Below are 144,179 nucleotides of genomic sequence, written 5' to 3' on the forward strand. Positions count from 1 at the left end.
GCACGAAGTTTACAAATTCATAGCTCTGCATCAAGAGCTGATATCGCGGTTCTGTAAACGAAATCCATTAGATCATTCAAAGCGGACAAATTAAATATGTCATTTTACATCTTACGTGAATTTGTTACGTTCGTTAGAATGGATTTGCAAAAGTTGTATTTCTCTATGATTAACTTTCTTTTATATTACTGTGTAACATATCAATTTTGTCCGCTTTAGATGTACTATTAGATGCAATTCACAGAATCGTATTATCATTTTTAGTGGTTGAGTTACAGAGTTGTAAACTTGATAGTTTCGTTTTTTGAAAATTTTCGATTTTTGGCAATTTTTAATAAAAAATTGACAACCTAACTCAAAAATTTGAAATCAACAGTCACTAGATTTTAAGTTTGTCTTTTAAATGCAACAAACCTTGTCAAATTTGGTGCGTGGTTGCCGAGAAAAACTAATTCTCCTTTTGCATGTGTTTAGATAGGAGCACTCGAGCTAAAGCTTCCTCTTAAGAGCTTCCTCTTGCGCACAATAGTGCTGGCGGTGAATAATATACACTTCAGCACGCCGTCTCTCGCAACCAATCGAAGCTGCCAAGGCGCGCACTGAGTGTTGGGAGACTGCCACCCGTAGTTGCATTTCGGAATTCATGTTTTCTTTGCCTCGTTCTTCCTCCATATCTTTATCCATTATGTAGGATATTTATTACGTTTTCCAGACATGATCATAAGCGTTAATTTCAGTGCATTTTTCCGACAAACCCCGTGAAAGAATGCTTTTTGTCGCATCGTTATTCGCTCACCAAACACATTGATATACTCACGCTTTTCAATCTCTATTTTTTACATTTATTTTCCTTAGATGTACGCTCGTTTCTCTATTCGAGACGATGAAACTTACAAATGGACCAAGCACTACTTGGAGCTACAGCCAAAAAGAAAAAGTGCTGCTTCGCATTTTAAACAGCTTTCCTCATGTGTAGCTCTTGGGACTATACGCAGGAACGAACATACATCTGTGTGTGTGCGCGACTCTCTTTCTTCCTTCTCATTTTTCCTTCCAGTTCCCCATGTGTAGTGTAGCCAACCCTTAGCTTGACTTTGGTTAACCTCCCTAGTTATATATATATATATATATATATCTTTGGTCAACCTAATGAAGCAACTAAGAACTCTTCCGACTTCAATCTTTCTGCCCTTTTTGCATCATTTTGTCGCAGCTGCCGGCGCTTCAGCAGATAAAGCGGTCTATCTCATGTCAATTTGTCAAGGCTAATTGGATTCAAAAACCTCAGGCCACGTTCAGCACGTTCGTGTTTGCTCGCGTTCTACCCAGATGAAACTTGACAGGAGGCAATATGGACCGTCACGATGCGTTCGAACCACCGGCTTCGTTTTAAACTGCCTAATTTTGATGCACTACAACTTAAGAAATCATGTATGTAGGCAGGTCCGCCATACCCTTAGGTCATACCTCGCTTGATATTTCTTGTGACCTGATGTATGTAGTGGTCACAGGTTTTCCATAAACCTTTAGTTGAAAGACAGCGCCGGTGTAACCCGTAGTTTTCCTTGTCTCCGTCTTTTGTTTCTTCTGTTTGGAGCTGGAAGTTGTTAATGAGCTTTAATGGATATATCGCTTGATTTGCTTCCTCACTCTGGATAAAGGAATGATTAAAGGGTGCAACGTCAGCAGCTTTCTTGGTCAATTTCTTTTATTCGAGAACTTGTTCGCGTATTCTCAAGCATGCTCTATTTGCAATGTATATTTTCAGTTACCTTTCTTTTATTATTGAAATGAATAATGGGAGATGTTGGCGCCTTTATGACAGCACCGGCTACTCCTTGTCACTTAGCAAAGGAAACAAATATGCGCATAAGGGAAAATAACATCGAAAATCATGGCACTCAGTAGAACACCAGATCAATAAAAACTATACAGTCCAACAGTACATGAGTCGCGAAGTTTTGTGCATGAGTTTACTACACATTCGCATATATAGAGACAGATTATGTGTATAGCCAAAACACACAACACATGTATTTACACTGCAAGTACAGAACACATTACACATTGTGTACAAATCACGATCACCACGCAAATAAATTTTGAACCATAACAACATTTATATCACTCATTTAGCTTATTCGGATCAACTGAATCTTAATATTTCCCCAAAGTGTTGGTGTCCTCGGAAAACTTCCAAGCAAGAAGTGCTCTTTTCTGAAGGCCTTTTTAGAGTAAGTGATCTTCTGTTTAAAAGCAGGAAATTTGCTTTCAATACCCTTCGTTGGGGATCGTATTTAGTGCACTTGAGGAGGAGATGATGCATATCTTCATCTGGATGGCCAGAAGAACACTGTGGACTAGAGGCACGTTTTATCCTGTATAAAATTGTCTCGTAAATGCAGTACCAAGCCGCAAGTGGTGCACCAATGTTTCACATTTTCTGTTTTCGCTTACATTTTCCGGAATTTATAGGTCTATACATGGATCTATAAGTATAACTCCAAGTTCTTAAATTGCTGATCAAACCAGGTAGTTTTGCTGAGACGACAGGATATCTGTCTCAAGAGCAGACGGACTTCACTACGCAAAAGGGGAAGATTGATTGTCTCTGCGTTATTGTGCGCCCGATTCGCAGCTACGTCCGCTGCAGTATTACCAAGAATATTGCAGTGCCCGGGTATCCACTGAAATTCATTGCACTTGCTTTTGTATGTTTTTTGAGCGTATCATACAATAGCAAAGTGTTCAAATATTTTTTTTCTTATTGCTGTGTAGTAATGTGGGAGCAGCTTGCGAATCGCAATATATAACCAATTTTTGCGCATTCTTTTCTGGCGTTATGAAACGTAAAGCACACAGGATTGCAAACAGTTCTGCCACGGTGGAAGATGTCTCTCGGAATAATTTAAATGTTTGCTCTAGCGCGAACTGTGAAATGACGAATGCTGATGTCGAGGAATTTTTATGACACGAACTGTCTGTATACACGTGTATGTACTGGGGAGATAATGAGCAAATTTAGCAGAATGCCAGTTGATATGTGACTACGATGAACAAGTATCTCTTAGATATAATCACATCGACCGATAATACTATTTTCGGACTTGTTGACATCCGAGGAGGGTAACTAAAATCCACTTTGCATAATTCAAATCTTGGTAATAATGCTCTATGTTCTTCAATAACATCATGAATTTAGCTTTTGTTTCGTTCGCTAAGCGCGAGGTTTAATGGATGGTTCTCATGTTGGGTTAAGACGCGATAAATGTCGGCACGTTTCAACCTTTCGTGCGACTGGAAACGGTGGGTGACGAGCTTCAGCAATTACTATAGAGAGCTCGAGGTAGCCTGCGGAGCCCCAAGACATACTCGCAGGCCCCTTGCCAGTAAACGCTGAAGACATTTCTCAGAAGTTTGCGATAAACCATTGGGAATAGGAGCCGAATATGCATTTTTTTTGTTTTATAGGTGCGTTATGGTTTGTAATACTGAAGAGACTGATCCCTCCCCCCTCCCCACCCACGCCCCTACAAAGTGCCAGCGAGTCGGCGAGGTACGCTTATTACAGCATTGGTCTGCTTTTCAATTACGTGGATGCGTGATGCCCATGCCAGCTTGCGGTGAAGAATAACTCCAAGAAATTTATGCTCTTTCACGAACATGAATGTTTGCCCATTAAGCGTAAGTTGTAAATTATTCAGCCGTCGTCTAGTGAAGGGAAGTACGGGTGCCTCTGTGTATGAAAGACTAATGCCCCTCTGTTTAAAAAAAAAGGTGTCGTAACATCAAGACCCTCTTGCAGCGTTGTTTGAATGTTTTGTATATGAGATCCAGAGGAACATATGCAGAGGTCGTCTGTGTTCAGAGAATACTGTAGTCTATACGGTAGTTCTTGTGGTAAGGCTGCCATGATACAGTTGAATAAAAACGGACTGAGAACACTGGCCTGCGGGACGCCCTGCGGGAGGGTGGGATAATTACAATCTCCTTCAATTGCTTCTATAAATACTTTTCTTTCGTTCAAGAAATTTGACATCCATCGCAGTGTTCGACCGTGTAGGCCAAGCTCTAACATACCAGCAAGGACCTGTATGTGACTTACAGTGTCGGATGCTCTTTGAATGTCTAAGAATACTGCTATTGTCACATTTCTACACATTCGTTCATGCTTGTTGCATGTGACAATGTCTAATACGGCGTCCATTGTGCATCGCTTTTGTCGAAAATCGGTCATGTAGTTGGGAAACACACTTGTGTGTTCACACCCTCATTGAAGTCGACTGCTAACTTATTAACTCTGTTCAGTATATACACAGTATTTTTACTGTGCAACCACTCTGACATGTGTCTACAATGCATTACGCCTATAGCGTATACAGATGCTGCCTTTGGATAATGTGGCGTTGTAAAATTTGAAAAATTCAGCCATTGATTTCGGAAACAGTTTCGACCATGATTAAATAATTCAAAGCTATGTTACTGGTGAGCGCTTTGTAATACCCCATTACCGATGGCCTCTACGTTAAAATAAATAAATAAATAAATAAATAAATAAATCGGAAGAAGGTTGGCTCTCTAGATGAGTACACACAGAAAAGCATGCCGCTGTTGCAGGAGACCGAATTATGTAACTACATTGGCACAAATCATGTAGGGAAAGTGCAAGAAAGAGTCACAGGGATGGAAAATTACCAATTAATAGAAGATCAAGCTTCCATACGTCCCTAAATGTGTTTTATTGAGCAAGATGACCAGACGAATAGCCAATAGCATAGCCAGTTGACAGATCTCACAGGTTCCGTGGTTTAGACTAGTCAGCGTGCTTTCTTTTTTTTTTTTACCTTTCCATGTATATCACAACATCTTTTTTTAAAGTTAAGCTATAACATTAGTGCACAACAGCAATCCTTTCTCGGTCCGCATTGCAGCAACAAATGCAGTACTTGCGCGTAAAATATATGTTTAGGTGAAAGCCTGATCTTTAATTTTCTTTCTCTCTCTCTGCCAATTTTTCTTCCTTTCTTCCTTTCCTTTTTTCTTTCTTGCGGCGCCCGGAGTTGTTTATTGCTCTTTGGCAGCGCACGCTCCGCATAAATACGTCCTTGTAGCTCCCATTTATTACACCTGACGAGACCAGTTATAGTACTTGCCCACCCGCATGTCATATCATCGAGAAGAAAGGGGCGGATCTATAGGTCAATGCATTTGGCTTCGCAGACACTCTGCACTAAACTCTACAGAACACTTCACGGTTGCGCATACTCGTCCAGACAGGCTAAGCCCACATTTCTTCTTTTTCTCGCGTTCATTGCCCTGGCATCTCCAGCGCACAATGCGTAGCCTCTTGTCCCGTAAATCCTGATGTCTGTTATGCGTTCCCCGTTACCGAAGAAGGCAGAAAGCATTAAAGAGCTGTATCTCGCCCAAATTCGATACGAATGCATTAAGAGTTTGGTGAAGCGAACGTTATCCAGACTCGTGCCCACCAAGACCACCGCGTGATTCCTTGCTCGGCACATAAAAACGCAAGACACGTAGCAACTCCGACAATGTGGGGCACAGTCGCGGCGTTGCGCCACCACCGTGACAGTTATCGCACAGGCTTTGCAGTCTGGCAGCCAGATTCAGTGAGATAAGTGAAACACTAATGCCAATAACGAAAAGCATTCATGCCGCCAAGAGGACTGCTATAAAACGGTGAACACCTTCTTTTCTTTGGTGCCCCTGATCAGGCCGCGTTCTTGCCAAAATCCCAAATTTAGCCCCTTTAGTTCTGTCGCATAGAACCATGAAAGGCAACACTTTTGTTTTTGTTTTTTATTTATTTACAGATACTGCAGGCCCTTCTCGGGCCCATGCAGGAGAAGGGCCTTGCGTTCGTGTGCGCAATAAAAGGAACAAGATTCCTCTATTCCCGTTCGGTTTTTGGCGTATGGTGGTTCTCTCGTGTGACGTAAGTGAACACACGCCACTTCGCTTTTCTCAAACCAAAAAAAAAAAAAGAAAAGAAAAAGGGCACTCTGGGTGCACAAATGCATCTGGAGCAAAGTACTTCGCAGCCATGTGTATAGCTGAAAATCATGATTGACAACTGTAATTATCAAGCAATAGCTCGCGGAACATGCCATATATGCGACAAGAGAAAAGGACAGGCGCTAAGATAAATAGGAGGCAAAACGACAAAATGACGGCATACTCTAAGTGTTTGTTCAAATTTACGTTCATTGAAGCGTTTTTAAACGTTTAAAATGAATTATGCCTTAACTATAAATGCAACTATTCTAAGTGCAATTATTAGTACAATTTTATTTTCAGCTACACAGAAGAGACTGCTCACTGTTCTTTTCACCTATTGCAGATGTGTTTTTTTTTTTCATATCTTCTTTATTTTATCGTTTGGCTTCGAGCTAGCGGTCCCTTAGGGGTCCGTATTTGTCATCGCGTTTTGCTGCACGGTAAGTGCAGCGTAGTGGGTGTCTGTCTATCGCGTTTTTACCCCACAGTTACTTTCAGTGCAGTTGCTTGAGAATGGATGGATGGATACAACTTTCTTGTACATCCGGCAAGGTTTAACGCGACCCGGGCTCAGGTCTCCCATTGGGCAACGTCAAGGCCCTGCCTCAACGCCGCCTCACGGGCTTGCTGGACGGTCCACGTCTGGATTCCGAGGTCTGAGCTGCGCGGAGCGGCGGCCCACCTCGACGACAGGGTCTCCGGAGTAACGGCCATCCCTCCTATAACTGCATTGCGCTCCCACAACATGTGTTTGGATGTTGCTGGTCTTCCCTGGCACAATTTGCAAATGTCGTCCTGATGCTTATCTGGGACGATACGTTTCAGACGGAATGGATTAGGGAAAGTGTTCGTCTGGAGTTTTCTCCAGGCGACGGCCTGCCTCCTGTTCAATTTGGGACTCGGCGGCCGGTATATCCTTCTGGCGTTCACATATGCACTGGTTATGTCGTTGTATCTGGTGAGCCTGTCCCGTTCTGCTCGAGAAGCGTTCGCTATCGTACGAGAGGCGTTGTCCTGTTCGGCGCGGCGGGTCATGTCTCGCGCCGACCGGTGCGCCGTCTCGTTTAGGTTCGGGAGCACGTCGCCTTCCGTGGTGACGTGCGCGGGGAACCGTATGATCGTCGAGCTCGCAATTTTGGATCTGCCGGCTTTGGCGAGAATGAATAGGGCTTCCTTGGAAATTCGACCTTTGGCGTAATTCTTTACTGCCGTTTGCGAGTCACTTAGTACGACTTCGCATTCCTGTTCTGTGAGGGCCAGCGCAATCGCTACTTCCTCCGCTATTTCCGAGTATTTGGTGTATACACTGCATGTGGTTCTGATTTTGGACTCTGCGTCTATGACTACGGCGGTGTATTTTTGGCCGTTCGGATAATCGGCTGCGTCGACAAAGCGCGCGTTTCTCTCCCTGCCGAATGAACGGAGCAGAGCCTCGGCTCTTGCCTTTCTTCTACCTCGGTTGTAATCGGGGTGCACGTTTCTTGGGATGTTTGCCACCGTAATGGTATCTCTGATTTTGTTGGCGATTTACATTTTCTGGCCGTGCTGGTCGTGGTACTTTAAGCCGAGCGTGTTCATAATGTACCTTCCCATCGTGGTGGTCAACAGGCGTTCGAGCTGCGGCATGCGTTGTGCTTCGGCTATTTCTTCCAGGGTGTTGTATATGCCCAGCTGAGCCAGAAGCTCGGTGCTCGTCAATTCCGGGAGGCCTAGGGCTATCTTGTACCTTTTCTTTATGAGCGTGCTGATTTTGTTCTTTTCCGCGACGTACCATTTGTGGTAGGCGGCTACGTAGGCGCTGTGGCTGACAGCGAATGAGTGGATCAGTCGAATGACGTTTTCTTCCTTCATGCCCGCGTGTCTATTGGTTATTCTCTTTATGAGTCTCGTGGAGCTGGTGACTTTGCCTTCTATCTTCCTCACGGTTTCGCCGTTAGCCCCGTTGGCCTAAATAATCATTCCGAGGAGTTTGATCTTGTTTACTTTGGGGTTTGCGTTTCCGTTTTGGGTGTACAGGCCGATTTCCTCGTACTCCCGAGGTCCTGTGTAGCTCTTTGGTGGCATGCCTCTGCGCGTGGGCCGGTAAAGGAGTAGTTCGGTCTTGCTGGGGGAGCATTTCAGGACCGTTCCTTGGAGGCACTCTTCGACTTTGGGGATGGCCGTTTGTAGTGCGTGTTCAATTTGGCCGTCCCTGCCATGGTCCGCCGAAATCGCTATATCGTCTGCGTATATAGCATGGTGGATCCCTTCGATTTCCCGTAGTGTGCTGGGGAGACCCAGCATGACTAATTTGAAAAGGAGCAGAGATATAACTGAGCCCTGGGGGGTACCTGCACTTCCCTGGCTTCATTCTTCGGACTCGAGGTCGCCAACCGTCAGGGTGGCTTTGCGATCATGCAGAAAGTCCCTCACGTAGTTGCAGGCCCTTTCTCCCAAGTTCAGATCAGACACTTGTTTAAGGATCGACTCGTGAGCGACGTTGTCGAATGCTTTCTCCAGCTCTAGTCCTAGGATGGCTCGGGTGTTTCTTGTCTTGTAGTCAAGTATCTGGTTCTTTAGTTGTAACATGACGTCCTGCGTGGACAGGGGGGATCGGAATCCTATCATCGTGTGGGGGTAGGCTTCCGTCTCTTCTAGATATGTGTTGATACGGTTCAGGAAGGCGTGTTCCAAGACCTTACCCACGCACGACGTGAGACAGATTGGGCGTAGGTTCTCCAAACTCAACGACTTTCCGCGCTTGGGTATGAGGATAGCCTTGGACCTCTTCCACTGCTCCGGGATGCGGCCTTATCTCCAGCACTTGTTCATATAGCCCATGAGTTTGGTGACAGATTTGTCATCCAGGTTTTTGAGCGTTTTGTTGCTAACCCTGTCCGGTCTTGGGGCTGACTTGCCGTTGAGTCTTTGGAGTGCCGTTCTGATTTCCACCTCACTGAAATCTTCATCTAACTTGGGACTAGGACTGCCAGTGTACCGGCCGTGCTCAACCGTCGGTCGTTGCGGGAGGTACTTATCGCAGAGTTTCATGACGATTTGCTTGTCGCTCATGACGATTTGCTTGTCGCTCACCGCCCCTTTTTATTTGTGCAGAAGTCTCTGTATGTCGGCTCTTTGCTTGGATTTGCATTGGGTTTCACCCAGCAGGTGCCTCAGCAGTCGCCACGTACCTCTGTTGTGGAGTTGGCCATCGGCGGCGTTGCAGACTTCGTCCCACTGTTGCTTGCTCAAGGTTTTTCAGTGCTCTTCGATTTGTTTGATTAGTTCGGCTGTCTTTTTCCTCAGCTTTCGATTGAGCCGCTGGTCTTGCCTTCGGGTTTGTATAGATTTCTTGGCTTCCAATAGGTGGGCGAGGCGACTGTCCATCTTCTCCGTCAGGAATTCGGGAGTGATGGTTTGAGAGGCCTCCCCGACATCCCTGGTCAGGTCCGCGATCCATCTGTCAAGATCGCCGATCGGCTCGTCGTCTAGCCTGATATCCCGGTGCTTGTGGAACTTGTCCCAGTCTGTCCATTTGAATCGATTCACCCGGGGGGGGGGGGGGGGGAGGGAGTTCCCGCTCGGGGGATCGTGATATCGATGATCATGTGGTCGCTACCTAGGTCTTCTAGGGTGTTTCTCCAGGTAGCCCTCTCGATGTGTTTGATCTTTGTTAAGTCCGGTGTGGTATCTCTTGCAACCGAATTGCCCGTTGAGAAGAACAATATTGCAGCAAATAACTGCATCAGAACTAGTTCGTTCAATTCATAAATTTCTGGATATGCTCGCCATGAAGCCAATTTTCATGAGAGCGTTCTCCTGCAAATTTAGTCACTCTAATTTCTTGTACATCATCTACAAAAAGTAGAAGTTATTTTTCATAGAGCAATACCATGGCCATTTAAGATGCGCAATCACTATATATATCGTAGGTTAGTTTTTTCGCCTTCGTGGCTTCTTCTTTCTCGCTACATTACCCGGTAGAACGACAAAACTGCGTTAGGCCGGAGAATACAGCTCCAAGTATTTTTCAAGCTAAAACCACAAATTGCAGGCTTGAAATGGGGAGAGTAATACACAGATGCAGTGAAGAAGGAGGCTACCATGAAGAACTTAACGGAATGCTTAAGTCGCAAATGACGGTCCCTAGGCGCAGCGTGTGACTAGAGGTGCCTGAGAAAGCTTTCAAGGCCTAATGTCAGATCCATCAGTGGACGGAAACTCGTAGAGATATCGTAGGCGTCGTTCATTAGACAACTGCGTGACCTCCAAGAAAGAATGTCGTGTGTGTTATCTTTGTTCCCCGCGCAGTATGAGCACTTAGCTGCTGACAGTCGCAGGTAGGATCACCTTTATCGTAAGACCGAGTGTCTTGCAAGACTTGTTTCAAATCACCTTTTCAGTTCACCTTAGTTTAATGAGATGAAAGATAAACAAATAATACATCAACACCCTTCACCTTCACCTATCCGCGAGATCAATACAAACAAATAAAAAAGGAAAAGAGCGGCTTGCAATAGAACCTTAATTTTTGTGTTCACATGAGCGACCCGACCGGTTTATTTGAGTATATTTCTTCGGAAGCATGTCCTTTGACAGACGTGCGCATGAAAATTTTCCCACGCTTTTATTCATTGGGGTGGTTAATTCCAAATGGGAACTGAAGTACTCTATATACATGATCTGGCGTAGGACTTTTCTTGCGTCCGATCGCGCGGGCTCACTTGATTTCTTTAGAAATTGGTCCAATGACAATCGAACACAGTTTGGGTCCCAGGAATCACGTAAGCCATATTATCACTAGCGTAGGAATTATAATGTCACATTATAACAGCTGTGTTCGATCCGGATCCTAGAGGTCTTCTTGACTGAGGACTGGTACGTTACAGTTAAAGCGGCGACCTCTCGCTCACCACCAACTCCCCTATGTTTCGTCATCACTATATCGAACATAGCAACCGATGGTTTGCAAGAGGCAGTGTCAGGTTAAGCAACAATTCAAACAATTTGCAACAAATCATTGATGATTTTGGATTATAAGTCTAAAGATTTATAAGCAGATGGCACAGCTAATCTTTAATTCCCTATTAAAAGTACGACAGTCGATGATTGACCATCAGCCCCAAGAATACATGCAAATTGTTCAAAAATGCAATATAGGCTAATTAGTCACAGGGCAGCGGAATTGAAAAAAAAATCTACAGAAGTTGTCGGTCCCTTCCCTAGAAACGTTCACCCACAGCATAATGCTGGCAGGCGAGCAGCTCGTGCCAGGGCAATATTGAAGAAAACGGTCGGCATGGAAGCCTTCGTGGACGCAGGTCAATATGGGCGCTCCGGTAAATTCACGGTCACGGCGGTCAGCGAAAATGGCGAGCTCCTATCTGCGGCCTCGGTAGGTGCTGTGACGGTCGACGTGGCAGAACAGGTGGCGGTTGCGCTGGCGATGCAGGATTCAAGAAGGCCGTATATCTACACTGACTCACGCGCGGCCGTCAGGGCTTTCGCTTCGGGAATGGTTGCGAGACAGGTGGAGGTGATTCTGAAAAGCAAGTCCAGAACTAATTGTGACCCCGTGCATTATATTATATGGTTCCCCGCTCACATGGGCGACAACGTGCTGCCGGGTCGCCCGAACCCCAATGAGATTGCTCACCGCCGTGCGCGAGAATTAACGCGCCGCGACGGCGGTGGGGCTATACTGGATCCGGAGGAGCTCGGCCACAGCGACCCCTTATTAACCTTTCATGAGATCATCTCCCATTATAAAGAGGAACGCAGGCGCTTCCCGCCTCCACACGATAATTTGTGCACATCTCAATCAATGACGCTTAGGATGCTTCAGACGAGGTTATATCCTTCGCGAGGTTTCTTAAGCAGGATTTACCCAGAAATTGACCCACAGTGGCCGGATTGTGGGGAGGAGGATAGCACTCTATCTCATATGCTCTGGCAGGTGTCCTGCGTTACGGGATACGTCCTTCAACAGCGAATGGGACTGGGACGAGGCCACATCTAGCACGGAACTCAAGCTCCAGTCCATGGCCTTCCAGAGGGCCCGTGAAAGAGCGGAGAGGCTTGGCCTCACGATTCCGACATGGGAGCAGCCAGCGGCGAGCCGGGGGCCCCAACGGGTCTCCGCCGGCTAGTCCCTCAGGACCTCAATAAACGTTCGTTGTCTGTCTGTCTACAGAAGAATAAAATTGTGTTGTAGCGCATAAGACAGGCGGTACCAAATTACGACAGCCAGCTCACCGCTATGGCTTAAAGAAAAGCCCACGTTCACTGAATTCTAACGATACTAACATATGGGGAAGAAAAGCGGGCGTTAACACAGAAGCCTGAGAAAAGGCTAAGGAGCAGGCAACGAAGGATGGAATGAAACACGGTATCAGTAACGGTGAAGGGACGGGATGACAGCGGTGTGAAATAGATAGCACACTGGAGCAGCCTATATTCCATAGTTGAGATTAAGAGTAAAATATGAAGTGGGTTGGGTCAAGTAAATGGCATATGGTAGATAAGCAATGGTCTACTAAAGCTACAAAATGGGTGCCAAGGGAAGGGACACACAATTGAGGACGGCCGATAACTAGACATCATCAGCAGCAGCCTGGCTACGCCCACTGCAGAGCAAAGGCCTCTCCCATACTTCTCCAACTACCCCAGTCAAGTGCTGATTGTGGCCATCTTGTCCCTGCAAACTCCTTAATCTCATCCGTCCACCTAACTTTCTGCCACTCCTTGCTAGGCTGCCCTTCTCTTGGAATCCAGACCGTAGCCCTTAATGACCATCGGTTATCGCCACTTCTCATTACATGCCCTGCCCATGCCCATTTATTTTTCTTAATTTCAACTAAGATGTCATGAACTCGTGTTTGTTCTCTCACCTAATCTGCTCTTTTCTTTCCCTTAACGTTACACCCATAATTCTTCTTTCCATAGCTCGTTGCGTCGTCCTCAACTTAAGTAGAACCCTTTTCGTAAGACTCCAGGTTTCTGCCCCGTAGGTGAGTACTGGTGAGACACAGCTGTTATACACTTTTCTCTTGAGGGATACTGGCAACCTGCTGTTCATGATCTGAGAATGCCTGCCAAACGCACCCAGTCCATCCTTATTTTTTTTATTATTTCAGTCTCATGATCCGGATCCACGGTCAATACCTGCCCTAAGTAGATGTATTCCCTTACCACTTCCAGTGCCTCGCTACCTATCGTAAACTGTTGTTTCAGAGACTGTTAAACATTACTTTAGTATTCCAAACATTGCTATGGTATTCTCCATTAACTATTATCCCCAATTATTCCCAATCTATGTCTCTGAATACCTCCTGTAAACACGCTGTGAATAGCATTGGAGAGATCGTATTTCCCTGCCTGACGCCCTTCTTATTGGGATTTTGTTGCTTTATTTATAGAGGACCACGGTGGCTGTGGAGCCACTATAGATACGTTTCAGTATTTTTACCTACAGCTCGTCTATACCCTGATTCCCTAATGCCTGCATGACTGCTGAGGTTTCGACTGAATAAACTATTTCTCGTAATCAATGTAACCTATATGTAAGGGTTGGTTATAGTCCGCACATTTCTCCATCACCTGATTGACAGTGTAAATATGGTCTATTGTTGAGTAGCCTTTACGAAATAATGCCTCGTCCTTTGGTTGACTGAAGTCTAAAGTGCTCCTGATTCTATTTGCGATTACCTTAGCAAATACTTTGTAGGAACCGGACAGTAAGCTGATCGGTCTATAATTTTTCAAGTATTGGGCGTCCCCTTTCTTATGGATTAAGATTATATTGGCGTTCTTCCAAGATTCCGCTATGCTAGACGGTGGGATGAAATAAGGAATTTTTCAGGCACATTATGGTGTCTGCTAACAGAAGGTAAATGTAACTGGAGTCCTCTGGGAAAGGCCTTGGCCCTGCAGTGGACGTAAGTATGTTGATGATGATACTGACCTCCAAAGCCCTTGCTGCGTGGTGGTTAAAAAGTGTCGACAAGATATGAGCACGGAGGCACTGAGTGTGAAGAACGTGAGAGCAACGGCTATCATTAAAAGATCACAAAGTGGTGAATGTTTTGACGGGAATCGTTTTTCTCACGTAGCGCCCCTGAGGCTCCTGTAGTGTAAGAGGTAAAACGTTTACGCAATAATGGTGGACACGGTCATTGCGCGAACGGTTGTTCTTCGTAGCCGCACCATTCTTTCCTAGGAATGAGAAAAAAAGGTTACGTTATAAAATGCAGATACCAGAAAGCGATCACGCATGATGAAAATGGAGGAAATTCCTTACGTTAGAACGAAAACGCTTTTATTTGTTCTGTAACCCTAAACATAAAAAAATAAATGAAGGATTCGTTCTGTTCTCGAGTCTCATTTCGACATTTTCTTTACTTTGTTAAAAACAATGAGTCAATTTTCTGCCGGATGTGAGCAAAGGATTTCCAAGATGAATAACGTTTCTCCGTCGAGAGAATTTTCCATCAGTTATGGTCCCTTTGTATGAAGCATTAGCCAATACAATTTGCCATCCTTTTCAGAACTTTCAAGCGCACCGTAGCTGTTCTATGTTTTCCGCACACGAGGGGGAGAAAATATTATAAGAATGTTATGTGCCTGCGGGGAATAACAATAATGTACCGCTTGCCGGCGAACACATTCATCACAAAGCATTCTTTATAACCGACAGACTGCGGTATATAATTAGAACGTAACTTTTCTATAAGAGTGTTAACTAGGTCTTGTATGGGCTCGTAGCATATAGAAGTTGCTTTAGGTGACTAGAAGCACTGTAGTGTAAATTAATAATGATAACTGTGACATTGCTGGTGAATATATTTTTGATCGTATTAATAGTGATAATAATGAATAAGGAAGTACAACGACACATATTTATCCTGGACAGCGAACGTGGAAGTACATAAAAGTTGTTAAGCAGGCAGAATATAGCGAGCAGAAACAAATTTCTTCGAATAGACAAGCTATTTTAAGTGTCACTGAAAGTTAAAAAAAGAAACAAAGAATGCAGATCCAAGTCCTTTGTCTAATAGCCCTTGCCTTTGTCGTAAATTATTTTTCAGAATATTGAGGTAAGAACACGACGTGTTTTTGAGAGAAAGGAACTTTTGTTTCTTGAAAGCAGGAACTTGACTATGCGTGGGAAAGGTATGAAAAGAAAGGAAGCTCAACTTTTTATTTTCAGACATCTGAACCAGCAATAGAACACTATGCGCCTAGCGCAAGGCGCGCAATTGTTTCCGGTGCTGAGCAAACATTTATCGTCCATGGCTTCCATTGTGGTCAAAGCTGCGAAAAATTGGTTTAAAGTAGTTAATTTAGAGTTTCAGTTGTGCCGCTACATTGTCTGCCAGGTCGTTCCGGTTGTGGAAAAGCTGCTGACATCAAACGTACGTCGTGCTTATTGCTGATTGCGATAACTCGCAATCAATCAATCAATCAATCAATCAATCAAATAAAGAACCAAGAATATATATATATATATATATATATTATAAAAAAAATTATGGGGTTTTACTTGCCAAAACCACCTTCTGATTATGAGGCGCGCCGTAGTGGAGGACTCCGGAAATTTCGACCACCTGGGGATCTTTAACGTGCACCTAAATCTAAGTACACGGGTGTTTTCGCATTTCGCCTCGATCAAAATGCCGCCGCCATGGCCGGGATTCGATCCCGCGACCTCGTGCTCAGCAGCCCAACAGCATAGCCACTGAGCAACCATGGCGGGTATATAAACAAATTATTCAATAATTAAATCTATTGTTTAATCAGTTCATCAATCCATCAATCAGTCTGGTTCCATACAATGTAGTCTTGACTACCAGTGGGCCCTCCCTTAATCTTAATTTTCTTGTATTCAAATTGAATACTTAAGTTGTACCGTGATTTTGAAGAAATATAACCAGTAATAAACTGCAACTTTACTACTGCCATGCTGGCGATGCACAATGATCTAGTGCGTCATTTCTTGCATTCAAATGAGTGCTTTATAATAAACAGCGCCACAGCTGCTCTAACCATTATTACTCCAATTTGGAGGAGGAGGAGGAACTTTATTATTGCAGAAACCGTTGCGCGGTTTATTCCTGGGTGGTTCCCTCTGACAGGGCTCCACTGGCGATCGCGGCTCGCCGGGCCTTGTCGAGGGTCGCCAGTTGGCTTCCCAGGTCCAGTTCGGAGAGTCTCGCCTCCCAAGACCACGTAGTGAGTGTGTGTGTTGTGACTCGTGGCGGAATTGCGTTGCCCGGACGGTCGGTGCATTCGTGTGTTATGTGCGCGAGTGTCGCTATGTGGTTGCTACACCAGGGACATGTTCGGGACGTATAACTGTCTGGGGAGATTGCGTGTAGACGAGACAAGTGTGGGTATGTGTTAGTTTGCAAGCGGCGCCAGTCCCTTGCCTGGAGTTTATTGAGAGCTTTGTGTGGGGGAGCGTATTGCGTTCTTCCGAGCCGTTGGTCTTGTAGTATTTCTTTACCTGTCGCTAATAACTCGTGGGTCGCTCGTCGGTCTGTCGGGGGCTGAAGAACGGTGTGGTCTGCCGCTCGGCTAGTGAGACCTCGAGCTGCGCAGTCCGCCTCTTCGTTGCCCGCAAGCCTCGCTCTAGAGGCAAGATTCCAGTGCAGCGATGCAATTTCGCAATAAGCACCTCAAAGCGCACCTCTTCAGAAAAATAAAAGCCAGAAAATTCTCTTCGGTTTTTTTCATTCATGCTGCCAAACATTCAGCATTAATCACAGAACATTTCTGCCGTATTGACCCCACAGTTTAACGTGGAACCGCGAACCTAACTAACGCACCTGTGGTGGTCTCACAAAAGCCGGTCATGCAGCGAAAATACATTGTTCAATCTCTGTAGGCCTTTGCAGTAGTTGGGAAGAATGACGTCTTTTCTTCCTCGAGAAGCAAGTTACTTCCGGGGAGCAGCACGGAAAGGAAAGAAAGTACATCTGGTGTGATGACGTTTCAACTATTACACTGCAGCGTGTGATGTTGATGGCAGTGGCATTCCGTAGAAAGCAGCCCGACGGAACTCACAAATAATTATGTTTTGTTAAAAACTACGCTAGTAGAATCTTTCTACCAAACTGGACCACGAACATGAATTTTAATAAATACAAAACAATGAGGAACATCTGTGAGAAACCTCGCGGTATGTAGTCTGGCTTTCCGCCGAACCCTCCGTTCATGACTCTCTTTATATATAAAATAACCTATTATTACTATTTGGTTGCGTGAAATTTGAAAGGAAATTCCTACTCATTGCTTAGTTAAATGAAACAGGAAAACTAAATTTTAGTTTATCTCTATTATACGCACCAGAAGAGCAGAATTTCTTGTTTATGAAATATTGAACATGATGTCGGTGTTATTGCTGCCTGGTCCTTTTGCTTTTCTTGTGAGAAGCTAGGGGCGCTTATATCAATCCCTATTTCTATGAATTTTCTTCATTTCTGCTTTCACTTTTTTATGTGAGGTGCACTCACTTACATTTGCCGTTTTTTTGCCTCTTCTGCGAACGTATGCTAAAGCAAACCAAGTAATTAGCTAAACAAAAGATGAGATCACCTATTGGGTAAAATAAATGAAAAATAATATTGGTATACTATGAGAATACTATGGTCGTGGCAAAAATATTCCTCCGGTTGGAAGCACTCTCAGAAAAAACAGGGGTCCCTCTTTTAGAGAATGTCCCGATGGCTCCTACTCAGCTTCCACCGCGTTGAGAGTGGCAAACTATCTACTGTGACATCTCGTTCTTAGAAATATCGAAACGAGCACCTGAGGCTCACATACAATCACGTTTTCTTGAACTTAAAGGGAACTATTCCTGTGATGAATTTTACATAGATCCTTCGAAGTCTCCTGCTGGTGTTGCTCATGCAGCTCTTGGACCCCCATTTTCAACATCTGGGGCACTAAACCCACGCGCCAGTATCCTTACAGCGGAAGCATACGCTATACTATCAGCTATTAAACCCGTAAGCCTCACAAATGTCGCTAAAGGTGTTGTCTTCACAGTTTCATTAAGTGTCGTGAGAGGCCTAGTAAGTTTACGAAAACATAAGAATTCCATTTTGAATGAGCTGTATAGCTTGTTGTGCTCCGCATATATGCGCGACCATGCGATTGTCTTATGCTAGGTACCTCGCCATAAAGGTATAAAAGGCAACGTAGCTGCTGACGAAAATGCTACGTCAGTGAGTTTTAGCGGCACAGTTGGTGATGTCCGCATCCCTGCCACACGCCTAAAGTCTTTTCTACGTCGCAAACTGAGGAGTCATTGACAAGGAGAGTGGGATGCACAAACCAACGTTACTAGACTAGCTTCAGTTGTAAAACTCCCCGCCCGCGCGCTTACAGCCGCTGTCGCCACTTCTTTGACAGCCGCCAGATGGCAACGCTGTTCCATCGGGCTCTACTGCAGACGCCTCGTCACAGCCTTGAGCTCGTGCGGACGGGCAGTTTGCGCGTGTTTCACGCTCGCTGGCGTTCTCACTTGTCCGAATTAGTGATACCACGAGAAAGCGGTATACACCTACAGCAATAGGATTTGTCGCGCTAGTTCGTTAATACTGAAGGAAGGGTAAACTGCACGAAAGGAAGAAACGCATACAGCGAAGCGCAGAAGCTGGGTTTCTAAATGTCGTGTGTTTCTTCCCGTCGACTTAACGTTTCGCGCAGTTTAGGCTCACGAGTGTGAATATCTGGCCAAAGTGCGTGATTGTAGGATGATCTCCATCCACACCGAAGCTTCTCACCACGCGATAGAAGCGCTACAAAAAGAAAGATGAGGTCGGTCTTTGTACACACAAGCCACACACAGAAAACAAGAAAGAAGTCGGATTTTTCATTTCGTGAAGACGCTTAATCAGCGAAGCTGAAACGTGCGGCCCCTGTGTTTATCACTGGGTTAATCTCGAGGGTTCATTAAAGTATTTCTCAGTTATGAGCTTACACACACAATCGGCTGCGACGGAGAGAACGACGTCACTGGCGGTACGCCCGCAGTCCGCATTTGTCGCTTGCGTTCGATGTCTCGAGTTTGCTCGGCGGCGTGGTTAGCAGCCTTCGCCTGCGATTTGCCGCTTGTGATTCTTCGAAATTAAATTTCTTCAAAATTAAATATTTCCGTTACGTAAGACCATGAGTGGCTCATTCTCCCTTAAGCAATGGCTCATACCCCCGTAAACGCGGCCTCCCTATTACGACGACAGAAGTGAAGTGAAATTCTACGCTGGAAAAATGAACGGCCACGCAGCCAGCTGTGGAAGACGACGACGAACGCGGGAGCAATGGCACGAGGGCCGTGCCGTGAATTTCGCAGAATAATAATAGAAACTTCATTGCAATGGAAAATATTTGAAGGAGGGGTGGTCGGAGCCTCTCAGTCCAAGGCCCCACAGGCCTCTGCCGCCTGCCTGACCTGGCTAATTAAGGACTTTTGTCCTGCCAGATCGGAGCGGGCGAGATGTGCCTCCCACTGCTCCATTGTGTTGCTGGTATTTCGCCTATGATGGTGCTTAGTGCACTCCCAGGTTATACGTATTAGGCTAGGTATGCCACCGCACCAAGGACAGTTGGCCCTATAACGAGTGGGATAGATGGCGTTTAGCAATTTTAAATGGGGGAAAACCCCGGTCTGTATTTTACGCCAATCGGCGGCCTCCTCCCCGCTAAGTTGTGGGTGAGGTGGCTGGTATTTTCTGGGGACTCCGCGCTGATGAGCAAGGATGTGTGTATCATTTAAATTTGTGCAATTTTGTGATGTATAGTGCGGGTTGTTGGGATTAGAAGAGGACGCCGTCGCTCGGTAAGTGAACCCTCGAACTAACGCGTTAGCCTTTTCGTTCCCCTGTACCCCCGCGTGGCCCGGGCACCAGAATTGGCGATGATGGTGGTTGAAGGATTTGGGGATTATCGCGAGGCTAGCCGCAGTCACGTGCCCCGTGAGAAACATGCGACATGTCTCCTGGGAGTCCGTGACCACGACCGAGTCCCTTTGCGAACGCTCCGCGTGAGCGAGTGCGATCGCCACTGCTAATATTTCAGCCGAGATGGGGAATCCCGCCGTGGCCGACGCGGTAATTTGCTGTTGGCTGATCGCGTTCACGACTGCCAGGGCGTACCTCCTTTGGTAGCGCCGCCCGGTCGCTTCTGCATACACAGCTGCGTCCGTGTAGTACGTGTTGTACCTATGGTTATTTCGCAGAAAGTTTCCGGTCGGCACGAGGAATCGCTCTGCTGGGAGCACAGGAAAAGTGGTGCGCCGAACTGTCGACATCGTTCCGATAGCGACCTATGCAGCCAGGTACGCAGCACGTCGGCATCGTCTGCTGATATTCTTAAGAAACTCGGCGAAGGCTACAGTTCCACGGATGACATGCTTGCTGGAATTCGCTGTCAACAATGAACCACAGAATACACCAACGCTGCACCGCGTGCTTAGTCCGGCCCGCCTGCGTAGCCGGCTAGTGAGGAAATGAAGCCGGGTGCGACTGCAGCGCCACGAAGGCGCGGGCGGGTGGCGGTTCCGCGCAACGGCGCCGAGTTTTAAAACTGAAGCTAGTCTAGTAACGTTGGCACAAACATTGAATAAGGTACACATGATGAAACAAAAACTAGGGAACTGCATAATTGAGAAAACAGCACGGTACAAGGAAGCACTTTTTTTCCGATTAAGAATAGGACACACTTACGGTAGTCACTCTTACCTCTTAACTGGGGGCGATTTCCCGACTTTTAGTAAGCGCGGCAATAGTCTGACGGTCCTCCATGTTCTTATTCAGTGCCCTGCAATTGAAACAGAGATGGAAAGGGATTTCCCTTCGGCATATCGCGAAAATATACCTCTTCACCCTGCGTTTTTTCTTAGCGATGAACAACTTTTTCATCTGCAAATAGTCTTAGAACACGTGCTTAACAGTCCTTCTATTCGAGGGCCCTCTTGAAGTTTTGGTGTCACTGTTGTTTGGGTGTCGTGTTTCTGCCAAAACACAATTGCCATCGCCCACGTCCCTAACTAATCAGCGTCATTATATCAGTACCTATATAGTTTACGCCATTTATAGCGACAGGTTTTTGGACCATTTTACAGCCATGTCACATCTACAATGACGAATTCACTGTCCACGCCATTCACAATACATTGTTAAAATTATCATTTGTCATGGAGTTCTTTGGCCATATATACCTGGCCCTTGCACCAATGAACACCACGTATCATCATCATCATCATGGTCGTGGTAAAAACATAAGCAGTGGTGGAGAAGAAATAAAGAGTGATGTTTTCATCGTGACGGCCCTGAAATAAAGAAATAAATCTTTTTTTTGTTTCTTTTACTATCACCGCCAGGATAGCTCCGTTCGTAGTTATTCTTCCTGTGTGCTTGTCTGTTTGAGCTTCAAATTGATCTTGAAAGTTCGGAAATGCGTAGTTTCTTTTTTTTTTTTTTGCAACAGAGTGCCTAATGCACACTATCAACAAAAAAATGGCAGATGTGAAGCAAGATATTATATTTTCACGGCCTGCGGATACCGTTTGGCAGAACGAGGCACATGGTCTCTACGTAGGTAGAGAGTCTAGATGGTATCGATGAGTCCGGGTAAGTATAGCAGTATTAATCTTTATTAAAGCCTTAAGGGGTATATGCCCAGTACAGCACGAAAGCCTCTAACCCCTATCTGTAAGTACACCTGTCTTTCACTCATAAGTACTCTCATGGGTACTTTTATAAGAGGTTACATTTGAGATGCCTAGCAAAGCCTAACCATAGCTTTTTTTTTTATGATAGCATTCAGCCGACCTCGAGTCTCCATCGTAATCGTAGAAAGGACCGTCTTTATAGCCGATTCTGGCTCACGTCTTATACTTTCATAACAGTGTTTCTGATCATGCATATCGTCATTCTGCTGGCAATAGCGTGAAAAATCGTCAGTTTTCAAGCTACAGTGTTCACAGACCCTACGTGGTGCCGAGCAGAATGCGAAGGCTGAACACACACCTCGGAATCCACCTCGGGATCAATTTACGCCTTCGAACCTGAAAGACGAAAACAAAATAGGTGCTAACACAATTGCGGAGTGAAACGAAGCAATTTTGCGCACTGCGGCACCTGGCTACTTTGAATTGCAAATTAGCAATTCGTTTTCTCGAAGAAACGTGAAGGCGTAAGTGGGTTCGGTGAAAGCTTTCTCGAAAGCGTTTGATGTCTTTGTTGTAAGAGTGCTATTCGCTACGCAGTGTTTGCCGCCTGAGAAGACTAAATCTAAAGAAGGCCCCGGCGACGCTCTCTATGGCGATGAGGCGAAAGAGGTGAAACAAAGCAGAAAGCAATCAGCAGAGTTCGCAAGATTGCTGTCTGAAACAAACAATTTGTCTTTTTTTTTTTTTACTTCGAAATTCTCCTGCTTATCCTTCAGCTATATTGTAATATTTTCGTGTCGACTATATCAAAATACATCCTAGTTTGCCACATCGCAGGCAGCGAAAATAAAAATGAGCACGACGCACAGGATTGGCGGGAAAATCTCAAATCTTACATGCGACATTCAAATTTAGCTGCTGTTCCATGATGATCGACATAAATTCAGGTATATGAAATACTAGCAGTCGCCTCTGCCATTGCAGAGGGAAAGTAAAGTGCGTAATTGACTCTTGAGTATTGAGAAGCCCTTCTGATGAAGCGCGTAAACAGTTCTCCTTCTGAGTTAACGTAGCTGCTCGAGTTCGAAAGCTAGAACTTAGAATCATGGACCTTGAAATGGTTCCTTAATTCATGTTTCTTAACACGCCGTAATGCATTCAAGCTCCTCATGCGTCACGGTTTCAACGTCTTCAGCACCACGTTAACAAACACTGTCGTCAATTGATCAGCATTCTTGCACAGCAACATTTTTCCCCTCTTTTGTAGTGCAGCGAGTAAGGAGCATGTCTCGTTGATGCATAAGTGCATTATTATTTTCATGGATTTCGACGCTGGTAAATGAGCTGGATATGCCGCCAATGTTCTCATTAATGCTTTCCTGTTTTTATGTTTCGGTTTGCTTTCCTTGAGTGGCACTGTGTCGTTCGGAAAGCACAAGCTTGGCCAGAAGCAAGTTCTTTTGGTAGTCTAATGACTGCGCTCATTCAGCAGGCGACCCTTATTGCATATATGTAAGCACAGTAGCGCCTGTTGTTACTTCGGACCACTGTATGCGGTGACAGTGACCGATTGTGATTATGTGTCTATGCTCCTTTCTTTTCTTATCTCTACTTTGTTATCACTTTACCTCCCCCTCCCCTCTCTCCCCAGCGTAGGGTAGCAAATCGGATCTTTTTCTCTGGTTAACCTCCCTGCCTTTCCCCTTTCCTCTCTCTCTCTCGGACCACGTTACACAGAAAAAAACCTAAAACCTAATCCAGAAATATATTGCACTGGGGTCGCCTTCTTTTGTTGCATAGCCTGCCAATAGGGCCATAGTGTGATATTTAGAATGGATGCGTGTGCGTCAGCGAGAGGTTGCTTTCCTTTTACGTGCAGTCAAGCCTGTGAAGCAACAGAGAATATCATGAAGGAAAAAGCGATTGAAAACATTCTTCATACCCGGGTCCATCCTGACTTTCGTACCTCACGATTTATTTATGTTCGCTGTGAAACAAGATCAGTGCTGTTTAATATGAAGTCTGATTATGAGCGTCTCTACAAGAGGCACTCCCAGCCACAGCAGAATGTGCTTTTCCCGGGTGAGCGCTATGGAAACTATTGCGGGAACATTTAAGGATCAAGTAGTAATGGAAGCCACGAATTCACCCAAGCATCACATCCAAGCGTTGGATGCATCTGCAAATTAGATTCACTAATACCACTGTGGCTGAAAAACACGCTTCAGTATGCTGTCTTCCATTCTCGACTTTCATGTTTTGCGCGTGTGGGGAGCAACGACTTTGACCAATCATACTAAACTCCTTATCTTGCGAAAAAAATGGGCAGACAGTTTTTGAAAACTTTCAAGGCCCCTTACCTGAGCTCCTGACAAAAGCGCTTTTTCTAAAGAACCATTGGTTAAAATTAAGTCAGGTATACTATTTCAGATCGTTACAGTATGTCAAATGCAATATAATTTTTTGCATGCAAGCTTTTCAACTACATAGGATGTGCCTACATGGCTAAGTAAAATCGATTGCCTCTTGGACATGGAAAACACAACCTCTAAAAAAATGTTTAAAATGTTTTGGTAGAAAATAACATGTGATTCCTTGAATCTTTCTTACATGTGCTTATGCTTCCCCGTGAAAATGACAAGTATGGCGTGCTTCTTCTTATCTTGCGTGCTTCTTCTATATTCTTCTATATTGTTTTGTTTTCGTTTAATTAGTTGTGATATGAGCAACTATAACTAGTGTGTCGTGAAATGTCGCACAGTACAATAGTGGCATTGTAAAGGTATGTGTACTTGTAAATAAGGTCGCAACATTACGGGCATATTGTCGATTTCACATAAAGCTTTTGTTCGTATATGTTCGTACATCCTTTTTTTTTTAAGTGTGCAGGCTGGCCTGCGTGCCGCACAGTAATTGGAGCAAAGGCCTTTGTCAGGCTACTGAGCCTGTCACTTTTGGTCCAGTTTCTATCTCTGTACAGAAAGAAAGAAAAAACGAAATGAAGACGACGATTACAAATGAATGGCTAGGAGGAAAAGAGCTCCAGCGAAACATTGCAGCGTTGTTAGAATATTGCTTTTTTGGCGTCATTGAGAGGTCCGCCTGCTTATGTATCGACCAATAACAAAATAAGGAATCTCAATCACATAGCTTCTAGAGAGAGAGAGAGAGAGAGAGAAACAACTTTACTGGCCCATTATGAAATAGAACGCGTTATGTGTCTGATGGGGTGCCTCCCTCTTCACGGGCTCCATATACTTCCTGGGCCGCCTGGCCCCTGTGGATCAGTCGGAGCTGGTCTTGCAGGGCGGGGCTGGACAGCATGATCTCCCATTGCTCGTAAAGGGTGGGGATAGCAGGGGGTTGGTTATGGGTATAGGGGGGGGGGGGTGGTCTATGGAAAAATTACACTTTCCTATGACGTACCGAAGGGTGCCTAGTGCATTGCAGTGAGGGCATTTGTTCTTGTATCTTTTGGGTATATTTGGTTCTGGAGGCAGGGGTGGGGAAAGGATCCTGCCTGGATTTGCCTGTATATTGTTTGTTCAGCTCTGGTCAAGGAGTGGTGGGGGTGCGGGAATGTCTTCCTGCCGTCCCTGTAATATTTGACTATATCTATGTAATTTGTGATGGGTTGCTATCCCCTTGCCCCCTCCTGAGTGGCCCGGGTGTTGAGCGCTCGACGTGTTCCACATGGCGCAGCTTGGAGAAAACCATTTCCCCCGAAATCCTCGGAGCTTCGGGCGCTAGAAGATCTACCTTTACGTAAAATGCATCCCCAGGATCAGTCCTGGGCTTTCCTTCATATCGTGTCCAAAAGCACAAGATTGCATGGCAAAATGAAGAAGTAAAATAAAGAAAAAAATAAAGAGCGTGAGAAACAAACGTCTAGAATATGAGCTGCACTTTTCCAGGAAGATTTTAGCAATTTCCTTTTCTCGTGCTTGGCGGGCGCATTTAATTAGACCTTGTTCACAAGCCGCCGGGCCTCAGCAGTGTTGCAAGAATTATGAAGCTAAATGGAATTATGAAGCTAATTATGGAACTAAAACAACGAACTACTTGCAATGATTAAGATTGATGAATAATTACCAGGAAAGAAGGGAAAATCAAACGACATTGTTAAAACTCATGTTAAGCGAGAAGCTGAACACGGAACGTACAAAGAGCACAGTGTAACACAACTAGGGAGGGTCAATTTATCAAGGTTTGACGAGGCGCATACTTCGCGGCCGCGTAGAGAGTAAAAAGTAATTGTTTCGCCAGTGGATCCAAGAATTTTTTCTGCCAAAGCATGCGAATATAATAGACAGGTCTCTCTAAGCTTACGCCTATTGACAGATCATTACTGGAGCGTGAGGTTATAAATATGAATTTTAATAATTACTTAAATACAAAGCCAGCTGAAGGGAAGCCATTCTTCTGCTGTTGACACGTTGAGATGTGTAATTTATCTCTTCTAAAGCAAAGATTAGTCACTGTACCTTCCATTCGGCATAATTAGGGAAGGAATAATTTAAACCCTAATGATAACGCTCTAAAGGAAAGCCCCTTGTAGACAACAATATAAACCACGTACTGGTAAATCTTCTCTAATGTTAAATAAATATACGCACCAACTGCAACGGAGATGGTGTGAAGATGCCGTCTGGCTAAGCCTCGTCTTTTAATTTATAGGTAGGGTGGTGACGATGCTAAGGAGTCGGTGTCAAGAGCTGATTACCAAAAGCAACGGTAGCTCATTAACGGAAGCAACGGTACCTGATCATAAGGGTAAGAAGATGAATGCGCGAATTGTTGGGAAAACTCTTGCAGTGGGAGTACCTTCGTGGACCTTCCGTCACTGTACCTTCAGTTACGCTGGCTTGACGAATGAGTTTATTTGCAAAAGACGCATCCGATTGCGTATGAGCTAGCTGTAACCGCAGAAAAACGCCAACAATCTCTAATAAACTTGATCTCGTAATAGACGGGTGCTTTTCGTAATGTGCTTGCCTGGATACTCGAGCGCATCAGTGCATCACATTATTGCTGCGAATGGGCACTTTGTACGCCACATGCTTTATTTTATCCCCTGCCGACTGGAGAATAGCTCTCAAGAAAAGCGAAAGTGAATATAAAAAATCCATCGTTCCTATAATAGCATGGCGAGCACCGTATACAACGAAAGCTAAGTAAATATATGCTTCTGAATATTCGAAGCAACCTTGTTTCCAATAACGGTGACTAAACATGTTGAGTTTTTGCTTTTACTAGCTGTTTAAGCACAATAATTATATTTAAACCTTATATTTCCCGTACGTAATGCAGAGAAATTAAGAAATGAGCGTGTAGAGGGGCATCACGCGATTGTAAGACTCTCTACGTGAACGTCGCCGTGAAATATTTTTATCAATTAACTTCCCATTTTCTTATCAAGCTCAGTTAATACATTTTTTTTTCTGAGTGGAAGAAAGGGAGTTCCTTGAACTCAACAATCTTTTTCTTTTCAATTATCAGTTAAACTGTTATGGGCCTGATACCTTTAGACAGTTTTATTGAAACTATTACTACTTTTTTCCGAATCAAACAAAAGACTGACACTTCTCGGGGAACTTTCAACACTTCAGCTTTTTTTTACGAATGACATTGCCGTAAAGCAGCTGGTCTGTATAGCCGAATATGTTTGCATCCACCATCCACAAACTGCAATTATGTTTCTTCACTTTCATTTTAATCCAGAGTAAAAAAAAAAAGATTTATTTTTTCGCTTTTCCTATATCTTTCAAATAGAGCAGCTCCCTGTCCCACACTTACATAAAAAAAGTTACACCTCAGAAAACTAACGGGAAAGAGAAGCTAAAAGAAAACTTCAAAACTGCAGACGAATGGTTTCTATCCAATACACTCCATCACCTCTACATTTAATCATTTCCTTCGTTATTGCTACGAAACGGAAAATTTTCAAGGTTTCGCTTGTTTCGGCGGACCCATTTATTGTGGAATGAAAGTTTTGTAGGGAATGGCAACACAAGACATATGAATTCCAGTTCTTGCCATCATCTAGATTTATGTGCATTGAAAAGGTAAATAGGAGTGCAAAAGAAACAAGAACGAGTAGAGCACACAGGACTGGGGCTTACTTCCAACTGGTGTTTACTTCCCAGTTGGAAGTAAGGACCACTTCTGTGGTACTCGTCTCGTCCTTGCTTCTTCGCGCCTCTGTTTTCCTTCTCAGTTATGAGCCTACTCGCCAAGAAAATCTTCTACTGTGTGCATGCTATGCAGCGTTACATGTCCTGCCCCGATTTGGCTGCACTGAACTATGCCAAAAGATTTTCTCGATGATCATAGCTTTAAGCGCCGTCTATTCGTGGCACTCAGTCTTTTATTTTTATTGGTGAAAAGTGTGCGAAACGTGTTGTCCAGTTCTATTCATTTATATAAATTAAAGTCATTTCTTCAGCAAATTTTATGGAGGGCTCTGATGCACCATTTTGAGCAGTCCTTATTGTTGGCTTCATCGCATTCACAGCACTGTTTGCCCTACAATATATTTTTGTAGGTAAATTCGATACTATTGGCTTCTCAAGTATAGCTGAAAATTTTTATTAGTACTGTTTCAAAATATATCACCGATTCAATTCACGTTTGGCTCTCAAATATGAAAATAAATTTGGTTGTGAAAGTCATTGCATGAAAGACTCATAAATCTAAATAAATCTTAGCGGACCGTTGTCGAAAGTTGCACCAAACGCTTAAATATGATAAGGCTGCTTAACATTCGTAACGGTTTGTTTAATGCTCGGAGGTTTCGTGTTTGGGTTTTTTCAGGGCTTTTCTTTTGAGTGGTATATTCTTAGCTTCTTTTTTTATTGGAAAGTTAGTTTTTCTTTTCTTGAAAGTGCACATTTTCCAGTTGAGCTTTCACTGCATTTTTGTTTTCCTTGGATAACGTTTTATGTCAAGTTTATTTTTGTGGCGAACATTAGATTGGCTGACTCTGAAGGCACTATTATTTGCGCAAGCTGGGGCCAAATTCCCCAAGGTTTTTCTTCGTAAGACCTTTTCGTTTATCGACCAACTCTGCTAATAATATATACTGCATTCGGCTTGGCTTGTATTTTTTTTTTTCGCCCAATTCCTGCGCAAGACGTTTTTGCGCATATGGGCCCTGGGTATCGTCAATGCTATTACAAAAACGTTAACGCAGTCGAACAAAGGGACAGGGTCGTACGGAGTTGTGACTATGCAGAATTTAAGCGTATGTCTATTTGAGGCTTGTGAGAAATAGATTGAGGGTATTCCTATAACGTTGCTCGAAAATAGAGGGTGAACGTAAGTAAGAAAATGTAAAGATAGAGATGGCGGCCAGAACCGGAATAAAGATGACGGCACACGCGTGAGATGTGACGCTAGGAAAAGTAAGATTCATCAGTGGAGACCAGTTTGCGTGTTGCCTTCCTGGGCACGCAGACTATGGACGAAGGACGGCAGCGCACGAGAAGCGCCGGTTTATAACCAAGCTTTCCATCATGAACTTCGAAAAAATAGGTCCAGGAAGGAACATAACATTTAAAAGAAAAGAATAATGAACAAATGAAAGTAAAGAAAAGGAATAAAAACGTGGAATGAAGCTCAACAAAATAGAACGGAAGAGATCTGTATTGAAACGCTAGTGTTCCAAGTTTCGGGAAATGATTCAGGAAAACCAGGTGGTAAACGCCATTCTGGAGCGCTTTACTACGACATCTTTTATAGCACCTGCATTCTTTTGGGCTTCGGGCTGTTCAAGCACGTAATCTAACAAAAGATACTGACCGATTGAACTGTACTGTCAGGAAGATTGCTAGACGGAAAAACAAAACGGTGTGAAGAAACACATGAGGCAGTGTGCAAATACAAACCGGAAACAGGAGAACGAAATGCCGGGATGGGGAGCCAGCTTGGTAGTTTCCTTCAATCCACGAAATAATAAAGAAAGGAAGGAGAATGGCAACGATATCCCAAATCAGGTGGTTCTCCTAAGTTTGCGCAGCTGTCACAGTGATTGCTTACAAATTTTAGAGATACTGCACCACATTTCGCATCGCTGATGCGTTTGACTGTTTCTTCCAGCGCTCCTATCTAACTTAAAAACTCAAGATAATTTCTTTTTTTGCTATTTAAGCTGACCATTTCTCCTAGGATCTTTTGAATCGCGAACTTAAAATTCACCTTTCGGATCTTACGTACCAACTCCACGCTACAGTTATCTGGCACGCCCGTAGCGCGGCTCTCGAAAATAATTGTGACCACCTGGGGTTCTTTACCGTGCACCCAATGCACGGTGCATAAGCGTTTCTTGCATTTCCCCCTCGCAATGCGATAGCAATGAATTATTGCGAATGAGTGTAACAGACAAAAAGGCACGAGCGAACGCCGCCACAGGTTTTTCAAACTACGATTCAGTGCATGAAATATTGATCAACAGACCTTGTCTGCGTTCTCGTGCAACTGTATGTGATAAACTAATTCAGGCTTCAGGACATCGTCAGTGACATGTCTGTAAAACGTTTCAGGGCACCAGAGAATCCCTAAGGCTGATGGTGGTCTTCGAAGAGATTTATCCAGCATCTCTCGTTCATTCTTGTCATGCATGATAGTTCGCATTAAAAATTCTTTATTACAGTTCCCTCCATATTTTCAGGTGGGCGAGAGAACAATTTCACTTTAAAGGGGTCCCGGTGGCTACTATTGCCGCTGGGATCATGAAAAGTTTTTGTTAGGACGATAAGGCAGTAGTGCTAACGGAAGAAACCAAGCACCACAGGGGAGCTGAAATGATCTTTCTCGCGCACTTTTTACGTGCCTGCAGTGCCCGTTACCAAGTACAATAAATACTACGAAAATTGGATCTCTCAGACAATTCGCGTTTGCCTCGGCCACCAATGAGACTAGACAAGAAAAAGCAATCTTGCCGGAAGGAAGGCGATTGAGGAAGTCTCCGTGAATGCTCAGCCCTCCTACTTTCCCTCGAGGGGAAAAGGACGCTTGCTGGAAAAAAATTGGCAAACCGTGCTATCTACATATCGAGTTCAGCGAAGGCAAAGCCCGGTTAACGATGCCTTGAAGCTATCTCTTCGTGTCGTAGTGCCTTAGTGGCTATGGCATTGGGCTGTACTATTTGAGGTCGTTGAACCCTACCATCTAATTTAAGTATTCGTAGCTCCATTCCTTTCGAGATATCCGTACCAATATGCTAAAGTTACGATATCTTCTGGATATGTAGATCTGTATCGCAAATGCGGTGTTTTTCACCGTGGCTTGGAGCCACAGTCTAGGTGCCGTCTAGGAGATGTCGGTTGTGTTAAGAAAAAAACAAGCTTAATCTTTCGCTAGCACCATCGAATAATACACATAACTTTACTGAAACACCTATCAGCATTGCTTAATGCCCTTGCATAGACTATTCATCGTTACCTTTCTTACATGTTTTTTATTTAATGTATTGGTAACAAGAAGACGACTCCTGTTACCACGTTTTTATTTTATTTTCTGGTTTTCTGCCGTCATATTTGTTGATGTGCAATTTGAAGATATATTTACACTCTAGTTGCACCTAGCCTGCCAAGCACCTAAATGCGTTCAATTCACGTGCTAGAGAGAGAGAGAGAGAGAGAGAGAGAGAGAGAGAGAGGTTTAATGATAAAAAATGCAGTGAGGTCGGCCTGAGGTATATTCCTCTAGCCAGCTACTCGGCGTTGGGGGAAGGGGAAGAGGGAGGGAATAAAGAGGCCTATGATGGTATACCGTGACGAGAGAAGGAGAATGTAAAACATATAGCAAACAATTTGGCATGCTCAAAACCTACAGTCCAGGCCCGTGCTTTTTAAAAAGTTCAGTAACTCCTGGATGGCCTTGAAACTCGATTGAGCGTCTGGCCAAGGGCCTAAAATAACGTCCTCCGACAACGGTAGGCTGACGAGACGCGTAACATCATTGTACAACTTTTGACGCTCTTCCATGTACGTTGGGCAGTCACAAAGCGCATTACCTATAGTCTCATTCAGATTGCACAACTCACAGTTTGGAGACTCAGTGCGTCGCATGAGGTGCACGTATCCGCGCGTAAACGCTACCCCCAGCCTTAGTTGGTGCAGAAGACTGGCACAGCTGCGTTGAATTTTTGGTGGTAACTTAAGTTTTATGGTAGGGTTGTTTTATGGAGTCGTCTGTGGCGATTATCCGGATTCTCCCGGCGCTTTTCTTTCCATTTTCGGAGGACACTGGAAAGGAGGCAGTTGGTGTCCGCTCTTTTAAAAGAAATTGCAAGCAGTGACTCTGGTTCTTCGAGTGCTTTCTCCGCTTCGGCATTGGCCAGTTCGTTGCCGTGTATACCACAGTGACTGGGAATCCACTGAAATGTGATGTGGTGGCCGTTTTCTTGCGCTAAAGTGTAGCGCTCGGTAGTTTGAAGAGCCAACACTCTGTAAGCGCGTTCTTTCAACACCACTCTAAGTAGTTGCAGAGCCGATATTGCGTCACTGAAGACTGTCCATACTTGAGGAGGCTGTCGCGAATATATTGAACGGCGTCTCTGAGTGCAACTAGTTCCGTAGATGTTGTAGTCGTCTTGTTAGACAGGCGAAATTGTTGAATGACTTGATGCGCAGGCACGACGAAAGCCGCAACAGACGCATACGAAGAGACTGATCCGTCTGTATACATATTCACCGGGGAGCCATATTCCCAGTACTCACCTACGGGGCAGAAACCTGGAGGCTTACGAAAAGGGTTCTCCTTAAATTGAGGACGACGCAACGAGCTATAGAAAGAAGAATGATGGGTGTAACGTTAAGGGAAAAGAAAAGAGCAGATTGGGTGAGGGAACAAACGCGAGTTAATGACATCTTAGTTGAAATCAAGAAAAATAAATGGGCATGGGCAGGACATGTAATGAGGAGGGAAGATAACCGATGGTCATTAAGAGTTACGCACTGGATTCCAAGGGAAGGGAAGCGTAGCAAGGGGCGGCAGAAAGTTAGGTGGGCGGATGAGATTAAGAAGTTTGCAGGGACGACGTGGCCACAATTAGTACATGAAGTATGGGAGAGGCCTTTGCCCTGCAGTGGGCGTAACCAGGCTGATGATGATGATATTCTTTCGACATATATTCAAGTGGTAAATGTCTGAGGCCGACGGTACGTATTCGCGATTCTTTAGAAATTGTCGGAATAGATAGACGTACCCGTATTTTGGACATTACCGATGGGGGCATACGTGGAAGGTCAGCAAGAGCAAAGTATGATGATATGGCAGAATCTTGGCATTTAATGGCTCTGGAAAAAAGTGGAGTCCGGCGTATGTCGAGAAGTGTCGATAAGGGGTGGCGTCCATGATGGCACAGCAGTCACAGGAATACTCGGAGTGGTTCGCATCATAGATAGACAGGTAAAGGGGTGACGCGAGCCTCCTCAATTGTTCCGTAGGTTGAGCTGCAACGTGGAGCACCGAGACATGTTTTCAGCATCTGTGCCTGGGCGCTTTCCAGCGTACGCAAATATGACCGGCTCGTATTTGATAAAACTACGTGCTAGAAATCTAAATAAATTTTACCGAAAATTTGCGGCGTTAAGATTATACTTCCCTTTTGAAAACGAGAAAGATTTCGTCACGTTCTTTGGCATGCGCCCGAAAAGGGGGATGAAGTGTACGTTTAGAGATAATAATAATAATAATAATAAGAAGAAGAAGAAGAAGAAGCAGAAGAAGCAGAAGAAGAAGAAGAACAAGAAGAATAAGAAGAAGAAGAAGAAGAATATTGTATTGCAGACAGAAGTGAATGTGGTTTTCTCACCAGTAAATACGAGGCGGCCTCAGTTTTAAGATTCGAAAGAAAAGACATCAAAAATGACAATGATACAGGCTGCGTGTTAGAAGCTAAAACACAAACTTACACGTCGTACTATCGAACCAAATACTTTGGAATGTCTCAAACGGCACTTCCGATACAAGCCTGATCGCTTGCGTGCCATGCATACACGCGTATTTAAAAGAATGCGCTCGCAAATTGCGCATACCGATGGATTATCTCATTTCACAATAGGAGCCTGCGTCATCTCGTACGTCTTCATTTTTGCGTCTTTATACAAGCTTTTCAAACGAATCGCTAATGGCGCGTACATTCGTTCGAGACAACACAGCTCGTCTGCGCCTGCTGCGAAGAATGCGCCGTCTTTGCAATTCCAGCGGTATGCCGCCGTTCGAGTTGAAATGTCGCCGTGCCAAAAAAGGAAATACTACGCGACAAAAAAAAAAAAAATCTTCAGTTGTCATGAGTTACAATTTCGTTCGTGCGCCGAATTCGGAGCGTGAGAAGCAATTACTACGCGTTCTTCGACGGAGAGCCTTATTCAATGCGCGCCACGTATTTGTTATTTGTGTTGCTGGCGCAGAATGCTGAAATGGCGCGGTTGATGTCAATGCGGAGTTTGTAAATGGGCAAGAATTACGCACGTCTGTATTACATGTACAAGCGGCGCAGGCGCATACTTCGCAGGGGATGGTTCGTGTTTAACCGAGCAAAAGTAACTGACCTATGGTTTTCAAAATACATTTTATCAATACCCGAAGTAACAGCGCATAGTCACCAAAAGAAGAGGTGTCTTCCTTCCTTCCATGCAAAATGCCAGTAAGATCTACGCGTTACTTGTCCTTCTTCTTTCCGTGCAAAACGCCAGTGGACACGACGTATTGCTTTTTGCCATTAACAATGCTTATGGGCCAATGAAGATGACAGTTCCATGCTTAATCTCCTTTCCTATGATCTGCACAATTTAGGCGATACCTTTTCGTTTGCGGTAAGATGATGTAATTCTAAAATGCGAGGTGGCAACAAAATTCACCATGGGTTCGGTTTTATAATAATGGCGTGAATGCACATAGCGCACGTGAAACCCATAATGATGTCATGGAGAAGTCACGGTGTTCATGCAGGCAGATACGCTAGAAGCGAAGCAGAAAGAATCGAACTCTTTATTTCACAAACTTCTGCTGCACATATATATATATATATATATATATATATATATATATATATATATATATATATATATAGAGAGAGAGAGAGAGAGAGAGAGAGAGAGAGAGAGAGAGAGAGAGAGAAAGAAAGAGAGAGAGATTTTCGCGTCATCGTGCATTGTGGGACATTCAATAGTGGTTGCGTCGGTTGGCGCATGCACTGCCATTTTAGCCACCTTCTGATTAGGGTGCTCCTATTGCACTACAATGTTCACAAATGCGCCGGCGTGTTTAGGGCATGTAAATATTAATACTTTAGTGGAAATAAAAGTACCATTTATTCGCGCTTAGTTGCCACAAAGCTAGCTTAGTTTTCGGGCATACGACTGCATATGTAGGTTCGCGAAGGGTAACTTTTTGCCTGGATTCATCGTGCGGAAACATTATTTGATATCCCATTAAACCCTCTACGGCCATGATTTTGATGCCTGTGAAAATTTTAACGGTAATGTAATGTTGTGCGAGAACTTTTCTGGATGCTTCTTATTGGACCCACAAACATTCGGACACTTCAATTTTCAGTTGGTTGTCGGAAACGTTAGTAATTACTTTATTAAGATCGTTACGTGGAGCGCAAATCAAGCACTGATCACTCCCAGTAGACAATTGTTAGCAATACATAGCAGGTTCTACACGCACAAAACTCTCGTTTTATTTAAAGTGAGGCGGACATTGAGCTAGCGCAGCCTGAGTTTTTAAGCGTGTCGTAAGGTGCATCATCGCTGCATCACCTTATTATTATTTTTAAATATTTTTTTTTGCGATAGCTGTCTTAGGTTTACGGCACCCCCCATGTTTACGTCACAAGGTCATGTAGACGAGAGTGGTTTTATTGGCGAACCCCGCGAATGAGCGACGTCAGAGGAGTTGGAAATGGTCGAGTAAACCGAAACAGGACTCTCTCCCAGATGAATGGACAGTGTTGTCCATCTCAGGAAACGTCTTTCTCCAGAACTGGTCAGCCGACTGAGAATTTTGGCTCATACCCAATAACAGTGTCCTCGAAAAAGAAGGCAGCAGCTGATATCTCTTCCAAAAGAATGGGCCATTTATGTCCACGGTCATAACGTTGCCACTTAGTTGCTCGCTGTTCTTTCTGCTCTTCCATTTTTGTACATTGGTTTTAGTGCTGGCACTGGCGTTTCTGATTTTGTCATTCTGTCCTCGCACTTTCGTGCTTTACTCGTACTTTTATTGACTACCTTTCTTTTTATGTTGTCAAATGATGCAGCAACCTTGGCAAGGTTTAAAGCCAATACTATGGGAAGCCGTTTGGCAAGTGGCTCCGCAAGACAAGTGAACACAAGGTGACATAATCTTTGTATAGTATAAAGTGAAACCTTATTTACTGTAGAAAAGTTGATCCAGATAAACACAGAAAATCTCACACATAAATTCCCTCTTCCTTACTATATCATACTGTTTTACACAGGAGAAATTTAAAGTCGTGCTGCACGAATTAAGTACATTTTACAGAGGAGCGCAAGTATAGGTTATGGTTACAGTGAAATATGCTGACAAAATAACGGTAAAGCTAACATGTTATGTGAGCAGTATACGCAGTACTTCACCACTCGCGATAGTCTATGGCATAATAAAACACAGGTATAAAAGTTTTCTACAGCACATCGCCGCAGCAATATCTGCGGTGCCACCTAGGGGAACACCTCAAGCGCCGCGATGGATGATAATCTTGATTGAATGGAATCTCGCACACGTATCGTCCCACGGCAAAGCGAAAGCCTGCAAAACAGCGCGAATATGTTTACCGGAGCAAGTGAAAGCCAGCGGTTGCGATTGGCGCAAGAGAATGCTTCAGAACGAAGCATCCCAGCACCTTTGCTGAAAGACTTCCCGCGCTCTGAACAACATAGGCGAAATGAGTCAGAGACAGTAAAAGAGCCAGAGGGCGCGTCGATGTGTCGACCGTACGCCCGTAGCACAATAGGGTCCAAGCAGGAGGGCGACTCCTGACAGGGACGACCCAACAAAGAAGAACAAGAGAGCACCCAGCAAGAGAGGACCCAGCAAAGAAGACAGCGAGGGCGAATGTCAGACCTTAAACGATGCAATCAAAAATCGAAAGCCGCTTTCTGATCTCGATAACGACCGCTAGAAAAGCACAATGACTGCACACAAAGCGTTGCGCATTAATGGTCCTTAGCCAGGTGACACGCCACAGTGGTCTCTCTGAATGGCGTTTGCCGCCTTTCCAAAAGAGAGGAGTTCGAGGTTGACAGTGCGCTGCCTTGAGAATGCGGCCCACATGCCACAATGTGCATCATTTTGCGCCAATTATATACGCTGGTTCTCCACCACCATGAGCTGAAGTGGCGTTCGCGCTATGAAATGCATGTGCCTACTTTTGACGAGTCAAGTAAATGCGTTTGTCCTTAGCGGGCGGTTCTGCCCGCTAAGCCCCGGTTGAGTCGCGGTGCTGAGTCGTGAACAACGCGCTATGCGCTTTTAATTTTGTATTTAGAAAATTCTCAACGGTATTATCTGTTCATAAAGGCGCGCACAGGTTTCCTAGTTAATGCCGGGTGAGCATGGAGCGAGCATGAAGCGAGATAGACCCTGTCCCGGTAAGGACGTTCGCTCATGCTCAAGCAAACGTGAGACGGAAATAGCCCCGTCAATTATAACTGTTTTCTAAGAGCAAGCCATGTACCTTGTTCGCATTGCTGTATTTACAGCGAAGCTGCTTATGGCTAGGGCTCTGTGGGCATTTCGTGTCCATAACAAATCTGCTTGTGCAAAAACTGAGCTCCGGCTTTTGATGAAATATCGCTACATTCTATGCAAAGGCTTATATATCTCGTCACTTCGATATGCACTTTCAGTAGATTAGTTATCAATAAGCACTAATTTCGACATCAGTAGACTCTCAGGTAGATAATTATTTTGCTTGCTTGCGGGGCTATGATCAATTGTTTACTTTGGTGTTAGGCTGCTGAGCACAAGGTCGCGGGATCAAATCCTGGCCACTGCGGCCGCATTTCGATGGGGGCGAAATGCGAAAACACCCGTGTACTTAGATTTAGGTGCACGTTAAAGAACCCCAGGTGGTCGAAATTTCCGGAGTCCTCCACTACGGCGTGCGTCATAATCAGAAAGTGGCTTTGGCACGTAAAACCCCATAATTAACTTTTTTTAATCAATTGCTTAAGCGGGCATGAGATATGGGTAGTCTAATGTGATGGACAAATTTGTCGTTGGGTAGACATAGAAATGTTTACGCACTTAATGACACATGCGATACGAGAATGTGTGTGCGTACTTATCGTCACGATGACTACGAATCAGGAGTCAGGAGTCTATGTTCTTTGCCATCACGTAGTGGTGACGGCAAAGAACACAGTAGCAATACTGTAAATGAAGAAACTAACTTTTTTTGGGCGAACCTGTGCCCAACAAAAACAGGCTACACTTAGAGCGCAACGATAGCGGTGAACACCGTCCGCGATCGTCGAAATCTGATGTGCTGGTCAAGCCCATCGGCTTTTATGCGTAAGCCATCGGAGGTTCACGAGCAATCGCTGGTGTCCGCGTGTCTTGCATAAAGTTCTGCGCAATTCGCGTCGCACATGTAATCAGATTACACAAGCTTCGGTGACAACTGACAGCAGAAAGAACCATCGATAACCTTCGAGAAACTTCCCATACATACAGGCGCGTCCCGCGCTGAGCGATAACATTTGTTAGACGGTGAAAAGCGTTCACTAGAAAAACATATACGAGTACACATTTCACTTTGTTCAAAATTCTGTGTCATCTCTGTGTCGTCCGCTAAACAGCTTCGCTGGTCGTCCACTTTCACATAGTGGAATTGCTCATAATTTTTTGCATAAAATTTGCCGCAATGTATTGCATTGCAGAAATCCACTTGAGCTATTTGAATCAATCAATCAATCAATCAATCAATCAATCAATCAATCAATCAATCAATCAATCAATCAATCAATCAATCAATCAATCAATCAATCAATCAATCAATCAATCAATCAATCAATCAATCAATCAATCTCCTTTCTTTAGTTTTGCAACAAGATACACTGTTCCACCTCAGCAATATATTAGGTTCGGTATGGTAAAAATTTATTAAGGTCCTTCGGAACGCACGTCAATACGTAGCGGGCCGCTACCATGTCCGTACAGAAAGGCCGAGCCTCTCTGCTGCGTCGCGGGCCCGATGGACAGCCCATATCTGTGCTTCTCCAGATAACCTCCTTGCCGTTCCCACCCCTGTATATATATATATATATATATATATATATATATATATATATATATATATATATATATATATATATATATACTGCGGTATGGCTGGCTGGAGTATTGTCAAGCTGCGAAAGAGCAGCCTTTTTTGTAGCCATAGTTTAGGTGGCTAAAAAAAAAGGCTGCGCCTTTGCAGCTTGACCATGCTCCACCCAGCCATACCGCAGTAGAGAGAGAAAGAAAGATAGAGAGGGATAAACGGGGTGGGAAAGGCGATGAGGTTGTCCGGAGAAGATTCTAGTTTGCTACACTGTACGGAGGGAAGAGTAAGGGAAAATGAAAAACGGGAGGTATAGCAGAGAAAAAGCAAAGACAAGTAAATATAAGAGGTTGAGAACGTCCCTGAGAACAAGAGTCTCTCTAATATGCCCCTCAAGTGCAAACCTTTCAATAGTACCTTGACTGTCTCGTGGTGTGACGACTGTATAGTTCGGCGTTCCAGGACTATCCGCTGCGAAAGCGGCCGGTCGTCAAGACGCGCCAACGCGGTCGCGAGTGAGTGCCTGTGTGCGCTGTATCGGGGAAAGTGGCACAGAGCATGTTCGATAGTTTTCTAGATGTTGCAGTGATCACACGCAGCACTATATTCCCCTTTGATGCGGAAAGCAAAAGATTTTGTAAAAGGCACACCAAGCCACAATCGGTAAAGAACCACTGTCTCGGGTTCGGATAGTCCAGGCTAAATTGAAGAAAGGGGTCCAATTGGTGAGGATGTGTGTGCTGGCAACTAGGTGCGTTCTACAACAATTGTATAACGTCGTTTGCAAGCAGTCGAACTTTCTTTGCGGCATCTATTATTGACAGTGGGATTGGTTACTTCACGCCGTCTTCATTAGCAGATCGAGCAGCTTCAACGACATCTATACACTGATGGTTCAGCCACCGTGGACGATTCTGCACTATAGACGGTCTTGAATTCGTTGTGAACTTTTTAGATGAAGGGGTTTTCCAGTTTATGGGTTAGTTGCTCTGTGTAGTCAAGGGTGTGAATCAATATTGTCTGATGAGGGAAGCTTATAGTAGAAGACAGTGTACACTCGCCAGTTGAAATAATACATATACAGTGAACTCTCACTTGAGTGAACTTCAAGGGACCGAAGGAAATAGTTCACTTAACTGAAAGTTCACTAAACTGAATATTCACTAGACCAGCATAACATAAGGCATACAGAGTCAAAAGGTTAAAGCGCAATTCATGGAGCAAAAGACATGGCATCCATAGTGTTAGAAATGTGTGAAATAGAATTTGTACATATCAATGAAAAACACACCACGTGGGTCGTTTGTGTGCACACGCAGAGCCGACGAGACTGGAAAGAAAGAGACGACGACCATGCCGCGACTAGCCGGTCTGAAAAAACACACACCACGTGGTTTGTGCTGTGACAGATCGCCACTTTGCTCTGGCGGCGTTGAAGCGCCAGTCATGTTACTTTGTTCATGGCCTCCGAGATTACATGCTTGCTCGTTTTGTGCGGGCGATCTCGGAGGCCATGCTTTGTTGCCGTTCATTTTCCGGGCCGCCGCTTTGCCCCAGAGGCGCTGTAGCGCCAGCCACGTTACATTGCCGCTGGAGCGGCGGTTTGATGAGGGCGGGCATCGGTTGCGCCTGCAGCGCAGTGCAGTGCAAGCCTTGGTCCTCTGAGCGAGTTTGTTAAACTGAAATATTGACTGCTCCGAAATTCGTTTAAGTGAAACAATTTTGCATAGAATCAGAAAACTGCCGGGGATTTATAAAAAGTTCGTTATTCTGAAATATTTGATAAACCGACGTTCGTACAACTGAGAGTTTACTGTATTTACAATTCGGCACCCGTACCGACGGCTTGGTCAGAAAGTGAACGCATCGCAACAGCGATTATATACACACTTGACGTAACCTCTTACAATAGAGCTCAGAGGGAGCGCCCTTCGTACACACGCATAGTAGAATGTATCTGCAATGATCTAATAGGAGCAGCGATGGCAACATCTTTAATTTGGTTAACAGCGATGAGAGATGCTGATGTCTAGTTAATTTACTGGCCTTTTTTTCGTGGTGTTAAGACAGCGCATTCCAGGAACAGTGTCCTTATTTCCATGCTATTCTGCTGCTGTTAAAGCTTTCGGTTTAGGTTTCCAGTTTCACCACTCTAACTTGCCTGGCAATCTAGAGGCGGGATTTTGTAGAGAACACCGAGGATTTTTTTCTTTAACGATTCGGTGTTTAACTGTGATTAGCTGGTGCTTCAGCTTGTTCGTAGGAGTACGGAACATGGGAAGGTCATACGTTTTGAAGATCCTTGATAATTTTCAGTTCCTCTGGAGACGGAAGGAATCGAAGTCTGCTTTTCTGGTGTGCCATTCGCAGCGGAAGGATTAGCGAGTGGGTTAGCAGGTTCGTTGCTCTAAGTCGTATGACCACTTGTCTGATCATTAATGCGATTCATCCTAACATGACTGTGAAAAGTGTAAAACAGACACGAGTAAATTGCTTAATTATCTCGTCGCCCCTATGTTAAGGAATTTTAAACACGTTTTCTGAAATGATCAGTGTATGTGTACTGTTAATCACTGAAAAACTATTTTTAAATAAGAATTACTTTCGGTGCACTTACTAATGAGCAGATATTTCATGCTGCAAACAAGACAAACTTCTTTTTCTGAGCACTAAGCAAACAGCGTGACCTTTTTTTCAAATAATCTGCCCAGAGAGGCATGCTCTGCAGCTTTTCCAAGTAATCCCTATGCGGAAGAATGTTGAACAACGACGAAACGGTCTCCTTAGGACCATTGGAAATGCTGCACGCTGTGATTCCCGTTCTAGAGATCTTAATACAAAGTATATCGTGTTGAATACAGCGCTCACTCGTCAAGCAAACGTCAGGGCATATGGCGTTGTCTCGTCCATTTGAATTGCAAATAGGGCTAAGTCTCGAGATCTAGAGTGGCGTGGCCAACGTCAGCTGAAAACGTTCGCGCAAAGACTGGTCATTGTCACTGGAGGCAGAGAGTGGGCGGTCTGTACTTCCACGTTACCTCAAGTATGACGCTGTAGTGCTACACGCACCCTTCATGATTTGTCGATCTATGCGCAGAGCACAGACGAAATGTGATAAAAATAAAGCGCATTTTTCTCTAAAGTGCACCTTGGTTAATACTTCCCCGCTACCCCGCCACCGCCTACCCTCCGACATCGTACGCACCTCGTTTTTCCACTTCTGGATTGAATGCGGAAGGCTGTGAATGAGAGCCACAGCATTTTTTCTTTTGTCGTAACACGAAGACGATATTTAGGAGCAGCAAGCTGGCGCAAAAGATCTTCGCCTCCGTAGACGTCACAGGAAGTGGGCTCGCAGATTAGATAGATAGATAGATAGATAGATAGATAGATAGATAGATAGATAGATAGATAGATAGATAGATAGATAGATAGATAGATAGATAGATAGATAGATAGATAGATAGATAGATAGATAGATAGATAGGCTACACTGCCCTCGGGAAAATAGAGATGATATGGAGTAAAATAAAAGCAAATCGAGTTTAATAACCTAAATAACAGTTACAAAAATAAGCAGCACAAGTAGAAATTACTTTACTGTAGCTACTAGTTTGGCTGAAAGGCACATATGTGACAAAGTTCATTAGCATAAATTCATTCAATTTTATTTGGTCATTCCGGTGCATTTCTAGCAGAAAATCCTACAAATGTGCATAATCACTCGTCATGCGAGCAATGCACTAGAAAATCATGCTTGTAAAATTAGCAAAGCTTAATGAGATTCATAAGCAAAGAAGTTGTAATGCCAGTCACGGAAGCTTATTAGACTCACAAAAACAGAGGAGTCACTCTGCTGTAACGCATTAATTAATTTGTTATGAACTACAAGCTGCTTGCCACAATTGTGTCACTCGGACCTCTGAAAAATGCCACAAAGAATTGCGGGGTTTTACGTGCCAGAGTCACGATCTGATTATGAGGCACTTCGTAGTTGGGGACTCCGCATTAGTTTTGACCACCTGGGGTTCTTTAACGTGAACCTAAATCTAAGTACACGGGTGTTTTTGCATTTCGCCCCCATCTAAATGCGTCCGCCGTGGCTGGAATTTGTCATCACGCGACCTCTTTCGTAGCACCGCAGCATAGCCACTAAGCAACCTCGGCGGGTAACTCTCGACAATGTTAGTAAATTGGTGCGCTAAAAACGGATGACGTAAGTTCAGATGAATCCTTTCAACACTGAAGGAGTTCTCTATCACAAGTGGAGCTGTTAACAAAGAAACAATGCCAACGTGCATAGCATAATCATAAGCGCATAACATCCAAGGCATCACCAAAGTCGAACATACTCAATCAGGTGCTAAGGTATGTTCGTTGGTAGCAAGTTTTTCACATGAGCGTTTGCAATCATACTGACAGGCATATCAAACTTTCAGGCATATAATGTAGATTGCTTCAATATTCCGACAGCTCTGCTTCAGTCACTTTATGGGCGATTATCTGTATCAGCACTACGTTGGTATGACGAAAGACAAGACAGCGAACATCTGTGAGCTGTTTTCTGGTTCCTGAATATGAACCACTCAGCAGGTTTAACCTTCGCTATACATAATTATGTGACTGAGCACACTGCGTCATGCTGCAAAGGCATTGGGGGCAGCTGTAACATGGCATACACAAATCCAAGTAAGAGGTAAAGACTTAACGCACATTCCACATAAATTTAGGGATCACTAAGACTTGTAGATCCCTCATGAAAGATAAAAAAAGTTAGAAAAATCGGCTCCAGAGATGGCACATGAGTGAGAAAGATTAATCACCACCTCAGCAGGGAAACTTAATTCAATGTAATAATGCCCATCCTAAACAAATATTTAAGTGGCATAACAATAAGCATTTCCAAGCTGAAATAAGATTACACATATTAAACATTAACTATATTGTCCAAGGTATTCGCTCCGTATTCTCCAAGACACAGCATTACATTAACTCAGAGCCATATCTGGTGTCTATTAAACAAGCAGATTTGCAATTTTCTAGTCGATCTTTCATCGCCTATCGCAGAAACATTTGCGCAAGCCTTCATACAGATGCACTAGCGGGTTTTCTGCAGCATAAATATAGGGTGGTTTCCCCGACGTAACGGCAAAAAAAAAGGAACGATATCAAACTATTTGCCTTGAAGATTACTGTTTCAGTTGTGAGTGTCTGGAATCGCCAGCGGTAAACAAAAATAAATTCTGAGGTTTTACGTGCCACGACATTGATCTGATTATGAGGCTCGCCGACATAGGGGACTCCAGATTATTTTGATCACCTTGGATTCTTTAACGTGCACCCAAATATATGTACACGAGTATTTTTCCATTTCACCCTCATCGGCCACAGTTGTTAACGGGCAGCTAACCATTTTGTCGGAAACCACCGTATATATAACCCGAATACACTCACAGAAAGAGCGCTAAAACAGTTGAACGCAGTCTGAGTTACGAAGGCCTAACTCAAAGCAAAGGCGAATAGATGCAGGCCTGTGGCAGGAAAGCGTATCAGCACAAACACAAGAAACAGGAAGTCTGTGCCGGGAAGTGGCATTAACAATAACAGCGTAGCCACAAACAAGTTTATTCAAAGCGGGGCCCAGCGTAGCCATGAACAAGTTTTTACACAAAAATGTATATCAGAACAGCAACGCAACCGAAGTTTCTAAAGGGCCACGACACGAAGTAAGGAGACCTACAGTAACAAAAATTGTGATTCGAATTAAGAAGACAGAACTTGCATGGAACAACGGCGCCATAGCGGGCAGCGCTCCACGAAAGGTCCTTTTTTGCTGCTCCCATTCGTTACATTTCCGCGGCCTGTTTCGTTTTGTATTATTTTTTTGCATGACTACGGCTTTCTCCGAAAACTAAAAAAAAGGAATGTCCGAAGAATCTTGTCGTCTGAATTCTCCGGCTCAATTGGTACGCCAGCGCGGTGTACCGGCACATTCCAATCCCGCGAGTTCAGGCACCGCGACTGTCTGGCATCTTATCTTTTCCGCCATCACCTATCTTCAGCCTTAGCCGGTTTTATTTGTGTGTAACGTCCTCTTCACGTTTATATTTTAGTCTACAGAAGAAACCAGAAACCAACAAGGACGGCAGCTTTGTTTGTATAGTTAAAGGAAGACACGAAACAGGAATATTTTTCCCCATTCCTCCTTCGATTGGTGAAAAAGGAAGTGCTCCAAAGTTTAGGGGGAAACACATGGACAAAAAGCCCACGCTTTATGTCTAAACGAGAGCAATGTATTAACAATATATCGAGAAAATAAGAATGAGGAAGAGCACCGAAAGATTCAAGACAACAAACGAGGTAACCTAGGCAGCAGCAAGATAAACTAAAACCGGAAAAGTAACACAAACATATATATATTCAGAGACGCAGTAAAACAGAGCGGAGTAAAAAACAAGTACGCAGAAGCTCAAAAAAAAGAAAAAAAACACCATGCGGCCTCAATATGGTAACGCGGAGGCAGCAGTGACGAAAGGAGGCCTCTTTGACTGAGGCCTCACGTGAGCCAATCACCATTGGATCTTTCCATTCCTTTTTTGCCTAAAGAAGAACACTCGCGTATCAGGTGCGCAACATAAAGATCGACCGGTATGCGCAGAGGTGCCGGCGGCATCGAATTTGATGTCAAGAAGAGAACTGAAGACCCCTGGTACCGAACCAGGATTTGCACGCACACACGCACTTTTATTATAGGTCGTGCCGCAACCCCCATGCTTTTTCACAAACTCCAGACAAAATGAAATATTCTCCTTGCCCCTCCCCGCATGTGAGCAGCTCTACAAAGTTATTCCTTGTCGTTTTCTTTTGTTCTGTTTACATCACGCACTGCACTTCCTTTGATTCGCCAACCGACGGTGGCCTTTTCGTAGCTGTACTGATCAATTCGGCTCGTACTCCGCACTTCTTTCTACTCGCTTTGCTTGTGAGATAAACATATTGAACGCTGCACAATGAAAGAAAGCAACAAATAAAGTTGGAAAATGCAGTTATTTTAACAACATGTGGTTCTGTTAGCGAAATGAAGTTAACGACATACGCACAAAGAAATGATGGCAGAGAATGAGCGAAAGCATCAAGTGCACATTTCAAAGTTGTTGAACATGCGGCAGTGTTCCAGTGCTAATGCGGCAGACACGAAGAACTTATGGAGTAGCTGTAGTCTGCGTTCGCCGCTGTCTCTTCTGTAGCCGACGTGGATCGCTCTATGAGAGGCTCCTGCCCACATGTTAATCATAGACTTTCATGCATTTACGTGAGGGAACTTTGGCACCAGTGTCTACGGGAACTACACGCATGGCAGTTGAGCCAGCATGCATGGGAATGGTGGGTAGTAGATGGAATTGTCTGAACCTCGTCCTTCTGGCTCTAGATGGCCTAGTGACTTTGCAACATTATTATTTCCATGAAAGTGCGGCGTTATAAACGCTAATAAACTTGTCCGACGACAGGATTCGAACGCAGGACCTCTAGCCCGGAAGCCCGATATTGTAACCATTGTGCCACGGGCGCATGGACAAGCGGAACCTCTGCAATTACCAGAAATTATGCGCACTTGCAGAGTTATTACCCTCTGAAGTAAAGAAAGCATAACTTGCTTTGATATTTACGCCAGTTTTGGCCCAGATAAAGCGTAATAAACGAAACCACAAGAACATCTGAAGCTACGAGAACGAACATCAGACAAATTCACATACTATCCATCATTCCCATGGTAGCTGAACGATGGCAGAGCCAGAGTTCCCTCTAGTAATTGTAAGAAACCGTACCACATTAATTACTTAAAAAGAAAGCTTATACCAATGTAACCTGCACATTGATGATGTCATATCAAATATGCACAATATTTATTCTGTGTAATGTGAGATCTAAAAATCCAGTCAGATGGCCAAATTTAGTGACACTTCGAACCAGTTCACCTCGCGGGCTGTCAGGCGGAAAGGTTTAGTAACACTTGGTGTGGATTGCACTTCAACGCCGAGCGTGTTCAAGGAACTCCCGTCACTGCGTTCAAGTGTGCAGCCTCCATAGCAATGCTTCAAGGATAAATAACTGAATGCTCCCAGCAGAGTAGGCACTAATTCTAAGACCACATTTTTGTAACTTCATATGTTATGAGTGTCTTTGTGACATCAGTAAAGCCAAAGAAAGGTTGGAACGTTCATTTCCGGTAGATTCCACCATTTACACTGTTACGTTTCGCCTACAACGCGCGGTAATGCCGGCGCGGATGCAACGGACGCCGGGGCTTTGTTCAAAGCGGCGGACATTTTGGCCCGTCCGACGCCGCCGCAACGCCTACCCGCCAAGCGTGCCCAGGCGTGTTTCAGTGCCACGTGTCTTCGTGTGTGCGTGTGTGTGTGTGTGCCCTCGCTTGTCAAAGCGCGGCAGCCGGGGAGCGGAGTTCCCCGAATGAGGAGCCTGGAGGTCTCTCGGCTCAACTGTTCGCGCCGTCGTGTGGGTGAGGGTTGGCGATGCGTCACTACACTCGGTTCAGCAGGTCTCTCGGCCCGACAGTTCGCGCCGTCGTGGGCTCCTGCTGCGCCGTCCCGTGACCTTCATCCCGTGACCTTCCCTCCTTCCCTTTTGGACCGCGACGCCGGGAGTATAAGAGCAGCTGCCCCCGGACGCCAGGAGAGAGGCTCCGATTTGTACTGTTGAGTTACGTGCTCTCCCGTCTCTCCACTTCGGTCGACCTGACCGGCCGCTCTTTTGCTATGTTAGAATAAACAAGTTGTTTTGTTACCAGTCTTCTCATGCTTTGCCGGGACCTTCGGATGCTTCCAGTGCCCCAGGCCGCCAGGCCAACGCTACCCTTGGGGCTTGCGACCCATTGGCAATAACGGGCGTCAGCACCGAGACCCCAACAACTCGGGCCAGCGGTGCGATTCCAACATCTGGTTGCCAGCGGTGAGATTGCGACAACGGAGGCCAGCAGCGAAGAGATGCGGTTGACTGTATGCTGAGCAGCACAACGACCATCCGGGAGCAGCGCAACGAGCCCTGTGTGATGACTGGTTGCCTGCAGCGGAACGACTGCGCTGAAGTCTTGGCTGCGAGGTTTGGTGAGTGCGGGACTTTCTTCTTCTGAGTTTTGCCAGGCTTTTGTTAGTGTTAGAAACAGAGCTGGTAATTGTGGTTGTCGTTGCTACCGGGTTAGTTTGCGGCAAGACAATAGTAGGCAGTAGAGAAAGCAGCATTCAGAGCAGCCATGGATTTGAAGTCGTTGCGCAAACCGAAATTGCTGGAGCTTGCGAGAGAGTTGGGTCTGGATGTCTCAGACAAACTCAGAAAACCAGAACTGCTAAGGGCTATTCTTGAGTTAGAAGCTGAGGATGACGAGCTGTCGGAATGCCTTGAGACCATTGAGGAGAGGGAGCGTGAACTTAAAGAGCAAAAAGAGAAACAGGAGCGTGAACTTAAAGAACAAAAAGAAAAAGAAAAAGAAGAGCGCGACCGTCAACACGCTTTGGAAATGAAGCGTCTCGAGTTAGAGATGGAACGCGCTCGTAATGGAAGTCAGGCACACGGTGCAGGAGAACGAGTATTGTTCAAAATGACTGACCTGATGCGGCCGTTTAAGCTTGGAGAGGACATTGGTTTGTTCCTGGTTAACTTTGAGCGAACGTGCGAGAAGCAGGGGTTCTCTCGGGAAACGTGGCCACAGCGCTTGCTCACTTTGCTACCCGGCGAGGCGGCCGACGTAGTCGCACGCTTAGAGAGAGAGGAGGCAGAGGATTTCGACAAAGTGAAATCGAGTCTGCTAAAAAAGTACCGGCTGTCAGCGGAGGCGTTCCGTCGGAAGTTTCGGGAAAATGAGAAAGGCAAAAGTGAGTCATATACAGAGTTTGCGTACAGGCTTATGTCAAACATGCAGGAGTGGCTCAAAGAAGAGAAAGCGTTTGGTGACCACGAGAAAGTTCTGCAGTGTTTCGGGCTAGAACAGTTTTATAGTCGGTTACCTGAGAACGTGCGGTACTGGGTCTTGGATAGGCCAGACGTTAGTACGGTGGCTAGAGCCGCTGAGTTAGCCGAGGAGTTTGTGACGCGTCGGGCTCGCGGAGCTAAGGACGGTCAAAAGGGTGAATTTGGCTCCAAGTTTGAGAGGCCGAAGTTCACACCCATGAGAGCAAAGGGGGATACACGTAGTGCGGATGCGAGTGAAAGCAGTCCGACCGAACGTAAGGAGACGGCGGCAACCGAAGCCGAACGCAGAAAGCGGTTCGAGACGAGGCAAGCGCGCGTTTGTTATACGTGCCAGAAGCCGGGTCACTTTTCGGCGCAGTGTCCAGAAACAAAAACACAAGTCGTGTTTTTGTCTTTATGCAGCACTGACGAGAACATGAAGCTTCTCGAGCCTTACATGCGAGACCTCCTCGTGAACGGGAAAGAGTGCCGAGTGCTTCGCGATTCCGCAGCTACGATGGATGTCGTTCACCCCTCTTACGTAGAACCCGATATGTTCACGGGCGAGTGCGCATGGATCAAGCAAGCAGTGGAAGCTCATAGCGTGTGTCTGCCGGTAGCAAAAGTGCTTATTGAAGGACCTTTCGGAGCACTTGAGACGGAGGCCGCAGTGTCATCTATGCTGCCCCCCCAGTACCCGTACCTATTTTCGAACAGGTCCGATCACCTCCTGCGCGAGAAGGGGCTTTTGTTTGGTGAGGCTAGCGTTCAGGCCTTAACCAGATCGAAGGTTCGGGAGCTCGCTGCAAAGGCGGTAGTTGCGGGGCCAACGTTGTTGAACGATGAAAAAGGGTCAGAGGCGCAGCAAGCTGGTATTCAGGGCACGCCCGAACGGGATAAAATTGAGCCTGTAGCGTTAAAGGCACCAGATACTGGAGAGGAAATTCCCGACACGGGAAAGTTAGAAGAGCTTCCGGTCGAGCTTCCGGGACTAGGCTCAGTGACAAACAGGAAAGACACCGATCAAGTCATTAGTGACTTAATAAGTAAAGCATCGCTGTCGCCTGAGCAGAAAACCGAACTACACCAGCTCTTACAAGAGTTTCAAGGTCTGTTCTCTGAGAGGCCTGGTAGGACTTCTGTCCTTACTCATGACATAGAACTTACCTCCCCAGAGCCAGTACGATCCAAGGCGTACCGGGTGTCACCCCGCCAGAGCGATATTATGGAGGCTGAGGTAAAGAAAATGCTACAGCTCGGTGTTATTGAAGCGGGTGAGAGTGATTATACCTCCCCTTTGATTTTGGTTGAGGTACCGGGCAAGGAACCTCGTCCTTGCGTCGACTACCGCAGGCTTAATTCCATCACTAAGGATCAAATTTATCCGATCCCTAACATCGAGGAGCGCCTTGAGAGAGTGAGTAGCGCTCAGTTTATTTCCACCCTAGATCTTGTCAGGGGTTATTGGCAGGTTCCACTTACAGAAGAGGCTAGTAGGTATGCGGCATTCATTTCACCAATGGGGACATTCCGTCCTAAAGTTTTGAGTTTTGGTTTGAAGAACGCGCCATACTGCTTTTCAAGCCTCATGGATAAAGTGTTGCGGGGACAGCAAGAATTCGCTTTACCGTATCTAGACGACGTAGCGATATTCTCCGCATCCTGGCCGGAACATATGGCGCACTTGCGGGCAGTGCTAACCCGCCTGCGCGATGCGGGCTTGACAGTCAAGGCTCCCAAGTGCCAGTTAGCACAGGCCGAGGTTGTCTACCTCGGACACGTGATTGGTCGGGGTCGTCGCCGCCCCTCTGAAATAAAAGTGGCCGCTGTGCGAGACTTCCCGCAACCGCGCACGAAGACCGATATTCGGTCGTTCTTAGGTGTCGCCGGCTACTATCAGAGGTACATCCCCAGGTACTCTGATATCGCGGCTCCCTTGAGGGATGCTCTAAGAAAGACAGAGCCGCAAACAGTCGTCTGGGACGAGACAAAGGAAAGAGCTTTTAGCGCCCTAAAGAGGGCCCTAACAAGCCAGCCTGTGCTACGATCGCCCGACTACTCAAAAGGGTTCGTTGTTCAGTGTGATGCTAGTGAGCGAGGCATGGGCGTTGTACTGTGCCAACGGGAAAATGGAGAAGTAGAACACCCCGTCCTGTATGCTAGTCGTAAGCTGACCAGTCGTGAGCAGGCGTATAGCGCCACCGAGAAAGAGTGTGCGTGTATCGTGTGGGCCGTTCAGAAATTGTCATGTTACCTAGCTGGCTCGAGGTTTATCATTGAGACGGATCACTGCCCTCTCCAATGGCTGCAGACCATCTCTCCCAAAAATGGCCGCCTCCTGCGCTGGAGCCTCGCTTTGCAACAATATTCCTTTGAGGTGCGTTACAAAAAGGGGAGTCTCAACGGTAACGCCGATGGCTTAAGTCGAAGCCCCTAACGTGGGAATCAGCCTCAAAATTGCTTGTTACTGATGTTTTTCTTCCTGAGGCAGGATTTTTTTTTAACTTATTGCTTTTGTGTAGTGTTTCAAAGTGATGATGTGCTTTTTAGTGCAATTTTTCCGATTTGTGGACGCGTTCTGAGTGCTGCTAAACTACTGTAAGGAACTAGGCAGCAGTATAAAAGGGGAAAGAGCCTGGCAGGGCTTAGTGAGGGTTGTGCCGTGCTTGCTAACTGAGCGGTTGACTTTTGGCGTGGTTCTAACGCTTGCCGGAAACGAGAACAAAAATGTCACCTCTCCCGAAGTCACTTTGCAGTGTCCTGTGTGCACCTGAACGTGAGAACGAGGCCTTCTCTGTGCGCTGCGCTCAAGAAACGCCCAAGGACGCCCAACTTCGGTTATGAGCATCATCGAGCGACATCCCTCCGGACAGCGGATGCAGTCCCCTGACCATCGGGATCTCCTTCCCCCGGCGGGGCGGTCTGTTACGTTTCGCCTACAACGCGCGGTAATGCCGGCGCGGATGCAACGGACGCCGGGGCTTTGTTCAAAGCGGCGGACATTTTGGCCCGTCCGACGCCGCCGCAACGCCTACCCGCCAAGCGTGCCCAGGCGTGTTTCAGTGCCACGTGTCTTCGTGTGTGCGCGTGTGTGTGTGTGCCCTCGCTTGTCAAAGCGCGGCAGCCGGGGTGCGGAGTTCCCCGAATGAGGAGCCTGGAGGTCTCTCGGCTCAACTGTTCGCGCCGTCGTGTGGGTGAGGGTTGGCGATGCGTCACTACACTCGGTTCAGCAGGTCTCTCGGCCCGACAGTTCGCGCCGTCGTGGGCTCCTGCTGCGCCGTCCCGTGACCTTCATCCCGTGACCTTCCCTCCTTCCCTTTTGGACCGCGACGCCGGGAGTATAAGAGCAGCTGCCCCCGGACGCCAGGAGAGAGGCTCCGATTTGTACTGTTGAGTTACGTGCTCTCCCGTCTCTCCACTTCGGTCGACCTGACCGGCCGCTCTTTTGCTATGTTAGAATAAACAAGTTGTTTTGTTACCAGTCTTCTCATGCTTTGCCGGGACCTTCGGATGCTTCCAGTGCCCCAGGCCGCCAGGCCAACGCTACCCTTGGGGCTTGCGACCCATTGGCAATAACGGGCGTCAGCACCGAGACCCCAACAACTCGGGCCAGCGGTGCGATTCCAACAACACCCTGTGGATTTTGGACATTGTCCTTTCTTGAATTGGCTCGAAACATGTAGACGTGCTATTGAGATTACAGCATGTGTTCTACACTTGCAGCTTACAATCCAGAAAATCATATAAACCTCTACGGCTTCTTAAAGAAGATGGTCATTGTCATAAATCCCGAATGACATTTCATTTTGCCCCCTTGCACCACATCGGCGAAGAGACACTCAGCGGGGCGAAGTGCTTTGACTCGAAGTGTCACTATGTTTGTCCGTCTAACTTAGGTATGACGAAACCATGGATGTAAACTCCTCTCGTACTTCGACAAAAGCTGGGGGCTCTGCTGACAACAGGGCTGCCCTTTGTTCACTGCTTGCTTGCATTTTCTCAAGAACGCGCATGGCTCGCGACCATCGCCACGGTAATCTGCGGTCTCGGGGCTCCATTTTACCGTACTAATCACGCCGATATTTTCTCCTCATTCATTGTGTAAATGCGCTTGACGGCACCGAGAATTGAAACGCGGCTGGTTAATGGATGTACTAATGCACCTTGCGGTAAACGTTGCATGTTTCGTCTCCTCTTGTTTATATCATGAGTTGCTTAGTCTAGGTTATCAATTGGATTCTCCATTTAATCTTGATGATAACGGAAAGAAGACATCACGAATCGTTTTTTCGTCGAGCGCAGTTCTAACGGAAATATCTATACTGCTTGACGCTGTCTGCACTCTATTTTTTTGTCGGTGTTTCCCAATGTTCAGTCCCGGCGTTTCAAAAAGGAATTATATTTATCTTAGTGTAAAGGAGGCGTACAAACAGGGACACAGTGAATAACAAAAAGTACAACACTAATGCCCACTACTGTCCACTGGAGGGTTGCACAGTGGTGGGTAAGCAGAAACACACAAAGCTTATCTGTGCATGATAAACAGAAGACAACGCCGACGCTTGAGCATGCGCAGATGAGTTTTGTTCTTACTTCTTTTCCGCCCCTGTCCGACTTTTCATTGATAGTCAGTGTCTATGCTTTACTTTTCGTCACTTACCATGTCCATGTTTGCACGCCTGCGTTTTGGTAACATGAATCTCTACCGGATTGCTAAACTTTCCGTCCTTGTAAATATTTTCACGTGCACTTGCGCTCTGAATGTGCACATCGCGGTTATTGCTCCGTTTTGATGACAACTTTTGTGTTCTAACTATGCTGCCAGCGAGGCCTGTTGTTTATGCTATATCGACACAACAATCACTGCTCATATAATCTTTGAATGCGAAAACACCCTAGTACTCAGATTTAGGGGTACGTTGAAGAACCCCAGGGGGTCAAAATTTTCGGAGTCCCTAACTACGGCGTCCCTCATAATCAGATCGTGGTTTTGGCACGTAAAAACCCATAATTATTTTTTGTTCGATCTTTGTTATTTTTCTCGAAATAAATGTGGTTGGTGACATTGATGTTTTGAACCTTTCCTTTCAGTTTGCTCTTGTTCTGTCCTGATGATGATGATGATAGCCTCATACTATAACTCGTACCCACACTGGGTGATTGGCCAAGAAATGGGTGCTTGAACTTTTACCTGATGTTTTAAAGTACTACACATTGGATAAAAACAACAAGAAAGAAAACATTGAAAACGCATTCGTTTAATACATTGTATGTCACCGTAAACGGTATCAATGACGTCCCTTTGGCTAAAATCCAGAACTGACGCACTAAAAGTTAGTATTATTTCTGATGATAAGATTAACCCTAATTTAGCGGGATATCTAGAAGTCTGTAATGACGCGAAGCACCGAATGATAAGACAAGACTATACGTTGACGGGGAACCACAGAACCGACTTTATTCCGATGGCAATCGCTTATATATAGCTGATTTAATTGACAGCGCCCCCTACACAAAACAACTTCTTTCTTCAATAATTTACACCTGCGATATTACAAAAATAATTATCTATGGAGTCTATTTCTTGGCACGATTGACACAGGGTAATATCGTCAGGCCGGTCTTTTGTAAAGATAGGTTTAGTGTAAGGACACGGCTGCGTAATCCAGTGATCACTGCTTCCGATTGTCTTTATGGACACCACTGGATTTTCCGCGGAAATTTTATGTACTGAAATTCTGTACATAGTGTCATTGATTCAATGACATCTCTATGAATTGAATATTTTCAATCTCTAATCGCTGTTAGGTGCGCCACTAGTGGAAGAACATTATCTGTCCACGCAGAGATGCTACCGCTGCTGAATCTGCCACTTCATTTAAATAAGATCTACAGTGACTTGGTACCCATAATAGTTTATGAAATTCAACTGTGAAGAAACTAATGTTGGAAACGTCTTTATAGTTTGTGAATTGTACGAAGCTGTAGGCGACGTACCTGCTGCTTCCTATTCCCCTTCTTCCTGTTTTTTTTTTCTTCTTATTCAATGCCTAACCGTTTCAACTATGATTTGTTACCACGTCAATTGGCATCCTGTTGTGATGTATTGTCTCCTTTCATTCCGTTTCGCCTTTTTCTGGTAACTTGCAGTTTCTCTAAACGCTTTTTTTCATACTTCTATTTTTCCCAAGGTACGAGTTCCCGAGATGACAGGAAATTGCTATTAGTACGACGCACTTGCTGCCCTCTTCGAGATTCAATCTGCGCGAGCATGTTCCAAAGAAAAACTTCAAGAATTAGGAAGGTGTTCAGGCCCTTTTGCTTAATTTACAAAGGGAGAGAAAAAGAAATGGAAGCGGAGATTTCTTTTGAATCTGCTTGTGTCTACATTGGCCCTTTTGTCAAATCTCTCTTCATTTAAAGATCCTTCTATTCTGCCACCTTATAGAGCTATAGTGCGAAGATTGGACTAGTCGTCGTTGAAAAAACTAATTTAAAGAACACCCGAAATGCGCGTAGGAAATCGAAGTATGTGTATGCATTTGATACCGACAAAGAGGATACAGGTTACCTTATTGTGTTTTTTAGTCGTTTTTTTTACATTTACGCGTCTTTACCGAAGTGGCTTTCTTTAGTTTTTTTTTTTTTTTTTTGTCGGGATTTGAAATCACTATAGTTTTGTCGTAAAATATTGTGTGTTTGAGTTGGTGCAAAACATGAAACCTTCACTTCACCGTGGGTCGGACGAAGCTCAGTCAAGCTGCCAAGTATTTAGTTTATCTCAAGCAGCCTTTATGAGTGCAGTTGGTTTAAGCATGGTAGAAAAAACGAAGGGTCTAAATTATGAGCGATGGGCATAGCCGATAATGTAGTCATTTTATTTATGCCATTTATTGAGTTTGGTTCAGTTGCATTCATAATGTTCGTTGTTGCACTTTCTACTGATTTTCAGATAACATAATTCTTAGACCTCTACTGTATATGCCATCTTTTTTAAATTTGATGGGAATTGTGTACGTCTCTTTGGTATTTATTATTCGTTCTCTCCTCTACGTGACTTTCATTGAATAATTTTGATGTGTTTTCCAATGATTAGTCATTGCATATTTGTGCAAGTCATATTATATTAGACAACTGACAATTATTATGACTTTACCACACCTAGAGCCAGGTTTCATATGTCACCGGGTATGTAGGTTCTGTGCAGGTCATCATTTATCTTGACTTTATAATATAAGCAGATCTAAATGCCTCAATTATATGACTACAAGTTCCGTACATTCGATCGCTAGCAGGAAGGTGCATTTACCAAAATCGTAAAAGTACTGCCAAACAACTTTTCAACAAGTACGTGAACATTTATTAGCTTTCAACATAAAGCAATATTAACAGAACAATTAGCCTACTAATAGTGCTTGCATAAATAATACCCTGTATAACTCGAACTCGTACGCTACGCACCCTGTAGTGCTACGCTACGCACTGGATGTATTTGCTCATGCTGGCAGTATAGCATAGTTTCTAAAAACATACGCATTTGAAAAAATTTTTTTATCTTTTCATCCCCCTTTCCCTTTCCCCAGTGTAGGGTAGCCAACCGGGCTCAGTTCTGGTTAACCTCCCTACCTTTCATTTATCATTTGCTCTCTCTCTCTCTCTCTCTCTACGCGTTTTGTTTCCCGTTACAGGGCTGTGCAGTTCAAAAAATCTTCTGCTTTGATAGCGTGTTTTAGGCTCATTTCGCAACCAATAATAAACATAATAGCCGGAAATTTCGCCCTGCGTATATGCAAGTGCCTTCCAAATTGTTTCAAATAAGACAACTACACCGAGAAAGGAAAGAGTGGGGCGGCGGAGAGATGGTGAACGCCTACCAACTTAATGAACGACATCCTTAAGCGAGCACCGCCTCGAGCGAGCTACATCTCATCAATGACGGAGGTATACGGAGGACATTTCTTTACAAGAGACCGAAGCATGACGTGAAAGAACAAATTTGTGCTTGTTGTCTTAGAGCTCAAGTGTTGAAACCGTGGGACCGACAAGACTTCTCCCAACTACCCTCTCCCACGCCGTTCGTGCCCCCTACCAAAAAGAATGGTGTAGAGCTAAAGATTTGCAGTTTCCAGAAATCACAGGCCCTCATCGGTGCTCAGTGACACCATGTGGTCTGATCGGAACGAATAGCATGAGTGCCATGATGCTTCGTTTGCGAGCATCACACTACACGTGACTTCTGCGGCTGCGAAAAGATTCATGAAAGAAATTGAATAATACCGTTTTAACGCCTCTTGGCTTTAACTAGCACACATTGACAGATCGGACTTAGGCTAGTACACCTTTTAACAGCTCGCTCATCACTTCAGTGCTCATTTTTGTTTATAGGCACTTTGCCCTGCATCAAGAAAGCGAAATTTAAAAAAAAATATGGGGTTTTACGTGCCAAAACCACTTTCTGACTATGAGGCACGCCGTAGTAGAGGACTCCGAAAATGTTGACCACCTGGGGTTATTTAACGTGCACCTAAATCTAAGTACACGGGTGTTTTCGCATTACGCCCCCATCGAAATGCGGCCGCCGTGGCGGGGATCCGATCCCGCGACCTCGTGCTCAGCAGCCAAACACGAAAGGGAAATTACCGAACGCGCTAAGCGAAAGCCAGCCGGTGGCTAGGGGAAATTGACAATAGGAACCTTACGGATCTGAGAACTCATTTTTGCAATGCATCATTTTGCAGCAACTGCTCTTCAGACTGTAGATTACGGCCCTGCTCTATGATGTTTCAACCTCCCGATTAGGCGAACTGATAAATATATTTTGGTGAAATTTAGTACCAGGCCTGAAAGCGGCTCTGGTGCTGATTAGACCAGTCTGGTCACGTTCAAAGCGCCTGTGCACGAAGCTTGCTGGTGTCATGTTTGCCAGGAGTTATCGCTGCTTTCTCGCTGTAGTTGAGCTCAAGGTAACCAAGTGGGGAATGCTGTGAATAATTCCCTTCGTGAATTCTTTTTCAGGATTCATTTGCTTCGCCTTGACCTAGTTCTACTGCCAGATATTTTTATCACCTTTTCCTTTCTTCATCTAGAGTGCTCAGCGTATTTGTAATGGCAAAAAATATTTCGACAGATACACTTAAAACTGCTTACGTGTGGGAACGCGAAAGCATGATAGTCGCGTGGGATAACTGTTTTTCGGCGCGTTACTTGTCCGCGCAAGCTCTCGTCTACGTTCTAAGTGCACCTCGGTAAGGCCAAATAAAGCACGCTAAGCGTCTCAACGTGCTCGGTTGCCCGCGCGCTACGGGACGTCTGCAATGACGCATACACTCGGTACGTATTTAGTCAACCAGAACCATGGAGCCGCTGCGGCATGGAGGAGCGTGCTCGTCTAGCAACCCGGAGGCCCGGGTTCGATTCCCACCCAGACCAAAATTTATCACCTTTTTTTTCTTTCTTTTCAAAGGCGCACATCTAGTTTGTTTACAGAATCTTTACTGAGAAATGCGACGTCGATTCGAGCATTCTATCACGTGTTCTTACTCTTTTCTTTGTCGGCCATTTTTACTATCATCTTTCGGTGACGCCGACTACGTTGACGGATTTTCGCGTAATAGGGCACACAATACCATCGCATTAAAAAGCTGCGGATGTCTCCTATAGTCTCCTTATTCAGCTCTATAAGGACTAATGCCACTGACACTCGTCGACATGGCGGTGGCTTAGTTGAAACTCGTCTCCACTTTCCAGATATTTCTAAGATCCTATTTTCTCAGTGCTTTGCATAATATATAGTTCACGTTTGCAAATATCGTGACGCATGCCGTTGTTGAGAGCCTTTGTCTCGGATACACCTTTCAACACCGGGTTCTCAGGTACACTCTGCTGATTCAAATAGGCGAGTATAGAAGTCTTAGAATATTTCTAAAAATGATCGTGCAACTGAGTAAGTGCTATGCTCCAGGAAATTCCCAAGGCAGCTCGATCTTCTTATAGGTTTAGAGACGGCTAGTGTTTCCCCCGGCGTAAGCATCCAATGAAATTAGATTCCCGGGAAGATTATGTAAAACTAATCGGAAATTTTAAGACAAGTGTAAAAATGCGAGAGGCGTGTGTCATGGTACAATAAAGAAAATGCTCAAATATCTCAGCGACATTTGATGTTAGTTCGGAGAACTTATTTGACTTTGACAGTGGATGCCTGTATTCTTTCAAGCGAAAACTCGAAGCTTCTGTGAACTCGGATTTGGGAAATTCTCGAATAGACAGCAAAGGTGCCGTGCAGCTGTACACTCGTGAAAAGGAAGTGCTGTTTAAACACTGACAGTCGAATCACCTATACTGCAAATCGGACCATGATATCTAAATTACGGCTCTGGGTATATTTGATTTTTGCGTGTGTGTTCTCGAATATCGTGAATCTCCTATTTCGATTGCTGCATGCCGCTTCTCGTTCACTAAGACCAATTTAGTTTAAGCGCAGTGCATGATCATGCATGTTTTATTGGAGCACGACGAAGTAGTCAGAGAGATGAAGCAAAGAGTATAAATGCACATAGAAAGGTGCGGCGAGTATTCCGTCTAAAACGTAGTTATAGCACTGCTTTTCTCGAATCTATAAAAATCGAATGTATAAAACAAGCATGAACAGTCATAAAACAAAACAAAGTCATTTAAAGCGGGTTGAAGTTCTCATAGTCCTAAGTAAAGTCAGGCTGCTTCCGTATGCGAGGGCGCTGTTTTGATCAATCGAGTGCAAATGCAATCACCGGCCTTTGAGGTACATGTCGTTGTGCATAAGTTAAAAGAAGACTCAGTCCAACTTAAAAAATTAAGAAAAAGGTTAAAGCTGAGCTGCAATGTCGTACAGGTGGCTTGGTTGGTTTGAGTTAAAAACCGAGCCGACTGGAACTTAATGCTCCGCTTTTGATCAAGTGCCAGCGCCTTTATTATGTAGTATTTTTATGCAGTAAAGAGGGTGACGAAAGAGAATATTCGATCGCATTTAATAAAATGTTGAGATAATCAGCCTGTAGATCATCTTGATTCGTTCACGGCTTCATCTGCGCCTACTTTTTGTGTCTGCGAGTTGAGTGCCTAAGAATCCTTCGCGCGATGCTAGTTGGCCAATAATCTCCGTCCGGGAAAAATTATTCGCAAGTTAACAAAAGAATGTCGTACTTTACCATGACTTAAGCTTAGTAGCTTTGCAGTAGATTGTTTGCATATTTGAAATATCTGAGTAGATTAAGTGTTTACAAATAGACCTGGAAGGAATAAAATAACTCCTTGTTTCTTGTCTCTTCTGGGTGGAACAATTCGCTACGCTCTACATATTCTACAAGGCATAGAATTATTCTATAAGTATTCTGCATTTGCTACACATTCCGAATATTTTTATCTCTAAAATTTTCGCCAGTATATTTTTTTTAATTGGATGCCTTTTCCCGATACTCAGCTACAAAATATCTTAAAAACGTGAGTTGGCGCATTTGAAAGGTGAATTACGGTGGACAACGACCACTGAAATATAGAAGTCCAAGGAGTGGCTTTCAAGTGACCTCATTAGTGAACCTTGCTGAGCCATCTCCCTAGAATTACAAAAATCTGGAAGATCCGCGTTTGGCGTCATGGGTCACTTACGGTAAAAGGTACTGACGACACTTTTTGTCAGTTTTAATAGGAAAAACCTGGACATTTGCGAGCATTTCGTAACATATCCACTCGATTTCCACTCAAAATTTTGCACGAGGACCACTCTGTAGCTACGTCATCGGAAAGGAGATTTCTATTATTTCATCATCATCATCATCAGCCTGGTTACGCCCATTGCAGGGCAAAGGCCTTACCCATACTTCTCCGACAACCCCGGTCATATACTAATTGTGGCCATGTCGTCCCTTCAAACTTCTTTACTTCATCCGCCCACCTAACTTTCTGCCACCCCTGCTAGGCTGCCCTTCTCTTGGAATCCAGTCCGTAACCCTTAATGACCATCGGTTATCTTCCCTCCTCATTACATGTCCTGCCCATGCCCATTTCTTTTTCTTGATTTCAACTAAGATGTCATTAACTCGCGTTTGTTCCCTCAACCAATCTGCTCTTTTCTTATCCCTTAACGTTACACCCATCATTCTTCTTTCCATAGCTCGTTGCATCGTCCTCAATTTAAGCACAACCCTTTTCGTAAGCCTCCAGGTTTCTGCCCCATACATGAGTACTGGCAAGACACAGCTACTACACACTTTCCTCTTGAGGGATAGTGGCAACCTGCTGTTCATGATTTGAGAATGCCTGCCAAACGCACCGCAGCCCATTCTTATTCTTCTGGTTATTTCAGTCTTATGATCCGGATCCGTGGTCACTACCTGCCCTAAGCAGATGTATTCCCTTACCACTTCCAGTGCCTCGCTACCTATCGTAAACTGCTGTTCTCTTCCGAGACTGTTAAACATTACTTTAGTTTTCTGCAGATTAATTTTTAGACCCACTCTTCTGCTTTGCCTCTCCAGGTCAGTGAGCATGCATTGCAATTGGTCCCCTGAGTTACTAAGCAAGGCAATATCATCAGCGAATCACAAGCTACTAAGGTATTCGCCATTAACTATTATTCCCAATTCTTCCCAATCCAGGTCTTTGAATACCTCCTGTAAACACGCTGTGAATAGCATTGGAGAGATCGTATCTCCCTGTCTGACGCCTTTCTTTATTGCGATTTTGTTGCTTTCTTTATGCAGGACTACGGTGGCTGTGGAGCCGCTATGGATATCTTTCAGTATTTTTACATACGGCTCGTCTACACCCTGATTCCGTAATGCCTCCATGACTGCTGAGGTTTCGACAGAATCAAACGCTTTCTCGTAATCAATGAAAGATATATATAAGGGTCGGTTATATTCCGCACATTTCTCTATCACCTGATTGATAGTGTGAATATGGTCTATTGTTGAGTAGCCTTTACGGAATCCTGTCTGGTCCTTTGCTTGACAGAAGTATAAAGTATTCCTGATTCTATTTGCGGTTACCTTAGTAAATAGTATGTAGGCAACTGACAGTAAGCTGATCAGTCTATAATTTTTCAAGTCTTTGGCGTCCCCTTTCTTATGGATTAGGATTATGTTAGCGTTCTTCCAAGATTCCGGTACGCTCGAGGTCATGAGGCATTGCGTATACAGGGTGGCCAGTTTCTCTAGAACAATCTGCCCACCATCCTTCAACAAATCTGCTGTTACCTGATCCTCCCCAGCTGCCTTCCTCCTTTGCATACATAGCTCCCAAGGCTTTCTTCTTAAGGACCATGAGCTTGTGCGACCAACTGTGACTATTAATGCAATTTCTGTAAGGCCACACACGTCAGCGAACTCACTGCAATTTCCTTCTTTCCTTCCCTCCTCTCTCTCCCTGTTATCTTTGTTTTCCCCCTTTCCCTTTCCCCCGGTGTAGGGTAGCCAACCGGACATGATTCTGGTTAACCTCCCTGCCTTCTTATCTCATTTCCTCCTCCCAAGGCTTTCTTTACTTCTTCCAGCGTTACCTGTGGGATTTCAAATTCCTCTAGACTATTCCTCTTCCATTATCGTCGTGGGTGCAACTGGTACTGTATAAATCTCTATAGAACTCCTCAGCCACTTGAACTATCTCATCCATATTAGTAACGATGTTTCTGGCTTTGCCCATTACCACATACATCTGATTCTTGCCAATTCCTAGTTTCTTCTTCACTGCTTTTAGGCTTCCTCCGTTCCTGAGAGCATGTTAAATTCTATCCATATTATACTTCCTTATGTCAGCTGTTTTACGCTAGTTGATTAACTTCGAAAGTTCTGCCTGATCTATTCAAGCTGTAGGGTTAGAGGCTTTCATACATTGGCGTTTCTTGATCAGATCTTTCGTCTCCTGCGATAGCTTACTGGTATCCTGTCTAATGGAGTTACCACCGACTTCTATGCACACTCGGTAATGATGCCCACAAGATTGTCGTTCATCGCTTCAACACTAAGGTCCTCTTCCTGAGTTAAAGCCGAATACCTGTTCTGTAGCTTGATCTGGAATTCCTCTATTTCCCTCTTACCACTAACTCATTGATCGGCTTCTTATGTACCAGTTTCTTCCGTTCCCTCCTCAGGTCTAGGCTAATTCGAGTTCTTACCATCCTTTATTTATGCGGCCGAAAATTTCGTTGCAATTCACCTCTAAACGTTCTACCGCAAAAGAAACCTTTCCTAGCATAAAAACATGAGCCTGGGCACTGTTTGACGCCTCCTGAATCCGACTGTTGGCCTCCTTGGAAAGTTTGTAAAATCCCCAAAACCGCAGCAACCTCTTGGGCACGTACGAAAAAAGGGAAACTCTCGTGTACGTTACTGACATGGTTGATAAATAAATCCTGAGCAGATAGTGTACCGAAAATCGTCGATGAGAGGCATTTCATGTATTAGAGTGCTTTGAGTATACGCTCTGTGCTTGCTCTCTTTGTGCTTGTTCCTTCCTTCCTTTATTAACCTTTGCTCCACAAACATCGACAGCTCGTGCTATATTCAATTTTGACAATTTTCATAGCTTTTCTTCAGCAAATCTAGATAGCCATTCCAGTTACTTTTTTTCCCCTCTATCTCTCTTTTTATAAGCGTGATCTCTTTTTTTTTTTCTTGACACATGTCTCTGTAATTAAGATTGCATGTCGTGCCATTACATCTAAACATAGCTTAAACTATGAAAAAGGAATGTTCATAAGAAAGAATTAAAACAAATTGTTATGGTCGCGTAAATACCAATAATACAACTGTGAGTGGAACATAGATGGCTCACAAACCCATCAGGGATCGTTTCACGAAAGAGACCATTGCGCCGTGGAAATTACGTACATATGTGCTATGACACTGTCACAGCCGTCCGCTCACCAATATGGCGATTACGCGAGGCATGATGTACCGTGCGTAAGCATTCTTCAAAGTAAAAAGAAAGTTCCTTCTTCCAGTTGTATAATCCGCTAAGAGCACATATTGCATTGACATGCCGTTTCTCTGGAGTTCTGTGGAGGCGGTTTTGAGCGCGTCGAAGTTCCCTGGTGCCTTCTTGCACAATAGCAATGGGAAGTTGGAAAATTGTGTCTTGAAGTAGCGGCGAGGAATATGAACTAATCAAGTGCTCACGGAAGCTGTACCAACTGAAACGTAAACAAAAATAGAAGCATCCACGCCATGCGGGAAACCTGTAGCGACGGCTTGAAGAAACCACCAATGGCAGTCGCACCGACAGAGACACCCACAGAAGCAAGCCCGGGAATCGATGCTCGAAGCAGCAAGACGAATATTTTTCCTACTGACAATGGTATCTGTATCATGTATTAACCAGCGAGGCATCAACGATTCGGTAAACAAGCGAAGTATTCGCAAGAACCTTCCAGCAGCACGAAATTGATAGGCAGAACATACAGGGGGCATTTGCGAAATTCCTGCCTCTTGACACCAAAGCAACGAAAATGCCGTTTGATATGGTTTTGCTCCCCACAAATCGGTGCACTCGGGTCCCGTTCGGTTCACGTCAGAGCGCTGCTTTTCCATCTCGGAGAGCCCTAACATGGTATAGCAGCGGTGAGACAAAGCCTGTGACCAGAGTCGCAAACGAATGCGAATTCGTGGCGGGAAGGGGCTAAGCTCTGAATCACATAGAGATGCACAAGATGCAGTTTCCGGGAAAGCGCAACATCACCATTCCCGTCCCGGTGCCTATGCCAACCCACTGCGCCTTACACAGATTCTCTCCCGACACCATCTTTATGCTGCAGAGGAGGCTGAAATGCCGAGCTGGCGCATTCCAGGTTTCCAGCTCACCAGAAATACCGCATATATATTCGGCCGGAGAACGGCCACAAAAGTGCGTTCAAGCAATGGAGTACTGCTATGCTGTGTTCCGTGCTCTGAGCCCGGCGGCTTCTTAGTAGAAAGGCTCCGTAGGTGCGTAAAGTTATAACAAAGCGAATACGCAAGAATATCGCCAGAGCGATTCACTGGTCGTAGAATATTTTCCTATGTGCGTGTGTGCGCATTCTTCGGTGTATGTGGCCTTCCGAAATCAAGAGAAATGGGTGAAAGCACACGGGGCGCGTTGTACGCTGCCAATGTCGTGTCACTGCCTACGCAGCCACGTTCATTCCAAAGCGCAAAACGCCACATGTGGAGCCGAAGGCAGATAAACCTGGCCCGGAAATGCACAGTGGCAGAGCACAATATCGCACTTCAAGCAGGTCGTCGCGTGTGTGAAATTGTTCGCACCACAGACATCTTGGGATGGCAGTCGAGTGACATTGCCTGCGCTAAGTCGAGAGAGCAATAGCGTGGTGGTATTACGGAATGAGATCGGTCCCGAAGTTCAAGTGCATCCTCTTGTTAGACTGCTTAGAGAATGCTGACTCGTTCAAGGATACTTCTTCCAGCTCTAATTTCGGTCACGTATATCCTTTAGGTGGAGTAGCTTCTGACCAATATGAAGTTTCGAATTTTTCCGACTTCCAGTTCAATGCACATGTTTTTTACAAACTACACGTTATATCTGCATAACAAATTACCCATTTAAAGAAGAAAAAAAAGGGGAGGGGGCAGAAAAATAACTTATAGGGTTTTACGTGCCGAAACCATTTTTGATTACGAGGCACGCCGCAGTGGAAGACTTCGGAAATTTCGACCACCTGGGCTTCTTTAACGTGCACTTAAATTTAAGTACACGGGTGTTTTCGCATTTCGCCCCCATTGAAATGCGGCCGCCACGGCCGGGATTCGATACCATGACCTCGCGCTCAGCAGCCCAACACCATAGGCACTGAGCAAGCAAGGCGAGTGGGAGGGGGCAAAAAAAAGTATAATACAATATACAATACAATATACAATACAAGAAATTATACTACAATATTTTAGAAATTTCTTTAGGCATGCCATAGTAATGACAGAGCATTTAATACATAAAAGAGAACAGCTTATAGATATATTTGTTTCGAATTTTCCCTACTGTTCCTAGTTTATGCCAGCAATGGTCTCACTAACCTTATGAATTTCTCCAAAAAAAATTTCGATGTGTAGCAAATAAAAAATACTTTTCTTTGTTCAACGCATCTTCGACAGTGCACGTCAGCTATCTAGGCACACCTGCCTATGTGCTGCACTGACCATTGCTACTGAAAGTGAAACACCTCAATAACGCTGGTTCGTCTAAATATATTCTGACATTTCTTATTTCTTGGATTCCTCCAATCCTAATCCTAGGATGCTATGAACCAGAGCACGTGGAAGCGTTAGAGGTAATTAAAGATTAAAACAAGGAGACGAAATTGTTCGTGCTATAATGCCCGAGGCTAGGGTTTCCATCAATGAACACAAAACGGAACTTTCGTAGGGAGCTGCACTGCAAAACGCCGCTGACATATGCTACACTGGGACGAGAGAGCATTCTTTATTTCGCCTCCACTTCTGATGCGACACTAGGTGACCGTGCTCCTATGGGTATATTTGTGGGAGAAAAGCTCATGCCACCCCGTATGGGCGTAACGGGTGATGGGCCTCTCTCGAAGTTCCTCCTGCAGGCACCAGGCTCAGCTCACGCTACAGCTATTGCCTTCTTTTCTCGGGTAGATGCATTCCCTTCGCTCCTGGGTGCAGGCATAAATACGCGACGCAGCATCAGGGCATCACACTGAGGCAACAGGGAAAATGCAATAAGCATGGTGGCACACACACACGCACACACGCAGAGAGAGAGAGAGAGAGACGCACACACACGCACACGCACGTGCACGCACACACACCATTCAGGTAGGTGATGCCAGTGCCAGATATCCTTCGAATCTCGTGTTTTAACCAAACTAAAACCAGTTCCTTTTTCTTCGCACACGCATGTTGACACATTCTGCACTTAGTTTTTATTCCGTCACAGTTCGTAGCTGGTGAAATGTCGCTCTTACAGATCTTGGCCTTCTCGAGGTTCGCTCGAGTATTCGGCGCAAAGAGCCGTCCATTTTGATAATATTATATAAAGGAAGCGCTTAAGTTCGCAGAAATAAACATTATGTCAAAAGACCGTCTTGGAGCTCACCAATCAGTGTTTTTTTCTGTCCAGTCACTTGGCCACGAGAACAGGGAGAGAACAAGGAAGAGAGACCCGAAGAGCTCTTACTTAATTGCTATTCCTCCCATGAACGAGCTTCTTAGGCGCGGCCATCTTGCCGCACTTTTTTGCTTTGCTTTGGGCGTTGGCAGGAACCCACGGCCACAGACTCGGACCGGCGGGGCCCAGAGCAATCAACTCCAAGAGAAGAAATCATGGCGCCAACGGAGTGCTGCACAAAAGGTGCTCCATCGCTGCGTCCTTTTGTCCCTCGCCCGCACTGCCGATTATCCGAAGCGAGTCCTTGCCAGAAAAGCAGGGGTAGACACGTGATGAACAGTAGCGAGAGGACTGCAGGTTTATTCTTAGTAAATTTGAGCGTGCCTATATGGACTTTAACGTCGTGACGAGTCTCTTTTGTCCCCCTGATTCCACTGGACTCTATGTTTGATCGCAAGGTGCCGTTTGTTGTAATAATGTCATGGTACTCTTGGACAGTCGTACTTCGATGAATGCCGGCAACGCAAGTAGTAGTTCGACAAGTAGTACAAGAAGCCTTGATTCATATATGTAACATACGCGATTAACAAGTATGTGATATATGTGCACGCGTACATGCACACGCGCGCGCGTGCAGTGGCACCCATTAAAGCAGAAAGAAAAGACGTCGCAAAACACTAACATTGCCGTGAGAACTAAGATTAAACTGAGTAAGCAGGTATGGTTCTGTATCAAAACACATTGTCGCTAGGATTTATTTTGGTGTTACAACTTATGGACACTTGCGCTGTCGTCCTCTCGGGCTATGTCGCCTCTGTTTCGATACGATACGTATCTCCTAAGTGACCTAAATGCATTTGAAAACAGAAATTACCGAGATTTTCAGAGAATATTGATTCTTGTTAAGCACCCTTACGACTGTCTTCCCAAAGATACAAATGAATGGGGACAACTGCAGCGTACTGCTTTCCTCTGATCAGATGTCTGATTGCCACGCGTGGCAAGCTTTAGTTAAGAAAATTGTCACTGGTTCGTGCAATTTCTGGCTACCTAAGGATCCCAGGGTTACTTTTCGCGATCAGTTATATTACATTTACACAATCACAAAACTACACTGTTGTACACTGCCATCTGTACCTTGCAATTCAGAGTTATAGTGTTGTAAATAAAACATGTAAATGCATCGCCATTTGTGCGCATAACTCACTTGCTCTATAGTCGGTATGCATTCTAGAAAAGCCACAGCTAGCCATAGCTAATAGCAGAATCCTGTAATACTTTTTTGTTAATAGCAAGCGAAAACAATCCCCCGCTAGCCTACAAGCTTACTATTCGCCATCTTTAATCTTTACGTGATCTTAGGCATATTCATTTTTGCGAAGGAATGCGCTCTCCTTAATTTATGAATCTGAGCTTCCGCACGCACAAAAGTAGAACTCATTCTCCTAAAGCTAAGTGGCACTGTCAAAATCTGCGGAGGCTTTTCAAGCTTGCAGTTTCCACACAAGAGCCAAGAATATAGCTGGTTGCGTTCTACGTGCACAGCTGTGTCTTCGGTGCACGGAACGCTGGTAAGTCGTGGAGACACAAGGAAAGGAGGGTGGGGAGGCGACAACCAGGAAATGCTGCAGTTGCTTCGTGCCAGTGGTGTTTCAGGGGGAAAATCACGTAGCGGAGACATCTTTTTCTACCCGCCAAGCCTAGATTGAGATCGACGAGAGGCTACGTGTCGCGACGGCCTGCGAGGGGCCATTTTTGTGCGAGCAAGTGGCCGTGGTTGTTCCGTCGAGAAACAGAGAGAGAAAAAGAAGCAACGCGTATTCTCGGTCCTCTAGAGCTCTATGCTTTCGCGAGGCCTCTGTGTAACAGTTCTCTTTTCAGCTGCTTTATCTATAGGGTCGTTCCGAGCTGGAAGACCTGTGAGTTGGATGACCACACGATCCTCGAAGCTGGATTTTTCTTCTGGGCACACGAAAAACGGTTAAAATAACGTTTCGTAATTAGTTATCCCGAGAATGTCAACGTCGTGAACCGGTAGAAGGATGCCGTATTGCCCAAGTAATCGCAGAGTGTTCTTTACAATCCCCCCCCCCCCCCATCGTCGAAAATTCTAGAAATAAACTGGCGAGACATCGACGGATGAGATCAATGTAGGTGAAAATGGCGACTTGCACACATAGCAAAAAGCCCGCTTGACAATGTTATTGCGTTGCTCTGCAGTGAGGCAGTACGTCAGAAGCAGCGTAATATGCAGATTGGCATACGCATAAGTTTCTTCGTGGCCATACGAATCACGGTACACATTCATAAATGTGATCGTACGCTGGAGTTTTCGCAAGACGACGCACCGACAATACGTCCCTGTGAGCATATTATTGCTTGCAGCCGGACACTCATACGCCAATAGTCGTGATCTAAGTCAGGCAGCCACGCGCCAAGGATTTGCTGACCTACATATTTCTTAGGCCTGCTCCGTGAATGACGCACAACGACCAGCCCTTTTCGTCCCGTTTCCACCACCCAGCTGAATAGAGAACTCCGGACGACACGCCCATCTGCTTCCATTGCCACCGAATCGGACATGCATCACGTAACTGGCATATCCACAGGCCGTCATTGTCTTGAAGCCACTCGTCCCCGTCTCGCCAAGCGCTCGCTTATCCTTGCCGCTATACACCCCACCTTGTGCCACTTGCCTAGCCCCGACGTCGCTGTGGATGACAGCAGCCCCACTTGCTCGCCTTCGCCTCAACGCCGTCGGTCTTCGCCTGTATACCACCGCCATTCCTCTCCAACAAACGAACCATCCCCCGCACGGAAAACTAAATAGTGCAGCTCCTTGATGTGATGTTGCATTGTCGCCTTCGTTCCCAAACCCTCTACTATCATTCCTTACGAACTAGAACCTCCTTTACATGCATGTAGAAGGTGTTCATATGACGACACTGATTGAAACATGAGCCGAGATGTCTATTAATTATAAGAGAAAACCTTTGTATTTGGTTGGGGGAAGTTTTCGCGCCTGCCACAACACGAGCCGTTTGCAGCGTCGACAGCAGTACAGTCGCCGACGCTTGAATGTGTGCTGCCCATATAAGTATCGCCGGCCGCCACACTGCAGCCCTCCTTACAGTCCTCAACCATGGTCCACATCACCATGAACTCGATTTCCTTGTTACACATTCCGTCCTCATCCTACATGCACCGGAAGGACACCAGGACGGAACCGAAGACGACGTCCTGTCGTCTTCCGTCCCTGTGCTCTTTCGCTACACATAACGTGCAGATTAACCTGCTTCCCCAAATGGCAGTTCTGTTAAAGCTTATTCCACCCTCATTCACTGTTCTGCTGGTACCCCACGCCTCGAGTCCTCTGAACTTTCTGATTTTCCTGCCAAGCCCCCGCGCAACGTTGGGGCTGACGTTGCAGCTCGGCCTTCTCCTTATATGATTTGTCGAGGCATCAAATACACATATAATAATTGCATTGCCATTGCCAAAGATGCTGCAAACGAATTCCAGAACGCTACGCACTGTCAAGGCAAGTGAAATATGTATTTTTTTCATAAAATAATATATTCGTGTGTGCCAAAAATGTGCCAGAAATAACTGATATCAATGCTTCTATGCGTTTTTCCTATTTAGTACGTAAAGAAAATATCCTACGAATTTTAGAAGTATGTCAGTTCGAAACTAGCAAACCAGTGCATGCCACTGAGATGAAAAACGTATAGGCCATGAAATTAACAAGTTGAGGGCAAATATTGTAATCATACTTTGTCAATCAAGAACCTTGTTTACATTTTTGTACAAATGTAACGGCCAGGGTAACATCTCAATGACGCTGTGCTTCGTTCCAAAGTATTGCACAGAAGCAGCTGTCACCGGTCGTGTACTGTGAGTAATTGCACCAAAATTATAGTAGCAGAATAAAGCACATATAACAAGTAGAAGTTACGCAAAATATAAAAAAGAAATGCGAAGATACAATAAAATATACAAATGCGAAGATATCGCTTGATAAAGGGCAAAAAATAGTAACTGGAAACAAAGTTCGCTGTGTGCATACACAAGCGCTATCACAGGTTCACACATCATAGAATCCTAAGGTCCGTGCCCTCTTTTCAGTCCCCCCGATGCATCGCGCGCGACGAAACGCGGCGCGCTTCGTCCCTGCTTTTCTTCCTTGTGCACACAAGACTGAGCCACGAACGTCGGCTGTTGTAATCGCACCGCTGGCACGAGTTGTTGGGGTCTCGGTGCTGACGCCCGTTATTGCCAATGGGTCGCAAGCCCCAAGGGTAGCGTTGGCCTGGCGGCCTGGGGCACTGGAAGCATCCGAAGGTCCCGGCAAAGCAAGAGAAGACTGGTAACAGAACAACTTGTTTATTCTAACATAGCAAAAGAGCGGCCGGTCAGTTCGACCGAAGTGGAGAGACGGGAGAGCACGTAACTCAACAGTACAAATCGGAGCCTCTCTCCTGGCGTCCGGGGGCAGCTGCTCTTATACTCTCGGCGTCGCGGTCCAAAAGGGAAGGTCACGGGATGAAGGTCACGGGATGAAGGTCACGGGACGGCGGAGCATGAGCCCACGACGGCGCGCACGGTCGAGCCGAGAGACCTGCTGAACCGAGTGCAGTGACGCATCGCCAACCCGCCCACACGACGGCGCGCACGGTTGAGCCGAGAGACCTCCAGGCTCCTCATTCGGGGAACTCCGCTCCCCGGCTGCCGCGCTTTGACAAGCGAGGGCACACACACACACACGCACACACGAAGACACGTGGCACTGAAACACGCCTGGACACGCTTGGCGGGGAAGCGTTGCGGCGGCGTCGCACGGGCCAAAATGTCCGCCGCTTTGAACGAAGCCCCGGCGTCCGTTGCATCCGCGCCGGCATTACCGCGCGTTGTAGGCGAAACGTAACAGACCGCCCCGCCGGGGGAAGGAGATCCCGATGGTCAGGGGACTGCATCCGCTGTCCGGAGGGATGTCGCTCGATGATGCTCATAACCGTAGTCGGGCGTCCTTTGGCGTTTCTTGAGCGCAGCGCACAGAGAAGGCCTCGTTCTCACGTTCAGGTGCACACAGGACACTGCAAAGTGACTTCGGGAGAGTTGACATTTTTGTTCTCGTTTCCGGCAAGCGTTAGAACTACGCCGAAAGTCAACCGCTCAGTCAGCAAGCACGGCACAACCCTCACTAAGCCCTGCCAGGCTCTTTCCCCTTTTATACTGCTGCCTAGTTCCTTACAGTAGTTTAGCAGCACTCAGAACGCGTCCACAAATCGGAAAATTGCACTAGAAAGCACATCATCACTTTGAAACACTACACAAAAGCAATAAGTTAAAAAAAAATCCTGCCTCAGGAAGAAAAACATCAGTAACAAGCAATTTTGAGGCTGATTCCCACGTTAGGGGCTTCGACTTAAGCCATCGGCGTTACCGTTGAGACTCCCCTTTTTGTAACGCACCTCAAAGGAATATTGTTGCAAAGCGAGGCTCCAGCGCAGGAGGCGGCCATTTTTGGGAGAGATGGTCTGCAGCCATTGGAGAGGGCAGTGATCCGTTTCAATGATAAACCTCGAGCCGGCTAGGTAACATGACAATTTCTGAACGGCCCACACGATACACGCACACTCTTTCTCGGTGGCGCTATACGCCTGCTCACGACTGGTCAGCTTACGACTAGCATACAGGACGGGGTGTTCTACTTCTCCATTTTCCCGTTGGCACAGTACAACGCCCATGCCTCGCTCACTAGCATCACACTGAACAACGAACCCTTTTGTGTAGTCGGGCGATCGTAGCACAGGCTGGCTTGTTAGGGCGCTCTTTAGGGCGCTAAAAGCTCTTTCCTTTGTCTCATCCCAGACGACTGTTTGCGGCTCTGTCTTTCTTAGAGCATCCGTCAAGGGAGCCGCGATATCAGAGTACCTGGGGATGTACCTCTGATAGTAGCCGGCGACACCTAAGAACGACCGAATATCGGTCTTCGTGCGCGGTTGCGGGAAGTCTCGCACAGCGGCCACCTTTATTTCAGAGGGGCGGCGACGACCCCGACCAATCACGTGTCCGAGGTAGACAACCTCGGCCTGTGCTAACTGGCACTTGGGAGCCTTGACTGTCAAGCCCGCATCGCGCAGGCGGGTTAGCACTGCCCGCAAGTGCGCCAAATGCTCAGGCCAGGATGCGGAGAATATCGCTACGTCGTCTAGATACGGTAAAGCGAATTCTTGCTGTCCCCGCAACACTTTATCCATGAGGCTTGAAAAGCAGTATGGCGCGTTCTTCAAACCAAAACTCAAAACTTTAGGACGGAATGTCCCCATTGGTGAAATGAACGCCGCATACCTACTAGCCTCTTCTGTAAGTGGAACCTGCCAATAACCCCTGACAAGATCTAGGGTGGAAATAAACTGAGCGCTACTCACTCTCTCAAGGCGCTCCTCGATGTTAGGGATCGGATAAATTTGATCCTTAGTGATGGAATTAAGCCTGCGGTAGTCGACGCAAGGACGAGGTTCCTTGCCCGGTACCTCAACTAAAATCAAAGGGGAGGTATAATCACTCTCACCCGCTTCAATAACACCGAGCTGTAGCATTTTCTTTACCTCAGCCTCCATAATATCGCTCTGGCGGGGTGACACCCGGTACGCCTTGGATCGTACTGGCTCTGGGGAGGTAAGTTCTATGTCATGAGTAAGGACAGAAGTCCTACCAGGCCTCTCAGAGAACAGACCTTGAAACTCTTGTAAGAGCTGGTGTAGTTCGGTTTTCTGCTCAGGCGACAGCGATGCTTTACTTATTAAGTCACTAATGACTTGATCGGTGTCTTTCCTGTTCGTCACTGAGCCTAGTCCCGGAAGCTCGACCGGAAGCTCTTCTAACTTTCCCGCATCGGGAATTTCCTCTCCAGTATCTGGTGCCTTTAACGCTACAGGCTCAATTTTATCCCGTTCGGGCGTGCTCTGAATACCAGCTTGCTGCGCCTCTGACCCTTTTTCATCGTTCAACAACGTCGGCCCCGCAACTACCGCCTTTGCAGCGAGCTCCCGAACCTTCGATCTGGTTAAGGCCTGAACGCTAGCCTCACCAAACAAAAGCCCCTTCTCGCACAGGAGGTGATCGGACCTGTTCGAAAATAGGTACGGGTACTGGGGGGGCAGCATAGATGACACTGCGGCCTCCGTCTCAAGTGCTCCGAAAGGTCCTTCAATAAGCACTTTTGCTACCGGCAGACACACGCTATGAGCTTCCACTGCTTGCTTGATCCATGCGCACTCGCCCGTGAACATATCGGGTTCTACGTAAGAGGGGTGAACTACATCCATTGTAGCTGCGGAATCGCGAAGCACTCGGCACTCTTTCCCGTTCACGAGGAGGTCTCGCATGTAAGGCTCGAGAAGCTTCATGTTCTCGTCAGTGCTGCCTAATGAAAAAAACACGACTTTTGGTTTTGTTTCTGGGCACTGCGCCGAAAAGTGACCCTGCTTCTGACACGTATAACAAACGCGCGCTTGCCTCGTCTCGAACCGCTTTCTGCGTTCGGCTTCGGCTGCCGCCAACTCCTTAGGTTCGGTCGGACACTGCGCCGAAAAGTGACCCGGCTTCTGGCACGTATAACACACGCGCGCTTGCCTCGTCTCGAACCGCTTTCTCATGGGCGTGAACTTCGGCCTCTCAAACTTGGAGCCAAATTCACCCTTTTGACCGTCCTTAGCTCCGCGAGCCCGACGCGTCACAAACTCTTCGGCTAGCTCAGCGGCTCTAGCCACCGTACTAACGTCTGGCCTATCCAAGACCCAGTACCTCACGTTCTCAGGTAACCGACTATAAAACTGTTCTAGCCCGAAACACTGCAGAACTTTCTCGTGGTCACCAAACGCTTTCTCTTCTTTGAGCCACTCCTGCATGTTTGACATAAGCCTGTACGCAAACTCTGTATATGACTCACTTCTGCCTTTCTCATTTTCCCGAAACTTCCGACGGAACGCCTCCGCTGACAGCCGGTACTTTTTTAGCAGACTCGATTTCACTTTGTCGTAATCCTCTGCATCCTCTCTCTCCAAGCGAGCGACTACGTCGGCCGCCTCGCCGGGTAGCAAAGTGAGCAAGCGCTGTGGCCACGTTTCCCGAGAGAACCCCTGCTTCTCGCACGTTCGCTCAAAGTTAACCAGGAACAAACCAATGTCCTCTCCAAGCTTAAACGGCCGCATCAGGTCAGTCATTTTGAACAATACTCGTTCTCCTGCACCGTGTGCCTGACTTCCATTACGAGCGCGTTCCATCTCTACCTCGAGACGCTTCATTTCCAAAGCGTGTTGACGGTCGCGCTCTTCTTTTTCTTTCTCTTTTTGTTCTTTAAGTTCGCGCTCATCTTTCTCTTTCTGTTCTTTAAGTTCGCGCTCCTGTTTCTCTTTTTGCTCCTCCCTCTCCTCAATGGTCTCAAGGCATTCCGACAGCTCGTCATCCTCAGCTTCTAACTCAAGAATAGCCCTTAGCAGTTCTGGTTTTCTGAGTTTGTCTGAGACATCCAGACCCAACTCTCTCGCAAGCTCCAGCAATTTCGGTTTGCGCAACGACTTCAAATCCATGGCTGCTCTGAATGCTGCTTTCTCTACTGCCTACTATTGTCTTGCCGCAAACTAACCCGGTAGCAACGACAACCACAATTACCAGCTCTGTTTCTAACACTAACAAAAGCCTGGCAAAACTCAGAAGAAGAAAGTCCCGCACTCACCAAACCTCGCAGCCAAGAATTCAGCGCAGTCGTTCCGCTGCAGGCAACCAGTCGTCACACAGGGCTCGTTGCACTGCTCCCGGATGGTCGTTGTGCTGCTCAGCATACAGTCAACCGCATCTCTTCGCTGCTGGCCTCCGTTGTCGCGATCTCACCGCTGGCAACCAGATGTTGTAATCGCACCGCTGGCACGAGTTGTTGGGGTCTCGGTGCTGACGCCCGTTATTGCCAATGGGTCGCAAGCCCCAAGGGTAGCGTTGGCCTGGCGGCCTGGGGCACTGGAAGCATCCGAAGGTCCCGGCAAAGCAAGAGAAGACTGGTAACAGAACAACTTGTTTATTCTAACATAGCAAAAGAGCGGCCGGTCAGTTCGACCGAAGTGGAGAGACGGGAGAGCACGTAACTCAACAGTACAAATCGGAGCCTCTCTCCTGGCGTCCGGGGGCAGCTGCTCTTATACTCTCGGCGTCGCGGTCCAAAAGGGAAGGTCACGGGATGAAGGTCACGGGATGAAGGTCACGGGACGGCGGAGCATGAGCCCACGACGGCGCGCACGGTCGAGCCGAGAGACCTGCTGAACCGAGTGCAGTGACGCATCGCCAACCCGCCCACACGACGGCGCGCACGGTTGAGCCGAGAGACCTCCAGGCTCCTCATTCGGGGAACTCCGCTCCCCGGCTGCCGCGCTTTGACAAGCGAGGGCACACACACACACACGCACACACGAAGACACGTGGCACTGAAACACGCCTGGACACGCTTGGCGGGGAAGCGTTGCGGCGGCGTCGCACGGGCCAAAATGTCCGCCGCTTTGAACGAAGCCCCGGCGTCCGTTGCATCCGCGCCGGCATTACCGCGCGTTGTAGGCGAAACGTAACACGGCTCACTCATCCCCCCCCCCCCCCCGCCCTACGCTTTCACTCGCAGATACAGCATGCGGCGCGCACTGACGATGTTATCGCCTTTGGACTTTATACGGAACATGACGGCGACGGCAGGAATGTGCCTGGAGTGTTCATGTAATTGTTATCGCAATAATATAAGACTATCCGGCAACTGAAGACTCTCACCACTCATTACTTTTCGCGGAAGAAGTAACAATATCGAACTTTCACCATGTGAACTTTCACCATGTGCGCCGCAACTATGTATTTTTTTTCTTTGGTGGAAATGTCCGTTTTTGTTTCTTTTGTGATGCGGCGCGAAAATGAAAAAAAAAGAAACACAAAGGAAAGCATTTTGGCCTCAATCGAATGCCTACTTTGGGCACCTAATGCTGCTACCGAGGAAATAACGAAGAAAACGTCAGACGCTTCCACAGAGAACCATACGCATACTGCTCGGTATCCTACACCGGCGAGAGAAAAGACTTTCCAGAGAGGCCACGATAACATCGAAGTGAAGGTGACGACTTCACGCGAACGCGTTGCAATCTGTCGAGTGCCCGCAGTGATGGCGGTGAGCCACCATTGTTTCTTTTTCTCGTCTGCAAGCCAGAAAGCATCCAAAACTCTGCAAGGCCAAAATCCACTTGGCGACAGAAAATCCACTTGCCCAGTGCATTGGTTTCACGCCCCTGCATGCAACCAATGCACTGTGCACTGGTATTTAGGCATTTCAACCCCTCGAAATTCTGCCGCCATATGGCTGGGATTTAATGCCGGGAAGTCGTGTTCACCAATGCAATGCCATAGCCATTAAGCCACCACGGCGGGTAGGAGCAACCAACTTGTGTCAGTATATTTCTTCCGATCCTTGGCTAAAGTCAGTGCTCTTGACGACGATCGTTTAGTTATACAGAAATGCTACGTCAAGGCAGCTACTAGTAATTGTAACCATATATCAGAGCAGTAACACAGCATTTATAAAGGGCCAACCTTGTTCTGGTTCCCATGGCACACTGCATATTTCAATTACGTTCTAACGTATAGAAAAGTAGGATGCCTGTTAGCGGTTAGTTGAGTTGGTGGTGAATGATGCGCTTTTCTTAACTGTTAGGAAAACGAACTTCATTTTTGGTATGCAGCTTTCAAGTAGAATTTCACAAAACACAGTGCGGTCGGCAGAGCAGGACCGACCGACTGCTCTGCCGACCGCGCTGTGTTTTGTAAAATTCTACTTTAAAGCTGCGTACCAAAAATGAAGTTCGTTTTCCTAGCAGTTACGGAAAGCGCATCATTCACCACCAACTCAACTAACCGCTAACAGGCATCATACTTTTCTATACGTTAGAACGTAATTTGTCTGAGTACACAACAAAAGCTTCATTCTAGGGTCCAAGATTACGGTCTCTTTTTTTTCTGCTGATTCAGTTAAAGGTAACGCAGTCCGTAAAACGGAATTTCAAGACATTACCAGGAAGCAAAGGAAACTGGGGGAACAAGCGTTCGGTGTGGGAAGTAAAGAAAGAAAGAACGAAAATGGCAAGAAGGATGTGATGAGAGAAGAAAGTGAAACACATAATGCCTAGAAATGAACGCCGAAGCTTTAGTGCAGCATCTCCCTGATTTTGCCCATTTGCGCCTTTTCTCTTGGTACCGATGTTACAGTGTTACTTCCGGGAGTGCTCTGAGCGAACGCTTCTGAGAGTCTGTGTAGCAATGCTTTGCCGACGCCGTTTACAGCCCTCTTGAAAACAGAGCTTCTGATTCCTTGTAGTGCTTGATGGGCGGCGAGAGCAGTGAATAACACCACGAATGATGAAAATGCTGTGTACAGTGTTTGGAACTACTTAAGTGGTGAAAGCTACGAAATATGAGTCTTGCCATCAGTGTTCGTTTGCCCGAAACATGAAACCTGAGAATGCGGGCTTCTGTTTAGAGAGGAGCACGCAAAGCACCTTTTTATTGCAATCACAAGTCTAGGAGTTCAAAGTATGCTTTTTTTATTTCTTCTTTACTAACTACACTTGCTGCACCACTTCGTCTTCGAAGCCATGTACTTTACGACTGGCACCACTGCTAAGCGACGACGGGTGGCACTCAGGCAACGTTCGTTCCACAAGAGCCATCTAGGCCACATTTGCGTTATCTAAATCTTCAGTTTGAGTGCGAGAGTGACACATTTTTTATTACGGGTGGGTTCCTGGCCTTGATTCGTTTTCGTTCAGGTTATTTCATTGTTGCGTCTTTTAGTGTCTACTGTAAACTCGCAAAAAGTCGAGTCGTGCCATTTTGGTTAATAAATGTAGCAACGTAATATTGTCAGATAAAGTCTTCACGTGGACCTCTTGAAATTCGCTGAATGATAACCAGGGATGAAGAAGCAGGCAAATGAGATATGTTCAACATCAAGTTCTCGTGCGTCCGTTTTTCTCTAGCGCTTAGACCATAAATAAATCTGTGAATATTATACAGCTCGCAAATTAGGTTTCTATTTGCCATAATTTAAAACTCCATCGAAGAAGGTCCGGAAAATTTAACACAACGCATAGCTCGCCATGCATGGTGCAGTGCAGACACGCAGTGGCTTACAGCATCCCCTTTCGAACTGAAGATTAGCCATGTCATCCACCCAAAAATTTCTGGTCGACGCTGCAGTTGCAGCATTATTATATTATGGGACATCGATTTCCTTGCTAAGAAAATAGATGTGGATTTTTTCCATGCACAGACCTTGTACTAATTACATTCTTCATTCATAAAATATACATGGGAACGTACTCAGCCAAACTTCGCTATTCGATTTCACGTTGGCGCCGTCACTGACGGCTTGTTGCAGACTTAGTACCTGAAACACGACGCGGGAGTTTTCCAAGCGCGACTGTATACACTTAGAAAGTTTCTCAGAGCTTAATTTTCTCGCTTTTTTTGCGTTTACACGCTCCTGCATTATGAATGCCTGCGATTGTACAAAGTCGTTCAGTTCTCGTAAAGCCCGCTAAGCCGAGCAGGAAAGCTTCAAGTCGGGAGCAATACCGATAAATCTACTTCAAATCAGTTTTTCGTAATGCGAAGTCAAAAGGCTTAGGAGTCGTTTTCTTTCGTGCATAGCTTTCTCGATGGCATCTGTGAGTCGGGAGATATTTTTAGTTCGTCAGCTAACAACATAACAAATGGTCGATGCCCAATACCGAAATGTGGATGTCTTTTTAAATAATTTTTCTTGTATTGCACAATGAAGACATTTGAAATCAAGGTGACTAAATTTCCCAAGAACGACACTTTGTGTATGCGGACCCAGTGCCTCTTGGATATGAGATGGATGCTCTGGTAAAAGGTCACCGTAGCCGCCTTTTGTGAAAATCTCTTGCTTATGATGGGTGATATTCAACGCCCGACGCTCAGCACAGACAAATTATTTTCAGTCTTTCATGCGACTGTAGTTCTATGAAAACTATCAAGAGAGTATATTAAGAGTAACCAAAGACAAAGCAAAACAATTCTTTGCAGGCGATAAATTTGAAAAAGCTAGACTGCTTCAGCATAGCTATTATGGAAGTGACATGGTCCGCATAAAGCTGGAAGTAAAACGTCAAGGGTAATCAATATTGTCACGTGGTGGTGACGTTGAATAACACAGTAGCAATACTGTGAACGACAAAACTAACTTTTATTGGGCGAACCTGTGCCCACGAAGCAGGCTACACTTATAGCACAACGATAGCGGCGAACACGCTCGGCGATCGTCGAAAATCTGATCAGCGGGTCAAGTGCGTCGGCTTTTATACAGCAGTCATCGAATGTTCCAGACTAATCGTTGGGACCCGCATGCCTTCCACAAAGTTCTACAACATTCGAGTCACGCGATGAAATCAGATAACACAAGGTTCGGCGACAACAGACAGCGGATAGAAGCATCGATAACTTTCCAGAAACTTCGGATACATGCAGACGCGTCCCGCGCTGTGCGATAACATTTGTTAGGCGGCGAAACGTGGTCGCCTGTTAAATATAAGTACACGTGTCAATATAACGCCGGTTATATTCTAGACGGGTTAACAGCCATATAGAATTTTATGACCCTGTTGACAGTCAATGAGCTGAAAATACTCCTTTGATATAACTCCGTTATATGTAAACTAGAGCAGCAGGATAGTGAGAGTGGATAGTGAGCTCCTGAAAAAAATGTAGGAATGCGGAAGTGAACTATCCCTCACGAAATTCATCATAAAGAATTTGTTGCGTTTTTTCGGACTCTCTCTTGCTTTCATCAGACTTTGTTATAAAATTCGATTATTTTTGCAACGTATCTCAGCCTAGTGCGGGTTCCCGTTGAATGTTTTAGCTCCTGCCATTTTCACGCGCCGTGTATCTTAATTACAACACCGGACAATCGGTAAACATGGCGGAAAATTAAAGAGCGAGACCAGGAACACAGTTAGTCCGTGCAAACATCTCTTCGTTATTTTTTTCTTTTTGTCTGCTTATCGCTAGTAGAAGAGCTAAACTATAATGATTAAACTTAAGCCTAACGCAAGAGCTTTAGGATGCGACGCGCGATATTTCTACTTAAAACATTTGCTTCAAGACTAGAGGATATGGATTCTGATAATCCATTATTCTTTCTATTCTTTCTATGATTGCGACATCTTTCGGTAGGAAGAAAGACAGATAAAGGAACCTGCCTCCATAAAATAAACAATAAACATATTGGATCACGTTATGATCATTTTGTGTACTTAGTCAACTATATCCCAATCGGTTGAGTTTGTACCGAACACTTCTACGAGCTTCGAAACGCAGACAAGTCTGTTCAGGTTGGAGGTGAGGGTGGCGATGTTAAACATTATGATGGTGGTTGTGAAAAAAGAAAGGGGATTCGGGCATGGTTATGCGTTGGCAGTATTGATTATTGCGAAATCATTTAGAACACTAGTTTTCAGTAACGCTTGTTCTAGAACGTACTGCAAGCAGCATAACGCTGACGTCATGGCCAGGAATCGATCCCTCGACCTCAGCAACATAATGCCATATCCAGAGAGCCATCACGGTGGTTATTTTGCGTCTTATCCTAATTGTCATGCAGAAGGGGGCAATAACTGACGTGATAGCTAGCGGTCGATGCAAAATTGCCGTTTTCATGAAGTTGTTGTGAAATACTGCCTTAGCGATTGATAACACTCATCTAATTGCATCGCACGTTTATAAAAGTACGCATTTGAAGACGCGAAGCTACCAGCGGAGTCAGTGGCAGTGTCAACCAAGGAGCGCATACATTAATGAGCATGCTCCTAGTTTATTAGCGAGCTCGCGGCTTCTCTAATGAGTGGGTTACCTGAAATCTCCATCGCCAAATTGCTTTCCCAAGAGAGTGCATCGCGTATGATGAGTTGGCTGCGCGTAACGTCCCGCCATCATGTAAGTTGAGAAACGCTCATTTGCACTCCCTGTGTTGATTTAATGCAGCGAGAGGACTGCAAGCACAATGAAATTTACAGACTTCATTATGATTTTTACCAACGTTCTTTATGCAGAGATGAGTGAAACTGCATCGAACTACCATTTCTAAAGACGAGAAAGCACCACAACACCAGATAAGCAAGCAGTCTTGCTTCCCTGTTTTTTTTTTATTGAAATGAAAATAAAAGAAAGAGACGTAGTCACCTTATAATGGTGACGGCTACTCCTTTTCTCATAGAGGAAGCAAGAATACAAAAAATACGTAGGAAAATAAAAAGAAATCACTCCATATTGGTCGGAAATGCTGCTTCCCAGTTCTTGTGCCTGTATGCAATACAAGAAAGAATACAAAGGGCTGAATAGATATACATGTCTGGCCATGTGCCTGTAGCGTGCTAACAAACATTATACAGACGGTAAACGAAATTGCAGATAGGCGTGTTTAGGGTGCACAAGCATCCACAGTGAGGGGTAAGCGCAGTGAATATTGAAGTCTAGCGCGATAAAAGAACCTACCTACATCAGTTGTAAGTCGGCTTCCGAATTGGGCCCATATTCGCAGAAAGGTGTTACGCTATAGTATCGTTCGTAAGAGCAACCACCAGGCAATCAAGATATTAGACGTAAAATTAGTAACGGTAGCCACCCAACTGAAAACTGTGTTTGCGAATGAAAACGTTCGTGAATTCGGTCCGTGTGCTCTAGCACAAACACACTTACTTTTTGTACTTACGAGTATATCGCGCTTTATTTTTCGTAATAGTGCATGCCATACATATTGGAATAGTTGAATTCAGATTTATTCAGACATCGAAATATATAGACACCCAGATATACGAAACTTTCCCTTTTGTCTTAGTATTCCGTGCAAGAAGAAAATGTCGAGTTTTGTTGACAAGATGTTTACCTTCATGACTGTGTTGCATTCAGTGTGACATTACATGTGGTGGTGAATATGTTGTCGCCGTCCGGGAAAGCGCTGTATTGTGTTAAGTTTACCGCATAGGCGCGCCACACCTTCGTCTACAGAATTTATTACAGAAATACAGAATGTTTTTTTTTCAGTTATTGCTCTTCCATTCTTCTAAGAGTATCGCGCAGTAAAATTTAAAGATAATAAGATCCCCGTAAATGGCTTTGCAAACCAGTATCGCACTTTCATCAAGGACTACGAAGGACAACTGTCATTCGGAACAAATTTTTCCTAAAATTTTAGAAAAACGATTAGGATGTTTTCAGTGATGGTGGCTACACTTTACACACGGAATTTGGTGTTCCTCTGTGTAGAATTTCAAATTTTACTATTTTGTTTGTTCGAAATTCGAACTTCCACGGCGTTGTCTCTCATGGTCAATAAATAAGTTCAGTAATACGTTTTAGCAACGAGGTGTACTGCCACAATAAACTCATGAATGACGAGCGAAATATGTCCTAATGCGTCTGTTTGGAACATACTCGCTCCATTGCTTCTTATTCCGTTTATTTCATGGGTTTGTTACACCCATTGAGAAATCACTTCGCCAAATAATAAAAGCGCAGCTTTCACGACATTAAAAGGCATCTCTCCTGCTTTTTATAGTCATAAATCAAGTCTGTTGACATCAGCGAGGTTGCGCTGGAGTCGCAGTATTGCGTTAATTTCCCTTCCGTGGTCGTTTCTCATTTCTAGTATAAAAATTTAACAAGTATGCCCCATTGACTTGTACAAGACATCAAAACGAAATAAATAACAAGAAAGAAAGAATTGCATTACCATTACGTTAACTACGTTGCTTGCCGTTAAACACGTCATTCATTCAAACTACCATAAGGGTAAAAATTGTGCCAGACGCTATGGTCGCCTTCCCTTACATTGGCGCATAGCCAAGTGCAAACGAACGTTCATTATAGCCAAAGTCACGGTTCGTAGGGATTCTGAAACTGCAGTTCTGCGTTAAAGTTAGTGGAATTTCGGGTATGTATGCAATACCGTGAGCTACGTGCGGAGAAGAAATAACTTAAGGTTTGCAATGTGGAATACAGTCCCGTGACAACAGCAGTATTTTGTTTTATCTCAGGGCATCAGTTATTTTAACTAGCTACATCATCACCATCATCAGCCTGGTTAAGCCCACTGCAGGGCAAAGGCCTCTCCCATACTTCTCCAACTACCCCGGTCATGTACTGATTGTGGCCATGTTGTCCCTGCAAACTTCTTAATGTCATCCGCCCACCTAACTTTCTGCCGCCCCCTGCTACGCTTCCGTTCCCTTGGACTCCAGTCCGTAACCCTTAATGACCATCGGTTATCTTCCCTCCTCATTACATGTCCTGCCCATGCCCATTTGGTTTTCTTGATTTCAACTAAGATGTCATTAACTGGCATTTGTTTCCTCACCCAATCTGCTCTTTTCTTATTCCTTAACGTTACACCCATCATTCTTCTTTCCATAGCTCTTTGCGTCGTCCTCAATTTAAGTAGAACCCCTTTCGTAAGCCTCCAGGTTTCTGCCCCGTACGTGAGTACTGGTAACACACAGCTGTTATACACTTTTCTCTTGAGGGATTATGGCAACCTGCTGTTCATGATCTCAGAATTCCTGCCAAACGCACCCCAGCCCATTCTTATTCTATTGATTATTTCAGTATCATGATCCGGATCCGCGGTCACTACCTGCCCGAGGTAGATGTATTCCCTACCACTTCAAGTGCCTCACTACCTATCGTAAACTGCTGTTCTCTTCCGAGACTGTTAAACATTTTTTTTTATTGAAATGAATATTAGGAGAGGTTGGCGCCTTTATGGTGGTACCGGCTACTCCTTGTCACTTGGCAAAGGAAACAAATTTGCGTAAAAAGGGAGAATAGCGACACAAAATATGGCACTCAGTAGAACACTGGATGAATGAAAAATATACAGTCCAACAGTACATGAGTCGCAAAGTTCTGTGCATTAGTTCAGTCCACGTACGCATACATAAAGTCAGATATTTTGAACAGCCAAAACACACAACACGTGTAATACACTGCAAGTACAGAAGAGAATTATACATATTGCGAAAAAGTTGCAGTCACCACATTAACCAATTATGAACCACGAACAACATTTATGTAACTCATTTAGTGTATTCGGATCATCTGATACCTAATATTTTCCCAAAATGTTGGTGTCCTCTAAAAATTTTTTCACAGCAAGAAGCGCTCTTTTTTGAAGGTGCACAATTGGCCATGGGCCAAGTATCTTTTTTAGAGTGAATGATCTTCTGTCTAATATCAACAAATTTGCTTGCAGTACCCTTCTTTGTGGATCGTATTTCGTGCTCTAGAGAAGAACATGATGCACATCTTCGTCTGGATGGCCACAAGAACACTCCGGACTAGAGACACGTTTTATCCTGCACAAGAAGTGCTTTGTAAATGCAGTACCAAGACGCAGGCGGTGTACCAATGTTTCAAATTTTCTGTTGTCTCTTGGATTTTCTGGCATTGATAAGTTTATACATGGGTTTATGAAGTATAACTCCGAGTTTTTAGTTTGCTGATCAAACCAAGTAGTTTTGCTGAGGCGACAAGGAATCTGTCTCGGGAGCAGACGGACTTCACTACGCAATAGAGGAAGATTGGTTGTCTCCGCGTTATTGTGCACCCGATTCGCAGCTGCGTCCGCTGCAGTATTACCAGGGATATTGCAGTGCCCAGGTAACCACTGGAATGCAATTACGTGGTTCATTGCGCTTGCTTTTGTAAGGGATTTGAGTGTCTCATACAATAGCAAAGTGTTCAAAGAATTTTTCTTATTGTTCTGTAGTAATGTGAGAGCGGCTTGCGAATGGCTAAAGATAACCCATTTTTGCGAATGTTTTTCTGATGTTATGAAACGCAAAGCACACAGGATTGCAAACAGTTCTGCCATGGTAGAAGATGTCTCCCGGGATAATTTAAATGTTTGCTCTAGCGCTAAATGTGAAATGCCGAATGCTGAAGTCGAGGAATTTTTATGACACGAACCATCTGTATAAACGTCGATGTACTGGAGATATAAGGAGTAAATTTGGAAGAGTGCCAGTTGTTGTGCGGCTACTATGAACATGTCTCTCTTAGATATAATCCCGTCAACCGATAATCCTATTTTAGGACATGTTAACATCCAGGTAGGGTAACAAACATCCTCTTTGCATAATTCAAATCTTGGTAATAATGCTTTATGTTCTCGATCAACTGCTTTTGTTTCTTTCGGTAAGCGCGAGGTTTAATGGATGTTTCTCGTGTTGGGTTAAGATGGGGTATATATGTCGGCATGTTTCAACCGTTTGTATGACTGGAAATGGTGGGTGACGAGCTTCAGCAATTACTAAAGAACTCGAGGTAGCCTGCGGAACCCCAAGACATACTCGCAGCCCTCTTGCCAGTAAACGTTGAAGAAGTTCCTCAGAAGTTTGCGATAAACCATGGAAAATAAGTGCCGAATTAGCAATTCTTTGTTTTATGAGTGCGTTATGAACTTGTAGTAGTGAAGAGACTGATCCCCCCCAGGTTGTGCCAGTCAGTCGCCGAAGTACGTTTATTACTGCATTGGTCTGCTTTTCAGTTGCGCGGATGTGTGAAGCCCATGTTAGCTGGCGGTCAAGAATAACTCCAAGAAATTTATGCCCATTTGTTTGCCCATTAAACGTAAGTTGGAAATTATTCAGCTGTCGTCTAGTGAAAGAAGGTACGGCTGTCTTTGCGTATGAAAGACTCATGGCTCTTTCTTTTAAAGAGGTGTCGATACTATCAAGACCCTCTTGCAGCGTTGTTTGAATGTCTTGTATATGAGATCCAGAGGCCCATATGCAGGTGTCATCTGCGTACAGCGAATACTGTAGACCAGACGGGAGTTCTAGTGGCAAGGCTGCCATGACACAGTTGAATAAAAAAGGACGGAGAACACAGCCCTGCAGAACGCCCTGCGTGATGCTGTGATAATTACTCTCTCCTTCGATTGTTTCCATAAAGCTTTTTCTGTCTTTCAAGAAATTTGATACCCATCGCAGCATTCGACCGTGTAGGCCAAGCTCTAACATACCAGCAAGGATGTGTATGTGACTTACAGTGTCGAATGCTCTTTGAATGTCTAAAAATACTGCTACTGTCACATTTCCACCACTTCGTTCATGTTCCACGCATGTGGCATTACTTTAGTTTTCTGTAGATTAATTTTTAGACCTACCCTTCTGCTTTCCCTCTCCAGGTCAGTGATCATGCCTTGCAATTGGTCCCCTGAGTTACTAAGCAAGGCAATATCAACAGCGAATCTCAAGTTACTAAGGTATTCTCCAGTAATTCTTATCCCCAATTCTTCCCAATCCAGTTCACTGAATACCTCCTGTAAACACGCTGTGAATAGCATTGGAGAGATCGTATCTCCCTGCCTGACGCCTTTCTTTATTGCGATTTTGTTGCTTTCTTTGTGGAGGACTACGGTGGCTGTGGAGCCGCTATAGATATCTTTCAGTATCCTTACATACAGCTCGTCTACATCCTGATTCCGTAATGCCTCCATGACTGCTGAGGTTTCGACTGAATCAAACGCTTTCTCATAATCAATGAAAGCTATATATAAGGGTTGGTTATATTCCGCACATTTCTCTATCACCTGATTGATAGTGTGAATATGGTCTATTGTTGAGTAGCCCTTACGGAATCCTGCCTGGTCCTTTGGTTGACAGAAGTCTAAGGTGTTCCTGATTCTATTTGCGATTACCTTAGTAAATACTTTGTAGGCAACGGACAGTAAGCTGATCGGTCAATAATTTTTCAAGTCTTTGGCGACCCCTTTCTTATGGATTAGGATTATGTTAGCGTTCTTCCAAGATTCCGGTACGCTCAAGGTCATGAGGCATTGCGTACACAGGGTGGCCAGTTTTTCTTGAGCAATGTGCCCACCATCCTTCTACAATTCTGCTGTTACCTGATCCTCCCTAGCTGGCTTCCCCCTTTGCATAGCTCCCAAAGTTTTCTTTACTACTTCCGGCGTTACTTGTGGGATTTCAAATTCCTCTGGGCTATTCTCTCTTCCATTATCGTCGTGGGTGCCACAGGTACTGTATAAATCTTTATAGAACTCCTCAGCAACTGGCTACATACTGAAGCAAACAGCTTTATTATCCGGCGCATTTCTCGTTCTGTACCATATCAGAAAGAATTAGCTTTGTGACGCCATCAGAGCCATGGGTCATCAACATAATGTTTCTTAGTTGATTTGTTAAAATGATGTGCCTCTTTGCACAGCCATGATTATGCATTGTTCCTGAACATTGCTCTCATCTCGTAGAAGGTAGGCACGTTTAGAGTGCAAATGCATGGGACAGCTAAGATGAAAGGTTTTCATAGTACTGTTCTAACAATAGGAGGCTATGTCAAGTTGTTAGAAAGCATTTTAAGCGTGAAGATGAATTTGGGCAGTTATAAAGGCTCACAGCAAATAGACGGACGGTTACAAAGTTAGCGTGTCCATGAAATTATTAGCCGACGTCAGCCATTTAAGCGAATTAATAGTAGTTGGAAATAATGTAAGATAAGGCATCAAGAATTTCAGAAGGTGGGAAGGAGCAAGAAATTTACGCAATAAGAATGCTTGGAAGAAAGATACGCTACAAAAGTTCATATTCATTTTTTCGACTAGTAAAACTTTGCTTATGCAATGATTGAAAATAACTTTAAAACATGCCTACTTTTCGAAATTGGTTCCCTCTTGGTCTTATGCGCGCGCTTTCTACGCACTGAAATGCATTAGCGATTGTTTCAGTAACCTATGCATTGTATCTGCAAAACTGACTTTATTGGACACAAGCATTTTGTTCCCCTGTCCTTAGAATAATTGGTCATACTGGACATATGAATTGAACTAAGATTAACTCGACATCGTGTGGAGTAGTCCTCACATGCAGCTTCGAACACTGAGGAACCCGTGGAATAACATGGGATACAGGAGTGCTTAAACTTACTCAGGCTCATAAAAACTCTTATTCCCTATGTCTTACTCAGACTCATACTCACACCCACTCGGACTCATCTTGAGTCACCCAGACGCCAAGGAAGATTCAGTCGGGCTCATTCAGCCTCAGACCTACACTATCTCACTTTCGGTGGGGCTCACTCAGATTCAAAACTCCTAAGTGAATCTGAGTCTATATACATCCTAGTGAGTTAACAGTTGAAAGAGTTCCTGTACCTACGCCACAAACTCAATTACAAACCACGGAAAGCAAAACGAAAGTGCTCCATTCAGTCAGCTATATCCAGTTCACATTATTCTCGCGCAACCAGCAAGCTGCCAGACTGCAGCCATAATGCAGGCAGTCGCCCGCCCTGCTGCTGATGTGCCATACCAGTGTGATTACGCTTCTCGCTATAATGCTGAAAACTACTGAACAGGGAGGAGCTACACCGCGTGCTACGACGCTATGCTCCAAACTCACTCCCCACTGACCACCTTATTTCGTCTTTTGCTGTTTTGCTCATTGCCTCTTTATAAGCAGGAGCCAGTGTGCGCTTGATTCCCTCTGAGGATGGTCGCGACGGCAGAAGGCCGCTGTGACAATTTAAGCACACAGATATAGAGCGAGATTCACGAGCACGCTATGTTTGCAGACGACGCGCGAGATTTGCTGGCAGTCGAGGCATATTTATGGCAGACATTTCGTAGCTAACTGAGCGGCATTCTGGTGTGGTGTTGGATGCGTATTCGTGAGGCATGCTCGGATGGCATAACTGCTCCGGAAAAACGCACAGAGCTACACAAATTGCGCACATTCCCTGCTGTCGCACATAGTGACCACCCCGTCATGGAACGTCGAAAAAATTTTTCGTAATTAGAACAGGCGAGTCCGTGAAAGTGGCTGCTGTTCGAGAAGTTCTGTGCTAGAAATATAATTGCCGATGGTGCTTTTAAACGCTGTTATTTTTAAAGAATCCTGCACGCTCGTCTAGCTAACGTAACCTCTAAGGTGCATTTCAATACGAATAAATCGTCCCACGAGTTTGTTCAGGTCAAAGTAATAAACAATAACTCAACACGAAGAAAACTTAGGCTCGTGCTTTTCCGATTCTAGTAGTTCGAAATAACAAAAATATTGAGGTGCTTCAATACGAAGATAAATGCGTAGTGCCTTTTTTCCATATAGTTTACTCACAGAGTACAAGACAAGGCCATGAGAGAAACAGTGATAGAATCTATAAGTAGCAAGAGTGTACGCCTTGTTTTATGCGGTTTCTAAGCTTTGATCTATCCATTTTCATGCGCCCACAAAGAGCATTTGTTGGTACCTATCGCAGCTTTTAAATATAAGACAAAGGTAAAAAGACAATATTAACGAAAACAGAATTCGTGAGTGGGCATGCACCTGCCATAACTTCTTCGTTTTCTTCATTAAAGTTGAACTAGCTGTTTCCAGAGACAACTCGATACAGCACGTGGCTTTCATTTACGTGCAAACTTCGAGCATCGCTACCGCCACCCTGTTTTGCAGACTACGTGCGCAATATCTATATATGTAGTTTCTGTTATGATACCTTAGTAAGCGACATTGGGGGTTATCATAAAATCAAGAAGTCACAATTCTTTAAAATAGCCTGCTTCAAGAAATATGCAGCTAACTTTACTTGAACGATCTGAGTGGTATTTAGATTGTGCTAGCAATGTGTTGGCAAAATCTAGCCGCCAGAAGGAAAAGAGTGCCCCATAAAAAAAAGCGTCCTGTGCGCCACTGCGCTCGGATGTATAGTGTATTTTATGCATTGTTTTCTGTGCTTCAGAGTAAATAGCTTTGACTATCCTTTGTCAATCATTGTTATATGTTTATTGTTGTTTGTATAAGCAGTGCTTAGTTTTGAGTGTGTATGCTCCGGTCCACCCCTTTTATAGCCCAAATGAGGCTGACAGTATACTAAAATGAAAAATAAAAAGTACACTGCGCCACAATCACTTATCCTCGCCTGCTTTTTTTCGTGTGTTATACGGCTGCAGGAAGCGGCCACCGCCACTGCCACTGGGCCCCGCAAAACATTGCCGCTACTTGACGTCATGGGGCACCGCAAATGAGCTGTGACCAAGCGCAGCCTCGTTAACGGCGCCTCGGCTGCTCATTGTCGTATACAGGCGCCTATTTGTGCCGGAAGTGCGAAAACACTGCGCCACACCTAACAAAGCCAACGGTAAACAAAGAAGCCCGTTGAAGTGTGGTGAAAGAAAGGAGAGAGATTACTAAAACTCCAGAGAAAGCAAATTGCACCAATAAGGGCTGACATAACTAAATAGATGCCGGGACATACATAGCAGAAGGGTTCCCAACCGCTACTGGTACGTGGCAGTGAACAGATGCATTAAGCAAAAAAGAAGCGTGCGAAGCTAGTGAGTAACAAGCTTGTAGCAAGCGTACGCTCGTGCGATAAGAAGCGGCGATAGCAGTAAAAGAAAAAAAGGAGAACAAATGCTGCGAAAGGTTGTTCACACGATTTCAGCGCTCCTGCAATTTTGGAGTTTCCTTAAAGTGCAACGTTAATAATCTCTTCCGTAAGTTGCATTCTGTGTTGTCTCACGAGAGACCTATGCATTGCTGTACATAAGGGACGCGTTTTCAACGTATTGCTTGGCTAAAGTGGTTTGTAAGTGCGGTGTTTCATGCAATAGTCTATATGCCTTAATCTTTCCTGACAGCTACTTGAGCAGCAGGGGAAAATTCACCTTTATATATAATTTATGGCAACAAGACCTAACAAAAGCAAGAAAAAAGAAGAGCTGTGATAACTTACAGCTTAGAGTCCCTTGCAGTGCGCGCACCGTGTAAGCTGCGTGCGCTGAAAGGCAAAGTAAGGAAGACCCACGTTTTGACCATTACATCAGGTGTGCAACCGCAGTAATATGTCGCAGTATTGGTTGCAGCACCAAAGCTCTGCAGTTTGTCAACAGGTCTTCTCAGTTCATCAATTTCTCAATCTGAGAACTTTGCACGGAACTAGCAATTTTCTACCCTTGCAGCGTCTACCTTTGGGTTGAACGAATAAGTTACTGCATTAGTGTTGTATCTTGCTCGACATCGCAAGACGTAAAGTTTTCACAATAGCCGGATTGGTCTTTAGCCGATGACCTACCGTGCAGTATAACCAAGACGTTATTGTGGTAGTCCAGCGACAGGTTTCTTCGCACTTCCGGCTGATTTAAACAACATCTTTGAAGGCCCAACAGTACCTTGAGGCATTCATACAGCGAGTGCTGGAGCTTTGCCAAGAAAACGCCCTTGACTAAGGCCAAGACCTACATGAAAGGAAGAAAAATACTATTATCATTACCACTACTATCCCCAGAACCGGAGGCTGGTTTAAGATGATTATTACCGGCACGTCCACCCGAATAGGAGAGAGGAAATACTTTCGGCATCGCTTATGCAATACAAAAGACATAAACTTACACCAGATAGAGCTTAGTACGATAGGATGAGTTTCAAACCTCTTTAACTTGAACCAAGAAATGACAGTCCAACAGTACAACAGAAATAACGAAGAACATTCTAAGGGCAGACTCACTCCTGTGTCAAATTTTACGAACATTCTGCTCCTAAAAGCAGTCGATCTAACGATTGTTGGTTTAACGCGAACTCCTCAGTCGGAAATGCGTTTCTTTTTTAATGTATGATAGTGAGGAGATGTTGGCGCCTTTAAGTAGTAGGGGCTAATTCATTTTAGATAGAATAAATACATACAAGAAATAAAAGAACAAAGTGCCACTGACCAATAGAAAAATTAGTAAACCTCAGACCTAATAAAGAAATTGAAGGTGCAGATAAGAAATACAACGTTATTGCTACTACATTACTTCTTTCACGGCTTTCAAAACCCAATGTTATTTTATATAAGGAGTGTACACTATAGCAATAATGTAAAGCATTGTACGAACTGACACTAAGCCACAAACTGAAACATCACTAACGACTTCTGAAACAGCAAGAACCGTTACCGGTCGCGCTTTACTCAGCAAGAAGGAAATCGCAAATTGCGCAAACATTTGTCGCAGTACTGCTCAGCTGGAAGTGTGTGATTACCGGGGAACAGGTTCATTACCTCGGCGCGTGGGTGTGATCTTGTCACTACTTTTCTTCTTGCGCTTGTTAAAAAGCCTTTTTACATGCCTTTTTAAAGCCTTTTTGTTTCATGTATTTCCTCCAGCAGTTGTAATTTTGTTGTACATTTGTTTTGTTCTCTTCAATGGAATTGTAGTCCACTGGCCTTAATAGTTATGTGTCTTGTTGATGATGAATGTATTGACGACTAATTCTGTCATTCTTCCTTATCTTGCTTTATCGTGTTTGATAATCTGTACGTGCATTTTATTTGTATGTGTTTGATATGTTGCAGTGTGTTTTGAAGCATGTTGCGCTCATGTTGTGTGCTGCGCGTGCTGTCTGGTGTAAAAGGCCTAGTCAGGTGGCTTTTAGTGCCGTCTTTTGCCTTGGCACCAAGACAAACAGCTCTTGAGCGTTGTTTTGTCAATAAACAAACAAACAAACAAACATGCCGGTATTTACGAAACTAGGGCTTGAATATTGGAGCCCGCAGCACCTCGAGTGTGATTCTGACCCAAAATGATGAAGAGGAACAACAATGACAATCTTCGCGAGCATCTTCGGCCTAGGACTGATGCAGCTTTACGCTTTCGTGTGCCGTGAATAATTGTCACACATGGCTTCGCAGCCACACTTCGGCGGAAGAGCTCCAGCAGCGACAGCACTGGTTGGGTCCCGCGGTTTGTCCGGATATTTTTTGGTTCCGCGCACGGTAACACTTCATTAAGGCGCCGTTTCAAGTGCTCTCCGGCAATAGGCGTACCAGTATGTCCTGCTAAATGAAATTCCGACAGCCGCATAACTTGCTCGAGATATGACCAGTGACAGCGGCATGGATATGTGTAAATTGTGTGTACGTACAATGCAAAAGGCTGCTCAACGACATTCGGTTTTGTTTTCGCAAACGGAAGAGAAACTCTGCTCTCCTCGAGAGAAACGACATCATGTTGTGGCAGCGGCAGTACCTGCGTACCATCGGGGAACTTCGAACCCAAAAGCGGTATGTACGATAATCGACCCTTCTTGCATGTTTCATAATGTATGCACGAATAACTAACTTTTTACCACCCCGTACACCTGAACCTTTAATTTTCCGTAAAAAGATTTTTACGCAAAACACGCGAAATACGTTTGGCTGTAATAGTTAGCATAAAAATTGTTACGCCCAAGCTTTCGCTGCTCACAGTAGCTCTGTGTGCACAAACGCAAATGTTGTTGCTTGACAGTTCGAGGCGTTGTTTGTCCTCGCGGAACAGATATTAAGGTTAGCGTTGCGAGTGGTGGCGTTTTCTGTGGCCGCATGTCGTACATCACCAAATTTCAGTGCCCGCTGTGGACGCCGTTCACCTGGTCAGAGTTTGCACGCTGAGCAGAATAATTTGTTTTGCTTATTGCGTCTCACGAACATCCGGTGCCTGGATATTGCTTGATCACAATAGCCGAGCAGTGCAAATTCACGCAGCCCTTCGCCCGTCTTGACAAATTGCGAGTTGCATATGCTCGGCGACATACTTCCATTTTTTTCGTTGTTTCTTTCTTTTTTTTGCAGGCACATATACCACCTTGACGAAACTTGGGTCAACCCTTGAAATATCAAAGAAAAAGTCTGGGAAGAGTATAACGTCGTTACACGCGAGGATGCTCTTCGGGAAGGTCTGACAACAAGCCTTCGCGCACCCAGCGGCAAAGGTTGCAGGCTGATCTATATTGCACGCCGGTAACGATGATGGCTTCGTAAATGGTGCTTGCCTCGTTTTCCGAGCAGCAAGAGGAGCTGGTGACCGCCACAAAGATATCGATGGGCCACAGTTCGAGAAGTGGTTCTCTGTGTAGCTTCTACCAAACATCAAACCACGCACTGCTATAGTAATGGACAATGAACCCTACTACAATGTTCACCTCGAGAAAGCACCCACAGCATCAACACGAAAGGTTGACATTCAGTCTTGGCTAACCAAGAAAAGCATCGCGTTTTTTGAGGGTCAAATAAAGCCAGAATTGCTGGAGCTCGTCAACCAGCACAAGATGTTTTCGGCCTATCGCGTGCATGTGGTTGCTAAGGCTGCCGGTCACGACGTCGTGAGGCTTCCTCTATACCACGGCGAGATGAATCCAATCTAACTGATTCGGAGCCAGGTGAAAGTTTGTGTAGCCGCTAACAATACCGCATTCACCCTTGCAGCTGTCGGAAAGTTGCTGCAGGAAAGCATCAATTTCTTCAGAGCAGACAGGTGGCTTAGGGCGTGTTCTCATATTCAGAGGATCTAAGAGGAATTCTGGTAGCATGAAGGCATCATTGACGCAAGCCTCGACAGGATTGATCTTTCACTCGTATCAGATACGATCAGCGAGATTGATGCGAGTGATAGCGAGATGAGCGGAATGGAAGAGCCGCTGTGAATGCGAGGACGGTCGCAGAAGCCTCCGCAACACTGTGTTTTGTGCTTGGGCTTCTGCCACAAGCTTTTGCTAATGACGCGGCATGAAATAATTGACTGTGAGGTTTTACGTGCCAACACCACAGTATGATCCAAAAGAACAGCGTAGAGCTCCACCCTGCAACAACATGTACCACTTTATGTCTTTTTCTTTTAATTTTGAAAGCCTTCCCTTAGGCTTAACCAAGCGGGCGTGAAAATACGTGAACAAATGAGTTCCTTAACGTGCACCAAAATTCAATGTACGGTGCTTTTACATTTTACCCACATGGAAATTTTGCCGTCGTGATCGAACCCGCAAGCTTGCGCTTAGCAGCGCGTAGCTGCTAAGCAGCCGTGGTGGGTGCAGTACATGGCGGACATAACAGTTGCCGGAATACTTAAGCATAGTTCTGAAATGCTGCAATCATGTGGAAAGAAAGTTTGTATAAATAAAGACATTGACGTTGCTCCTTGCAATGAAACACACCGCATGGCACGTTGCAGCGTGGCATGCCGCACATTGTATATATAAAATGCACGACAAAGCGCATAGTCGTAGCCCTTTTCCAAAATTTACACACGTAGTGTATTTAGCATAAGAGTTTAACTAAAATTGAGTTCGTACGTAGCTACAACGGCGATCTCTTAAAAGTTTATAGTAGCTCGCGAAACAACCAATTTTTAAGTATTCATATATGAAATATATATATCAGCTTTCCATAAATATGATGTGATGTACGTATGATTATTCTTTACAGTGCCATAGCACGGCTAATATATATCTACCGCATGCATGCGCGAAAGCTGTCATCGAAAACGCCCATTTGCGGAAAGCGCTGGCACAACCGAAAAGCGAAAACCGAAACCGAGAACCTAAACCTCGAGCGAAACACTTGCATGGGCTCCGCCCACGTAGCCTTCGCTGCACTGCCACAGAGAGTTGTCGCCAGGTGTAGGTACCCTTTAAAAACGCTGTCCAACGCTGGTACATTCGCCGGCGATTTCGGGGTAATTGGCTACGTACAAAGCGGCGACCGTTCTATAAGTGTGCTTCTGTCAAAAAGACAGCTTGTTTTGTCGCGAAATTGACAATGCAGCATGAGATGTGCGAAGTTCCAGCTAGATCTGTTAATTCTCTTCCCCTTCTCATGAATCTACTCAGTCTTGGGTCGCTTTATGTGCCAGTTCGCTTAGGAATAGAGTGATCACCTTCATAAAGCCGGAGACTGTACCACAAAAGCTACCGTTGACCCTCAGCGAGAACACGGAATCATTATTCGATGTCTAAATACAACTCCAATTAGTTCTAAAATTCGGCAGCATTCGTGATACGGCAAAAATTTTGCATAATTGACTTGTTTATGTTTTTTTTGTTTTTTTTGCGAACAGTGATACGAATGCATAACAAAGGTTGTTGCCGGGCTAGTTGGTTCATGGTATATGGTAAAATTAAAAGCATACGAAAAAGGAAATGGGCAAGACTGAACACAAAGAGCACTGTCGTGTCCTTTTCCGCACTGTTTTAGTTCTACTGTTTGCCATGAATCAAGCCTCCTTAAGCTCGCTTTCCAACACTGTGGGCCATTTTTCATGTTTCTCACCAAATTCTTCCAATGCATCTGTTATGAGCGCTTGTGGTATTCAGTGTTGGCCGCGTCCATCGTTGCGCTCAAATAATTTAGCTAGATATGAATGCAAGCGAACACCAAATATACCCACTATTGTTTTGAAGTTAATCTGATGCACTATACGGGTCCACTTGCATTCGGAAAAAGAACAAAAAAAAAAGAAATGTCTGCAGATAACTTTTGATTGTACGCTGGTTGAGCGCTTGTGGTATTCAGTCTTGGCCGCGTCCATCGTTGCGCTCATATAATTTAGCTAGATATGAATGCAAGCGAACACCAAATATACCCACTATTCTTTTGAAGTTAATCTGATGCACTATACGGGTCCACTTGCATTCGGAAAAAGAACAAAAACAGAAATGTCTGTAGATAACTTTTGATTGTACGCTGGTTACATAACAAATACGTTCTGTATGAAGTAAGAGCCAGAGCACACATGGACGCAAACGCCCAGGATATTAGGGGAGGACTGTGTCACGTAAAATTCGAACATTGTGGATGCGGTTCCCGTCGAAGCAACGTTGTCTAAAGTTCGTCTGAGCTCTCCCAGTCTGTTCCAACTTCGAACAAGAGTAACAGTAATGATATCATATACGTATTTAAAGTACTTCGCTTCCCTGGATTAGTGTTCATGACCGCCTGTCTGTCCCTCTGTCTAAGTTGCGTTTAACTTTCTACTCCGCCCCCCCTCCGTCTTGCCCTTTTGCTCATCCTCCTATTTAGGTAGAAAAGAGACATTTCGTTTTGGTTAACCTCCCGCTCTTTCTGCTATCTTTCGGGTCTATCGCTCATCCCAGCCTTCTTTTTTTTACTACTTCTCTGTCTCTCTCTCTCTCTCGGGTCTCTTTCTTAGTTCCATGATACTCATGTCTCATAATTACTGGCCTTGCTTGAGAAGCCCGGAATTTTCCTTCGTTCTGTTTTTAGCACATTGGGATGCAAAAAACATTTTAAATATATATCATATTATAGTGCTAGCTTCTATTATGCGTATAAGTACGCTCTGAATATCAAAGCTTGTCACAAAAACTAAAAAAAAAACTGCATATTTTTTGGAAGCGTACCGGGCGAAAATTATTCCCGAAGTTAAAGTTAAGGCTCGCAAGGTTAACAAATATTTAAATTGTGCTTTAAGTTTGTTACTCACGGTTCCCGGCTCAAAGTTATCAGTGCTGATAATTTTCTTGCTGTTGTTGAGTCTACTGGTACATAAGCAACTAAGGCTATCATGCGCCAAACACCAGAGTGAGGGGCTTCAATTCTTTAAAAAGCTGGGTCACCTCAGTGACTCCTTGTCTCGGCAAGAGCCCCGAAGGTCCCAACAAATTAACTAAAGGCTTCGGCCTTCCTGTAACAGATGAGAAGGTGGATGAAGGGTTGTTTAATATACGTCAAAGCACACAGTGAAGTTTAAAAGGTTTCTAAGAACACCTGCTTTATTTAAAAAAGCTAAAAAAACATGACATATCAACAAGCCCATTTTCACCTAAAATCAAAACGGGGTGAAAAGAAATATGTTCATTATAAAATGAAGTAAAAAACATTTTCCTCTGTGTTTCCAGTTTTCTGCATGAAAATAAGACGTTAACCACTGATCAGGCTGCGTCGTGAACCACTCATGATGATGAATTAGGATTTTTATGGCGCAGCAGCCGTGCAGGCTGTAATGCGCACCATTGAAGGCGAGCGAGTAGTAGTAGATGTAATACATCTTATTTGTAAAACAAGCAGGCAACGTCTTCACCCTAGGCGACAGAACGTGTCATAGTTTTACGTACCATTTTCACTGATTTGGCTTCACCATTTATTTTTCTAGGATGTTACTACTCAATGCATGGTTTTGGGACTGTTTTATATTGCCATGGAAGGAAGTTATAAAACATATCTTTTGGAAGACAAATAGACGTATTTTATTTCATTACAAAAATAGAATATTCAGCAGTCATGGCAATGCGGTGTTCGCCCTTTTATGTAGACAGAAAGAAAGTTTGAAAACCAAGGCAAGGAGGCTGAAAAAAAAAGAAACGCCCTATTTCCTAATTTGTTTACAGCTAGTCACGGCGTATCATTTCGGAATCTCATCTAAGCGTGACGCATGCCGTGAAGACGCCTCACCGTGATCCCATGGGTTACGCTAGACTCAGAGTATAAAACTGCATCAGCGTCAACACTCTTGGGCACAGCGCGTGAACTAGAGACATCTGACTTGAAGCAAATGAGTTGCCTAGATGTTCGGTACGCAAAAGAGGCCAGCGTGCACTCTTCATAGGTGCTCCAGTAGAACTTGTGCAATGTCCGCATTCAAGGCATACGGCAAACATCAAAGGAGCGCGCCACATTCCAAATGCTTGCGACATTCCCATCTTAGCTAGCCGCCTCGTTATAAAAGAAAATGAGAGGCTTTTTGGAGAAGAAATTGGGGAAAGTTCACCGTCGTGTGCGAATCTATTAGGACGTGGAACTCATATAGATATCAAGCTCGAGCTGTATTTGTCGTTACAGTTTGTACTTCTATATATCACCGAAAATGAGTTACTACTCCTTCAAGCCATACATTCTCTTTCCTTGGCACAAACCCGCCGATTCATGATCCACGTTTACGGCTTGTAGTTAGGTTATAGCGCTGTTAAATTTTCTTAAGCTTCACAATCAAGCCTTTATTAGCTGTTCAAACATTTTTCACATGCTTCCTGAATGCGAACCTCTCTTCAAAAGAAGGACCTTTAACGAATGCTCGGATCAAGAAAATTTATCATTTTTTGAAGGAAGAAGGAAAGAAGGAAAGAAAGAGAAAAAAGGAAGATATACGTTGCTCTCGGTGACATTGCCTGGTGCGGAAGTCAGGGCATCAGTAGTTGCCGATGTTGTTAGTTCAGCAACATATTAGTAATGTGTTTTGCACCTTTCTACCTGGAACTCCAGCTCTCTTGACAAACTTTAACACTTTTCTTAAGGCAGAAAAAATTATCAAGTGCCATTTATTTATAAAAGATGCTGACATGTTCATTTGTAAAGATTGACTATAGAGTATTTGTTTGAATAGACCAAAACACAAGAATCCCTAAATCGCAACACATCATTTATACAACTGCCTATTCTTTAACAGGAAAAAGGTGTCACCACTACGCCTACTGACATATTTCATAGGTGCAGTGTCCGCGCGGAGCCCTGTAGTCAATTTTAGCCGCACAATATTTTTCTTTCTAGACTTAGCTTGGAGCAAGTTACGAAAGCAAAAAAAAAAAAAAACATGATAAGTGAAGAAGAAAAGTGTGCGACGACCAATAAAGCTTCGGCTGAGCGGAGACAGGCGTAACAAATTGTCTCATCCTCTGTATTTTTCTTTCTTTTTTTGAGGGTACAATCGGTCATATTCTGCTCTAAGAGGAACGTAATGGAAACAGGTTGAAATATTCCACTGCTCGTCAAATCTTCATGATGGTATCCCGTTAGTCGGGTCTGCAAGTTTTTCTACAAAAAATCTTAATAATAATAAAGAAACCTAAGCGTGTACATAGAACAAAAATACTCTTTCAATACTTTCCGACTGTGACGTAGGCAATAGAATATTTCCACTAGTTGAAAGGAAATAAAGGAAGAGAGTGAATAAGGCATGGTGACGTAAGTGAGGGGCTTCTGAGTTTTCTGTTTCGTCACGGTATATTTCCCTTCGAAGAATAGAACGAGCTCTGGAAAGCAGTGATAAGGCGTTGCTAATGGTGCGGGCAAGTGTAAAGCCTCTGCACTCCGAAATTTGGCCTAAGGTATGGGCGAGTCCTTCGTTTCTATTGCGGACTTCTTTTTTACCTCAAAATGTGCACTTGGAGCTCTTAGTGCATGCTTTTAGCTTTGTTAGCTTCGTGTCAACCTTCCGAATTGCATTTTACTGCACACAAGGCAATCACGAGTTTGAATTGTTTCACGCTGAACAAAACAAGGCATACAGCTACGTGCATGATTGTTTCTTTGACGACAGCTCGAGGTAATTTGAAAGCACCGTGCAAAAGGGCAAAGTGATTCAGATATTTGAGAAGCGACTTAAGAGAAAGTGTTACCTCAAGCCTGACCCCAATGCCGCTTATTCAAGTGCTTGTAAACTGCAGAAATATTTTGATGAAATAACTCTTTGGCTGATTTTAAAGAAATGTGTGGCCTTTGAGAGGAAGTTAAATTCTACTGATTGCTGGAAGTAAAATTTTCGTTCAGTGCATGAAAGTGTTGACAAAAATGGCCACAATCGACAAGACTGAAGAAAAGAATATTGAAGCACAAACTTTACAAATACGTAACTCTGCATCAAAAACGTGCATATCAACTCTGCAAAATGCATGCGTTGGAGTATCCACAGCGGACAAATCTGCTTAATAATTTATATGTTACATGATCTCTAACAAGGTTTACAAGGGTTTCGCAAAAGCCCTATTCACATATTAGTGGTATATGTAGGAGCCATGTATAGCATATCAATTTTGTCCACTTTAATTGTACTATTAGATGGAATTGACATAATTGTGACAACATTTTTTCATTGCTAAGTTGTAGTGTCGTAAACTAGATACTGTCGTTTTTTGTAAATTTGCGATTTTCGACAAGACTTATAAAAACACTCATGGCGTAAAAGAAATCCGCTTGGTACAATCTCTAGGTTTTAACCTCCTCTTTTAAATGCAACAAATATGAAATTTGATAAAGCGGTCTTCTTTCCCATGTATTTAGATAGGATTCCCCGATCTAAAGCCTCCGCTTAAGTTCAAGGACCTAGAAGTGGGGCTTCAGTGCAGTGTCCAGTATAAAGCAACGGTAAAAAAATGAGCACGAACATATTAAGGGATTGTGTACAAAAGAAATAGAAACAAGTAAAAGCGTTTTGGGGGATATAAAATATTGTTTCACCGCACCACATTGATCTCGGAAAAATTAATTGGCATTTGGGGAAAGGCCTACGCAATTTATAACGACACTTGGGTGATTCGATGACTGATCAGCGCGAAACGTGGTAGCACAAGGAACATAACAAAAAAAGAAAGTAAAAAAAAGAAAGGAAAAAAGGAAACAAGACATTGGACACAACCACCGTGAATGTATCACTGGCTGTGTTTTTCTTTACTTATGTTGAACTGCTTGAGCTGATGTTTTTCAATATAACTTGCCTTTGGTAGACATTCATAAACATTCCTCAGTAACTCTCATGCGTTTGAGCATTGAAAATAGTTGAACTGCTGTAACACATACAAGTTTGCGTACAAGTTGCGTACAAGCTGCGTACAAGTTTTGCACCGTTTCCTGAATCCAGCTGTGGGTTACGTTCCCAAGTGATCCCTTTTACTACGTCATTACAAGTGCATAAAAAAAAACATGAGCCTTCTCATGCTTGTCACTGAATGAATACACAGGTTCAGGCAGTAACATTAGAAAAATAAATTTCAGCAAAGATTTCTGTTCCTTTATTTCCTTTTAAAACATTAGAATGATAAGGTTGCAGTCTATAATAGTCCAATTATTACTATAAAAATTATCGAAAAAAGTTTACCTTAATTAAGATTATTTTAAACTAGCTATTGTTACCATTCTGACTATTGTTACCGTCGTTACAATCTTGGCTTTGCCACAAAACTGGCAGCAAACAAAAAAAGGGAAAAAAACTAGCACCACGTTTAACGATGCTTGAGTATATAAAATGCGCAAATCGTGGTTTGATGATTTTTCGAGGGTTGCTACTGAAAGAATTCCATAAACAAAGATAAAATCTCTTTAAGAAAGCCTCTAATATTTCCCTTTCGAGCAAGAATGCACTTTGTTTCCAAATATGGGCAATGAGAACAAAAAGAAAAATTTAGTAGGCAGGATTTCATACTTCCTGTAATGAACCACGGCTTTAGCTTCAAATGCAAACATAAAGAATCTGTTACATTATGTCCCTACACAGAAAAGCAGATGCTACCCGCTAGTTGTGGTTAGGCCACGCATCGAGCTCATAAAGTAATGTGAAGACATCTCTTTTGAGCCGTTCATCACCTTTCAACAGACTCCTGAAAACCAACAAAATTCACCTGCCAAGCATGGTTAGTTTTTCTGTACGCGTTTATAATAAGCTAAAAGCGAGCAATACCACTAGCACAACGGAAAGCGCAAGTGTAGAACACATAGGCAGCTGAATGATTCTGGATAATTGCGACGGTATTTCAGCAGCTAAGTATATATCATGTGAAAGAAACAAGCATAGGAGATGCTCGAAAGGTAAGTCATAGCGATCCGTATTTACAGCAAACATTGGTTCGAGGAGAGAATTCTCTGACCTACGGACTTGCGACTTCCTCAACACACACAACACGCAACCAGTGGTGTCAAAGCTACGAGGCGTCTGTACAGCTGAGGCTACCTACGTTAGGAATTTAGTTATAACTGCTTCGAGTACGCTGACATGCTTGCTATCCTTTCTATTCTTCATTCCTTTTACATCTCGCTTCTTTGTTCTCCAGTGTAGGTTATCAAACCAGGTGCAACCTGCTTAACGCCCCTGCCTTTTCTTTAATTTCTTTCTCTGACAAGCTTCATGCCGCAAGGACGACAAGGCCACGTCAGTCCAATTACCTTAAGAGCATTAGTCGTGTGAGGTTGCTGTGTTGCCCAAAGGAGAAATATAGAAATTAATCATGCGTAAATGTAGACATTCTTTTTTGTTCGAACTAGATTTTTCTAGCAATAAAGCAAGTTGACCCAAATATTGTCTTGTCGAGAACGTTTAATTAATAGGTGACAAAATTCTGGTAGAAAAAGCTAGTGAGTCAAATTACGGGCACTATGGTCAGGAATAATAAAACCTCACTGGAATGGAAACCAGTGCTCAGACAGGGAAAACGAAATCAAGTGAACAAATGAAGATGTATAGTAACAAAACTTACTGAACTGTATTACTGTGCACTGACAATATGATGTAAACTTTCGAGTTGAATTACGATTCTTACTGTGAGCACGCTATATTCACTCAAACAATGGCAAACCTGTCTCATGAGCGATTTGTACATTAATATAGGTGCCATACAACAATATCCCCACTATAAAGAACGTGCTTCCCAACGTTATGATATCCAGAATAGAGATTTCTCTTCTCACTCTCAAACTGTTTTTTTGTTTCTGTTGCTTTTACAGTACAAATCTTTTATATAGCGAGAAAATCTAAACTCTGCCATTCTATTTAGACCGCTAAAAAGCCGATCATCGCAAAATGTTGACTCAAAGCATCGGTATGCAGTGAAAAAACTGCAGTCATAGGAGCACATTCTTACAGAAATCTGATGCAAGCTTGAACTTCGCATAAGGCTTACTGAAGTGGTTCTTTTGTTGAAAGAAACTAAAATGCTCAGGAAGAGTCGCTGTCTTCTTTTTACATTTTGTTCACAGTGCAGACACATTGGCACAGTTACTGCTTTTGCTTGCGCGTTACTCGGTCGACCTTATACGTATTATAAGCGTAGTCGGGAAGTAAACAGAATATTCGCCACGATATATATAAATGTCTAGCACAGAGAGAAAAATAAAAGAGTTACACCAGAATATAGTTGTTCACGCTGACGACTGCTGCGATGACAATCTCCGACATAGGACGGGGAAATAACAAAGCAGAAGAACCGATGGATCTTATGTACAGTGAAATAGCAACGCTGATAGAGTGTCCTCTCACCGAGACTTTCCGGAGGCGTTAAGTGGGAAGCATGATAAAGCGGCCACCCTGTTCCAGCAAAGATGGTTGTGGCCTAGTTTGGCTACTCCGGCCGACTGGGGTGGAGTATGCGGAAAGGCCCTTCCATTAGAGCGGTGTCCGATATGCGCTTTCTGTGACACACTGTATCTGCGGCTCCTCATCCATCTCACAGGCATGTCTCCTCAGTGACAATGTTGTCGTTCCTGGCTGGCCTGTAGCAGAAGACTGCAGGTGCCTCTCGACGTGTTTATGTTGGCGAGTGTCTCCCCCTGTGATCACATTATCATGATCGCTTCGCCTGACCCACGCGGCGTATAGGCAGCCGCTTCAACGAGTCTGCACTTCTATTTTACTCTTTTGTGTGCGTGTGCACAGATGCAAATATTTCTATGAAATATGCTAACACTGGAGGGATTTAGTTATTCCACGAGTCTCCCGCATTTGCTCAGGGCTAGGCCGAGCATCCTAAACTGCCCTTTCGTCACTGAAAAACTGACAGGCTTGAGAACGAAAACGTTGCAATCATTTCTCCCTATAGACGCCAAAATACGTAAATATGTTCTCCCTATAAGCGCCAAATACGTAAAAACTAGAAGCCCTTGAATGCGATAAATATGCCACTCTTGCATAAATTCAGCATTTTTACGCTCCATTAGGGTATAAAGTTTTATACCATTAGGGTATAAAGTGGGAAAGTGGGCAAGCTGGTAAGCATTTATAATGCGAACAGCGGGAAAAGAGCACAGGACGAGCGCTGAGTAACAACTATGTTTGCAAATACAGCAAGGAATGTAAGCGACACAGGCAGTTATACAGAACCGCGAAGGAAAACAACCAGGACGCGCGGTTACAGGGCATCTGTTTCCATACCGAGCTATCCAAGTACACTAATTCCTGCTGAGAAAGCGCGATTGAAGGTTCGCTAATACACAGTGTGCCCTTCCGCTCTATGTGGGCAGCCTCTCCGACTAATTTAGTGGATACATCAGCATGTTTGAACTAAATTTCTGTCTTAAGCAGTGGCTTACGTCGGTGTTGTCGACAATGCGGAGACATATGCGCGTAATCATTCTTGTGCGAGGACAAGTCATGCTCGCTAAATCTTACACCGATGCAGCTGCCCGTTTGCTCTATGTACACTCCCCCGCACGAGAGTGAGGCAGAGTACACAAGACTGGTACACTAACAACTAGGCAGGTTAGTGTACTCGGATAGCTCGTTACTCTAACCGATGACCGGTAACCATGTGTCTGGGTTGCTTTCCTTCGCTCTGCTGTGTGATTGCCTGTGCCGCTTATGTTGGCACGTGGACTTGTTCATCTTTTTCGGGTGAGCGCTTTTCACCATCTAACAAATGTTATCACTCAGCGCGGGACTCGCCTGCATGTATCAGCAGTTTCTTGAATGTTATCGATGGTTCATAGCGCAGTCTGTTGTCCCTGAACCTTGTGTAATGTGATTGCATATATGCGCGACACGAATGGTGTAGAACTTTGAGGAAGACACGTGGGCACCAGACATTACTCTGGAATGTTCGGTGGCTCGTGTAGAAAAGCCGGCGCGCTTGACCGGCAGATCAGATTTCGACGATCGCTGACCGTCCTCGCCGCTGTCTCTATGCTTTTGAGTGTAAATTCTAAAACAAAATTACACCATTTAGGTTGCATCTTGCCACACAACAATAAACGTCATCTGTCTTGTCCGCATTTCCTTTCTTTAACGCTGAGAGCCCGATACTTCCCAGTAACGAACCGCATGCGCGTTATAAGCATGACATAGCATTCCCGACTAGAAAGTAGCGGGCGCGGCCTTTTCAAGAAAGGAAACGCAAGCAAGGAAGATGACGATTATTGTTGTGTGGCAAATATACACCCCAATGGGTGTCCCTTTGTCTAAGAGTGTAGCTTGCTTTTGTGGGCACAAGTTCGCCCAATAAAACTTAGTTTCGTCATTCACAGATTTGCCGCTGCGTTATTCACTTTCACTACTACGTGACAATATTCCTTGCTGTAGCAGTAATCTTCCTTGTTGCTCAGCGCTCTTCCTGTGTTGTTTTCATCTCATCCGTTTTTTTTACGAAGTGTTACTAAAGTGCTCAGAAACAACATCGAGGGTTTTGGTGCTGGCGCGCACGGCCAAACAATGCCGAGTGCACCAGCACCAAGACCCTCAATAAGAAGAATGATATCAATGAATAAATAAATTGCAGTAACGTGCCAAAGCACTGGTTCATGTGAGAAATGGTATTACACACACACACACACATACACACACACACACACACATATATATATATATATATATATATATATATATTGTAGTGAAGCAGAGCAACACTTTCAAGTAGGTCAAGCTCTGCAGCGCTGTTCTCGGGAGACGCCGCTCGTGCTAAGAGTCCGTGCCCTGCTCAAACCGTCTGTCTTAAACATCGGTACTAAAAACGCCTTTGCAAGTGGTGGAGGGTGCTTTGGCCTACAATGTCCATCCTGTCACTTCGATCGTGTACCCTACGCTCAACCTTGCCTGAAGACGCATCCCAGCAAACGCCTCCTCAGTCGGTCCTGTGCTCTGGTGTGCCTCGCAACAGGCACCCTGCCATTTTCAGCAGCGCGCACGACACCGACGTCGAAAACTGGCTGACCACATATGAAAAGGTAAGCGCCCACCACAAATGGGACAATCCCGCCAAGCTGAGCAACGTGCTCTTCTATCCCGCGGGTGCCGCAGGTTTCTGGTACAACTTATCCCTGTTTTTAACCTTTATACCACATTGTGCTTTTCCATCTGTGAGCCTCATTCTTGATTTTGAAAAATGGATAGAGGACGATACTTTCAACATGCTAATTGCCAAAAATCTTCAGTCCATGACAGACATCATCACTCTATCTCTATGTCAAAGCTACGAGGAGCTACGCAGGCAACGTTAGTTGACACGTCGCCCTTCCTGGCGGGACGACCCCATTGCTGGTTTGGCTATCATCTCCGACTAGTCAGCGTTGCTTGCTGAAATGAAAGCGTTCAATTGGAAGGAAGTTGCCACGCCAGCTCTTCTTGATATCCTTCGCTCAGCTGCCGCATCTCCAACAGCCTGCATCGAATTTTATGCCTCCGCTTCGTCGCGCGATCGAGCAGGACCAGAGACATCTTCTTGCGGCTGCCCCACTAAGCTACACTGACGTCGTTGCGCCACCCCGACAAGTTCAGTCGGCTGCACCCCTCAGCTACGCTGAAGTCGTCGCGATGCGTCTCCGTTCTGCAGACTTCGTGCCTAGACCCCGATTGCCGCCCACCATGCAGTCATGTCAACGGCCCTGGGAGCTGCATGGGAGCTGCCCCGGCGAGCCGGTGGCGTACTCCCGACAACCAGCCAATATACTTTGCGTGCGACTACGCTGGTCACGTCGCACATTTTTGTAATCGTGTGCAGCCGCCTAGCGCCGCATCCCCTGTGATAAGCCAGTATAACCGTCCATATTACGGCCCCCTACCAGCTATGTTGCCGACATTACGCCAGACCACAACAACCCGCTGTTCATCTTCTGCACGCCGTCGCACACTGTCGCCGATGCGACCTCGCCCCGTAACTCGGTATGAGGAAAACTAATCGTCGCAGTCCAAGAGGCATGTGTTGCGACAACGTGAAAGTGTGGAAGTCCTCACCGCAGTCCCTCGAACGCAATCGAAGCGTTGACGGTACTCGAACATCTGCACTCGTGGACACTGGAGCGGCCGTATGTGCTATGAAAGCTAAGCTTTGCCGCTTACATTGGAAAGTAACGACGTCCTATTTGTGGACTGTCCCTCCACATAGCCAGTGCTCAGCATGTTCATCCCTTGGCGGCTTGCACTGCTTGTGTCGTCATTGACGACGTTCTATGCGCCATAGAATTCAGCAACCTTTTCTCGTGCTCTCAATGACGTTATCCGCTGCTGGGAGTCTCTCGCGCCAAAATGCCGTTATTCATTGCGCAAGGGCCGAAATAGAATTCTCGTCGCTGTTTGATTTGCCACTCACCGACAATTCTTTGCTTTCGAGGAAGCTACTTGTCCAAGCCGACACTTATATTACTCCGGACGGCTAAACGATCGTGCCCAGGTCCTGCAGCGGAATCTCAGACGCTTTTGCACTACTATCTCCGTCCGACCACTTTCTCACTCGGAAAAGTCTGGTGCTGCCTTTTTTCGACAGTGGATATGACCCAGGGAAACAGTAGCATTTTCTTTGGCAATCCGTTTCCATACCCTTTGTTGCTGCTTCTAGGGGAAGGTCTTCGCAATGTAGAAGCGATCGAAGACGTGCAAGTTATTGACGTGCCCAATGACAATTACTGTGCTTGTTCTAGTGCGCTCAGTGCTGTTTCTACGTGTGACCTATCGCCCAGTGATGTGTTCGATTCTTCTATTGCCGATACCCTTACAGCGGTACAACGGTCTCGGCTTTTGTGCCTTCTAGAATAATTTCGTTCTTCTTTCGATGTAGGACACTCTTCCCTGGGCCGGACGCCAACTGTTACCCATCGCATCGATAATGTCACGCAGCCGCTATTGCAGCAACGTCCTTATTGTGTATCTCCTGCGGAACGTAGTGTAATCAACGAACAAGTCGACAACATGCTTTGTCGCGAGGTTACACGACCTTCCAACAGCCCATAAGCATCCCCTGTCGTCCTAGTTACGAAGAAAGATGGTTCTGTGTGGTTTTGTATGAACTACCACCGCCTAAAAAAGATCACCAACAAGGACGTCTACCCTCTCCTGAGCATAGATGACGCCATTGACAGTTTACAAGGCGCAGGATTCTTGACATCTCTACCTTTGAGCTCAGGGTATTAGCAAGTACTCATGGCACATGCCGATCGGCCGAAGACAGCTTTTGTCACACCCGACGACTTATACGAATTTAACGTAATGCGTTTCGGACTTTGTAATGCGCCCGAAACATTTGAGTGCATGATGGACACAGTTCTGTACGGCTTGAAGTTGCACACGTTCTTGGGCTATCTTGACGACGTGGTTGTTTTTCTCCTGACTTCGCACCTTAAACGGCTCCGGTCTGTTTTAAAGTGTTTACAAAAGCAGGGCTACAACTAAGCCTCAACAGGTGCCAATTTGCTGCTCGTGAGCTGACAATTCTACGTTACGTCTTATCCAAGGATGAAATTCTCCCAGATGCACCCAAACTTCGGGCCGTCGCCGAATTCTCTAAGCCAACGTCCGTCAAAGAATTGCGCAATTTCATCGGTCTGTGTTCCTGCTTCAGACGTTTCATCCGCAATATCGCCGCCATCATATCTCCCTTGATGAAGCTACTTAGAAGCAACTGGCTCCTCACTTCGCGGTCGACCGGGTGCGACGAGGTCTTCACAAAGCTCCGTCGTTTCCTAACATCTCCGCCAATTTTGCGCCATTACGACCCGACAGCCCCTACCGAGGTGAACACGGGTGCCAGCGGTGTTGGCCTCGGCGTTGTTCTTTCCCAGCGCAAACAGGGGTTTCCTGAAGAAACAGTCGCGTATGCAGGTCGTACGCTGACGAAATCTGAGACCAATTACACTTTCACAGAAAAAGAATGTCTGGCCATCATCCGGGCTCTCACGAAGTTCAGGCCTTATTTCTACGGCCGTCCATTTTTGATGTATTTACGGACCACATGTTGGCTGTCGTCCTTGAAAGATCCTACAAGCCGTCTTGACCCATGGGCACTTTGCCTGCAGGACTACGATAACCACGTGCTCTACCGCCGTGAACGCCAGCATTCTGACTCCGTTCCGACATATGCGCAGCCTTCCACGCCTATCCACTGTGTGCGCACTCGGGTGTTTTCAAAACGTATCAGCGTCCTAAACAGCAGTATTGCTGGCGAAGGATGTAGAGCTAAGCTCAGAAGTTCGTTCGCTCTTGCCCCGATTGTCAGCGCCGGAAATCTCCCCCCCCCCCTCCTCTCGCCAGCTGGTCTGCAACCTTTACCTTGCCCTACCCGGCCGTTTGGGCGCGTTGGCATCAATTTGTATGGCCCCCTTCCCCTGACATCAGCTGGAAACCGCTGGGCCATTGTGGCGGTTGAACACCTCACGCGATACGCCGAAGCTGCCGCTCTCCCGGCAGCTACCGCGCGCGATGTTGCCTCCTTCCTGCCTCATTGATTCATCCTGCGTCATGGATCACCTAAGCACTGCTCATGATCGTGAAAATGTCTTCCTATTCGAAGTAGTTGAAGCCATTCTTAAAGAATGTCACGTTGTTCATTGCACAACTACGGCCTACCATACTCAGCGTACCAGCTCGCACGGGCCTTTAACTCCAATGACCAAGAGCGCCAAAGGACCACTCGTGGTGACACCATGCACCTCTCCACCCACCTTCCTTCCTGCAGTGCTTCTGCGGCTTTCCGTTCCTTCAGCTGCACCTGGGCTCTCTTCAAAACCACTGCGCAAGAATGAAAGGCCATACCATATCGTCGAGCGCAAATCCCCCATTGACTACGTGATCGAACCCATTGAACCGTGTTCGGACATGCACCGTCGTGGACGAAACATTGTCAAAGTAGAACTCCTCAAGCCGTACTATGATCCACTCATAGTGAGGAGCTGTTAGGTCCCCGGACGGCTCCCTTTTCGTTCCCGGGGGCAATTCTAGCGAAGAAGAGGAACGCTACAGCGGGCCATCTTCTCCAACGCATTCTAGTGGGTCAAGCCCTCCAGCGATGTTCTCGAGAGAAGCCGCGTGCTGAGAGTCCGTGCCCTGCTCTAACGGTCGGTCCCAAACACCGCGGACTAATAAACGCCTTTATAATATATATATATATGAAGCGCACATACCATACAAATATGGTTTACAATATATAAGGTACATAACACAACATAGCATATAGCATAAAAAAATCATTGATATTTCTTGAAGTCTAGACACCAATCACATCAAAAGTGCATACGTGAAAATGTCTCACTCTGTAGCTATTTTTTTCAGAATTCTTGTACTGACGCTATTCCATATTTCTGCAAAATGAATCAGACCATTTAAAGCTTGAATGAGAAAGTTAAGTCAGCATTTATCCATCCGCATTCCTGGTCTTAGACTAAGCGAGGACTGAGGGCGAGGCTGTTGTTCGCCGCCGACCTGCCTGGAGCACTGGTATTGATGTAATCAGACAAATTGCCTCTGAACTTTGTCTACTCGACTTTTGCTAGGCGGGAAAGTACTGTTCTAAACGACAGCGGCATATTGCAACTGAGGTCGACAAAGGAATGAGTGCAGCTTAGGCAATACGTCTGCATTTCTGAACTTGATTCGACTTGCTGTGCCCAGGGTGCACACGTCTGAAATATATGCATTCAATGTGGGGCGAGAAGATTAGTTTGGAATCAAATACGATTTCAAGGTCAGTAAAGTCAGTAAAGGCGCACTCCAGAGAGAATGTGGTGTTACCAAGGTGGTAAGGGAAACGAAACTCACCTGTCTTTGTATATGACAATACTTTCGTCTTTTGGTCATTTGCCAAGGTCATCTTTTTTTACCATTTCCAATTTACCTTGGGGCGCGAGAGATAGGGGAACCAGTTTGGGAATTGCAAAGCCGCCGGCAGCACGCCGGCGGCTCGCTGTCACTAGGTTTAACACCCTGCTGTATTAGGTCACACAAATTGCAGTGAAAGGAGCGCCATGCGGACTTCAGAAGCTTCATTTCGTCGCCCGGTCAGGTTGCACACTGTGCGTCTATACGGTTTTCACAGCTTCCACAATAAAACAGCTGCTGTTTTCCGAAAAAATGGCCCGAGAAGAGCGAGCATGCCTCATTATTAGGCGCTATGATGCACGGGACTAATAATAATAATAATAATAATAATAATAATAATAATAATAAGAAGAAGAAGAAGAAGAAGAAGAAGACAGTGCGCAAAGCTCTGACGCCGATTGCTCACCCATTTACTGCTTCAGAGGCACACATTTTTAAAACTAACCCAAACTGGTCGAAATGGCAAAATGCAGTCAATCACGAAATTACAGTGAGTTTGCAAAGATATGGAGTATTGTATCGTTGTGCATCTCCCAACGCTCAGCAACGTTGGACCGGAAAGGGATAACCAGCTCACAGTAGCACAGAATGAAATACATGTGTTCAGAAATAGAACCCATATAATGCCAAAGAGAACCAAACAGAACGAGAAATCCAAAGTAAGGGATAGATGTAAAAGTGCGTGTTGTGCCAACGCTCTTTTTCTTTTTGTGCTGACCGGCTTCCTTCTCGTGGCGCCACTTTTCGGAGACACCACCTCACTCTGCAAACAAACGCAGGGCTCTGTAGGAGGCACCAGACGCCTGCCAAGTAGGGCCACCGAACGCACCCAAGCGGAGATCAGATGGTAGAAATATGGAGGGAGTAAACAAAGGAATGTGAATCAGTACAATGGCTCTGGGAAAATATCTTGCTAGTAAAAACAGCTCCACAGAGCAGAAACACCATGCTCGAACCAGCGCTTTTTTTGCTCTTGTACGTATGGGACCCCGAGCATTGAGGCATATTCAACTTGCCACAAACCGGGAAATGAAGAAAGCGTCCTTTCCGCTGTGGTGGCGTCGCAGATGGCGCTCGCCCGAACGACAGTGATCCTTTTCATGCGCTCGCAGTCTGAAGTTTGCTACTTCGTCCTTATTCAAGCACCATTCAGCAATAGCACCATTTTCATCTTGTTTCTGTGGTGCGTTTTATTTTATCGCGCTTCGTTTCCCTTCTTCTGTTGTTTTAGTGAGACTAATGTGTGCATTACCGCTGCGTTCATCTGCTTACAAATACACCGCCTATCTCATCATCTTAGACGCATTCATGCCGGGAAGAGAGAGCTCATTTACGTGGAATATGCTGTAGCGGCCTTCCTTTTCTTCTTTTTTTAGCCTTTCACGCAAGTCAGCTTCAATTCATGGCCGCTTGTGGCTCTATACTTATTGTGTCTCTGTTTCGTAATTCACACATTTTCGCTGCACACACAGCCGCCAACGTTCTGCACATGCCCTCGTGTCTCCCACGACATCACCTTGATTGAAGGCCTTGGCGATGCTCCTCCACGTGGCCAACTTGATCTCTCTTTCTTCCATTTTCTCAGAATAAAATCAAATCATTAAAGCTTCACCAACTCCGCTGCCGCCGTACACATCGGTTGCGCGTTCTTGCTAAGAAACTCACCTAGAAGAAAATCACAATCGAGACGACGCGCATAAGGACTGAGCGCATAGAAGAGTGAGATGGCAAGGAACGACAGCGAGATCGCAAGGAGTAAGCTTTAGAAGCAGTCCAAGCAGCAGCGCATTCTTCGCGGACGGCAGTGATGGCGGACTACGCGTCTGAGAAGAAACGACTGCGGGATTTCCCTTTCCTGCTGTCTTGCGCCAGGTCAATCAAACCTTTGGTCTCGGTTCTCCTTTCTTATACGATGTAGGGCAAGAAGCGACGCTCCGTGCCACTGCGTTCGTCGTCAGAGTTCTTCCCGGGCACGCTTTATCCTTTGAAGTGTTTCACTGAAGTGTTTCCCAATCCGCCTTTCGGCGGATTGGGAAGCGCAAGTAACGACGAAAAGAAGAGAACGGTTTTGTTTGCAGCACACGTAAATTGATGGAGACGCTGCTCGCAGGAACCCAAGGCATTGCTGGTGTTCTTTGATTTCAAGCTTCCTGTTCTGAGTACACGAACACTTCTGTTCAGGCAGGATGGCTGGTTTACAACTGCAGTGTTGCATCTAGAGCGGTCACTATAGGGGACGCAGACGAGAATAGCTTGAAATTATTAAGGTTAGCATTAAAAAGCGGGAGAGCAGGGGTTCGAAGCTTCATTACGGCATGCTCGCAGGGCAGAGGATCGGCACTGGAAAAGTTAGGCATGATAGGCCCTAGAATTGACCGAACTGGCGGCTGTAGAAATGCCAGCATTATGAATAATTCATGACGGCTCTGGCAGCCAGCGATTCGATTGTACTGAGCATTCTATACGTGCACATTTTATTCCTAAGCATAAGTTTCGACCAACACAGGGAGAGAGAGCCTGCCTGGAAATACAGTTCATTTTCCTTCGCATTACGAGAAACCAGTGGGCTAACCTTCCTTCGCTTTTGGCGCACGAGGAAGACCTGAACCGGATACATAAAACGGGTGTGTGCTGACGCACATCGGTGCACCATCAGAGAAGTACAGCCTCCTAGTTCACTGTTGTCTCATTCCCTCTGGTCAGCCGCACCGACATAATCGCATCCTGCTTCTCTTTTTTGCTGCTTAGGTGCCTCCTGTTGTATCCAAGCAGCCTGTGGTCGTCGCTTTTAGTTTAACATATCTTCTGGGAACTTTTTTGTGGTTACATTTAGATTCCCTTTCTCCTCGCTATTGCTGAAGTGCTTCTGTGCGGATAACCGTGTGCTGACAATCCTTTTTTCAACGACATCTTTCTTTCGGTTACCGCCGTATTAGTGCCTGGAGTGAAAGTTCTATATTTCGTTCGAGCATGTTTCCTATGCGCTTTAGTCTAGTGGTGCAATTATCCTAGAATTTTAGTGCTCGTGCTCGTCGCAGTAAAGTAACGGAACTGCTGCTCAGACTTTGTCTGTGTATGTTGCGGGCGTGTTTACGCTCGTGTTTGTAGGAATCATTGTGGATATGTGAGGTGAGTGGTGAAAGCATGTTTCGCATATGTGTGCGTGGAGCAGCATGAAATACCTTACGACAAGCCTAAGATGCTTTCTACTGGGTTCATTCTACATGAGCCTCTGTGAAGAACAGGTTAGTTCAATCGTACTATGAGTAATAGAGGTCAAGGAAGTATAAAAAATATATCCTCGTGAAAACAAGAAACGTATTCAGAATGAAAGAACATGCAATCATTACAAGCTTCTGACAACATGGCTTCCTTCTGAAACCATATCACCATACGTTGCCCCATCGCTGATACGGGAACACAGAGACAAGATGCCATCCATAAGAAAAACAAGTATATACATATTTCTTACTACACGTTTGCTGTACGCTGTATTGCGCTAGCTCTAATACAGCGTAGATCTCCGCCATACTAATTTTTCTAAAACATGCAATCAGTGAACACAAGCCAGATCAAAACGCTAATGACATTCACAGCCATCAAACGAAAGCAACAAGCACCTACATATAAGTAAATAAGAAAAAAAGAGAAAATTCTTACACGCACATATCTGATAAGAGGCACGTATACCCTTGCTACAAGACATATCAAAACAACTATCAACACACCACATCCATACCTTCCCCAACCCTCACCTTCCCTCTAGAGACCACAGCGATAGAGCGGGTGGGACCCCGTGTGAGCTAGTAAACGCTCTCCCACGACGGTGGTGTGGTCCCTCAATCCCGATAGAGCGAAAACCTTGAAAGCCCAGTGCACAAGGACCATTCTAGTGCAATATAGACGACTCCGAAAAGCACTGAATTGATATATCCAAGAATGCAATAAAGAACACTCATATTGCATACATCACCCAATACCATCGCTACAATGACGAAGAGAACGTCCAGCATTTTGGCACAACACTATTGCAGCTAGCGAGATGACCACCACAGTTACACATTGAAGCAACAACAGCAATTTAACAAAGAAAAAGAAGACACTTAACCAATATTTGCCTCAACGTATTCATACACTTTACACTTGGTTTTTCACACGGTCGCTATTCCCGGATCCGCCAAAAACTGATCGAAATAGAATGGAATATAAGATTTCTTTGTTCGTTTACCATAGCTCGTGGAAGCTCTTGGTAGAACAAACCTTTCTGTTACCCGAAGGTTGCGAGTTTTTGTATTTTTTTTCTTAAGTTCACTTTTAATGAAAGCTTAGTGAGTACGATATTTAACACCAGTTCCTGTATTTTAAGTATTGAATGCTGTCGTATCAGTTCGGCAATTTCGTTGTTGTTATTGTTAGTACCATAAGCAATGTTTCGTGTTATCTGTCATATTATTATGTTTAGAACCTTCAACTTATACTGCGCCGCCTACCCAATGACTATTGCACCATACCTCAGAATTGATTCCCCAAGCAATTTGTAAATGGTTCTACGCAATGCTATACTACAGATGAATCTTAATCCGTATATGATTGCAGAAACTGTTCTTAATCTGTTTGCGAGGTATCCAATGTGGTATGTCCACGATGAGTGCTCGTCAAAGAGCAGTCCTAGATACTTCATTAGTGTGAGAGTTCTCTGTATTAATTTTTGTTGGAAACTCTGTACGTTCGCCTTTACCATCTCCTGTTTTCTTATGAGCCACTTTAGTCGAGGGTTACGTTTTGTTGAGCGGTGCCTTTAGTGTTCGTTATGTATCTGTGCAATGAACTGTGCCCATGATTTCGTTTTTCATCACACCTATCTGCCGTAGCATGCTAGGCATGCCGCCAGTCTAACCGCCCCAGGATTCGTTAAAGAGCCTCCCTCTCTCTTTCTCTCTGCTTTTTCTCCGCTTGCAAACTACACTTGCATGCGACTGTCTTCTATCCGTGACTTCCCTGGAACATTCACAATTATTGTTCCTGGACTGCAGCGCTTCAGCAGGTCGATCACTCGGCGAATAGGACGCGGGAGAATTCGGTGGGCGCATTACTTAGGCAGAAACGCGCGCATATTAACAGAACTATTCAAAGGCGACCGTGCGTTTTCGAAGCATGGCGGCATGCCTACCTGCTGCTTTGGCAATACAGCCGTTGTATTTTGTTTGTCATTCCGTAAAATCTTTCGCGGTATCTGTGGAGTCCGCGAACGACGAGGGTAATGCGCGTAAGCCTTCGTAAGATGTCTGCAGGCAGATTGCTTCTCAAAACAGGTGCAATTAGATAAACATGGCGACGACACGTGTGAGTTTTAACAACTATTGGCCTATTAAGCCCGAGCCTATTAAGACTCGGGCTATTAGCCTATTAAGCTAGCCTATTAGTATCCCGAGATCGTGATTTCGCGCATATGTGTTAGAAAATGCGAAGCTTTGATAGTTTCACCAAGTAGTGATTGTACATTATAGAAGCCGCGAAATATGTCAATAGTGACGTCAACAACACCGTAGCTTTTCTATAATTCAAGCGCGTGGCAGCAAAGCACCAAAGCACCAAAGCCAGCTACGTCCACGTCCTAGGGCAAACAATACAGCGCAGTGGTTACGAGCCAGCGAAGATAACAAGACATACGCAGAAGGCAGAAACTGGCAATGCTTAACGATGTGCAAATAGGGTGGGGTGAAATGGCAGTGGGGGTGCAGACGCGTGTGTTTGCTGAAGGTGGGCGTGGAATAAATGGGAGTCCCTTCTGCGTGTTGCGCGAGTGCAACCTGCAGATCTAATTAGCACTGCCTCTCTCATTTCAGCGCCGTGTGCGATTAGATATTTCTGAATAGCTGCGCTGCCCTATCTGAAAAGCGAGCTTTTGCAGCGAGCAATACCGTTCCTCCTTTGTCATCAGGGATTTCATTCTCATTTTATTCATATCTTATCGTGGTACCATTTGGTTTGGTTCGTGACATAACCGAATTAGCAAAGTTTTCAGCTCTTGGGGACCTGTTAATACCGGTATTACTTTCGCTGTAAACTAGTCAAGTCAACGTTGAACCACGCAGCTACCTTAAGTTTTACGCTGTTCTTATGTGTCTTTTGTCAGATACCATTTCTTGTGGGAGTGGCGCCCTCACTGCCAAGATTATATATGCAGTTGTCGACACAGTGCAAAAGAACGAAGTATATGCCAAGTCACAGCACACGTAGATACAGAGAAGCACGTGATGAAAAGGAGAAAAAAATGCGCTTTTCACCATAATTTGAAGCAGTTACGTGATAAGGAGTGAAATACTAAACACCGCAAGTCTTCAACTGCTTTGAGGCGAGTTGGTTAGAGTAAACATTTGCAGATGCGCGCGACCAATCTTTTTTTGATACGAGGAAAAAAACTTGGCCCCCGACATCAAGATTGTTTGTTTTTTTAGAAATGCACAAAGAAACATAATTTATTGAAAGGAACGGATTGTTGCGATTTTATGAGGTGAAATTGTCGTGTATTATATGTTACATGCTGTACAGTTAGAGGTATACCTTATGGCCATACAGAAATACGTTTGAATTGGAAACTTTTTTTTTAAATATTGCAAATTTTGAAAAACTTCAAACTTTCCTTTGAGAAAAGGAGTATATTTCTCGAAGCTGCTGTAAGTGCAAGGCTCTTGAAATTTTATAGCTTCTCTATCTCAGCCGTATACCTTATTGGGCTTCGCTTTAAGTGAATTTTTGCTTTACTTCGTCATTAGGAGCTTCACGCAAAGCAGAAAGTGAGAGAGGTTGTAACAAAAAAAGGAGGAAGTGTGGTTATCTTACCAGGAGAGGGGTAGCATTGCTGCACAATTAATCCGAGAGCCATTTCTAGATGCTCTTGCCCCGAACTCTTAGAACACGGATGGTCCCACGGTATGTCCGTTGTAGGAACTGCTGGAATTTTTATTTTACAATATATCTATTACACTAACGGAGCTCATTAACAATATAGCCAGTAAAAATGTGATATTTTGTCACCAAATTTGTTTTCTCGCAACGAAACAAATGTCTCGTCTAAAAAACAACCCCTAACAGGCTGTTGCATCTATATTATACAGCAAATAATGCTTCCCTCACAGAACCACCCGAATTATTTTTCTGTAGTCGTTCTATAACTATGTATTGACTTATAATCTACTACAAAGTACAAGGACAAGTTTATGTAGAATCAGAGGCAAAAGGCAAAACGTACGAAAAAGTAGGAGAAGGGGGAAAGAGAGCATAGAGAGATAGCTATATATTGGCACGTGTACTTGCTCATCTTTCTCGTGTGGCCGCTTTTCACCGGCTAACAAATGTTAAACGTTATCGCTCGACGCAGGATGCGTCTGCGTGTATCAGAAGTTTCTCCAATGTTATCGATGGTTCTATCCGCTGTCTCTTGTCACCTAGTCTTGCGTAGTGTGATAGTACGCGCAACACGAATTATGCAGTACTTTCTGGAAGTCACGTGGGCACCAGGGATTACGCTGGAAGCCATGTGGAAGCTTCGAGTCATGTATAAAAGCCGATGCGCTTGACCCGCACATCAGATTCTGACGATCGCCGACAGTGCTCGCCGCTATCATTGTGATATGAGTGTAGACTTTCTCAGGGCACAGTTTCGCCCAATAAAGAGTTAGTTTCGCAATACACAGTTTTTCTAATGTGTTCCTCATAGTCACTATAACGTGACAATATATAAACAGAGAGAGAGATGGATAGAAGGCTCCGCTGGCAGTCATGAATAGAGAAGGCGTTCATGTGTATATCAGCGGCTAATGATCAAAGCGTAAGAAACGCATAGTTGACGCATTACAGTCGCTCAAGTATAGCGCGAGGACCAGAAAGTATTGTTTTTCTTTCACCGTGATCACTTGAGTGCATAAGACAAACGAACCTACTGGAGACGGCGAGTAATCTCGTTAAGTACTCAGGCTTGTGGACCGAGCGCTGCAGGGAAAAGATATCTGGCACGAAGAGTATAAAGTAACAGACTCAGAACAAAGGCACGTGTCCTACTTATCCTTGTTCTAATAAAGAGTATTTTATTCTGAATAGCTAGCAGAATACAACCTCATGAAAGCATATTTAAAAAAAAGCAAAAGAAGAAGGAAGTCATGAGGAAAGAAGGAGAAACGAAAGGCAATTCACATAACATGTGAGAATAATTTCATGTACTCGCTCAGAACTGGTTATCGGTCAACTTCCGCGTTTTCATCGCATTCAATTTATAAATGGCAATTCGTTGTTCCTATCAAAATTAGCTTGGTCATCCGCAACCGCTGGCAATAATTCGACAACTAGCTTAGTTGTCATACTAAACCGTAATGGTGTTTAGGCTTTTTTTTTCTTTAGTTACCATGTATGGTAAGCTTTCTCGCTGAAGGGCTAGTTAGCAAAAAAAAACCAGATGTAAGAGAAATAAAATTATGAAGAAAATGAGCAGCAGCAAAAACTGTCATGTTGAAAGCAAAAGGAAATTATGAGTTCCTATTATGGACTATTCTCGGTCTGTGACCTTCGCTAGACGGTAACGGAGAGAGGGAATCAAGGAGAGTGAGGAATTTTTTTGTTTAGTGCAACCCAAACTAAACCATTCATCGTTTGCATGGATTAAAAATTTTTGTTTTTCAGCACTGAGCTTGAGTGTGGCATTACGTCCATCGCTACGTGTTTCATCTTATTTTATTAAGTGCATCAGATTTTTCATTAACATTTATCACTAATAGCGCCTTAACTTATATTCAAGTGAAATGCAGTAGTCGGAAGCACATTAGGCAAACGTCTCAACCCATAACCTAGTTAAATTTATACTACATTGAGAAGAAAACTTTAGAAGACTATCAGCATAGTTATGCATTCGGAAGAACAGCTAAGAGAAATAAAAGGAACCGAAAATAATTACGCAGAGGCATAGAAGACGCAACACGCATACAAAGGGCATAGGCAGAAGAAGTCGTCTATAATTGGCGTGAAAAGGCTGAAATGCCCCAACAGAACAAGCATCAAGAAATTCTGAGAGTGGTAAACGAAGCGACACCAGACGTATTCTAAGCTCATTCTAAAAATTGGTAAGAACATAAAAAAGAAAAACAAAAACAACGAAACACATTCCTGAAGTCCTGTGCTGCCTTCCGCAAAGAGTTATTGGAGTCACTGCCCAAGATAAAATTGTATTCCCTGGATAGCGTCGCGTTGTCCAGGCTGACGCTATGCTTCCAGTTTGTGACCGCCCAAATACGCAAGGGAACACAGGCTTTGGTTTCAGATGTGTTGGGGACTGTGTAGAACAGCCTCTTAAGGCCTATACCATGCTCTAACTTTGTAAGCCTGTCGCCTATGAAACAAAGCTGTTGTGACAATGACAAGATATATATACTATGACACAACAGGCAGTGTTAATTTGCAGAAGATGGACACGGTAGTTTGAAAGCTTTCCGTTACCAGCTTTGACGGCGTCCGACTAAGCAAATTCTCATACAAACGTAAGGAAACTCAAGGAGGCGCTTTAAAGCGCTAGATGAAATTCTAAAAGAAAATGATTGTTGTGCATAACGTTGGAAGCATGCGTTAAAAAAGATACAGCAGTCCTAACATAACTCATGAAGGTCAAAACAAGAGCTGTTCAACCTACCGAAATATCGGGATGAAATGGCGGGATGAAAAAGAGGCCAAAAAAAGGCAAAAAATGGTTTATCGACAGCGCGAGTGGGACATATAAGCGCTTTTGTCAAGACACAGTCAGAAAGTCGTGACAAAAAGAAAGCATAAAATGAGGCTTTGACCCGAAGAACCGCGGGGGGCAGATGAAGGTGGATCAGGTGCCGAGCAATATTGTGAAAAGCGCTTTCGCATATTGCGAGTCGGCGCTAGGATTCGATGAAGAGCAGCGGTGCTTTGAGAAGCGGATTAAGGCAAAAAAACAGGAAAAAGATGACTATAGTACACAAGGGAAACGAAGGACGCCAAGCGTGAAGGTGATTCCGGCAGGCCACGGTATCCGAGAGACGGAGAGAGAAGACAGTAAGAGGAGCCGAAAAAATTTACTGAACTGGAAATATGGCAACTCAAGATAAGACCCAGGATAGGAAACGTAGTGAAGCAAAATAAAGAAGGTGGTTAAGAAGAGGGGTCTTAACGAGCACTAGTGTTTATTGTGAATGCGGTTGGATGGATTGCGCGCTTTAATTGTGAGCGGATGCGCAAGAGTAGAAACGAATTACTGTTGCCGGAGATGACGGCAGCCTTAGACATTCAATTCGTCAAACCCCTGACGGTAACAGCTCCAGTGCAGCGGCAACACTACTGTTCCACCTATAATGCTCCCAGTGTCTGATTGCTCTTGCTTTCCCGCACGTTGTCCGTGCCCCCAAAACCAACGCTGCACAACGTAGACATCCGATTGTAGCGTGGGGGGGGATTCTTGTTCGCCGCTTTCTGTCATTTTCTCACCTAAAGCACACAGCGTACAGCTTGTTTTGAAAGGGTGCTCCCAGTGTTTTTTTTTTTTCTTTAAATTGGTCCCCAGTGTTCTTTTTTTTCTTTAAATGGGTACCCAATCTGGCTAATTTGTGCTCAAACCAATCTATAGCATGCGGTGCAAAGAACAAATAGACACCCTAAAGGTGTTCTGCTGCGCTTTTTTACCCTCGAATATAGAGGACTGTATCATTTTTCTAAGCGTACGGGCTCTTCTATTCGCTGTCTTCCCATTACTGAGCCTTCTCTCCGTTTAAAAGCATCAGGCTTGCCCGTGTGTTATCAATAACCTCAGTAAGCGGAATTGACCTTTCCTCACTGACCGCTGCCGCTGAATACGGCTTCCTCTACAATTTATTTCATTCCATTTGCAGTCCTCACTGTCCCTTATTCCCTTTATGTTGATTTGCTGATGCAGCATATTCCGTTATTACGAATGAAGCCTCTCAAATAACGTTTTCTTTTCACTCTCGTCTCGGTTAACAATAGATAGCTTTGCATTTCTTCATTGAAAGCTTCCACGAAGTTTTGAATCGTAATTTTATAGTCACCAAGCGGCCAATTATAGTCTTAAAGGAGTACTGACGCAAATATTTCGTAATCCGATTTTATAGATTATCAGATAGCTGTCAACACCATAACTACAGTATCGACAGAAATTTTTGAGCACGCAAAAAGGCACCAATTATATCCTCCTTTAAGGTCACCATTTCAAAATGCACTCTAATGGCGCATGGCATCACGGTGTTAAGTTTGTTTACAAGTTATCTCTGTAAGGTCCCGAAAATCGGATGTAACTGTTGCAAGGTGGTGACGCACCCATCGGTAAGCCTCGTCCAGTGTTCACACGTGACGAAGTGAGCATGTCTCGCCGAAAACGGACGCATGCCAGATACACCATCCTTTCCTCTCTCACTCCACACGCCTTCGCATTCCATACGGGATAGTAAGCTTGGTCCCTGGCTCTTGTTGTCCCGTGAAATCGGGGCCAACACCCAGTATGGGGGATTGGCTCCTGCTTCTGTCAGAACGCCAGCACGCTCCGTTCTTCTCACCTCCTCTCATTTATTATCCTGCTGTGCAAATCTTTCCACAAGACGATCACAATGCTGCTTCGACTACTGCACTGACCCATGCATCAATGATACCACGTGGTTGCCCGCCCCCCCGCCCTCCGCCATACCCCCTTCCCGCACACGCACCCTAATTTTTCGTGACGTACGCAGGTGACTTGTAAAGCAACCTCATATAAAAAATTTGGCATACTTTTTAAAGTTTTCCCATTAAAGGATCTTATCCCTCATGATGTTTGCACATTAGAAAACTTCAGCCTTCATAACATAATTACGGAGTCAGCGGCTATCTCAGAAAGCAATGAAAACAAAACAAAGTTTTGAGCCTACTCTTCTTTAATGTCCCAAGTTTGGTATATGCGAAATGCGTTAGAATCTCAGATCAAGTATTACCCAGCGTAATAAACTAACGCGGAAAGTTATATCTCACCTGGAGCAACACTGTAGCTGTTAAGTAGCAATCTGAATGAGACAAAGTCGTAAAAACAACGACATAAAACCTACATAAGACTTGCCACTACGAATTTGGGGCATAATGATGGTGGACCTACACAGGCAAGTAAAAACACGTTCAATGTAATCTTGTTCGCCGCTATGGAAGCCATTTTATTGTACCATTCTTGACGTATAGGTTGTTTTGTTGTTAGCCCACAATTTCGCGAGCCCACAGGCCTTGGGCTATCTGCGAGTCATCAGCGCTGTTCTATAAAAGCTTTAGTGGATTTAGTCACGAAGAAACAACACACCACACTCTGAGGACTGAACCCGCTTTCACAAAGCTCCATGTCCAGCTAGCAGTGGGAGGACGCAGCAAAAGAGGGCTTATATCACTTTGCTAGGATCAGGGATCATTAATTCGGCCCGCTACACGAGACTGGGGCAGCAAAAGGACGGCGCGCAGAGAAAAATCAGCACCACGGCTTGTGCCCGTTACACTAGCCATAGTTCTAACCCATGGCGTCGGCACAATAACAGGGAGATTCAGCCATCCCATCGCGTTGTTTTCTTTATCCCGGGCATTTGTATCGTGCGAACACGGCAGCTTAGCCGCTGTTCTGCATTCTCTGCCAGCAGCTGTAGCGACGATGATTGCTGGAGCATCGGGCGTTTGTCCTGGGTGGGAAATGCGCGCTTCGAGAAAACAAAACACCCGCGCCTGTCCGCAGGAAGACAACTAGAACTGAGTCGTCGGAGAAAGCTGGTGGCTCGGGATCAATCGCGAATTACTTCCGCATTCAACGCGGCTCTGTTCGTCGCGGTGGTTGGTGACACTTTTGATTGCGTTTTCTGTATGTTCTTTTGAATTGCAGCAATCTGTGTTGTCGGTAATTTGTAGTTCCTATTCGGCTCTTCTTTGCGCCAATGAAAACAGTGAGAACACTGCATCGCAACACGAATCCGCTGGGTTGCCCTCATTAAGGCGGATATTACTTTATTGTTTCGTCCAATTAGCGCCTACATGCACTAGATTCTGGAACAACATGGTTCCTACGACCGCAGGACAGTGAACAATTCTTAGCGAAAGGTTCAACAAGCCTTCACAGAGTGTCGAGACTTGCTGTTTTGCAACCATGAAGTTCGATGGCAGGTGTTTGTCTCTGTAGGCATTATCTTTTTCTGCGACAAACACTTCCTTTCTTTAAGCTTTATCCCGAAATTCAGCGTTACCTAGATAACGCGAATCAAGCTATTTCAAAAAAAAGGAAAATAACGAAAAAAAAAGCAGGTTCCGAGATTCAACGGTAGGAGGAACGGCGTTCTGTACAGTCATCTTTCGCTATTGTTTTTACCTAATTAGCCAGTTAACCATGAGTTCAAATGCCAACTTGTGCTTCGCATTAAGAAAAATAATATATTCAATAGTTTTCATCACTATGAAGCCAAAAGAAATACAGCTAACTATCACCCGAAGTGAATGGACACACATTTTACAGTGCAGCCAAATATCTACGGGAGCGTTTTTCATATTCGCATTGGCTGGAGAGACCCACAAAGTGGGATACCAAGATTATTATATATGTGGAATGTTCTTTCATTTGTTATTTTGGGGTTGTTTCTTTCAGATTGCAAGCGCTCAATAAGACTTGCAAATCAGCTGGTTCTGAGTTGTTTTCACTAACGAAAAAAACATATATTTAGCGAGAATTAACAAATCAATTTCTAATGGTTATGTAAGCTCGCTACTTCGATTAAGCTATCTTTAGTTACGAAAGACATAGAGGGGATGTGTAGATTAATCCATCAACCATGCGATCTTTCGGCTGTGTGGCGTATGAACGGTTTCGAAATCGCTTGTTCCTTCTTATGTGCAAGCAGCTTATCAAATACAAAACAGAACAAAAAAGACAGGTAATTTACTACTGAAGGCACAGTTTATTCCGCGAATAAACGTGTGCGAAGTTGTTCATCACAGCTATAGCCTGAGAAATTAAGGAAAAAGGAGAAATAACCACTGGCAATTATATGTTTTAGGCTGCAAAAGATCAAGCTTTCGGAGCGTAGAAACGCCGTATTGCAACACGGGTAGCAGTCTGGAAAATCAACTGAAGACGATGACTAACGATTGATCATTAATCTGCGATTATCATCGTGTGCTTATTCTTCAGGCAGAAGTGAAGTAAATAGGTTTAGCCTTGCGAAAGTTGGCTCTAAATGCCACAAAAGTAGCTATTATCGTAGTTTAGTATAGATTCCTTTTCTGTTTGCCAGCACATTTAATTCCCAAATTCGGTGCCAAAATTCGGCAAATTTGAGCGGATTTTATTCGTTGGGTTCCCATCAGTTACATTTACTTCACTTATATGGGCACGAGAGCACCCTAAAATTCATCGCACGAAAATAGCCTATTCAGGGTCAGTATAACGTAAAACTATTTCATCCCAATCCGCGATTACCCCTCGGTGATTGGCCCACATTTTTCACAACGCGTCCATTATGCCTGTCTGCCAAGTGAAGTCAGGAATCTTCAAAAATGGACACGTCATAGTGACGTTAGCACACTAATTTTGCTTAATTGTGCCGAACAAACCCGGCAATATCTTGGAATAACCGGACACTGCCCCGTTTCGTTTGAAATAGAAAATGGCTGCCTTCTCGTTGGTGTTAGCAGCAGCAGGTCGGCAGCTCGGGAGGAGGAGAAATGAGCGGGAGCGTGGATGTGGTGCCCGCGATGGTATCATTAGCTTATTCGGCACAACGCGGCAGCAGCACCAGCACTACCTGAGAAGGGTGCGTAGGCGGCTGCGCAGGCAGGTAGCACCGACAGCAGCGCTAAGCACTTGCCTGGAGCGTCAGGCACATATGCCTAATAGATAGAAGGAACAAACTTGAAGGTGTTTCGGTAATTAGTGAATAGTGTGCTGCGTTTTTATCACATCTGCTAAAGTATCACCTGTCTTTTCACGTAGCCTGTGTCAATGAGCTGTCACTGATGGAGATCTTTTTTTTTAATTGAAATGAAAATAAAAGAAAGAGACGTAGTCACCTTACAACTCCTTTTCTCATAGCGGAAACAACAATAGAAAAAAATATATGTAACAAAATGAAAAGAAAACCCGTCATAGGGGCCGAACTCCACAGCGCACAGTTCTAGGCACCCATGAACATAACAATATAAAATCAAATGCAAGTTGCACCACGATGAGTTTGTAAACAAAGTCACAAAAACACACGAACGGCCGTGATGTATAGACTGCGATGAGCATATAAACAGATGAAGAATTACAGAGAGTTAAAATAATGCACGCACAAAATACTAAAAACAAAGTATAATGCGTAATGTACAAGCACTAATAATTACAAGTAATAGAAGAAAGTTATAGCAACATTGTGTGAATATTCAATGGAATATATAGTACTTATTAAGGATGCCTGTCTGTTCGTAAAAATGTTCAAGTGCTTTCAATGCTGCTTGCTGTGCTATTTTTGATGACCATGGGCCCAGCAATTTTGGCAATGAGAAAGGCCGGTGAGGATCAGTGGAGTGTAGCTCTTGTTCTAGCTGCCGCTTTGCATCGCGTATATGGGGCATTCGAGGAGTAGATGGGAAACATCCTCATCGTCGTCGCCACAGGCGCAAGCCGGGGAAGGAGCCCGTTTAATGCGATATAGGAAATGTTTGGTGTATGCTGTCTCAAGGCACAGTCGACGATTTAGTGCCTCGGTACTTTTTGAAAGTTCTACATGCAGCTGGTATTTGAGTTGAGGGCCCACTTCGTAAAGAATTGATTCCTTAGTATTTTCATTAAACCAGGTTGGTATACACAAATCCTTCCTTAGTACTCTCAATGTGCGTTTCGTGTCCATTGGTGATAAAGGAATGAGTGGAATTTCTCCATCTTTATTGACCGATTGCTTGCGTCATTCCACTGGACCACTACGCGAGAGCCTTTCATTTAGTAGCTGTGGATATAACGATTTGTGTTCATCAGCAGAATACCATAGCCACTTCTCCGAGCAGCAGGCGTTTCCCAATTTATTTGCTGTTGCAGTTGCTACTGCCATTTTGATGCCATTTCACCATTGGCGTCGCCCATACTGTCACCACCATCTTCCCTGTGCATGGGAGGGAATTGGTCTTCGTCTCCTCGCTTTCTGTTTGGGATGCAGCAAAGCCCAATACTTTTCGCTTCACCACAATGACACCTGTACTTGTTTATCTTTTTTGGGTGACCACATTTCACCGTCCAACAAATGTTATCGCTCCGCGCAGAATGCACCCGCGTGTATAGGAAGTTTCTCGAATGTTACCGATGGTTCTATCTGGGATCTGTTGTTACCGAGGCTTGTGTAACCTGACTGCGTGTACGACAGGAATTGTGTAGAACTTTCTGGAACACACGCGGGCACCAGCAATTGCTGGGGAACCTTCGATGACTCACGTATAAAAGCCGAAGCGCTTGACGGGCAGATCAGATTTTGACGATCGCCGACCGTCTTCGCCGCTGTGACTGCGCTTTGAGTGTAACTTGCTGTTGTGGGCACAAGTTCGCCCAATAAAAGTTAGTTTAGTCATTCCCAGCTTTGCTTCTTTCTTCACGGTCACTACTACGGGAAATGTACTGTTCGGACACACCGTGTAGGCCCTGCGCAATTCTGTCACACAGTCACCGCACAGTCACTCTTTGAAAGGCCAATCTTCTCCCTTGGAAGTGCATTCATTTGCAGACTGTTGTAGAACTGTACCTTTACTTGCAAACATTCATGTCAAGTGCCACTAACCTTGCTGAAAATCATTTATTCATGTCCTCAGTGTAAACAATAGCACGTAACACATATTCAGTGTCATCTTTAATAAAAGTAAATGACAGTCATTTCAATGCACAGCTCTACGTACAGAGGGAACGACTGCATGCAAACAGAATGGCAGCATGATGTCGCACTACATGAGCCCCAATACACTGTAGATGGGCAGTTGGCAAATATGAAATCACATATATCTGACTTGAGCATAATGATTTTATGAAACATGCCAACCCCCGTTCAGTCATGCCACACTTAAAACATGTGGTGCTTCTTTAGGACGAAACTCATCGCAGGCAATTCAAGCAACACAGTAAATCAGGCAGCAGTGCGCTGGAACTACCAAGTGTTCGAAAAATGTTGGGTTCTTTTTTTTTTGTTTTCAAGAAGACAAATTCCTGCAAGGATGTCGGTTCCGATTCATTCGCATTCTGGACCTGTTTGTATTTCAGGCGCCTTTCCTAAACACTAGTTGTCCCTGTTCAAAAGCTCTTTGCTACACTCTATCTCTTTTTCTTGTTTTTATTGCCATTCCTTTCTTTAGACAGTCTCGTCATTCAAGATAATTGTATCGAGAATACATTTTCAGGCGCTGCCAGCGCCGCAATGCGAGCACCATTTTCATTCGAATGAAGTTGTATTTTGCTGCCAACATAGTGCTGGTCTTGAGGAGTATCGGTCACAGATCCGTTTCGAAGCCGAATATTTCGCTTAGAGATGAATCTCTGGCTCTCTTCTTGTTTCTACAACAGCAAATTTTGCCCTTCTGTGCCGGAATGTAGCTCTCGATGGACGCATATAGACTTCCTTCTTCAGCCATCTAGCGTGCAAATATTATTCATTACTGTCTTATCTCTTCTTGCGCTCCGTTGTCTCAGCTTCCACTGTTATCACTCGGATACTAAAAAAGAGGTTTTCGCTAACAGCACCAATATGCCAATGTGTATTTGAGAATCCTACAGAAATTTAGCACAATAGCGAGCATTGATGCTCTTGCGACGAGAAATTGTGGGACCTGCGTGTTTCATCATGCACCAAAAACAATCAGCAGCTGCACTCGAAATTTAGTAGCCTTGAACTGCTATGTAATTTCTATATTTATGTTATATTTTTCAGTAGTCATGGGCTATATGCCAGATGAGAGATCTAACAAGCGGAAAGGTACTTTCCCGCGCCGTTTATGGCTATTACTACATTGTGATGAATTGGTTTTCGGTTAGAACGCATGAAGCTAATGTGATTGCGAATGCGATTTACTTGCTAACCAAAAATGTGATGATTTCGTTGTTGGTATTCGGACAAGAGTTCTATTCTTTCGATACTGGCTATAACTTTATGGTGACATGACCTTTCTGTTAATTGCCGCCTAGCCAACCTTCCCACTCACTAGGCACCAAAAGAAGCACGCTTAACATAAGAAGTCATGAAGGTGCTGGTCCAGCCTGTAGGTTCTCCTTGAATTACTTTTCGGCAAATTAAACATTTTCGTTGTTCAGTTGTCAGGGAGATGGTTGGGCATGGCTTAAAAGGAGTACTACACTAAATCTTATAAAAAGTTTCAAAGAGGTGTGCACTGTTGTTTTTCATTACTTCTATATATAGTTAGATAGCTTGGGCTAAATGCTATGTAACAGGGTGGAATAACAAAATTAGAACAATTAAATGCGCCTTGTGTACCAGAAATTAGGTTTACAGGGACATAATCTTGAGCATGATTCTGCGAATGCATGTTTGGCTTGATAGCGAAGGAAAAATTAAGACGTAATACAACGGGACAAAACTACCATGCATTTGTACAAACTCGCCAAAATTTCAGTTTTTGTCAGCTTCATTTCGAGCTCACAAGCCGTTATTTACGCATCTCAGTTTTCTAGTTTGGGTTTTATGCATGCTGTTCTGCTGTGCTTAGCGAGCATTTCCAAGGTCAGGCGTTGAGCGAAGTGCCGGTAGGTGTGTCCTAAGTGCACTTAGTTACGTGGCCATCATCACCTGATGGCTCATGGAATATTGCTGCGTTATTTACGGTTCACCAATTACGGCTCTAACGCATAGGCAACGAGTCATAATGGCCCTCGGGGTCGGGTGCCCCGCTAGCTCCCTCCAAAGCCTTCTATCCTCCCTCTTGGTCACGCCAGCGGCATTCTTTTCACGTGTCCCCTAATGGGCGAAGCTGACTTCACGGCACAGAGATCGCGAAGTGGAGGGCGAGCGAGTCGAGCATTCAGTTCTGGTCTTACCTTACACAGGCCATCGGACGAGTTGCATGCAGTCGGTATTGCAAACTAAGGTTTTGTGGCAATCAAACAATGTACTACGATGCATTTTCAACGTGGTATGACATGATGTGTCAGTGCCGATGTCAAGCTCAGTTATTGCGAATAAGCCATGAGAAGTTTATCAACGAGGAAAAAGCGCAGTGATCGTGCAGGTTTCATGCATTAGGTAGCTGGCTCCCGAAGTAGAATGTAGAAGCCTAACCTGAATCTGATGAGACCTGTGCACAAAGTTGACAAATGAAGGGATTAGCATTGCGGGCACTCAAATTTATGATGACAACTTAGTTGGCTTGTTTTTCTGATTGTCAAATATTTCCCGCAAAGCATGGTTCCTACACAACTCATAGGACAAAAAACTGTTAACCAAGCATGTGCGTGGTTGGCTATTGTGCACTTAGAAAAAGGTAAAGGGGAATCGGTAAGGATAGGAGAGAAAAATAAAAGGTAATAAAAGTAATAAAAAAGTGCGAGTGTGAACACATTCAAGCCGAAATGTTCGTTAATTGTCGCAAGTTTACGTATACAGCCCAGACGCCTTCAAGGACCGCAATAGGGCTTTTGTAGCCTTGTGCATGCAAGAGTGCTCAGGCCAAGCTCTCAGGATCGTGTCCTCTTAGAGCGTTCTCTCATCAACGTGGATGAGACTGGCTTGCAAAGCACATCGTTAAGCGCCTAAAGTTGGGCCGTGGCACTGAAGGTGCTGTATGGTTTCGTCACACCCGCACGCCATTGAACTGTTGACACCATAGACACCATACAAGCCGTTTTCTGTAAAATGGTAGACAGCGCGCTTCCGTGCCTTCTGCGTCTTGCTGAAATAAGTGCCTGCTGAATTGCCAGAAAGCGTGAGCCAAATAACTCGGCTGAGAACCATCCTGCACTACTTCTTTCTCTGCGCACTCCGTTTCGGACGCTGTTAGTCATAGTTTTTCTTTGAGTCGCTTCTGGCGCAGCTACCGCCTGCATTTTCCATGCCATTTTCTGATTGCCTCTGCGCAACCGTCAGCCTCCTCACGGGCCTCCAGCTGCGCTTCCCGGCGGAATGCCGGTATATATATAGGCATAAGCGGACTGAAGTCGCCAGACTCTCTCGTTTCCGCCAGCTGATGCTCCATCGACATTCGCTTCCTCTGGTACATGTAGCCTACGAGTAAGCGCAGCCAATCAATGCAAAGTTCTAAGAGATCTAAGCACTAAGCCGGCAAGAGCGTCCCGTTACTGCTGCTGGCTCTCATTCTGCGCTTATTCCCTGTGTTTTTATGGTGTTTTTTCGTGTTTGTCTACAGTGCGCGTGCTATCACTGATAGCTGGGCTTAGCAAACCTTGTGTGTCAAAATCGCCAATCACGCTATCACGAAAAGAACTCGAATTTTCAAAAACCTGAAATATGCATGCAGTGAAATTGTGCTGGCAAATCTGCATATATTGCCGCGTCTCTTCTATGTAGAGAGCAAATACAGCGATTGGAGCTCTTGCAAGCTTGGTCTCCTGCGTCGGCCGGGCCCCGGTTATAAGACGGCTCTACGCTGATGCGGCGCACAGCCCAGAAGAAAAAAATTCCCGATCAGAGATCTACCTCCTCTTGGCTTGCACTATGGGCCCGATTACTTAAGTATCGGGTAGTTTTCCGTTGGCTTCTTTTTTTTTCATTTTAGGTCAAATCAGCCACTTTTATTCTTTTAGTACATTTAAGACAGCACTGATGCCCAGGAATTCGCCCTCACAGGGGAGCACTCCTTGCTCAGCCTCTCTTCAAAATGATGAACTACCTTTAGACCTCTTTCTCTGCAGCGGTGTGAGGAGCATTCCGGTCGCGCTGGTTCCCCTGGGTGGCGACTCTATCCGATTGAACCATAGAGCTATCAAAGAACAACTACATGCGGTGAATCCCAACTAGCAGAGTATCAGTGATGCCCGGCAGCTCGGTAGAAGTGGGATACTGTGCAGGTCACCAGTTCAGGCATGCGTAGCGGGCCTGCTGAAGTGTTCCTCGTTAGCATTAATTCTGGTGAGTGCGTATATACCACCACATCTTACATGCACAAAGGCCATCGTGCATATAGTTGGTCGAGTTCATCTGACATGACGATAGTGTAAATTCGATAAAGCCGGGCTCGATTGGTAATGGCGAGACAACATAGTGCTATGTATGACTCATAATAGCTAACTGTTCCTCTTGCGGGTAATATGAAAGAATGGATCATTTCTTCATTCATTATCAAATATATCCTGGATTGCGAAAAAGAAGACTAGAAATACCATACCGCCTTCTTGGATTGCACATAAATGTTCAAAATTTACTACTTTGGGGCCTCGGCTATTAGACACAGTGGCCGGACGGCTTGCCATGCCATCGAAGATATTATTGCAGGGCCAGAAAGATTTCAACATTAAAATCAGAACTTCAAGTTTTGTCCTATTCCTACAATCCTATTAGATTAGCTGTACTTTTGGTTTCATGTATTCCTTCATTCTATTCAAGCGATAATCTATAATTTATATAATATTTCCCATATATCTTTTCCCAAATTTTGTTTACATTATTTTATCACTTCTTTTTTATTGTTTTAGTGAAATACCCGGTTCCTTGGCAATCCCTCAGAGTGCGTATGCGCCACTGACATCTAGGCTGTACATCTACATCTACATCGATTAATAAAACAAGTTGTTTTTGTAGCACGCCTCTTCGTCTCCTATGTTCGCTGCATTGTGACACTTGTGGAGGTGCTGGGCACGCCTACCCGATGCTCCGGACCCCTCTTGGAAATCGTTCATCCACCACAGACACGTTGTCACCCATTGCAACACCCTTACATCGTTTCAGGCCTTGGTTGTAAGGCCCTGCTCCGAAGCTCACTCCCCTGCAGGAACCTTAGTCCAGACGCTACCGATCGCCGCCCATGGCCAACACCAGTCCGCCATAGGATCCCGAAAGCATACGTTTAACCAGCCCGCCACAGGTAACCCTTCTTCATCTACAGATTTAGGATCGCTTTGACGGTGGCGCTTTGAGTACGTCGAAGACTGTCTTGATCAGTTTGAGCGCGTCGCCAAGATCAATGACTGAAATCCTAAACAAAAGCTTACCACCCTCTATTTTGCTCTTGTCGATAGCGAAGCCAGTATATCGGCGTGGAGTGACTTCTGCCAGCAGCTCCTTGAAACTTCTATGAGTGTCGTTCGACGGGCTCGTGCCCAGCAGCTGATTAAGTTAGAAGTCCAGAAACCCAATGAAACAGTCGCAATGTTCGCCGAGCACATGGCCCGTCTGTGTCGTAGAGCCGACCTAAATATGACCGATAATAAGAAGTTACGCTACCTTATGTGCGGCGTAAAAGAGCTGTTGTTCACCGGACGGGTATACAATCCACCATGTACCGTGGATGATTTTATCAAGGAAGCTACTGCTATTGAGCGAGAACTTCATCAGCAATGCAGGCAGTACGGTCGCTTGTCCAGCAGCAACGAGGTCAACACCGCTGACACGACTGTTTACCACTCCGGGCACTCTGCGTGATCTGATTAGCGAGGTTGTTCGCGAAGAAATTCCGAATTAAGCTTGCGACTCCGGTGGTGCAGCTGTCTGTGGCATCTGTAGCAAAAATCGTACGTGACGAAATCAGGGCAAGCGTTCTCGTCTCCCAACCTTAGTCCCGAACCGCATCGCATGAACTACGCCACCGCCATGCGACGTCAACCACCTGCTATGTAGATACCGCCGTACTACCATCCCTCGACGGCCGCACATTGGTCACCCGAGGAACAGCCTCTGAGACGTCCGCAGTTTCGAAAAACGGACATATGGCGCACTGTTAATAGACTGTTCCAGCTATGTGGGCCACATTTCCCGCCATTGCCGTCATCACGGCGCGCTGTTTCGTGCTCTTTGCCGATGGTTTAATGGTCGACCTGCCAATGACGACTACTCGCTACGCCGCGAATCACCTTTTCAAAGGCCTCCAGCAACCAGTTCTCATTTCGGTAATCACCGAGTCAACAATGAAGTGACGCTAACGAATCACCGACCTGGCACGGGCCATCGGTTGCGCTTTACGTCTGCTGCGCATTAGCCTGCACCAATACGCCGCACTTTCACTGACCTCAGGGGAAGGTCACCTAGCTCACGCCGGCGAAACTAAATGTGGTGGCCTCTAGGGGTGTGGTTGAAAGCCATCCCGACGATAAAAAGCGCGCGGTACTGCCGCCGAAGGACACTATGAAGGTGACGACAACTTGAACGCCGGTGCCTTTCGTCTGACACTTTGAAACTTAATATCTTGAAATTCGTGCTTCCAGAGAACTTGTTCCAAGTGGATACGCCGTGCGAACTCAGTGGTTAGGATTCGTGGATTGAAATAAGTGACGTAAAGTAATGAATTATAAAGTAGTTAGCATAATTACGTTAATTATTTAAGTGAACATTAAGATTTCTGGTACAGGTGATGGCCACCTCATCGAGTAATTTGGATCAAAGGTTAGAATTGTGCTTTCTGCCATAGGCAATTTGGTGCAGCTAAAAAAAAACCCTGTATAGAGCAATTGTACAAACCTGATATATTATTTCAGCAATATTTAATTTTTCCTCGAGTTTCTCCATTCGCGGCACTGCAGTCTTCCATTAAGTAATCCAAATTGGTGAGGGCACAGGACTGGCAGAAACAGACACGCAATAAACGATTATTAAATATCACTGCATTATATTGTTGTTTGTGCTTACATATCAGGAACGCCTGAGCGAAAAAAGAACAATCGTGTCTCCGTGAACATACGGATAGCTCATTTACAAACGACCGTATTGCGAGCTCAGCTTTGTCTGACTCAATGAGTGAAAGCTACAATTAAGAAGCTTTGCGAATTTAACTTCTTTTCAGCACTGGGGTTTAAGTGAGACTTCATGTCTCAGATATGGTCGGTAATTAGGCATTACATTCAAGCTTGCTGTGAGCAAGAACATTGATGATCTTGTTTAGTACTACCATAACAGTGCGACGGAGAATCGTCAGCGGAGCAGCTGTCGTCGTTTCTATACACACGACTCTCTATCTGTTACTCATATTCGTGAAGAGTTCAGCCGATAGGAGAGCATGAGCGAAGAGCATGAGCCGATAGAGCCTGTTATTCAGAGAATAGCAGATAGAGAATGAGCCTTCTTTTGTGAAATATCTGTCCAAGCACAAGATGGTCAAAATTCGTAGAAAATAAAATTAAATTAAAAATTGAAAAGAAAAATGGTTCTCCATGGCGGAGTCAAAAAAAAATTTTAGTAGTTGTGGAAATCTGGGAATGTGGACAGGATGGGAGACGCACTAAGGAAGAAATGGCCATGATGGATGCTCGGACATTGTGATGAGGCTCGTTAAAGTAAGACAAACACGCAAAAGCAATTGTGCACCAGACAATGAGCGACTGCGAAGACGTGCTTGAAGAATAAGAAAACGCTATGGACAGAGTTCTTTGCTTCTTATCTAGAAAAGTTTCATTTAGTTGTATTGTGTCCCTTAGTACCGTTAAGGATTGGATTGCTTGAAGAGCAACAAAATCTTTATATTAGGTGGCCCAAAGCAAGCTTTGCAGTCTATCAGGTTCTTGGAGGCGTTTCTTTTTGCGGAGTTTTTGCAGTGGATCGCCCATTACAAGTATATGTGTCGCACAACTTTCCGAGAACGCGTACGACAGTGATATCTTCACAACATGGGTGCCTGTTACTTGTGGAGCTTGTCAAATCTTTTAAAACTTTACTGAATAACTTGCGGTGATAAATTATTTAAGATATAGTAAAAGTACTCATCCTCAGGTAAAGAATTTGATCAGAATTAGAGAAGTTTGTTACTCGAAGTTTGTCGTCGCCTATGCCGGTGATATAGTTTATTCTCGACCAGAATGTTGCAACAATGGGCTCAAACAAGTATTTTTCTCCATGGTTTCACCTTACGTTGGTGTTCAGAGGTTATGAAAGTGCTCGTGGTGGTTGAATTAAGCCTGAATAACCTTGTTTCTGGCAGGTCTTTTGTGCTCAGTGCTTTTCGTTCGTTTCTGCCTTCATTGCTTTCATGTTTGATTGGAAGATCAAAATTGAAAATGCGCCCTGTGAATTCACAACACCTCACCATTTCTTGCATTCTTTCAAGTTCAATCCTTGGGTTTAACGACTTTCCTACGCTCATGCAGCCAACATTTTCGTATCTTTGGCTTGCTTGTTTCGACTTAGGAAACTGGGACTCTTTAGGTTGCAAATATTATTTTTAAAAGCTGGTAGAGTGGCCCAGTGGCTACTTGATGGGATTTGGAAAAGAGCTCTATCGTATAAATACAGTGTGATCGTCGAAAGTGTTCAGTGTCGGCAGGACATTTTCAGAAAAATTAAGCATATCGCGCTAGCACGTTAAATGTTACTACCATAAACCTATTTGCACAAGTTGAAGATGGAGCCAGTGGAGGGCCCTCAGTCTAAAATCTCACGTCTGAAAAAATGCAGACGAGAGACAGTGGTGCTTAAGGAGGTACTGACAATTCCGGTTACTTCTCTGTGCCTGCTCTTAAACATGGGTAGACGTAGACAAATACTTCCGCGGACATCATAAAAGTCTTGCTCTATTGCAAGACAGAACAAGGATCATCAGCCCTCGGCGGTCCCAGCTCGTCTATCATCCAAGAGCACTGACCAGATGCATTTTTTGCTTAGCCTTGATGATCTGACGAAAACCGGCGTTTTCACCACAACATTCCCGATGAATATCTCCTCTGTGCGACTCTGATAAGTGGAGTCTTTCAAGTGCAGTGGAGGATGCAACACGCCAAAGGAGCAGCAACACTGTTTTGGTTTCCTCAAATGACGGACACCGTCCTCATACCGTCCGGCGCACACCTGGCGGTAGAACGGATGAAGGATGCGGCAACAGCAGCAGAGACATCCAGTTCGCAAGGAAGCCACAACTCTCAAGCGGTTGGGACACCAAAGCACCACGCGACTGACGACGATATCGCGGTAGTGGCCCGCGTTTTTGTCTACCGAAGCTCGTCGCTGAACTGCACTCCTCCGCCGACGGCGCTAGGAACTCACGGGGTGGAGGAGGACACACCTCACTTTGGATTCAGAAGAGCTGTTCCTATTCCTCTTCTTTCAGTCTTTCTCTCTTTCCACTTCTTTCCTTTTTCTTTCTTCCCTAACATCCTCTCTTCCTCGACCTCGCTGCGTCTTCGTTCCATTTTCATTTCACCTCCGCCATTGGACGCACCCCTGTACAGGCGAGTGCCGGCTGCGTAAAGAGCCGCGGAAAGAAGGAAGCGTTTTCTTTTTCTGTGGACCCTCCCTCCCCACTCCTGTTCTTCCGAAACTGAATCAGAATATTCGAGCTTTCTTTTTTTTTCTTGTAGTGCAAGCAGCTAAAAAAGAAAGTCGCAGTTTCACCCAAAAGGAGAAGCATCGATTGCGAAATCAAATTAGTAGACAGCTATGCGAAATAAGGATAGTAGATTTATCGGCCGTATAAACTTGCAAATATTCGCTAACTAAATTGACAAGCATAGGGTCACGCGCGCACAAGCAAACATGAACACATCTCACTCGATGACAGCGGAAACTCGCTGCCGAAACGCTGGAATGCGGAAGCGTGGCAGTAGCAGCGAGGAAATTGACCATCGTGCTGCCTCTCGCTTCAAGGCGAATTAAGCGGCAAAAACAGTGCACACGAAGCTATCAGCAATCGACACAATGTCCCCATCGCAGATCGCTTTCAAGATAACGCGCGCGCGGCCGCGCCGCACACATCAGCCGCCGCAGGTTCTCCCTTCCCTCTTCCCTATGCCTTGAGGGCGACAGAAGGCGGCGCGTTTCCTCCCTGCTTTCCTCCTTCGAGTGCGCGAGGTTCAGCCGCCATCGTCGGCTCAGTCTAGTACGCAAGCTAAGAGGAAGGGGGCCAATCTCAGAGGCCAGCGCCACCTTCCTCATCCGGTTATCTATTTTCACTGCGCTAGCTCGGCCCCATCGAAATCCTCTCCACTTGAATGCCTCTTGTCAGCCAATTAGATAAAAAAAAACGCTCAATGTAGCCAGTGTTATTCGCCTTGAAAGCAAATAGAAGTTAGCTCCCACGATTCCGGAGAGCGTTTGATTGGGCTTTTCAAACAACGCAACGGTTTACCGTCCGATGCTTGCGTTGGTGGTTACGTAAACTTGACGTCAGGATAATGGAATACAAACAGATTGGAATAATCTTGCGTTACAGGGCCCTTGAACCCACGACTTCGTGCTTAGCAGCGCAACATCATAGCAGATAACCCCCCACGGCGGTGGGCCTGCAATAAAAGCGCGTGTTTTTTTGTAGAATATTGCGGAGTAAAGAAACTAAATGCTTATTTAGAATGTAACTTCTCCACACAATGTGTTACGAAACAGCAGGAAACTTAACCACCCTGGCACGAGTTCAATGAATAGGTGCACTTCCTTCATATTATCGGTGAAAGAGACGCCGCGAAAACTAAAGAAAAGTAAGCCATGTGTTTATCACAAAAAAAAAATAAATAAAAGAAAATAGATTAGGGGAGGGGCTGAGGGAGGGAGCTAAGGACTTGGGTGTTTTCTATAGCCAACGATCGAGAAATCAATTTCCATTCAAACGCTGTCTGCTCGTTTGTTTTATTTTGTATATTGTTTTTATCGTTTTTATCTTTCAAGCATCGCACGGGATTTGTGGCATTAAAATCTCATTAGGTCATCACATGGAGGGGAAAAAAACACTTCCCCGCATTTTCCTGCCCTTTCCGTCAATTCTCGTATTCAGGGTTCACATATTCTCTTTACATGTTCTTATTGCGAAGCCTCTTGCGAACATTTTCTGTGCACCAGCTCGGGGCCCAGGATTTTTGCATTTTCCTCGTGTAGCGTAAGATTGGGACAAAACGAAACGAAAGGAACGAAAAAATTCGGAGGCTTGTGCGTACAAAAGCATCAGCTAATTATTTTACATATTCTGCGTGGGGAATTCCTTCCTCTAATTGATTTTCGATACCTTTGCATAGAGCACATATTGTAATGTCTGGCTTCGAAAGATTTCATGCCTCATTAAGACTAAACCTTTATCCAGTGGACATTGAGCCATTGAAATGCTTCTACAATGTTTCGCCCGATCGATAAAATTAAAAAAATTGGAGTAATTAAAGTCACCGGAACGCCGTCACGCACCCAAACATGTGTGCATCTACACATGCACTCACGGGCACGCGACAAACTTCATTACTCTGGCAGAACCAGTGGAACCTAACTTTTTCCTATTCTTAATGTTGTTTTTTTATCAGAGAAAACTATTTAGGAGTGCCGACTTCATTAGCCATCACTGCTGAGAGTGGCGAAGGCACTGCTAGAGCTTTTGAGGCCAACGTACCTTCACGTACGGCTGTAGCCTGAATTGGTGTTTGTCGTGCACAAGTGACTCTGTGGTCTGGTAGCTTGCGATGGTATTAACTGGCTGCTATCGCATGTCTGCTCTCTCTCTCTCTCTCTCTCTCTCTCTCTGTCTACTTCCTGATCTTTTTTACCTCATTCCGATGGGGGCGAAATGCGAAAACACCCGTGTACTTAGATTTAGGTGCACGTTAAAGAACCCCAGGTGGTCGAAATTTCCGGAGTCCTCCACTACGGCGTGCCTCATAATCAGAAAGTGGTTTTGGCACGTAAAACCCCATAATTCAATCTTTTTTACCTCTCTCTCCTTTGTGCGCATTATAGGGCAGTGAACCGCATTTCCCTTTGTGAAACCTCTCTGTATTTGCCTTGTGTTCTATATTTCTCTCTCTCCTATTTCTCAAGCCGGCGACGAGCTCACTGCTGCAGTGTTTAAGGACAACATACTTGGACAAGCGGCTGTAGCATGAACTTACGGTTATACAGTGCTAAAGGTGATACTGTGCTGTGGAGTAACAGTATGCAATGATAGTGACCGACTGTGATTGGGTATTTGTGCTAATTTTCTTTCTCTCTCTCTACTTTGCTATCGCTTAGCCTCCCTTTCCCCACTGTCCCTCGCTAGGACAGCAAACAGGATCTTCGCCTTCGGTTAGCCTCCCTGCCTTTCGACGTTCTTCTGTCTGTCTCTCCTATTCGTAAAATACAAATGCTGCCTTTCATGACGCAAATAGTGAGACGTGTACTTGTTTATCTTTCTGCTTTGGTCGGGTTAAAGACCAACCAAAGCAGAAACCAGGTTACTGCGCTCTGGGGGCGAGTTTTGCAGTTTGCGGCTTGCTCGATGATCCTGGGCGACGCTGGTGTTGTTTTCTGGTTTCGCGCTTCGATCGCGGTTTTGCAGCGGCGTCTGGTACACGTCACGTCAGATGTCACGTAGTTGTCACTGTGAATAACACAGCAGCAAAATTGTTAATGACGAAACTAACTTTTATTGCTTGAACTTGCGCCCACAAAAGCAAGTTACACTCAAAGCACAGCGATAGCAGCGAACACGGTCGGCAATCGTCTAAATCTGACTTGCGAGTCAAGGGCGTCGGTTTTTATACGCTAGTCACTGAAGGTTCCAGAGCCGCGTGCAGCGTGTCTTCCAGAAAGTACTGTGCGATTCGCGTTGCCCGTACAATCAGATTACACAAGGTGCGGTGACAAAAGACAACGGATAGAACCATCAATAACATTCTAGAAACTTCCGATATATGCAGGCGCTTCCTGGGCTGGGCGATAACTTTTGACGTTTGTTAGCCGGTGAAAAGCGGTCTCCCGTGAAAGACAAACGACTACACGTGTCAAAAAAAAAAAAAAAAAGAGGGAAAGAAAGAATACAAAGCCCATGTTGGGGAGCCTTCAGCCGTTCTACCAGCGCTAACCAACTTTCGGACGTTTCTGTTTTTTCGTACTCCTGTTATGTTTGTAGTATAGGAACGATGCTTCTTAAGAGATTCGTTCCGATACTACAAACATAACAGGAGTGACAAGTGTACTTGTTTAGCTTTCTCGGGAGACCGCGTTTCACCGGCTAAGAAATGTTAAACGTTATCGCCCAGCATAGATATAAGTTGTTGATGACGGCAATGATGATGATGAGGAGGAGGAGGAAGAGCAACTGCAAGAGAGTCTCGGGAACCAGCTTTATATATAGTCGTGATTGATGTATTGCGGGCTTCACATAATGCAGCTTCAAATAATACAGCCTCCCAAGCGGAGCAAAATTTTTTTTTGCCCATGTAGAAGTTGAGTTATAATATCTGACTTCGAATAAATCATGGCGCGATTGCATAGCATTTTCTCTCATGTATAAAAATTTCATCTCATTGTCCGATAGAAGAGCATGCGTTCTCTCTTTTACCAATAAATTGTTTCCGTGTGACGTGGCTGACGTGCCAAACCTCTCCACACACTAGCTCTATGGCGCTAGCTTGCACAGTAAAAGCTGGTAAAGGTGTTATGTGGGATTAAATGGCGTGAGTACGCAGCCTTTTTCTTTCTTTCTTTTTCTTTTTTTGATGGGTATAGCATCCGACTACTATGCTCTGCGAACCGGGTTCGAAACCAACGTTTTAACATTTATTTTCTTCTTTTTTTTGTTAAGGAAGTCATACTAAAGTGGTTAAACAGCAGCACACAATAGGATATTTGTTGGGTAAGAATGGCTAATCGTATTCAAAACACAAGCTCGCTCATTTGACACACTCAGGCTCAGTATTATATTAAATACCAGCTGGTTGCGTCACTATACAGATATTACATTTAATGAACATGCACAAAACTATATTACGTCCTTCACAAGGAATACTTCTGCTAACTGCTACAACCATCCTTTGCACTCAATGAAAATAAAGAAGACATAAAATAAATAAATAAATTATATAAAATAAAACAATATAGTCTCTGGTGCCAGTAGAAGTGCGCCTTCATGGTCCTCGCCACTGCTCCAATTAGAAAGCGTATCCCACACGAAATTAATCCATTAATCCCTTGTGTTGGTACAACTAGGTCAACTGGAAATTGTGAAGGCTACATTATCTGCCGGATAAAACGCGCAAAGCCAGATGTACAAGATCACGATGTTTACGTTCGTTGTCGCAGACAAGATTCACTGGTCGTGGCCCCTCCGTCTCGTTTTTACGCTGCCTTCTGCTGTAATGCCAAGCGGGTCTCCGCTTGCCGTAAATCACGGACGGGGGTATGCGCTGCAACAAACACAAGGAGATGTTCTTGCGCAAACACCTCACCGTCGCCTTGGGAATTAGGACGGACACACGAATGGTATCCTGGCACCGTCGTTCCGACTTATATCCACTGCGCCGAAGCTAGTGCAACTTTCCGCACTATTAGTCCATGAAACGAGCGGACTGCAGGCAAATCTGATTGCATGGGACGGGATGGAATAGCAGCATCGTGACGCCTCCACCGCCGCTGGAGTTTATCGTCGCCCAGGGCTGAGCATGCAGACTAGTACTCCGCTCGCGCTACTCATTGTGCTATTAGAGCTCAGCTCTGAGGCGCCCGTTCCTCGAGCGAACGAGCACAGCGAAAGATGAAAGCGAACGCGGAGCGCAGGGGGGATGGAAAGGCGTGAGGAGAAAGCAGACAGGAGCGTGCAGCGTAACCGGCAGGCCGAAAGCGGAGGAGGGGGCGAGCGCGGAAGCAAAG

The sequence above is a fragment of the Dermacentor andersoni genome, chromosome 5 (assembly GCF_023375885.2).
Source record: "Dermacentor andersoni chromosome 5, qqDerAnde1_hic_scaffold, whole genome shotgun sequence".
Taxonomy (NCBI): Eukaryota; Metazoa; Arthropoda; class Arachnida; order Ixodida; family Ixodidae; genus Dermacentor; species Dermacentor andersoni.